Source organism: Callospermophilus lateralis, unplaced genomic scaffold (genome assembly GCF_048772815.1).
Source record: "Callospermophilus lateralis isolate mCalLat2 unplaced genomic scaffold, mCalLat2.hap1 Scaffold_52, whole genome shotgun sequence".
Lineage (NCBI taxonomy): Eukaryota > Metazoa > Chordata > Mammalia > Rodentia > Sciuridae > Callospermophilus > Callospermophilus lateralis.
The window spans coordinates 4,501,869-4,646,047 of record NW_027514454.1 but is presented as its reverse complement, the minus strand read 5'-3'; positions in this window follow the sequence as shown (position 1 = coordinate 4,646,047).

Sequence of the window (144,179 nt, the reverse complement as noted above, 5' to 3'; positions counted from 1 at the left end):
ATGCTTTTCTCTCTCTCTTCTTTCTCATTTTCTCAACCACACCCCATCTTCTCACCACCATTATCAAAGCCTTGCAGATTAAGTATGTTTTAATGACTTCCCAATGATGCCTCCTCTCTGCCCTTTAGTGATCAGGACTTTACTCAGAATCATGAGCATTTCTCATGCAGGACTCATGATACTGTGGTCTTTCCCCTATATCATGGCCAGATAGATGTAAAAGTCAGACCATGAAATATCACTTTGATGTGTGCGTGGTGAGATCACATCATCAGGAAGGCATAACATAACTGTAAAAATGAGCTCAGCTCAGGCCTAGTGGGAACATATTCTCCTTTTTGGATCATTGCAACCATCCAAATATCAAAAAGATTTCAAATAAAAGGTGATTTTACACCTGGTGAAGAATAATAAAATTTGATTGCTCACCTCTTGCTCCTGGGCTCTGCAACTATTGGGTGGCTGCCTCCCTTCCTGGTAACAGATGCTTTTCTGAGCAATTTGAAACAGACTAGTTACTGATTTTTCTTCCTTAAAATAATTGACAATGGGACTTCAGGATGTTCAATGGCTATAATATTAAACCTAAAGGAAAGATAGGGACTCCAAGATCAGCATGAAATAGCAGTTGCAATAAGCGGTGTCTTGAGAAGTTGTAAATTTATTTACCAGAAGATATATTTAATCAGATCAAGCAAGTAAACCTTTGGAGTTACGTAAATTCTATCTTGTTCATTAACAAAAGGAAAATGAACAGCAAGATTTTACTTGTAACATGCTATAATGTCATCGGATAATATCAATTTTTATTTATTGGATTGCTAGTCACTCTAATCCACTTGAATTTGACCCCCTTATTGAGGATTGACTGAGTGACAGTTGAAGTCCTATCATTTGAATGTGGAATGTCCCTCAGATTCTCATGTGTTAACGACTTGATCCCCAGCTTGGCACCATTGGGAGGTGAAAGGACCGTGAAGTGACGGAGCCTATTAGGAGTTCTTATGTCATGGAAGGCATGACCCCATCCCTTCTTCTTTCTCTATTTTGATTGCCATTCATGAAGTAAACAGCTTTGCCATTCTGCCACCATGATGTGCTTCCTCGCTGTAGGCCCTATAGCAACAGGCTAACTGATCATGGTCTGCAACCTAAAAAACTGTGAGACAATAAACTTTTATCAATATAAATTAATTATTTCAGGCATTAATTTAGGAATGGAAATCTTATTAACACATGGAGTTTAAGAATTAGGGCATCTTAAAAACATTGTAGTAAAATGTAGAAAATCACTATCACAGAGAGTTCTGTGCCTGAGGTTTTGTTGATCTCTCCCCATATGTATTTGAAAGCACAAGCAGTATTTTGTCAAAAATCTTTCATCCTCCGAACTAAAGAAGTTCCTTACCACCTCCTTACTCATTTTATCCATACCACTAACTATATATTTGATATAATTTTGCTGGTTTATTAGTTTCTGTGCATCTCTCCCCATTTGACTATAAGATCTATAAGGAAAGAGACCTTGATATCTTTTGTAATTTGGTATATCAATTGGTCATTTCCAACAGTGCTGTGTAACAAATCATCCCAAGATAGAGCAGTCGGTGGTCTAGCCATTTATGTTCATGGTTCTTAGGGTGTCTCTTCCTTAGCCGGTGGTGACAGAGACAGTCTTCTTCACACTGCAATTCTACATATCCAGATCTTCTCCATATTTTTCTCATCTTCTTTTGAGAATTCATCTTTACCTGTAAGGATGGCAAGGTGTAAGAAGGTGAGAAGAACCCAGAGGTCTCCGAAGGTCTAAGTTCAGAACTGACTTTGGGTTTCCACTTATATGCTTTTTTAGTCAAACCATTTTACGTGGTCAATGAAAACATCAATTTTTCATCTCTCTGGTTGTATATAAAGTATGTTGACACCAATTTGTGTCTTCATGCATCAAAAAAGAGGTAAGTACAGTGTTCCCATGATGAGGCCATGGTAAGGGGGTGGATGACAGGCACAGTAATGCATTAGAACCAACATTTTGAACTACCACTAGGGACACTGGGTGATTTCATACATTCCCTCAATTCTATATTCCTCCATATAGCATGCCATCAGTTAGTGTGATTTTGAGAATTCTGTCATCAAGAGGTGCAATGTTTTTCTCTACTTCTTGAATGGGGAATGAACTTGGTACTTGAATTGTTGCACTGATAGAAAAGGAAGTGACAATAGTGTATTTTGATTCCAAATCTAGGCTGTGAAAGGATTTGCATGCTTATATTTTCTCTTGGACCCCTGATGCTGCCATACCAATAAGTCTAAACTACCCTTCTGAGTGATGAGGGGCTAGTGACTTGGTCACTATCATTGTCCCAGGAAAGCAACTGCCAGACACATGTGTGAGACTATAGGAGACCTGATATTCCTGGCTAACTCATGTATTGTGCATGGACATATGAACAAGTCCTTCTGTGAGCTTTTTTTTTTTTTCCGTGGGGAGGGGTGGGTACTGAGGATGGAACACAGGACACAGATAATTAGGTACATCCTGGTCCGTTTTTTTATTTTAAAATTTTGACATGGGGTCTTGATAGTTTGTTGAGGCAGACCTCAAGTCTGCATCCCTCTTGTCTTAACATCTTGAGTTGCTGGAATTATAGGTATGTCCTTTTACAATCAATCAAGTCTGGTCCAAATCAGTGATCTAAGTTGGCCCATACAGTCATGAGCAGAACTAATTGTTTACTGCTTTGAACCAATGGGGTTGGAGAGTTTTTTTGTTTGTTTGTGTTTTCACAAATTAAGAGTTTGATTAATTAAGAGTTTGATTCAGAATCCAACACAGCATAGGGTAGAAACTGACTATTGAATGGTTCATAGAACTTTCCGAGTTGCATATTTCAGAAGCCGTGAACTCTGTCTTTGGAAAGATGAACAGATTCACAAACACAGCATTGTACATATGACATCAAGGGAGTCATAGACCACCTGGGCCTGTCAGGGGTGGAATTCTCATGGCCTAGATTGAATAGAGGTCTGGTGGGCTGACTGACTTATATGAGATTTGACTCCACATTCTTGAATCAAAGTACTGATTTTACCTTCTGGATATCCTAGATTCTTTCCATAATGAAACATTGATGACAACTTTTTTTCCATTTATTTCTTCTCTGTAAAGACCTCTTCCTATCTAATTATCAAAAAATATCTTTATCCAGAACTTCCCTATGACAAATTATATAAATGCTTAAAGGCTCCTCTGTTCTATGCCTTCTGGGACACAAGGAATATCTAGACTTAAAAAAACAAAACAAAACAAAAACCCTAGTTAGTTTTTGAAACACAAAACCATCACGATAGAACAAGAAACTTTTTAAGAAATGTCCAGGTAGATTTCTTAAGTTCGTCTAGTTTCTCACATTTGTTCTGTATTTGGATATATTTTGAACATATCTGTGATTTCAAAATATTAACAGATGAGTAGATCAGTAGAGCTTTTCTTATGAAGAATCTTATTGTTTTCCAGTTTTCTTCCTCTTTCTTGCAGACAGAAAAAAAATCACCTTTTTATAAAATTTTGAGTTTATGGTCTTATTGTTATAATAACTTTTACTGTAACATTTGAAGAATTTTCTAGTAAAATAACAATAGGGAATTTTTTAACTCTGATAAAATAAAGTAAAACAGATATATTTTAGATTTATTTAATCACATAATGACATGGGCAAAAGCTTGATGAATAAGTTTTCTACTGCAGAGTGCAAAATAGCTAATTTTACCATAGTTCTGCAAGATTGGCAAAGAAGAAATCTCAGGGCTTACCAGGGGGCTGGCCAGTAGTGAAACCTGTCTCTTGTTTGTCTCCCTTGCCTTTTTAATCTCTTTACTAGAAGCATTTTCTAAAAAAACTTATATAGATACTCAGTACCCTGTAATTTTTTGCTTACTTTGTTTTTATTAGATACTACAGTTTGACACATATTTTCACAATTTTGTTTTTATTACTATCTTGTTATATAAACATCATTTTGTAAATTACATTTCTTTTTTTGTAATTTTTAAGTTGTTCTAATTAGTTACACATGATGACAGTAGAATGCATTTTGACACATTATACATAAATGAAGTGTAAACTTCTCATTCTTCTGGTCATACGTGTTGTAGAATCATACCGGTTATATGGTCATACATGTACATAGGGTAATAATATGCAGTTCATTTCTACTACCCTTTCTACCCTCTGTACCCCCTTCTCCTCCCTTCACTCCCCTCAATAATCTATTTCTTTTCAAAAGATTGAAATATTTATGTTTTCTGGTTTAACATAATGTGGAAACATATTTTAGGGAATATAATAAAAAGATTATTACAATATTAAGCTGGGGCTTGTGGCTTAACATTAAATTCTCAGTTTATGCTATCAGAACACAGTCTAAGGGAATTTTTAGTATTCATTAAATGTGCTATTTTTTTCTGGACTTCACAAGAAATGGAAAAAATACGTTAACCTCAATATTTATATATATATTATATTTGCATATGAAAGCATATAAAACCTGTATTGTATAAAATATATAAAAATCATATGTATGCTGTTATGAGTATTGATAAAATGAATAGCTCTAAAGCTCTGAAGTACTTTTTTTCTTGTGAAAGGTTGAATTAAAATTGAAATATTTTACCTCATATACTGAAGCTGGTAACAAATGGAGGAAGACCAGTGTAGCAAAGAGAAGCGAATCAGGAGCCACTTGGGAAACCTGAGCCTAGAAAGTCACAAGACTGTCTAGGATAGAAGACAGAAACTTATCCCACGATGAGTATAATGTCACCTAAAGTGGTCCCATCTATGACTTCTTCTTATCCTTCAAGTGGCATTAAATAGCTATGTGGCTAGGATGCTCCCTATTGTTTCCAAGTATCTGTTCAGAAACTCTGTAGAATGTTAAACGAGGTGGTAGAAGTAGTTTATTAGTTGATTAATTCTTGCCATTTCCAAAAATTTTATGAGATTCTTTCTCATCTGGGTCTGCTCAAGAATCACATTTATCTCTGGTATAAAAATACCAGAGAGTGGAGTTACACATTCCCAAAAGCAATTAGAAGAACTCTGTGATCCTGTTCCCCAAGGAAAGAAGCATAACTGATGGAACTTATTTTCAAGAGACGGCCATTTAAATTCATGAAAATTGTCCTAAGAGCACATAAAAAATTAAGAAGCTTTTATTTAAGAAAAACACTACATTTGGTCAGAGCAATCTGAGTCTGTATCATTTTAATCATGATCTACTTCCCACTCCTTCCTTTCAGTTCAACTTGAGGGGAATTCCACTCTAGGATGGGGGAAGCCCAGGGCACATAAATCTGTCTCTCTCAGCTCCCAGTAGAAAGTTATGCTTTCTCTCTGGAAAGGCAACTCAGCAGAATTTCGCACCTTTATCCTTCTATGTGTTGTAGAGGCTAAATTCGAGGCAAGTGCCACCCAGAGGCTGGGGCTCCCATTCTCCACCCAACCCCACTAATAGAACAGAGTCTCTCTCCTGGGTATGGCTTGTGCTGAGACCCTAATGCCCTTGACCTACTTTTCTTGTAGGGAGGTGATTCCATTCAGTTAGCTGCCAATTGGAATAGGGAAGTCTTAAATGTACTCTTATTTTCTTCTGAAGTTTCAATAATTCTCTGAAATTAACTGACAATAGATGATAGCAGGAAAAAGACCCTGCTACTTTATCACATGTGTAAGCATGGAAGCCACACACATTAAATATGGAATTCAAAGGGGATAATTATGGCTGAACCTTACACTGAGCTTTAAAACTGGGTAGGGGCTTGGGTTTGGGGAGGAGAGGGAAGCCAGGCAATTGAAGGTTGTGGGGAGATGTGCAGCAAGCAACTGTTTGTCTTATTATGCAGATAAAGTCTTCCAGGCAACAGATACTGGTAGAAATCTTTGTCTGGGCCAGGTGTCAGATCTTCAATCTCTTCTTCTTGTAAACATTTTTTTTTTCTCCCAGGCAGAAAAGGAGGTATTCAAAAACCTTTGCCTGTGTCCTCTATTTACTTTTCTAAGGTCAGAAAATGTGGATTTCTTTTAACAAAAAGAGAGACTTTTTTCAGAGCCTTTCCTGTGTTTGTAGAGGCCTGAAGTTTCTCTGAATAACCAACTTGAAATATGCCAGTGAAATATATTTGGAATAGGACATTCTGCTTCCTCATAGTGGGGGGACCAGAGGCTACAGTTCTCATCCATAGCTCTGCTCTAAAACAGAAGAACAGTTCATCAGAAGCAGCTCACTGCGCCCACTCTCTTCCTATAGGGGTGGCTCTGAAATGTCTGCCTAGCAGAAGCGGCAGACGCTGAGGACGAGGTCCCCAAACTCTTTCCAAAGGAAATGACTGTATTTGAAAGAGAGCACATGGGAAACTTCTACCCACGTGCACTCACAAAATCAGTGATCAAGTTTGGGGAAAGCAGTTAGGGAAGGCTGGTGGGAACCTACACTGTAGGTCAGGTTCCTTATGAGGGTACTGGAGGAAGGTTACTAAGATGAGTTCTCTGGGGTCAGGACAAACATCAAAGACTGTTCTGGAAAGAAAGAAAGAAAAGAAAAGAAAAAGAGAAGAGAGATAAGAAAAGAGAGAAAGGGGGAAGAAAGAAAAAAAAACAGAATAAAGTCTTACAAAGAGTTCTGAACTTAACTGAATCAGACTGTGGCAATAATCTATGCTTCAGAGTGTTGTTAAAAACAATGATGCATGATTTGGAAATTTTTGAGGACTATCGTCTGGGTGAGGCTGGAGGAAAAAGATAGTCAAAATGGCCCGAGAAAACTACTCTCATCACAGAGTGACGGTGCATTTACCCAAGGCTGCACCCTCTGAGGAACAATTCAGGTCTTATGCTTTGGGGACAATTGACTTTACAAAAACAATCTAGGTGGCCACTAAACAAATAAGGAATTAAGAGCAGCATCAAGCTCCTAAAGGAGAGGTTCAGCATCAGAGTTGCCACAACATATTGTTTAATGTGTTCATATTTCTAAAATACGACTTTTGTAAAAAACATAAAAGCATGACCATCCCACAGGGGACAAAACTCCAGAAAACAAAATTGCCTGTAAGAAAGTTGAGATGTCATATTTAAAATAAAAATAAATGAAAATGGTTATTTTAAGTATGTTAAAGGATCTAATGAAATTACTCTTTAAGAAGTAAGGTATGGTGACAGAATCTCATCAACATGGAGAGAGAAGTTATTTAAAAAAATAGAAACTCTGGAATTGAAAAATAACTGAAATGAAAAAATATAGTAGACTTGACAATAGATTTGAACTGTCATAAAAATAATTTTAAAATTTAAAAAAGTATCTATACAGATTATGCAGTCTGGAAATAGATGAAGAAAGTGAATAAAGTCTCAGAGAAATGTATAGTACTATCAAATACACCAATGAATGCGTGATGTGGTACCATAAAGAGAGGACAGAAATATTTATATAATGACTGAAAACTTTCCAAATTTGTTCAAAAGTATCAACACACACATCAAAAACTCCTACAAACAGAATTAGTGCATATATAAATAATCTACACAGGTCAAAGGCAAAACACAAAGGAAAAAGAAATTTTGCAAGTGGCAAGAGAAAAGTGTCTCCTCTTTTACAAAATAACTCCAACAAGATTAACCATTGACTTTTTGAGAGAAATAATGAGGTGAAATGCTGTGGGATTATGCATTCAATGCGTTGGAGAAAAAAATTTGAACACTATTTAATCCAGAAAAATGATATTCAGTAAATAAAAATGGAACAAAGACATTCCAAAATAGACAAGACTGCAAGAATTTATTGTTAATCAAATGAGTGATAGAAATACTAGAAATTAGCAACCAAAGAATTGGTCATGATTTTCTAGAAATACTGAAGTAAGTTTTTATCATGCTGAAAGCAGTGAAAAGAGGCAGTAATTCAAACCTACATGCAAAAAACAAAGGGCTCCATTGAAGGTTATTAGATAATTACAAAAATAGTGTTCATGAATATTTCTTTTTTTTACTCTTAACTAGCTTTAAAAAAAACAATCATGTAAAATAATAACAATTTTTCAATAACAAAGGATTGACTAGAAGAACAGCTGTACTGGAGTAAGAAATAAAACCAAGTGAAATTTTCAAACCACAAGAATAAATAATGAGATTTAGAAATACTAAATAGAAAGATGCCATGATTTGAATGTGTCTTCCAAAATTTGTGTGTTGGAAACTTAATTTCCAGGGCCACAGTGTTGGCAGTGTTGGCAGTGTTGGAAGGTGGGGTTTAAAGGAGGTGATTGGATCACAGGGGCTCCACCCACATAAAAGGATCAATATATTTATCATGGAATTAGGGTAGATATCCCAAGGATTGACTATTACAAAAGCAACCTTGGCCCTTGCTTGCTCCCCTGTTCTCATCATCTCTTGCCCTTCCGCCTTCTGCCATGGCATGACATGGCAGCCAAGTCCTCACCAGATGCTGTCCCCATGCTATTGGTCTTCCTAGCCCCCAGAACCATTAGCCCAATAAATTTCTGTGCTTTGTAAATTGTGAAACCTCCAGTATTCTTTTGTAGTATCAGAAAATTTACTAAGACAGAAACAATATAGTGAACTCTTGGCAAGAGTTGTATACTTTTATATTTTTATAAACCTGCTCTCTTCTTATCTCTTAGCTACTTAAATAAATATGAATTTCTATAAATTCATAATTACAACAATATATTGTTAGGTTTTTTACCTATATAAGTGTAATATATTAGTATAAATATGTTTATTCTTGTAAGTTAAGATATATATTTTGGGCTGGGGCTGTAGCTCAGTGGCAGAGAGCTTGCCTAGCATGTGTGAGGCACTGGGTTTGATCCTCAGCACCACATACAAATAAACAAATAAAATAAAAGCATTCTGTCCATCTATAAATACAAAAAACAAATTTTTAAAAATCTATATTTTAAGTTCTGGAGTAAGCACAAAGAAAATAACTCAGAAAAGAATTATGGGTATTAAAATGCTACACTAGAAAATATTCAAAAAAGAAGAGTGGAGGGGCAAAATAAAGATGAGACATAGAGAACAAGAGGTTACCTAGCACACATTTATTATGTGAGTGGATTAAACAATGCAAAAAAAGGAAAGAATTGACAAATTAGATAAAAAATTACAAGACTGAACTATATACTGTTTATAGAAAAAGCACTATAGTTTCAAAGACAAAGGCTGGTGAAAGTAAAAAGATAACAAAAGATGTGTCATGCAATCAGTAGCCAGAGAAATATGTATGAGTAGATATTCAACCACAAAAGGGAATTAAGTCCTGATGCAAATGTTGTCCAACACAGCAAACTGAAAATATCATGGTATTTGAAATAAGCCAGATACAAAAGATGTCATATTGAATCATGTTATTTATATAAAAATATACAAAGGCAGTCTATAAAAATAGAACATAGGCTGGTGGTGGTCAGTGGCTTGAGAAAGGAGGACACTGGCCCAATTGCTTAACCAGCATGCAGTTTTATTTCAGGGTGATGAGAATATGTGGGCCCAGATAGAGATGATGACTGCACAACTCTGTGAGCACATCAGATGTCAGTGAATGATCCATTTCAACATGGATGATTTTATGTTACGTGAATTTCACCTAGATTTTTAAAATAAACTGCTTTCTGAAAAGGAATATAGGCAGATCTTTGAGAAGTTAATTTTTTATAAATAGTAAGAATTTTCTTATTTTACATAGTGGAAAATAGAAGATATTTATGAGGCTGGTATTTCTATGGTTTTCAGAGTTAGCTTGATATTGTCAGTTTACGGGTCAAGAAGTCTCATTTTCATAAATAAAGGAAGTTTCTCATTGTAGACAATTCATTAATCTTAGTATCCATATCTGAAAAATAATGAGTAACAACCATAATTGTTCTACTTGCTTCACTGGTTGGGTTTAAAAACTGAATGAGATCTGTGCAGTGGAGGAAATTGTTTTGCAATGTGCTCTATGAACACAGGGTGGTACCCAGTGCAACCATGTTACCTAGTTTCAGTATTTAGCCTAGCATTAACGACACTTGTTTTTGTGTCACTTGTCAACTATTGAGTTGTAAACTATGCCTCACTAGAACACATGTACAATTTTAGTAGTAGATAAATTTTATTTACTCTATTTTCATTTAGAAAGTGAGGACTCATTTTGGAAAAAAAATTGTTTTTAGCAAGATAAATGTGAAGATTTTTTCTGGCCAGATTCTTGTTTTCTTCTGAAGGTTTGCTCTAAAGGATTTAAAGCTGTTTTAGGACAAATGAAGAGTCTTCTCTTCTGGCTTCTTTTATTTTTCTGGTTTCTAATACTTCTGCCAGTAACAGAATGAGGTAGTTTAAGATAGATTTTCCCAGAGTTAGACATTTTGATCTCTTTAACATGCTTTCTTCCTTTCAAGAGTAAATCAAAGAGAGAAACAACAGACTCTCTGGCTCCAGTTGTAAATCTGATCTTGCCAGTGACAAGGTTAAATATCCTGAGTAGGTTCAAGTTGTTATTTTACTGTTGCAATTTTGAAAAGCATTTTCCCTCTTCTTGACCTCTAGGAGCTATTCTTGTGAGGATGTAGAGTCAGCTATATTCATTGTAAGACTTTCTTCTTAGATAATCAATAATTATCTGGTCCCACTTGGATATTGTGCCCATGTCCAAAAGCGGGTCATACTAAGCCTACCAGACTGGAGTTATTTATTGACAGTCAAGCAGCAATGTCTTGGAGCTCAGAACAGCTTTCAGTGGGCAAGTCTAACATACCAATAAATCCCCAGTCTCAACTCTTGTATGATTTGAGATACATTATTTCTTGATGATTGCACACACCGTCTGCTCTTAGGTTGCTTTAGAAATATATTTGCTCTTATCATAGAATTAACACATTCACTGCAGAAAAATCAGAAAACAAACTATATATTTATATCTATCTATCTATATAAAATGATAGGATACCCCTCCAGTAAGAAATAATTAGCTGTTACTTTGGTATACATACCAACTGGAACATACACGCTGCCAGATGACACCAAAGCTGAGTTATTTTATAATATACTTATTAATACAGAGGGTAATATATAAGTCAAAATACATAATTAACATCTTTCCTTTAAAAAGTGTTTCTAGAATACGACTCTTAGTGACCGAGCCACATTCCATTATAGGTATGGGGTACATCTACTGAATCAGTCTCTTGTTTTATATATTTTGCTTATTTTCTCAGTCTTCTTCAGGAAATGCAAACATTTACTTCATTCCTGAAGTGGTTTTAGAATAGAAATAAGCCAGATACAAAAGATGTCATATTGAATCATGTTATTTATATAAAAGTGTACAAATATGCTTTTTTTAATATTTATTTTTTAGTTATCATCGGCAGACACAACATCTTTGTTTGTATGTGGTGCTGAGGATCGAACCTGGGCTGTACGCATGCCAGGCGAGCACGCTACCGCTTGAGCCACATCCCCAGCCCCCAAATATGCTTTTTTTAAAGGATGGGTCACCATTGATGACTTTTGTATACCTCTCCATTAAAAAAATGATGACACTTTACTTCAAGTGTCCTCGACGTCCTCCTGGGCTTCAGCTGCTCTTGAAAGCCTACTTCTTCTTCAGTGGAAAGGGAGCCCTCCTCAGCTTCATTGTCTCAAACACATTTCCACTTTTCATTTTCTCAGATCCACTTTATTTCTACACCTACCCAAGGGATATAGTGATTGCATCTTTTTCCTTACACCCTCTTGAGGAATGTCTCAATGAGTCCACTGACGAGAAAGAACGTTTAGAGACAATTTAAAGATGTCTGCCAAGTGGGGGCATACTTGAGTATCACAACTACGTTATTTTAAAAAGTTCATATTGAAAGTTGCTTTCTTTATGGTTAACAAATATTAATGAATTCCCCCAAGGCTTATTGAGGGAAAAGGGTTTTTCTATTATTATTTCTTTTTCCTATAAACATGTTAAAACTAATGCCCAGAAAAGGTGATGTGTGTTTTTCTATGAGAACATTTTCTGGAATTAAAATCTGATCTATTCAGAAGTACATAATCAGGTTTGTCTTTAAATATGGGTAAAGAGAGTTCATAAAAACAATTGGGAAACTATGACTTGGCTTTAGACAAAATAGTAAAATATCTGTAACAGGTTGAGTGCTCATATAAGCATATACTTCGAAGGAAGGCAAAGACTAGTAGAAGATTTTCGTGGTAGGACTTTATAAGTCACCTAGTGTAACCTATTTATTTTATAATGGGGGAAATCAAGCCCAAGAGATATGAAAAAGAAAAACCTGATTCAAAGTCACATAAAGTAATTATAACGAATTTTTGCCTAAGTCAGAATCAGGGTCTTATTTCTTTATTTTTCTGATTTTCATTTAATTGCCCACCCTTGCCCTATGAGATCCAATTGTACACTACCATGTAATTCATACTCCAGAAAAAGATAGTTGTATTTTCTAATTTCCAATAAAACCAAGGAAGCTTCATGAGGAGGTAAAGGATAATGGTCATGTCAGTAATGGACCAGATAGTTAAGAGTGTGGACTCCAGAGCCAACAAAATGTTCAAATCCTTGTTCTACTACCAGAGAACTATGTGATCCTGGCCACTGATTAGTCTTTCCATGCCTCCATTTTCTCTGCTTAGTAAAATGCAAGGGACAATAATAACAACAACAATAATAGAAGTAATGTCTATCTCACAGGATTGTGAGAGTTGAATGACTTGAAGCATTTGGAAGATGCTTGCCTAGACAGCTCAATGCTCAATTCTTTGCTAAGGTGCAGGGTAACTGAACTCTAAACTGATACAGTCATATGTTATTAACTCTGCTCCTCAACTGAAGAACTGTGTGACATAGATTAAGTTACAAATGTCTTTAAGTACCAAATTTCTTCCGCTACAAAGTAAACACAATAATAAATTTCATCATATGAGAGTTAAATGACATATTCCATGTAAAGTGTTTACTAAAATATCTACCAGATATCAAACACACACTAAATATAGTAATCAATATTATCATTATTAATTGTAAACTAACTTTTTGCAAACCAGGATTCTAAACACCTGAGATTATTTTTAAGCCTTAAATTATACAATATGGCTGTTCACAAAATGACATTTGAAGGCCATGTGTAGTTGCCGTAAGAAAACAAGCAGAAAATAGGCCATATGGTAGGTAAATTACATTGGATTTCTCTACAGATCACCATGCCCAGAGCTCCGCACACACTAAGAGTATCAAACTGCTTTTTATTCGGATGATGATGGCCTGTGATGCGTCATGTTCAAGGCCTTGCCAATGGCATCTCTACATTTTAAGAAAACATCACATGGGGTGAGTGGGTACAAGGTTGTTCTAATTTTAACAAATATTGGTCTCAGATACATTTGCAATAAAACAACTGCAATCTATTTATTGCTAACTAAATGGGACCAAAGCCATCAATCATTTTTAATTTGCCTTAGTTCCTATGCTCATGACTTTTAGAATCTAAGGGTCATTTATTTTTCTCAAAAATTGAAGGGCAAAAGATAAATTTGCGTTTTCCCTATGCTGCCCAGCAGGATCTCACTGGGGAATTCAAAGCTTATTTACCCTTCCTCCTACTTAATTTAAAATGTTCAAACATCAAAGGGTGGGGATGTCGCTTTCAGCATTTCTGTTAACAAAGAATATGTCTGCTTGAAGCCCACTGTTGAGACAGTTTTAACACTAGAATAATTAATGTTTTAGCTGGGATACTCATTCCATGTTGCTTCTGGCTGTGAATTTTGATTAGATGCTAAGAGAAGAGGATTTCATTAGCAGCTCACCATAGACGTTGTTATTCAGTTGCTACAAAAACAAATATGGTTCTTTGTGGCTAAATGTGATTGCCCCTGACTTGTTTTCTTTCCCCATTTTTTACCCAGATGGTTGGTTGCTATTGTAATAAAAATGGCAATATTTGAGCTTCTTTAGTAACAGACTTGATTAGGCCATGAAGGTTATTCGCTTATGTCATCAGATTCTCTTCTGGACGCTGCTGCCTTGACGCTGGAACTGCTAATTGCATTACTGGAAGAGACTCTTCCCTTAATTTATCATTGCATAATGGCTCCATTACTTAGTTCCAAAAGAAAGTACCCATCACTGCTTTTTCTGTTTTGGTTTCCTTGAGCAGGTCAAAAGAGGGTCCCAACCAAAGGCTAAACAAGATTAAATTCTTGATCATTCTCCAAATTTTAGCTTATATCATTAAAACACTTTCACTTTTCTTTACTTTTCCATATTAAACATTTGTTCCAATAATAACCTCAGCAGCACATTCAGAAAATCCATAGGAAGTAAAATGAGTTACTTTATGGGCAGACCATACATGGTTTTACTCTATAAAAAGGCTGGGGTAAATATCTAACTTGGATCTCTCTTCAGACAAAGTTAAATATAAAGATGAATTTGTAGGCTAGAGGTTCATATTCATGGCCATTTTATTTATATAACATGTTCTTTATTGTCTAATTTTACTTCTGCACATATTTCTTAGATTCTGCTATTATAATGTAAAAGGGGTTTTAGTTAATTTTATTTCTTCAGCAATACAATGTTTCTGATTCATGAGAATCACCTTTTGAGTTTATTTTTCTTTGAAGGAGCTTCGTAGCTAAGAAATGTGACAGAGGATGATGGTTGACTTTTGTTATGATATTCACCTCCACCTGTAAAGAAAGCAGAACAACTCATTTACTCAGTCATGCTAATCTATCAGTTGCTTTATATGGCCAGCTCTAGCATTGTAAGTTCCAAGTTGGCCCAGAAGTAGCTGAGAAGAGCCTATTTGCTCAAATTCAGGAAGAGCTTTGACTAATCCAGTGAGGAATTCACCACTTTTAAGAGGGAAAACTAAAACTGGGAGAAACAGATGGAATATAACAGTGAAGAAAGCTGTAATTAACTAATGATAATAGGTAAGATTTGTTGCAAGCTTCCTGTGTGCCAGATACCATACTAAGAATTTCACCTGAATTTTATCATCCAACCTAGGAGTACATCCAGAGAAAGCCATAATATAAGTTATTTTTTTACAAATTCTACTTATCACACTGTGGGAATGATTGGCTTACGCTATTCCAGTCAATGAAAATGGTATATCTCTCCACTTACTTAGGGCTCTAATTAAGTCTGTCAGTGATGTTCTCCATGTAGCATTCAGCAGCACTCCATATAGAGAAGTCCTACATCTTTTGTTAAATTCATTCTTAAAAATTATTTTATGGTTTTTTTGTTATACTCTAAGTGAATTGCTATTCTAACTTTAGCTGTCTTATTTCTTATTTCTGATAGAATTGATTTTTTTATATTAACCTTGTACATAGTGATCTCACTACACTGACTAGTAATTTTTGTATAAATTTTTGTATGAAGTCATTTTTGGGTAAACATGCTATCTGCTAAGTAGATAACAGTTCTACTTCTCACTTTCAGATTGCAATGCATTTTATTTATTTACTTATTATATTATTGAAGTGGTTAACAACTGGGGTGACTTTGTTCCCCCAAGGGAAAATGAGAATATGTCATTTTCTTGGTTCACAGTCCAGTTCTTGCTGTTTTTATGTGGTGGGTAGAGATCACAAATGCTGCCTAACGTGATACAATGTACAACATAGTCCTCCACAGCATGAAATCATGCAACCCCAAATGCAAATAGCACCATTGTTGAGAAACTTCCTTTTTTTGCAATGGCTTTATTGTTGAATAAAAGCAATGTGAACATACATTCTTACCTTATTTCTCTTCTTAGGGGAGAAAGTTCAAGTTCTTTGTATTTTACCATTAGGTACAATATACGGTAAGCCATTTTGTAGGTATCTTTTATTAAATTTAGGAAGTTTTTGATTCTAGTTTGAGAGAGTTTTAATCATGGATGTATGTTGTTTTTTGTCAAATAGTTTTTCTATTGGGTTGATAATTATTTTTCTCTCATAATCTCAATTTAGTGAATTAGATAGATGGATTTCTAATTGTTAAGTCATCCTTCCATATGTGCTACTTGGTCATTTTTAAAAATATTTTTTAGATATTGATGAACCTTTCTTTATTTCATTTATTTATTTATATGTGGTGCTGAGAATTGAACCCAGTGCCTCACATATGCTAGGCAACTGAGCCACAACCCCAGCCCCAATACTTGGTCATTTTTAAAAGCATATTCTACATTTAATTTTCTTATATTTATTTCAATTCTTTTGATTCTTCAAAAATAATTTCTTTAATGACTCTATTTGGTAAGAAACATTCTCACACTTTTCACACTTTAATTCTTTAGATATTGATTCCTTTTGCTCTTTGATCATATTTATAATTGTTGATTTAAAATCTTTTATTTTCTTCGTATGCTACTTCTGTTTGGGCTTTCTCTAGGAAGGTTTTATTGACTGATTCTCCCCCACCGCTCATGTATAGGTAATGCTTCCTTTTTCTTTGCAAGTCTCATAATTTTCTGTTCAAAACTGACCATTTTGTGTAATATACCTCTGAGTTATGTTATACTGACTATGAGGGTGATATTTCCCAGGGTTTTTGTTGTAGCTTTTGGTGTTATTTGGGTTATTTGTTGTTGCTGTTAGTTTAATGACCTTCCTTAACTAATTGTATGTAATCCGCATTATTATTATTTTTTTTCTTTTTTGGTGCTGGAGTCAATGAATTCTCTGCTCAGACATCTTACTAATCTGTTAATGATTAGATGAAGCATTCTCAAATGCCTTACACCAATGTGTCACTTTGCCTAAGGGCACTGTTTCTTGGGAGCATTTTTCTAATCAGGACAGTTCTGATGGGTGGGGCTTTCTGTGGAGCTCTGAATCTTTTCTGCCCCCTTTAATGCATTTGCTAAAATACTGAGGTTTTTTTTTGCCAATTCTATGTTTTCAAAGCTGTTGGTTTTCAACGATGCTATGGAGTTGGGGAGAGCGTATTGTGAGTTGAGCAAGGGAAAATGCCACAAAGCTCAAAATTATTATATTAAAATTTGACCATTTTTTTCCTGAATAAATGCTCATCTGAGTGCTCTAAGCCTTTGGCTAATTTCCAGTTATGAAAAAGCCTATTACAGTAATTTTTCTAGTGTTCTCGTTGTTTTTGTGAAGTAGCAGATATTGGGAGATTTTTCCCTTCTCATTTCTAAAAAAAGGGCTCATTGACTATTCTTGAAGGACATTTTTTGCTAATAGATTTTTATATTGAAGTTTCCCCTTTTTAAAAGGACTGTGAACACAACTTCTTTCTCCTTCGGCCTTCATAATTTCTGATGAGCAATCTTGGGATCATTTTTTCCTGTTTGTGATTTTCTATGCTGTAAATATTTTCCTTTTGATTTCAGTTTCCTAGAAGTTGACTATGCTATGTCAGGCATGATTTTCTTCAAAAGTGACTGGATTATGTTTGGTTGAGATTCTTAAGTTGGAAAATTCGGGTTGATTACAAAATTTGGGGAAATTTTTAGTGCTATTTCTTTTTTTAAAATATATTTTTTATTTGTAAGTGGACACAATACCTTTATTTTATTGATTTATTTTTATGTGGTGCTGGCGATCAAACCCAGTGCCTCACACAGGCCAGGCAAGTGCTCTTCCACTGAGCTACAACCCCAGCCTGAGGGATATTTATTTATATATTTTTTTAAATCTCATTATTTTTCTTTTCTCCCCTAAGACTCCAACTAGCACTTTATTAGGCCTTCTAAAGTTGCTTCACTGATTCTTAAGATTTTGTTAATTTCAAAGTATATCTATCTATCTCTCCTCTTAGGTGAGTGTTTTCTATTTATTTGTCTGTTTATGATTACTTATCTGTTTAGTCCTAGCCACTAAATTTTTCTCTAATTTTATTTTATTTGGATCACTTTTTTTTTCTGATTTCACTTGCATAGTTAGAATAGCTACTTTGTTCTTTTTTTTTCCCTTTTTTTCCCCCCTCTTGGTTATATCCAACATTAGGTACAAATCAGTCTCTAGGGCTCTCAGGACATTGTTTTTTTATATTTTATCCAGAGCTTATTGCTGTTATTGTAACAGAATAGGTTTGTTATCTACTTTTTCTTCCATGGAAGACATGGAACACTGTGGCTCGATTTTTTAGTTTCCCTTCTTCAAAGAGTTACGATTAAGCATGTACTTGTGTTTTGCTGTCTCCTTCCTACTTTTAGAATCAGCTGCAACTTTGGTTCAGCCAACCCACTGAAGTATAGGTCTGGAATAGGATGGGGCTCTGGGTGATCTGCATTAGTGCTGTCAGATCCCCATGAGGACAACCCTTTTGTTTGGGAATGAGGGAGCACAGAGAATTTGTGCCAATCAAATACTCTGGGGGGACTCCAGACAGGTTTTGCACTTTCCACGTCTATCACCTGTTCTTCGGCAAGAGCAGAATAAAGGCTTTATTTAGTTGGTGTACGCATTTTTACCCTGGGTCTCCTCTGATCATCGGAAGTGAAGCAACCCTGGGTTTCTAAGTGAAAGAAACACTGTTGAAGATTGAAAGTAAAAAAAAAAAAGTAAAAATAACAAACAAAATCCCCACAGAGCTCATGATGTTTATGAGACATGAAATCCTTCATTCCAAAGACTGAGGAAGTGACACTGATGTAGAGAATTTCTCTCCTTCCCTTCCTCTAACCCCTTCCATTTGGCTTATTGCCAATACAAGAAGTCTTGCCTGGTATAATTATATAGGCCAGATCAATAACGAAAATGAATGTGCTACTTCTAATGTAACAAAGTTAATAACTGACTTAAATTATGCAGAATTGATTCTCAATTTCCTTTTGTTTGACTATTTTCATATGAATGCTTGTTTCAAGAATGTTAATATTGTTCAAAGCCAATTCTGAAGTACTGCTGTATATCCACACACATATTTATGTATGTGTTACTTACACATACGTATTTGCACGTGTACACAAGTATACATACGTATATGGATATATGGATATTATACACGTGCACACATACATGTACACACAGGCACACACACACACACACACACATATATATATATATATATGTGTGTGTGTGTATATATATATATATATATATATATATATATATATATATATACATAGTCCATACACATGTATACTCATGCATTGCAATTTTCTAGTGAGTCCTCAAAGAAGGATCTGATTATAGAAAAACAATAATCTGCCTCTTCTAATGGAAATTCAGTGACAAGAATGGGCAAGGAGAAAATGCTGCTTGTTTCCATGCTGATATGACTACACAAAGGAAGGTTTTCTCTGGAAAAGCATGCAAGAAGGATAGAATAAAATTTGATATTAGTAAAACAGAGTAATGGAAATAAGGATGAAACATAGTGACCAAAACTACTAGAAACATAATTGTAGTCAAAAGTTCAGTTTGTGAACTTGCAACAGCAAGATAGTACAAAAACCATGGGCACCTCAGCAAGAGGAAAGGAGGACAGGTTTGTAGTTGGGATTTTCCTGGTGTGGATGATTTGGGTAAATTAGTGGAAAAGCAAGGAATGGTTCTAGATTGGTTGCTGTAGGAAGCAGAAGCAATTTGATGATGACAGTATCTTTCTTTCTTTCTTTCTTTCTTTCTTTCTTTCTTTCTTTCTCTCTTTCTTTCTTTTTTTTTTTTTTTTGGTACCAGGGATTGAACTCACAGGCATTTCATCACTAAGCCCCATACCAGCTTTATTTTATATTTTATTTAGAGACAGGGTCTTGCTGAGTTGCTTAGGGCCTTACTATATTGCTGAGGCTGGCTTTGAACTCATGATCCTCCTGCCTCAGCCTCCTGAGCTGTTGGGATTAAAGACATGTGCCACTTTGCCTGGCTAAAATATCTTTTCCCTTGGCTTTTTAAAGTCCTATTGAGATATAATTCACATAATGTACCATTAACCCATTTCAAGCATACAATTTAATGATACTTAGGATATTCACAGCAAAAGACTGGATATACATATGAATAAGGCCAGACCATAAATACTAATGGAATTCTGACACACATTCTGCAACCACAAGTTCAGGAAGCCACAATATTAAATATCATAACCAGCCCAGGGAGTCAATCTACTTTCTATGTCAGACTTGTAGGAAATCAGACTACCATCTGTAGTAAACAATCTAGGAAACCAAATCTAATCTTTAACTTCAATAAAAATCAGTCGCATTTCTGGGGTAGTGGCTCAGTGGTAGAATACTTGCCTAGTACTTGTGAAGTACTGGGCTCAATTCTCAGCACCATATATAAATAAATGAATAAAATAAAGGTTCATCAAACATCTAAAAAGAAAATTAAAAAAAAAACAGTCCCAAGTGTTCAGAATCTGATTAATAACTGATAGTCTCCCTAATTTTTGCACCTACTTCCAACTCAGTACCAACCAGAGGAAGTCATGTGTGCAGCCTTCAATAGTCACCTGCAATGCTGCAGCTTCCCCATGCCATGGGGCTCAAGTTTGGCATACCGGGAACCTTTTAATTTTAAATTATGAAGCTTTTCCACCCCTCAGCCTTTGCGTCTCTGCCAAACTAAGTGATGGTGAATGACTGTCTTGCTACTGTAAGCTATAAATAAGTAGAATTTGTTTTCATTTGATTGGTCCTCATTGACTTTCACCATAGATAGTGCAACTATCATCACAATCAATTTTAAAACATATTTGTCAATCTCCAGTGACACCCTGGACCCTTTAGTTATTACCCTCATTGCTCCCCAAGAACAAAGCAATAACTAACCTGTTTTCTATCTCCATAGATTTCCCCATTCTGAACTTTCATATGAAAGGAATCATATGATAAGTAGGTGGCCTTTTTGACCAGCTTATTTTACTCAGCACAATGTTTTCAAGGTACATCTATGTTGTAGAATATGTTGATAAACAATTCCAGTCACCCTTAAATTTGAATTATTTTTGCTTTGGGGCTATATGGATTAATGCTGCTGTAGAGATTAGGGAATTTAACATTTTTTTATTTAGAAGTCAGAATGAATGAAGTGAAATTAGAATTGTCATTGGTAAAACAGCAATAGTGATTCCTGTCAGCAGGGAAAGAATGGAGTTCAGTTATTGGTGATAGTATTTTACTTGTCTTTGTTTTATATCTGGACATGAGTACTGAGCCACATTGTCTTCATCTTCATGCAATGACATTGTCTGTTTATTGTTGGGATGGTTGCCAGGTTCAGCACAGATTTCCTACTTTCTTGCTCTTGGAGATTATATATATACCTATATATGTATATGCGTGTGTGTGTGTGTGTGTGTGTATATATATATATATATATATATATATTCTTGCAAGCATAGTGATATACTAGAAAACATGTCAGTGAAATATGAACACAGAAGCTGCAGTGTGGTATAGGAATGGCTCTAAATTTGTTAAATATTGAAGGAGATATTTAGCAAGAGGAAGGTGAAACCCATAGGTGGGCCAGTTTCTGCTCTGCACCAGGCAGTCCTGTTGAATGACTTCACTGTGTGCAGATGGAGTTGGCTGCCAGGAAGCAAGTAAACTTCTTATCTCCAGATGTGTTTGAATTAAAGACAACAGTCCACTCTTGATAATTCTGTTACAGGATTCAGACAAATAGTAGAATCTCACCTCAATATTTCTTCAGAGTTTATTACCTCTGAACACTCTAGAGCCACCCCTCCAGGGATGCCCCACACCTTCACCTTCCAGGGTTTCTCACCTCTATTTTTCTTCAAGAACAGGAGCTCTTGCTGGCTTAGATGCTGTGGATTTATAATCAAAAGGAGTAGAATCATTTATCTTTTCTCTGCATGGATGAACAGTGTTCCTAACAATTTTATTAATATCCATACATGTTACAAGAGATACATGATGATAAAGCCCTGGAGAAAAGCACGGCCAATACCAAGCCCCACACACTGTCTGGGTGATAGCTACTTTTTAAGGCAATTGTCCATTGTAACTGCTCAGAATCGTCACTTTGGTTTCTGTCAGATCCAATTACATGGTCATTCACGAATCTGGAGACAATGGTGAATAGTGGGTTTTTTTTTTTATTCAAATGTGTGTGTAAGTGTGTATGTGAGTGTGTCTGGATCCAGATTAAATAAAGTGAATTTGTCTCTGTTGTCCTCTTTGTTCTTCTGCTTGACTTCACCCACCAGTGTTCCCCTTCATGAATGGTGTGTTCCAGATCTTTAAGTTGCTATAAAGATGTACATTCAAGACAAAAAGAAACCATAAGCCATGACAATTGGACAATTACTTATTAATATAAGTAACTGTGTTCTTCCAACCACCACACTTTTATAAAAAAAAAACAGTAATACTGTCTGGTGGAATTTTTGCCTTCTATATTTAAAAATCTTGTTGCAATTTCTGTGAGGTAGTAATTTTTAAGGAAACTGACAAATGGCACCCAGGAAAACTTAGAATGTCTTATTATCATCAGAATAAGATTAAACATTTATCTTTGTTCCAGCATTTTGGGTTAACTATAATCCGATTCCAACTTGTACTTTCACACAAATAATGATGATGACAATGATGATGTTGATGATGATGATAACGATAACAAAAGTTATCAAGTACTTTATGTTCCAAGCACCATGTAAAATTCTTTCACTAGGATTCTTTTATCTGGATTCCACAAAATGATTAAGAATTAGGGAAGCAATATTACTGATGTTCCTTGACATTCCATGAAACCTATGTGTGTGAATATAAAGAGGAAAAGTTAACTTTGTTCATATTTTTGGAGGTCTCAGTTCATGCTTGATTGGCCCTCATCCCTTGGGCCTATAGCAAGGCAGCATATTAGATAGCAAGCTGCTCACTTTGTGGTGGGTGGGAATAAGAGGAAAGGCTTGCACACCACAGTCTTCTTCCAGAACACATCTTCAGTGGTCAAAAGCCTCCTACTTGGCCTCCCATCTTACAGGTTCCACATCTCTCTATGGTTTTACTTCAGAGACTAAGAGTTTAAAACATGGGCCTTTGGAGAATGTTTCAGTTCCAAACTATAGCATCATTGTAAGTTGAAATATTAGAAATTGAAAATGCATTTAATATACTTGACCTATCACACAACATCATAGCAGAGTCACACAGCACAATGCAGAGTACTGGTTGCTCCCATGGCTGATTGGGAGCTATGGTCGGCTGTCCCTGCCCAGCATCATGAGAGGGGATAATACCTCATATGGATATCCTGGGGGGAAAAATCCAAATTCAGAATTTGAAATATGAGCATGTTTTATTTTTATACCATCAGAAAACAGTCAGACTTTCAGGCTCAGAGAAGTTAAATGATCATTTTCCCAAGTGAATTTATATAAAGATACAGATATGATTTTAAAGATTATTTCTTTAACGTTCATATTCTATTTTATTTACAGCCTCTACTTTCCAGGAAGATTCTCCTTCAGTGCATGCATTCTGTTCCTCCACATATTATAATTTCTGTGTTCTTTCTGTCTCTGCACATGCCCTGTTCACTATCTCTTTTTCAGTCCATTAAAGAGCTCATTTTCCAATTATTCCACTAGGAAAGCATTAGAGATAATGTTCTCTTTAGGAAAGGAGTAATCCATGCAAAACCTATGGTCCAGACATTGTGTACACAAACTCCAGCAATAGTGATCAGCACAGTGACAACCGAGGAGGAGACGCCATAGCAACAATGGGAAAGAACTAATATTTACCAAGTGGGTTAATTTACTCTTTATAGCAGTCCCAGGAGGAAGAAAATTATGTAGGGAAACTCTAAGATGGTCCCCACTTACTGATATTCACACCTTTGGGTAAATCTGTCCCTTGAGATTGGATGGGATCTATGAACATGGCCAAGGTAATGGGCTGGTGCCTCTGTGTTGGGCATGTGAGACTGTAGCTTCTGTCTTGCACTCGACTCTGATGCCTTCTTGGCTGACATGCTTCAAAAAAGTAGGCTGCCATGTTGGAGAGGCCACTGACAAGGAGCTGAGAGTTGACTCTGACCAGGACTCAGCTAGGAATGTGGCTCACAGTCTTCAAGTGAAAATAAAACCCTGGCTGACACCTTGGTTGTGGTTTCCTGGTTTCCTGGTTTCAGGTGCAGGGGAGTCTGACTCCAAGCGTTCCAGGTTCTTTCCCTCCCTCACTCCCTCCCTCCCTCATTCCTTCCTTCCTTCCTTCCTTCTTTTTTATAACTATTTTCTTTCTAGTTTATAACAGAATCCTCCCAAATTCATTAACATCTTTAAAGATCTCTTTAGATGTGAACACATGATAACCATACATTTCTGTTGCCCTGAAGATCAGATGTGGTATAAGAGAAGAAGGGAAGTATTCACTGGTTAATATTTCCCCTCAACATGTTACAATGGACTAGAGGTAAGAAAGACCTGGTCAGTACTATTGTGGAATTTTTTCTTTAAAATCATTGTCATGATCTCTTTATTCTCAGTTCAACCGATTTATTTCCTCAGGAAGGATTTTGCCAAACACATCAGTACAGATGATTTTTTTTAAAAAAAAACTTATAGCTGAAGAAGCATGTGAATATTTATGAGGCTGGGATGTTTGATTTACATTGAGTTCAGCCTTTTGCCCTTTCTGTTTACTGGTGTTCACTGCTCTTTTTCACTGAGGCTGTACTTGATTGAGCTAAATCAGAAAACTATAAACACAATTTATTTTTGCACAGAGCCAATTTCATCTCCACTGCTTTCCACAGGTGTGTTTGTCTTGTTGCAACCCTGAGCACAAGGAAATATTTCCACTGATCATGTTGAGATGTGATGAAACACGTGATGATTATTTCCTCAATGGAAGATGTTCAGTCTCTATGTCTTGTAATTTGAAAATATAAGCTTCAAAAATATTTTACTAGCTTGCAATTTCCTGTTTCTGAAACATTGACGTGCTTGTAGCTTCATTACGAAAATGCACTTTTGTATATATGTTTAATTGTGATGAGTATAAAATATTTTGATCATAACACTTCATACTGAACTTAAATATCCTTAACCTCAGAGGGTGATGAAAAGTGACACTTTCTCTGTAGGCATGATGCTTCCCACAAGTCTAGAATTCTCATTAAATTACTATTGTTTTTCCTTCTTCTAATGGTTTGTGCATTTATTCTATCTCAGGAACAATTGCAATTGAGGATGACAGGTCTGGAGGCTGATTCACAAAAGAACCTTCAACTCTGCCCTGACAGTGAACATTTTCTTTGAATTAACTGTTGCCCTGAGCATTCCACTTTGGAAAACCTAATCAGGTTGCCTGTAGGAGGTGTTAATGTCTTCTGGAGTATTTCATTAGTACTGGAGAGTGAACTTAGTCTAGTACAGTTGAAACTAAAAGGAAAAATTAAATTCAGGAAATTCAGATTTCTATTCTCTTCCAGCCCTTAAAATCGTCTTTCAGTTTTTCAAATTGAAATACAACAAATGAATTCTGAATATTAGCCAGAAAAATGAAATTTTGTTCCTTGAAATATTAAAGTAGATGACAAATGCAATATTTTGAAGATTCTGATTTATTCTTTGCCTGAGACCTTACACATGTAACATTCCACAGGTATGTGAATATTGCTTCAGCATAGATTCTGTAAATATAACTTAACCTGAAACAAAAGCACATTATTATAGCCACCTACTTTCTACACTAGTCTTAATCTAAGTACCAAGTCCCAGCCTTGCATTTGGGAGGAAACTACAGATGAAACGCTGCAATAACAAACTGCAGAATCAGAAGCCAAGTCTCCCAGCATTCGAAGAACAGTGATGGATCACCAAACACTCGTGCCATTAACACTGGGAAGAATGCATGGTGTGTCTTGTTTTCTAAGGAAACATGAACGTGCCAACCGATTTAACCAACCTTCCTTTGGAGAGGGATAATTTATTTGTTTGGTTAATGTTTATGGATTTAAAAGAATTCATTTTTTAACAGTTTAGTCTATCCCTGAATATCTGAATAAAAACTCTACATTTTCAGGATAATCCTCAATGCTGTAGGGATCCCCTCTCGCCCACCCTCTGTTTAACATACTGTTGCAGTAATGCTGATGGAGAGCCTGTCTCATCTTATTGGTTCTGTTCCCCCTCCCTGGCTTCTTCCACATTAGGATATAGCACAGATGGGAGTCTTCATTAGAGGCAGTCACTTTAAAACTGACCTCATCAATCTCATCTGTACATTAGAGGAACCTTAAGAATTTCTACCCCAGAGGCTTCATCTTTATTGTTTTATGAGTGTGTGTGCACCCAGGTGAGAAGTTTCTGATCTAGAGAGGCAGAACTAGGGACATAGATGTGTTATTATGGGATGAATAGGACAGCTTGGGGCACTTCACTGAGAACCTAAAACTAGATTAGATTTATAACCTGCTTAAAGTTGTTTAAACCCACACACAGCTCATGCAGATCAATATTCTTACGAACACAGCCAGGTTGGTGTTTCTCCTTTTAAAAAAAGGAGGCTGGATTGATGGAGAGCCCATTACTTCCAAATTTAATCACCTCAAGGCAATTAAAGCAATTTTGTGTTTTCTACTTTAGTGTTCCCCTGAAACGACAGCATCTGGAAAACTTTAATTACCGTTTCAATTCAGTGAGAAGCAAAAAAAAAAAAAAATGGTAAGTTTGGTGAGTAGCAAAGGCTCTTTTCCCACCTGATTTTCTGATTTCTTGACCATGGTGCTCTGGTTTGTTTTCTGTTAGTGGTAGGTGAGATGACAGGACACGTGAGGCTCTCTGGGCCCTCAGGGAATGTGCAGAGGAGATCCCTGAGGGAAGTCACCAGGAGGCAGCTAGACTGCTGGGCAACTGGTCTTTGATCTAGACTGTTGTTCCACCAGGAATCTTGACAGCATGGCTTCAGCTGACTTTTCCAGTGCCCTGCTCTTACTTTATCAGAACAAAAGAGCTTGGATCCAACAAGACCTTGATGGAGAGTAATGCCTGTCATTTACCATTTAGACCCTCGGCCTAACTGGGACTGCTCTGTATGGACAGATACTACCATTCTCAAGTTGGGAGAGCACAGTAGCAATGCATCACATATTGGAAATACTGCTTTGCAAATCACCTCCAAATAGGTCCTGGGGCCACAAATAAGTTCCACACACAGGTTGCTCAGACCTTCACATCACAGCTGATGCTACAGTGACATTGCTCCCTCAGGCCACCCAAGACAGATTAGCCAGGCATGAGTGAATTAAAAATTCCAGGCTAAGTTCATGAATAAATGTTTTTATTGAAAAGAAATTGCTCTCATATGACATCCTATTAGAGTAGTGCATTACTCGTCTGTTTACTATTACTATAATGGAATACCTGAGCTAAAATAACTTTATTAAAAAAAGAGGTCAATTTTGGTCTCAGTTCTGGAGATTCAAGGGCCTGAGACCGGCATCAACTTGGTTCTGGTAGATGACAGGAGCATGTTTGATCTGGAGAGATCACATGATGAGACAGAAAGCCAGAAAGGAATTCAGAGGTCAGACTTGCTTTTAGGACCCTGAAAAAGGCCCCACCTCTTAAAAGTTACAGCCTCTTAACACCCCACAATTGTATTAAGACTATTTAATTTCACCACCTGAACCCTTGGAGGAAATATTAAGTCATATCGAACTGTAAATCTGTGAGAACTTGAATAGGGTATATCCTCCCAAATGGGGAAAATTGGAGCAGTAAATGTGGTCATCAACTGGATATTGTGGGAGATGGTCTGACACAATGATTGGGTTTTCAGGAAACTGGAATGAGCTGTATGGAAAAGGTAGAGATAAGGAAATCTAGAGAAGAGTCATAAAAATTAATCTTTTTGGAGTGGACATAAAGTGTGTAAATATCTGTGTGTCATGTCAATGATGCCTGCCAGAGAGCATGTACCTCAGAGCAGGTGCCAGACCACCAAGTAGACAGCTGGTTGTCCACAGGATGGAAGCCAGGACTTGCATTTAGGCAGCCCCATGCTGGCACCATGGAGTCATGCTTTGCAGAGGGGCAAAGGTGGTGGCAGTTTGGGCCCTTTCTTACCCATCACTGAATTTTTTAACTGTGAACAGCAGAGATAAGAACTAAGACTCAAACATGACAAGATCCTTTACGACTTTTAGGGGATTTAATCAGCATCTTGTTAAACAGTTAATTTCCATTTTTGAAAAAGTGGTCACTTATCCATACTTGGACTATTATATGTACTGGATCCGGGTTTGCATTCCTTTCCATAAGGCCCTAGTTGACACTGTTGGGAGTTCATAGAGTTTCTGATTCACCCACATGGGATCCTACAGAACCATAGATGTAGGATCCCTCGGTTGTACAACTTTCTGCATTCCCTGGAGGCTGCTAGTCTGAGGCATCATTGGATTGTGTGTAGCTAAGGTGTCACTTTGGAGATGATACTGTGTGGGTTTAGGTTCTATTCTTTAGAAACAGTTTGTTCATCAATTGTGTCCCCAATGGGTAGAGAACCTGATTCAGGGACCAAGGAAAGGAGATAGGGCTAGCCTTCTTACAATCACTTGGAATCACCTATAAAAGACATTTGTGCTTTCTATTCCTGAATCTTTAGTCTGTAAAGTGTTAGACACACTGATTTCAGGTTGGAGAGGAGAGGCTTCTACCAGGGAACATGATAAGAATTCCACTGAGCCTAAAGCTTCTGCTGATAATTTGGGGCTTTTCAAGCCAGTAGACCAGTAGGCAATGAAGGAAGTTATTCTGGCGGAGAGATTGGGCCTTTATAGTGATCCTGAGGAGGTGAAATTGCTGCTGTATAACGTGGGTGACAGAAGTCCAAAGGAACATGCTTCTTACTGGTGTACTTCCTGGTGCTTCTAAGCTCAGTAAAAGCCAACAACAGGGGATTGCTTCAATGATAGGCTGACAAGGATATGGTAAGATAAGTAGTCAAAGAGGGATATAAGAAATATGGGTTATGATCTGGGATCCTGCAGTAGTAAGAACTGAAACTCTTGACAATAAATTTCTGCTATAAGTTGTGTAAAATATTTTATTTTCAGAAACTGTTACTAATCAACATATTGAAGACAGAAGAAAATGATTTTAACACAGGATTTCAGCATTGCAAGACATGCACAGAAGTGGGTGTCATGGGTGCTGGACCGATATTCCTTCAGCATTTACCATCCCCATTTAAGGTTTCTTGCTGCAAGCATATAAAAATTTCATCAGGGAAGTTTTTCTTCAGTGAAGGGAATATGTTTGATTTATTTTATGAAAGTACAGAATTAGAAGGGGTTAACAGTCATTATGTCCCCTTATATTCTTTGTTTCCTGGGAAAATTCATGTGCATATATGGATGATTGAAATTAACACTTTCTCTGCATGTATATTCATTGTCATGTTTCTCCTTTATATGTTCAACTTATCACTTAACATTCTATTATTCAAACAAGTTGAATTTCCAGTATAGATCCTGTGTGTGTATGAATTATAGTTATGTGAGCTTTTTCTTTTTCTTTTTTTTTTTAGCAGTACTGGGGATTGAACCTAGGGCCTCAGGCATGCAAGGCAGGCACTCTACCAGAGCTATATCCTCAGTTTTACTATGTATCATTTTTACCCCATCAAGTACAGTTATAATAGCTGCTTTAAATTGTTTATAATAATTACAGTGTCTGATTAATCTTAATATCTTTTCTTATAAAAGAAAATAAATTTTTAATTTTATAAATTTCATGCCTGAATATATTGATATAGTAGTAGTTCCAGATTGCGTATTGACTGTGAGTATTGTGTTGTAGAAATTCTGGTTTTTCTCATTGCTCTGAAGAATGTTAATGCTTTGCTATAGAACTTAATAGTCAAATTGCACCCTTTCACACCTGTGGAGGGCTGGAGCTGAGTTCTCATTTCTGCTTTATGCCTCAGTTTCACATTATTTCAGTTTTCCCTACACATGCGTGGTTTAGGAATTTTGGAGACCTGTGCTGAGCTGAAAACACACTTGGGTTTTATTTTTCTTCACTCTCTTTCTCTCTTCTGAGGTTGCCACATAACTTTCTGGTGGACCTGGTTGCCTGGATGCCTTGTCCTTAGAGTATGGTCACCACAGTGACTATGTCTGCCCTAGGGAATAGCTCTAACAGTCAGGGGGCTCACATTATAACAGTGACTTGCTCCAAATTTAGACTTCTGAAATTTGCCTTTTTCAAATAAATTGTGGGCTTGGGGAAAATAGCTCAGTGGTAGAATGCTTGCCTAGGATGTATAAGGTCATGAAATTCTGTACAGTACCTAACACTCAGTAATGATAACAAATAACTATGTTATTGGTTCATGTATTTATTACACTGCAGTATTATCATTATTTAAGAATGTGCCCTATTTATAAAAAAAAAAGTTTACTCTCGAATGGCACACCAGTTTCATTCAGCTCATGTTTAACATAATTTGGTTAATTTCCCTTTCCCTTCTTTCCTCCCCTTATCCCCATCCTCTACTTTACTGGTCTCCCCTCTATTTTTATGAGATTCCCCCCTTTTTGTTTTCTTTCTTCTTTCTAACTTCCACATATATGAAAAAAATATGCAATGTCTTTAATAATTATCAAAATGTAAATGAATTACACTGAGACTTCATGTCATTCCAGTTATAAGGGCGATCATCAAGAATACAAATATTAATTAATGCAGGAGAGGATGCAGGGAAAAAGGTACCCTTACATGTGTTTGAGGGAATGTCAGTTAGTACAGCCACTATGGAAATCATGGAGGTTCCTCCAAATACAATGAGTGGACCCACCACAGGACTCAGCTATACTATTTCCTGATATCCATCCAAAAGAACTAAAGTCCAAATCTCCTTTCTCAGACTATATCCTCATTGTTAAACAGAACATGCCCTTTACATTGCTAGAAAGGATATGTTTAGGTCAAACTATCACTAGATAATTAATTCAGAATTTCTAAGACTTTATAGGCAAAATCAGGAAAGTGTCAATATTATAGAGTGTCTCATAAACTTGGACTGCTCCTCCTTTAACATTATCCCCCCACAATTTTCCCCTTTCTGCCCTGCCACTAGGTTTTCCCTTTCTGAGCTTTCCCCCATTCATATCTTCCCTGAGTGCCCTCTCCTCTTTTTTTTCTGAATTCTACTTTTACTTTGCAATTTACTAACCCATTTATTTAAGAAAAAAAAAAACTTGGGTAGAAAATTCAACATACACTGAAGAAGAGAAAATATTCTAATTAACTCCATATAGATGAAGTTTCATCTTTCATGTTCCACAATTTCTATTCATGGTGGGTATTGGTTATTACATAGCCTCCCTCACTTTCTTCTTCAGACCAATTTATTTGGAGTAAATTCTAACCTGATATCATTAATAAAAAGTCTAGTATTTCTCTAATGATTTCATTATTTTATTTTATTTTTTTATTAGTTGCTTATGACAATACAATGGTCTTGATATATCATACATTTCAATCAAATGGGGAATAATTTCTCATTTTTCCAAGTGTAGGGGTTGCAGGATCACATTGGTTACACAGCCACGTTTATACATACAGCCATACTATTGTCTATTTTATTATGCTGCCTTTCTTATCCCCCCTTCTCCACCTCTCCCCTCTCATCACCTCTCTGTACCCAATATGATTTCATTTTAATAGTAAGAGTATTGTCACATCATAAGAGGTAAATACCCCTTACTCAATATGCAAATTCCCTGTATTTCTCAGTGATATTTAACTTTCACCTTAATCAAGATCTAAATGTCTATGCATTGCAAATAATTAATGTTTTGATACATTTTTTACTTTTCAAGGAAATTGGTATTTTTGTTTAAATTTTAACCTTTGTATTATTATGACTCTATACTATTGATAATATAATTTGTTGAAACTCGTTTTCTTGCTTTGTTGTTACACTATATGAATTTCATACTCAAATCAGTATTGGGATGACCTAACATCCTTTGTATTTTCCTCCTTTTCTCTCCTCTCCACTTTCCACTGCCAGTCTCTTCCAGGACCTTCTTTAGATGATTTTCTTTCCTGGTAATGCCATTCTATTAAGAGCTTAATCAGTATTTTGTTCAAGTCCTATTAAAACTTACAACTTTTGTATCCTTCTCTTTCTTGGTCTTGCATTATAATTTTGAAACTTATACCCTGTTAATGCAACAGAGGATGAAGTTCTAAAAACTGTACTTCAACATAACATCTTCAGCAGGTGCTTCTTAAACTGGAGGATAAACGGTAGTGCCTGCTATTTGGAGTCATAAAAAACATACATCCTGTCTTCATAAAGTTTCAGTTTGCTTGTGATGAAAAATTTTAGAAATGGCACGTATATATCATATACTTATTTTTATAAATTTATGACTATGTTATAGACTCTCATCTTTAATTCACATTGTTTTAAATTTAATCATAAAAATAAAAAGAAATTTTTTGTTGGCTGTAGACGTGGTTGCATTTTTTTTTTATATAAATAGTGCTTTTATTGAAAAGTTTGTTCTAAATCCAAAGAGTGACTCTAAAGGTGAGAACTTCTTCCTTGATAATATTCTAGTATAAAGAATTGTTGACACACAGAGCTTTATGGTGACCTTCTAACCATCAGGGCCACATGTTCTGTTTATTTTGTATATTATTTTTTTAAAACAAGAATAAACTACATTCAATTGACTAACATGTGTTTATATGACTATAAATTGAAACCTTCCAATTTCTAACAGCATTTAACCACAGAATGCAAAATCTCTGCTGATATGTCCTCTTGTAACCATTTTATAACTTTATGAATACATAAAAATTATTTCCATTCATTAAAAATTAGTGAGACACTAGATGAATACAAGGCACATTATTCTTGGCTCTTTGACATTTAAGGAACTTAGTTTAAATTCAGGAAGTACTTTTACTTCCTCTGAAGCCCCATAATCTGTCATTCCTTCCACACTGTTTTCTAGTGATACATGACTATCATTATCTTTTATTTCTATATGACTATTCTAGTCTCCTGTCTTGAATTCTGACACACTTTTAAGCATATGAGAAAGTTTGATTTTGGAGTTCAAAGTGAGATTTTCCATGTGAAATTCCTTAGTTTTCTCCAAAATGAACTAGTGCCACTCAGTCTCATGAGGCTTAAATGGAAAAAAAAATTCACACTATTTAATCTTGTTTTGACTCATAATACATATTTATTCTTATTATTCTTATTACATTTGGAATATCATTAATGTTTTATTCCTTTGACATCTTCCCTCAATTATAAATTCTTTTGGAAAAAAGACCATTTCTTATGCAACTTACAATAATTATCTAACACAAAGTTGGCTAATAGATATTCTGTAGATTTTGCCAAATTATTTGCCAAATAACTCCATTACTGTTAACCACTGTTCTTTTCAACTTGCGTCATCGTGTTATTAAAATAAATTTCTTAGGAGGACCTGTCTTTTGCTTACATGTGGTTAAACTTGAAGGACATTATATTAAGGTAACTAATACATTAAAAATTTAAATACATAGACCCAGTTTTATAATGGGTGGTTAAAAGGGGTAGGGATGGGTTGAGGTGGGATAGGGAAATGTAAATCAGAAGGGAACAAAGTTGCAGTTAATAGGACTATAGTAATATAATAATATGTACTGGAAAGTTACTAGAAGAATTGCTTTTAGATGTTCTTCCCACTAAAAAGACAACTAAGTGATTTGATAGATTTGTTAATTTGGTTGATTGTAGTAATCATTTCACTATGTATACACATATCAAAATACATTGTACACTTTAAATATATATGATGAAAAATTCTTAGAAATGATTGCTGATGTCACAGAATATTGTCTAGGCTTTCAATTTCAAATTTTGTATTTTATATATCTATATATACATATATACCCACACGTGTATAGTAATTAAGTCTTTGATTTTCCTTCCTTTACTTTATTAAGGACCTTTATTCTTGAAGATGATCTTATATTTTAGGATTGCTATGAATCTGGCAAATAATGACATAAGTTGATTTTTTTTAAGTATTTAAATGTACTTTTAAGTAAGAAAATAGCCTTCCTAAGAAATTATAATTGCAATTGTGAAACCAGCAGTGAGACTAGGTTCATTCACCTTCAGGAGAGGGAATCAGAGGTTGTACAACCATTAAAATGGTTGGAGGGGAAAATGCCTTTTGTGTTTTTAAGAGAATAAAGGGAAAATAGATCTTTATCCCCCTTTTCCAGCACAATGGTGGGCGATTCTCAGGAAAATTATTGGAAGCCAAGGGTGCTACTATTGTCTTCCTTCTGGAAATCAATGGCTTCTCCTTAACTTCCCCTTTCCCAATATTATATATGTAGCTTCTGCTGGTTAATTATCAGGGCCAAGGACATTCTGAAGTTCCAGTTTTTTCTGTGGAAATGCGAATGCTAACTTAACTCAGTGATCCATGTTCAACACATTCTCTGGAGCAGAAAAGAATGCATTGAAAATCCAAAATATTTGAGCAAAGTGGAAAGTGATAACCTATTTCTGAGGAAAGATTTGGGTTCACGATTGACATAGATATTACTGAAAATACTTGTCTAGTAAACCTTTGTTAGCTAGAAATAAACACAAAAGAAAACTGGACATAAGTATCATGAAAGCATTTGGTTTTCTAAGAACAAGCCTCTTTCCTTGGCTTCTACTTAACCTGTCCTTATTGACCTCAGGGTCCTGGGACGTGTTCACTACTGGGAGAATACCTGGTTGGCACATGCATCACATGTGATGTTACTGGATAAAAATGTTGCCCATTTCTAGCAATTTTCTATACCTGTGTGGGGCACAGGGAATGTGGTTATGCTTATCAAAGGTGCTTAGTAGTTTTAGAGTAGAGGCTAATTGATCATCATCAATTTCCCTGATTTTTTTTTATTTGTTCTTTTTAGTGAAATTTCTGTGAATTTTTTCTAAATTTTCTGGAATTTGTCCAGTTGTCATTATCACCAACACCACATGCCTAGTGCAAGTAACATCAGGTTTCGCTGCTGTTGAAACCTTTTACACATGTGTCTTCTCTGCATATACATATCTGCTAACGTGAGTCTCCCAATATGAAAATCTCATCACCTCACTTTTATGCTTAAAGTAACCTTTTACTTACTCTCATTTTCTAAAACACAAAATAAAATAGGTTTTATGAATTATAAAATTAACACAATTTATCAGTAAATCATACACAAAATTATAAATAAAAAATAAAAATACTATTCCAAAATGTTTACTTCTAAAACTGGGTGCATGTATTTTAGATATTTTTCTATGTATATACAAACATACCCACGTATTTCCAAATTAGGTAATAGTTATGTTACGTTACTTTGTAATAAGTTTTTAAATCAGTAATAAGTTTTAAATCATGACATTTGCTCAAGGCCCTGCTAATTTGATGAGGCTAACATCAAATTACTCACTGGGAAAGTCAATCTACTCTTTTTTAAAGTTAGGAAATTACCATGAATGTGTTTCATCAATAAATTTTATGAATGATGTCATAATATTTGATGACTGTGCACATGGTATTGTCAGAACTTAGGAACTTCTGCATTTTTTTGTCACCTTAATACTATGAGAATTGTGTGTAAATACAGAGTGATGAGTGAGCCTAATGTGGAGAATTGTTGGAATGTGTGTAACTGTGCTATATGTTTGATGGAAGGTAGAATAAAGTTTCTGTTAGAACTAGAAACATAAGTTGCAACTGAACAGTGAACAATCTACTGGAAACCTGAGCCAATATCAGAAAATCTAAATCAGACGTGTTAATCCTTGGAAGAATTTGTTCCTAATAATGTAAGTGTGCATTTTTCCATGAAATTTATTGTGACGTCTGTTATACTTTTATTTATGTAAAATTTTTATGGAGATGAAATTCACATAAATAACTTTCACCATTTAAAACTCTTCTTTTTATTAATTAATTTATTTGTTTTACAGTAGAATATATTTTGACATACAGTACACAAATGGAGTACAACTTCTCATTCTTCTGGCTGTACATGGTTCAGAATCACTCCACTAGTGTAATCATACATGTATGAAGGGTAATAATGTCTGTCTCTTTTTATTGTCTTTCCTTTTGCCAGAGCCCCAAAACTCTGACTCCCTCTACACAAACCAAAACTCTCTTTTTCTTTGGCATATAACACACTGACAGTGTTGTGTAACCACCACTTATATCAAGTTCAAAAGTGTTTTCATGAACCCAAAAGAAAATCCAAACACATCAAGCAATTAGTTTCCATTTCCCCTTACCCTCAACCCCTGCCAACCACCAATTTACTATTTTCCCTCTTCTAATGTACTTATTCCAGATGTTTCACATAAATGGAAAAAAAATATTTTATGTGACCTTTTTTGTCTGCTTTCTTAGCATAATGTCCTCAGGTTTTATTCATATTATAGCATGTGTTGGCTAACTAATATTTCCTTGTATGTATATACTACATTTTGTTTATTATCAGATAATGGACACTGACATTGTATCTACCATTTGGCTTTTGTGAATAGTGCTGCTATGAACATTCAAATAAAATTATTTGTTTGAGTATCTGTAATTTTCAATTCTTTGGGGTATAAATCTCTTTTCTGAAATCATTTGGCAAGAATTAATTAATTTCTGAACTCATTTCTTTTCTTTTCTTTTTGTCATACTAGGGATTGAACACAAGAGTGCTTAACCACTGAGCCACATCCCTAGCCAGTTCATTTATTTATTTGTTTGTTTGTTTATTTAGTTAATTATTTGAGACAGGGTCTCACTAAGTTATTCAGGGCCCTGCTAATTTGATGAGGCTAACATCAGTGTTTATAGCAGCACAATTCACAATAGCTAAACTGCTACCTACATAGATTCCTTCAGTAGATGAATGGATAAAAAATGTGGTGTCTATACACAATGGAATATTACTCAGCAATAAAATAGAATAAAATTATGGAATTGGCAGGAAAATGGATGGTGTTGGAGAAAATAGGGCTAAGTGAAGGTAGCCAATCCCCCACAAAAAAACAAATGCCAAATGTTTTCTCTGATATAAGGTGACTGACTCATAGTGGGGTAGAGATTGGGAGCATTGGAGGAATAGACAAACTCTAGATAGGGTAGAAGGATGGGAAGGGAAGGGAGGTTAGAAATGATGGTGGAATGTGATGGACATTATTATCCAAAGTACATGTATGAAGACACAAATTGGCATCAACATACTTTATATACAACCAGAGACATGAAAAAAATATGCTGTATATGTGTAATAAGAATTGTAATGCATTTCACTGTCATTTATTTTTTAAAAAATCAATAAAAAAGTGAAGAAAAAAATTGGATGAGGCTAACTTTGAACTCACCACCCTCCTGCCTCAGCCTTCCAGCCACTGGGATTATAGGCATGCCTTATCACGGCTGGCCAGACTCTTAATTCTATACCACTGGTCTTTTTGCTTATCTTCTTTATGTTTCTTTGTAATAAGTTTTTAAATCAGTAAATCCTTCTTTTTCAATATTATTTTGGCTCTTTTGATTCCTTTACAATTCCTTAGGAATTTGAAGATTGGCTTTCTGTTTCTGCAAAAACGTCATTGGTGTTTTAATTGAATCTATATATAGATCATTCAGTGTAGTCTTGCAATTGTTAACAATTGTAAGTCATCTAAAACATGACCACCAGATATCTTACCATTATTTAGGTTATGTTCAATGTATTTGAACAATATTTTGGAGGTTTCAGTGTACAAGTTATTCACCCCCTTGATTAAATTTATTCCTAGGTCTTTTATTTTTTCAGATGTTGGTTTAAATGCAATTGATTTTAAATTTTTTTTCCAGATTATTCCTTCCAAGCACATAGATGTATAATCAATATTGATCTTGTTTCTAGTAATTTTTCTGAATTCATTTATTATTTCAAAAATGTGTGTGTGTGTGTGTGTGTGTGTGTGTGTGTGTGTGTATTGTAAAGGTTTTCCTATATATAAGTTCATGATAACTACAGATAGGAATAATTTTACTTTTTTTTCAATTTGTATGTCTTTAAGTTGTTTTTCTTTCCCAATGAATCTGGTAAAAGCAATCATTCTTGTCTTGTTTCTGGTCTCAGGGGAAAGACTTTCAGGCTCAGATTAGCTACAGATTCTTCAAAAATGTTCTTTACCAGGTAGAAAAAGTTACTTTTTATTCTTTGTTTTTTAAAAATATTTTTTAGTTGTCAATGGACCTTTATGTTGTTTATTTATATGGGTCTGAGAATTGAACTCTGTGCTTTGCACATGCTACGCAGGTACTCTACCAGGAACCACTACCCCAGCCCCTATTCTGTTTATTTAAGTGCATTTAATATAAAGAGTTTTGGACTTCATTGATTGTTTCCCTTCAGTTGACATTAACATGTACTTTTCTATACTGGTTGTTCCATACTGGTTATTCTATACTGGTTTCCCTTCATGTGTGCGCCACTCTTTTATTCATGGGACAAATCTTACTTGGTTAAGGTGTTAATACTAACAAGCCACTGAATTTGCTTTGCTGGTACTCTATAGAGGACTTTCATATCCATACTTACAATGATTATTCTTCAGGGACTGTCTTGTGCTTTGCAGTGTCTTTGTCTGTCTTTGGTATTAGGATAATGCAGAGCTCACAGAAGTGGCTTAGAAAGTGTTCTTTCTTCTTCTGTTATATATATATATATATATATATATATATATATATATATATATATATATATATATATATATATATATATATAATAATTGGTAGAATTTCCTGTCAAATCATTTGGTCCTGGATTTTTCTTTTTGGGGAGGATTTTGATTTCTGATTCAATCTGTTCACTGGGTACAAGTCTATTCAGGTTGTACATTTTTCCTTCAATTCATTTTTGAAGTTTGAGTGTCCATTTAACCTGTTACCTAATGTGCTAGTGTATAATTATTTATAAGACTTATAATTTTTTGTGTTTATTTCTACAATGTGGGTAAGGAATGTCCTTACTTTCTGATTTATTAATCTTCTTTTTGTTTTCTTAGTCAAACTAGTGAAAGAATCATTACTTTTATTTATCTTTGTGGGAAAACAACTTTTGATTTTCTGTATTTTTTTTTCATTATCTGATTCATTTATCTCTGATCTAGCTGAAATTATTTACTTTTATATGTTAGCTTTGGGTTTAGGTTGCACCTCTTTTTCTAGGGTCTTTAGGTGTAAAGTTAGGTTTTCAATTTGAGACGTTTTTCTCTTTTAAAATGTAGGTGTTTATAGCTGTAAATTTCTGAGCTGTACATTTCTGAATTTTGCTGCATTTCATACTGGTACATAGTGTATTCATTTCCACTAATCTAAAATTGTTTTCCACTTTCTTTATGTGATTTCTTTTGGGCCATCAGTTGTTGAAAGGAGTATTGTTTTATTAAATTTCTACATATTTGTAAAAATTTCAGTTTCACTTCTGCTGTTAATGTTAATATTCATTGAATTGTGGTAGAGATGTTTTGGATAATTTTAGTTCTAAAACTTAGCTAAAATTTCTTTAATGCGTTAACCTGTGATCTAACCTGGGGAATGTCCCATGTGTCTCATTATTTTGAGCAAAAAAAAAAAAACATATTATCATGGCTTACTGCAGTCAAATAACTTGACCCCAACCATATTTTGTTCATGGCTTCCCTCACTCCCATGGCTTTGTGATACTTCTTTCTTTTAGACCCTTTGATTTGCCCAAATTCTTCCCACCATATACTATGTGCATGCTGTTCCTTTTTCCTCATATGGTGTTTTGATCTCCCCCCCTCCACAGCTATAATTCTCATTAAGCCACATTTGTCTCTTTCATAAATTATCTCAAAACTGAAACTTCTCTCCTATTTCTCTGATTATTTTATTACTAACTTGCTCTTCCACTAGATTCTAAACTATGATAACAAGAAGCTAGCATAGTGCTTGGTCTACAATAGGTTCTCAATGTCATTTGTGGAATAAATAAATAAATGAGGAAGGGTGTGATTCTTCAGCCCTTAACTTATGCCAACAACTTCGATTTCATTTAAGTTTGACCACTAAACCAGAACAATCTTCAAAGGGAAAAGAAGACTAAATGAGTGAATTGGCAGCTATTATTCAACTCCTCCTTAAAATTAATGTAGAACACACAGTCTGCTCCACTTGGGAGGAATAATTTCTTGATAGTATTATTCATTGAGCTATTTAATACATTACCTTTCTTCTTGTGGGAAATGTAAATGCCTGGAATGTGTTAAGCATTCAGAACAGCATATAAAAGACAACTTGGCAGTACATGAAGTGCTCAGGGCTTTCCTTCTCTTCTATCAAAACATTTATACACTATTATCAGAAATAAGAAAAGGACATTTTTTAATTCCTAAAAACTTAAAAATCAGTAATTTCATCTTGTGATACAGAAGCAAAATATTAAAACTAAGACGTAATTTAAATATAACCTAGTACTCCCTCCTTAATTTAGAAATGAGAAAGTTGAGGCTCATAGAGATTAAGTGATTAATTCAAATCACTGAGTTGGGAGCTAACTTCCAAACTTGTGAAACCCACATGAAGCTATTTTTAATTACAGAAATTTAAAAAGTTTTTGCCATCATTGCATCTCAACCTTCATTTGATCATCTTTGTAAATACTTGTTTCTATTACATTGAAAACAATGCTGGTTTGAGCCATGATGCAGTAGTGGTTTCTGGCACTCCAATCACATGTATGTTACACCACAAGCCACTAAAGCTTTGTGAGTTTTCATGATGCAGTAATGGGTAGCAGACTTACCTTGCCTGAATGAGAAACTATAAAGCAGGTTAAAATGTATGAAGCAACTGTTTATGTACTGGACAAAAGACATCATACAGTTGGGTCCTTGGGAGGAGAGACCCTCATGAAATAATCCATGCATTTCCTTTGGTTTTCTTGCTGGCGGTTCTTTCCAAGCCATGCCATAAAGAAATGGAGCTTAGGGACCAGTGATGATGTTGAGGGGAAAAATAAAAAACAAAGTTCAGGGACCCTGAGGCAGCTGAAATGTGAGGAGCAAGATATAAAGAACAAGGTGTATACATAGAGAAGGAGGTCAATAAATCTGTAGAGAAGTACCCTTAAGACTTTGGCCAAAGACTAAACTCTGTACATATAGCATGAGTCTCCCTGAACAGCTAGTAGTTGCTAGGGAATTTTGTGCAATCATGGGAGATAGCAATTTTACCAGCTACAGTGAACACTTAGGGCTTCCAATTAAGACCCTCACGGAGCCACAGAAAAAGTCTGCACCCAGCTAGAGTAAGAGATGCTCTAGACTTACCCCCAAAATGCCTGAAAGTATCACTAATATAATGAAACTGTTTGGCTGCTAAATGAATAAAATAAAGCTGAATCTTCTTCCAAGAAATTAGTAGAAGTCATATTTTCTGCAACAGCATAGGCACAATTTTCAGAAAGTAATGAAAATGACTATAGGAAGAAATACTGGACTTATCAGCTAAGGCTCTCAAAACTGGTATTATAAATATATTCAAGGATTTAAGGGAAAGAGAACAAAAGGATATTGGGGACTCTGTGTAGAAATTAACATTCTAGAAAAAGACCCATTAACCTTCTTGAAAATTCTGCATCTGAAAACCACTACATCTGATTTGAAAATTTGCCCGATGGGCTTAACAGCAGTTTAGATAAGACAAAAGAGAAAAAAATGGGCTTTGAGGTAGCGTAGTGAAAACAAAGGATAGAGATGAACTAAATGCACCTTTTAAGAACAATGATTATCAGACTGGATAAAAAAGTGAGATCAAACTATGTGTTGTTTAAACATAAATACCTTAAATAAAAAAGCAAAATAAGTGACAAGTGACAGGATAGGAGTGGGAAGATTGTATCTCCCATCAGGTAAGTTAGAACTCAACATAAGAGAATTTCTAGAAATAAAGAAGGACATCCAGGATAAAAGGGCCCTTTAATAAACAGAGGAAATTCTAGATGCTTTTGTACCTGAGTTTATAAAGGCACATAAAGAAAAAACTACAGGGCAAAAATGAGATCTAGACAAACTGAAAATCAGTGAGAGGTTTTCATACTTGATTCTCTGTGATTAATAAAATAAATGGCAATAAATTCAGGGAAGACAGAGCATTTGAGCCACACTGTCTACTACTCAGATCTAATTGAAAATTTTAGAACACTATATATTCTTTTCAAGTTCATGTGTCAGGATGCCAAATACAATCAGTTTATATCAGAATTTGAAAGGATTCTAATCATTTCAGAATTTTTTCTTTAATCACAAAAAATTCAAATAGAACCAAGAAACAGAAAGACACCTGGAAAATCACCAAATATTTAATTATCATGAAACACATTTGCAAGGCACAGTAGCACATGCCTATAATCCCAGTGTCTCTGGAGGCTGAGGCAGGCAGATGGCAAATTTAAAGCCAGCCTCAGCAAAAGCGAGGCCCTAAGCAAGTCAGTGAGACCCTATCTCTAATAAAATACAAAATAGAGCTGGGGATGCAGCACTATTTCAAGAACTCAGAATGCCCGTGAGTTCAATCCTCAGTATCGCCACCCCCCCCTCAAATAAACACATTTCAGTGTAATGTATGCATCAGAGAAGCTGTCAGGGGAGAAATAACAACATATTTTGAACCAAGAAAATTAATAGTCAACATATTAAAATTGTGTGATCTGCTAAAACAATGAACAAATATATGTTTATACTACAAATGCTGAAAAAGAAAAAAAAATAAAATCAATAAGCTTAAGAATGTAGAACAAGGGCCTGGTGTTGTGGCTCAGTGGTGGAGTGCTTGCCTAACACATGTGAGGCCCTGGGTTTGATCCTCAGCACCACATAGAAATAAAAAATAAAATAAATGCATCAAGAAAAAGAATGTAGAACAAGACCAAATTTGCACAAATAAGTAAAAGAGAGAAGAAATAAACACAAGAGGAGATATCCTGAGTGTGGGTCTCTCCTCTAGAGGTTCAGTATGACCTCTAGTTGTTCCTGTACATGAGGGTTGGCTTCTCTCTGGTCTAATAGTTGTGCATTCCCAGTATATGCATGCTTTATTTTCCAGTGCCTCTTATAGCCCCATGTTCTCCATGTTCTCTCTGGGTCTTGGGCCTCTTTGCTGAGTTGATGCAATTCAGTAAGTGAAGACCACTACTGAGTATCTCTGGATACAGTTCATCAGCATTCCTCACCCCCTTACTGAATGTCAATATAGTAGAACCCTCTGTCAACAATCACCTTCTTCATTGTCACCTCCTCCACCACTAGACTATTCTGCCAACAGCAACCTCATGTAGCTCAGTGGAGTTTAACGCACCATCCATTCTTTCTACTTCTTTCCTGTTGAATCTTGCTGGGATTTAGCATGTGAGAGAACTGGAAGACGCTGGGCAACGTGAGAGCCTACTCAGCAGTTGTACTGTGTTTGAGGACTATAATTCAGGATCCTCAGCTTCCATTTCTGTGAGCCTATTGTTATATCACTGGTTTCTATAGTTTAATTCTCTGCTTGCCGACAATAAGGTTTTGTTGCATGGAGTTGAATTGTCCTTCCTAGACCCAAAAGTGAAGTAAGTATCTTGATTTATATTTGACAAGTGAATGTTTATTGTTAACTCAGTGGAACCCAGGGGCCTTTAAGGAGTGACATTAAATGTAGAAACTTTAACCAGCAAAGGTAACTGAAGAAGATACTCATGAGAAGGGCTTCTGCATTCACATTGGTCTGGACAGGTTTTATTGACTCACAAAGCAGTCCCGACCTCATTAGCCAAAGTGGGGTGGGGGGTCTTCAGAGTTGAGCCTAATATGATATTATTCTTACTTTCTGCATAAACTTTGGGGGTTCTACAGACTAGGAGGGCAGCATGAATTCCTTAGTGCCCTTTTGTTCACATACGATTGGCTCCATTATGTTCCCCTTCCTCCTAAGGGCCCTGGACACATTTTGTGTCTTGGGGGAGCCTGGATTTCTGTGACTACTCATGAAAATCCTATCTGCAGAAAATGTATCTCGTTTGCCTGAACATTATAAATTAAATGATCCTTTAATTATTACACTGTCCCACAGGGAAATAATAATGGCAGCACTTCAGAAGGAAATGGGAAATATTGTACATGAAACTAAATACCAAGAATAGAAAATAGTTTTATTGGAATTACATAAGTGAAAGCAATAGATGGAGTGTGGATTTTGGTGACTTAACAAACTGCTTTATCTCTTTGATCCTCACTTAACCTCATTTGCAATACAAATTCATCTAGATAACCTTTAAGGACTCCTCTGGGTCTGTGGGGGTAACAATTCTATATACATTTATTTTTGCCTTGTAAATTAATAATAACTGACATCTCATTAAGAAACTATGGAATGTTTGCTGTGTAATAGAAATTTTAATATCTTTGCTTATAAGTTGCATTTAACAGTTTTCTAGTGACAATGATGACATGCATTTTTAGTTACGTGTATGTCCAGACAGTGTTTAGATTTTTCTTTTCCCTGCCATTAGCTAGAGATTTGAAAATGTAGCCCTTTTGCCCTCAATACACACAATTTCAGAAAAAGAAAGTGTGTGCAGAGAATATTTTGAAAATCTTAAAACTCTGACTCTTGGCTCTATTGTGACTCTCTACAGCTTGACATTTTAAAATATTTAATATATGAGAAGTCTCAGGGCATTCCAGTGTGTGTCAACATATCTCAATGATTTACTTGTACCTTAGACTCAGGCCAAGCATACATCCTCAGCTTTGCACAGCCAAAATCCTCATTTTGGCCTCTTCCTGCCTCTGTAATTCCTCTAACACAGAGGCCAGGAATGGTTCGTGTGGGCTTTTGTGTGTGTGCACCTAAAGGAGGGTCTAGTTTTGCCCATTCTGTCTACATTTTACCTTTCTGACCACCCCCTTCTCTTTCTGAATCCTCCCAAGTGGTTCTCCTCTGCAGTCACTTTGGATTCCAGGAACAAGACATCTGATGGATAAACACTCTGTCAGAGGCAAGAGCAACTCTCTTATCAGGACAAGGACCCACCGACAAATTCTGATCAGGCCACATCTGACGGTGATAACAGCATGACAGCTGTATAGTCACTCTGATTTTGCAAACCCCCAACCATTGTTCTTGTTATCATTTGGTGTCCAGCTAGGGTCCAGGTCCTTGTTGTCCTGAACAAAGAATTGAGCAACCTACACATGAGTAACAACCTACACATGAGAAAACTACTGATTTACTGAAGGTGAAAGTAGCACGAAGTGAGGTAGAGCTGAGAGGACTGAGCAAGAGAGAAAGGCCCAAGGCCCCAGTGTCTTGAATTGGTATCTTGTATACTGAGCTGTGAGGTGTTCTCTTCCCCATGTGAACCAGACTGAAGACCTGGCCCCACTGGCTCCCACTGATTACCTGATGATGCCTGATTAGAATATTGTCCAATTTTCCTCCCACTGGTTACTTCAAAAAAAAAACAACTTATTAGAATACTACCCACTGAACCCCAGTGGTCATTTTGTCACGCTGTGTCTTCCCTGTGTAGCTCCACTGACTAAAGTTCCTTTCCTGCTTTTCAACATTATTTTTTTCCATTTGCTATGTAGGGGAAAGTAACTGGACCTGATTTTTTGGGCTGCCAGAATAAGGCTTCTGGCTTAGGATTCTGGTAATATACCTACAAGGACATCACTGACTTACTGAATAATGAAGGCCAGAATCTACTTCCTGGCAAGTGGGGTGCAGGGGATAATCAGACGAGAGAAGACCTAGGTCATAGTTAAGGGCCTTGTTCAAAAGTTTGGTTTTAAGCAAGAAAGGGGACATGATGAGATTAGAATATGAGGTTAGAATTTAGAAGGATGAGTCTGGCTGCCATGTGTTGCCCACAGTAGGGCAGACCTGCAAACATTGGAGATGGCTGCATTACATACAGGTAAGGGAGGCTGGGAGTGGCCTGGCTTATGGCAGGGAAGAGGCAGAGGTGGATGGAGGTAGGGGTGGAGTGGGGGGTGGTTGATGGAGAAACCAGGTAGGAGTGCAAACAATTAAGGATGAGTCTTAGAGCTGAGATGGATAGCCTGCAGAATGAAGGTAGGTCTGCAGCAGGTGAGGTTTGTGTACCTTAATGTGGGCACTACATCTCCTAGCTGCTTCAGCAGCCTCAGTGTCTCAATCATGATCATCTGGCCCAGTTGGTTTCCCTGTAGGTCTTTGAAGGTGAAGAGGAAGTCAAGGGTGGGGAAACATTTCATTATTCATTAAGAAGATATTTTACCTAGTAGGCAAGTCCAAGCTACATTCTACCACACTTAAATTTTTCCACTAATAAACCATAGCATTGTGCTTTTTACAAATATCATTTTATTAAAATATCTCAAGTTAGGTTATTGTTCTTGCATTACTTGTCATCATGAGAAGGTGGTCAATATTTCTTTGGGAGTATTATTTACAGTCGAGACTCACACTGGTTTAATATTTGTTTTTGATTAGGTCTATTTTATGTAAAAAGTCAATATCTCTAGAAATATTAATGCTTTAAAAATGATGTGGTACTATTCTTTGAGGAATTTAGATAGTTTTGCCTATGCTTTATATCAATTAACAAGGCAGTAATCAGAAGGAAAAAACAGGGAAGATTAAAAAGTTCTCAGTTCACATAAATGAGACTTCTAGAAAAAAATGAAAATGGAACTCGCTGATTAAATTTATTCATCAAAAGTATTCTCCCTAAACCTGGCTCATGGACAGTAGTTTTTTTTTTTTCTTTTGTACCACTTAACCACTGAGACCTATTCTCAGTGCCCCCTGCTCTTATTTTAAAACTTTTTATTTTGCTACAGAATCTCACTAACTTACATAGGGCCTTGATAAATTGCTGAAGCTAGCTTTTAACTTGCGCTCATCCTGCCTCATCCTCCCAAACCACTGGGAGTATAGGCAGGCACCATGGCACCCAGTAAATATTCTTCTAGATAAACTGCACTTTTGTTTCTGGTGGTGCTAGGACTTGAACTCAACCCTAAATAGCACTCTTAGTTTTACTTAATAAATGATGTTTTGTTCAAAATCATATACAACTTACAAAAAGCAACCCTGAATCCCTATAAAGTAACTCATGCTTATTGCTCTAATTATGTAATTGAAGTTAAAAACAAATTTACTTGAGATCGGACTTAATCTCTACAACAATACTGCAAGTAAATGTAGAATTTCAGTTAAGTGTTTGTAAATATAAATATGACTTAGGATATGGTTTTAATAATTTCTAAGACACCAAGACTGAAGAAAGTAAGGTTGTTGGTCTGATGTTCAGGAAACTGGAAATGAAGGTAAAACAATGTTCTGTTGGTGCTTACCTAGTGCAGAGAAAATTGCTGAAGCCCAGAATATTTCTCCCATTAGCACAGGGATGAATAGGAGCCCACCCATGCGCTTTCCATAGATCTGCTGAAATGGGTCTAGCATGGTCACACAACCCTTGGAACACATGGGTTTTGCAAAGAACAGACCACCTAAAAAAATTACATGAGTGTTTATGAGAACATTAAAAATTCATAATATAATAGTCTTTGCTAGCTTTTTACTATGCTATAATTTCTTAAGGGAAATGAATTTTTTAAAACACTGTGTTCACTGAGATAGTGTTCACTGAGATGGCTTGGTGCATTTGTATCACTCAGTACATTTAGACATTTGAAAAAGCACAAGGTCCAACAGAACAATTTGAGGGGGAAAAATAAGAAAGAAAATAAAAGAGGAACCATTTTATATAATATTCTTGGTCTTTTATAAGTTTAATTTACAAAAGAAAATGTCAGGTACAATACAGTTGATTCATTTTTAATGATATGTCCATAATATTTTTGAAAGAATAAAATATGATTATGCTAAGAAATTCACTGTTTTAAAAGTTATAAGATCAAAGGGTTTTTTTGTTATTTACATGTTCTATAATCAAGAGATTACCTAAGCATTATTATTATTGCATATCAATTTCTTGTAACACCTACTTAGAACTATCTGGTGACATTTTTCCACAATAGTTATTCACACTTTTTGATTTGCTAACCCACTAGTTATCTAAACTTTTATTCTTTAGGCTTTGAGTCAAGGAGATTTAACTTTCAACTGACCTAAAACCAGACTAAGTGAATATCCAATTGGTGCCTGAGCCCAAGCTAGACCATAATCTGGTACATAAACTGCTTCAGCTGTCCCATTGATATACCCTCCTCCAACCTACGTGGCTGAAATAGAATGAAAAGAGAGGTCATGACATATGACATTATCTTACATGTCACACTCTAGGTCTGATTGTCCATCACCAGGCGACTAGTCCCATGGGGTCATTCAATGTGGCTACTCCAAACTGAGGAATTCTGTGACACATGTTTTCTTCAGATATATGAAATTTCTATAGAATAATAGCTGAAAGAGGGAGGTCAAGGAACCAAAGAAAGCAAGTTTTTGTTAAAATGAGTTTGGGCCAATCATGATCTACAAACTACTGCTTTCTTTAAAAAAGATAATGAAGTATTTGACCTTGTTGAAAAACTGAGGTTAAAGGGACTCTACATTTCTGCAGCTTATATTCTTCAAAAATACAGTCAAAATATTCAAAATGCTATTTATGTAAAATGTATATAAAGTTCTGAGTATCAAAGGCTGTTAAAAAAGCTTATCAGATATGACACTGAATTTTAGGCTGAATCATCACATAGAGAATAAAATTTGACTTTAAGGAATTTTCGAAACTCTCATAGAATATAAGTAAAATAATTACGTGTATTTGATACATAAGTACTTGACAGACAAGTGCTTCTGTTGCTTTCATGCCAGAATTAATCTGGCTTTTAATCTAACACAAAGCAAAGGAGAGATTGTGTCTTGGGGTTAAATTGCTTTTTAAAAGATTAATATGAAAAGACTTTCCTGCAGAGTAATTTTAAGTACATTTAATGGAAAGTTTACATACAAAATCTTGATGTGGACAAGATTTGTATTTAGAAAACACTCCCATCTTCAGAGTAGCTTTTACATCTGGTGTTAATAAGTAGCAAACACTATCATTTGCTTTTCTCATTCTAAAGCCTGCTGAAATTGTAGAAAGAGTCCCCACTTGATACATACACACTGAGTATGGAAAAAGGTCAGAAGAAAGAATTCTCACAGACACAGAACCTGAGACTTGGTCTTCCTGCTAGGTACCTGGAGCTGCTAACACACCAGCACTATTTTGCTGCATAAAATTAATAATCGAATGGTCTTACAAGCACAAAGCTAATTCATGGTCATTTTTTATTGTGTAGCTCTCCTGTCCCTTGTCCAAAAAAAATGGTGTTGAACAATTGTCCCTATTATAATATAGAAGTGAAGACTCCATTACTTAATATGATTAAACTAATTCCCTTCATTTTTAAATCAATCTTGTCCTTTCTATGCTACAATTTATTGTCCATGCCTGTATATTTTATATTAAATTCATGAGTGAGGACTTGAACATTTTAAAACTGTATTTTTAAAGAATCAACATTTTTTTAAATATATAAGTAAATGAAATATATATAAGTAAATGAAATATATATAAGTAAATTACTCTGATAAGGTTTAAATAACATGGTTCGGATTTTAAGTGAATGATAATATTAATTAAGGATCTTCTGACACAAAGAAAGAGAGAGAGAGAGAGAGAGAGAGAGAGAGAGAGAGAGAGAACTTCACAAACCAAGCTAGACCATGACACTTCATAAGAAATAGTGTTATTCGAATATATTCTACATAGTTTCATTAAGTATTACAGTGACAAAATCATTCTATATGGTAAAGGAACAAATCCTGAAATTTATTTATGACCATATTAAATAGAATATTAAACTAGAGTAATAGGACAGTATTATTATTATTGCAAATAACAATTTGCAATGAGTAAAACACTTTGATATACAGCAGTTCGTGTATTACTTTAGTGGGATTTGCAAAATAAGCAGCTTTATAAAGAAATAGAGTGAGGTCAGTTAATGAGCTCATGTGGTATAGTACCAAGAGCTTGGGGCGTGGCCATCAGAAGACCTGGGTTTGGGCCTGGCCCTGGTCTTGGTTAACAATGTAACCTGGCTCTTCGCTTAACCCCACAGCCCTTTCACAAGGCTATTACAAAGAACGAATGAATCCATCTATAGTTGGTGAAGAGTTAAACAAAGAGACTGTAAATGCCTGGAAGGTAAAATCTAGTGTGTATAAAGATCATTGTAGATTACAAATGGACAAAGTCAAGACTTTCAGAACGTAGATGCTGTCTTTACAGTGAGTGCTTTGGTAAACTATTTGATATACAACGTGAATCATTTTTAAATTGCACTTCAGGATTGAAACTAGACATCATTCAGATATGATTTCCAATGGGTTATTTTTCTAATGAGAACTCAGAGTTCCTGTTAATATAGATTATATTGCTAATGTTTAAATGTTTACTAAGACTCACATAAGATGTGTTATCAGTGAAAGTGTAATTTTAAGTTGTTGTTCTCAGAATTATTTTCTTTTTTTTTTAAAGAGAGAGTGACAGAGGGAGAGAGAGAGAATTTTAATATTTATTTTTTAGTTATCGGCGGACACAACATCTTTGTTCGTATATGGTGCTGAGAATCAAACCCGGGCCGCACGCATGCCAGGCGAGCACGCTACCGCTTGAGCCACATCCCCAGCCCCCAGAATTATTTTCAATGAATAAGATGACTATAAAAAAGAAAGAAATTGCCCCACATACAAAACCACCTCTAGGCAAAGCAAGGACAGACAGAATACCAGCCCCTCCTAATACAGAGAAGGATTGAAAGGGAGAGAGCTACAGATAGTGGCTAAAGGATTCCAGAAAGGACACACCCTGACTTTTACCCTTTTTATCAAGTTTCCTGGAAATTCCTTTTTCATTGTTGTGGAGTCATAATATTGTCTTCCTGTAAGGAAATTAATTACTAAATAGGAAAATTAGGTTTCCAAGCAAGGGATCAATCAGTTTGCTATTGTATTGCCTCCAAATGGAGTTATTTAGGCTAAAAACCATCACTAGTTAGTATTCACTGACATTTGTCATTTAAGATAACTCAAAGTCACAACTTCCTGCATGCATTACTGGACACACTGAAACACTATCATATTAATTTACAAATGCATGACTTGTAAGACTAGGGTATGTTTTCATTCCTCCACTTCCTTGTCTTTACTGTTTCCACCCACTAAACAGAACAGAAAGCCCAGACTTTTTTCGTTGGTATTAGATTCATTGATTTATTATAAAATCATTTTATGCAAGAACTACTGAGTTGAAACCATTTTGTTTTCAAACAGATATTCATTATTTTAAAAATATATAACCAGCAAACCTAAAGAATCCCCAAAGGACAAAGAGCAATGTTTGCAATGACACTCTGAGACCACATGCTGTATATTCAGAGAAGCCGAGCAAGGGTGAAGTGCACCAAGCAGGCAGCACTGGAACCTACCTGTAAATCCACCAACTAGCAAGCCAATGTCTCGCCCACCAACTATTATGGCTTCGATGCGTTCTTCTGCGCTGCCACTGTTTTTGGTCCTCCATGCAGCCCATATTCCAACCAGCAAAATGAGAAGGTAGAATATGATGATAGCTATCAGTCCTTTCACGTGGAAAGCCATTTTTAACTAAGGGTCCAGATTCTTCCACAGTTGACTACTTCATTAAGACTTGTGGAGAAAATACAGTAATGCATTAAGAAATAGCAGGCAGCCAGGATAAGCCAGCTGGCTCCAGAGAGAACCTGTGCCATTTAAAGAAAGAGTACACTGAAGTCACGTGTGAAATTGGCCATGGCCAACAAGTGTCCATTATATTATCCTACCTCTATTTAACAGTTTAACGATGTCCTGACTTTTCAACAAACAAAAATAAATAAATAAATAAATAAATAAGGAAATATTGCTTAACAAATAGAACCATAAACACTTTGTGTTTCATATTTTTTTTTTCAATTTAACATTAACCTTGAATCTTACCTCAGTAATTCTGTCAAGAAATCATTTCCAAAAATTGTGATTGCATTTGCCTTTTAAAACTAAGTTACTATACTAGAATATTAGTCTCATTAGTGTATCATCAAGCAATGTACCAAGAATTTTTAAAAATGTGTTCATTCTTCTACTAGTTCTTTGAAAAGATTTCAGGAAATGCCTCCAAAAGTAATCTGACAAGGGGAGGGGCAGGGGACAAACTTTAGAAAAATCTATTTAAAAATGCATCAACTCCACCTTTTCAACAAGTTCCTATGGGTCAATTTATTGTGTCAACTAAATATGTACTTGTTGTTTAAAGGGTTCCGCCTCTTTACCTGCCATTGTTCTTCCTTCATTTCACACATCCCCATTAGTGGTATCTATAAGAAAATGATTTAAAAATGTATTGCCTAAAATCATAGCAGAGGGTCAAGGGTATTAAAACGCAAAACTCTTAAAAGAAAGATGTCAAGTGCTAAATCCTTAGCGGTCTGGCATTCTTGTTCTCTTATTTAGTTAGTCTCATAGCCAGGGCTATTACATGCACCCCAATTCGCACACAGAAGTTTCTGGTGGAAACTCAGATATTTGTGCACAGAAGTGGCAGGTGGGTGATGAGATATGGGGCAAAACAACTAACCTCCCTGCAATCCAAAGGAGGCAAAAGAACACGGCGGACCAGGTGGGCTGCGCCATTGTGAGCAGCCCAGTGGGCAAGTGCTTTCTCCAGCTGCCGTTTGGGAGCTCCCCTGGCCCCTGCTCCCCTTTCTGGACCCCTCGGCCGGTATCTTGCACCCAGACTCGGCAGCTCGCACCTGGAGAGCCACAAGTGCCTGAGAGCGGAGCTGCCTGGCGTCTCCACCGAGAGGCCCAAGAGCCACCTCCCTTTGCTCTAAAACCGCGGGAGCCGGCGCTCGCAGGGTCCGGAGGAGCAGCCCAGAGCTCGGGGAGGGACGCTGGCTGCCTTCCTACCTGGAGTTATCGCCGCAGCTCTCCAGCCGCCGCCCTGAGCTGTGCGGGCTGTGCTCGAGGTGCCGTGAGGATGCAAGGGGACAGGTCCTGGTGCCTGCTGCGGGGGCAGGGCCGGGCGACCGGGGTCAGCTGGTGGAGGCTGTTCTTCACCGCGCGTCCCCAGGACCTTGGAGGCGCGCAGAGCTGACAGGTGTGGGAGCCGGGGAGGGCTTGCCGTGCAGCGAGGTGGTGACCGATTCAAGTATTGGGAAGAGTCCCCTTTATAGGGCGGCAGGCGGGGGCGATCTCGACCTCAGGCGGACGTCAGAGGAGAGTGGTGCTGGGGCGGGTGCTGGGGACTGTGCCCTCGCGCTCAACGGGGGTGAGAAGGGGACTGGGGCCCCAGGGGCGGGGACCAAGCCTGCATTCCGGGCCACCAGGGTTGGCTGTGGTCTCCCTGCCTCCAAGGCAAGTCACTGCCACTGCCCAAGAAAAGAGAGTGTGATTCCCTAAGATCCTCCCTAATCTAACTTCCCCTAGGTGACCTGAAGCTAAGCCCTGACAGGACAGAGGATCCAGAGGAGGCTCATATTCTGGGCTTCCCAGACCCTCAGTAGCCGGGAGCTGTTTCCTGAGGTTCCCTATGAAGGCCAGCCCCCTCACTGCTCTCTACACCGCCCCGCATCCCGCGCACACACACACACACAACCCGATTTCTGGTGGGCCTCTGTGGAGGCTGATCACAACCTTCCATCTGGGGATGGAGTCCCTAAGTAGACACTTCAGAAAGATTTGGGAAGCGGTCCTTTTTTTTTTTTTTTTTTTTTAAACATTCATACCCCTTCTCTTAAAAATAAGGTTACAATGAAAAACTCTAGGAGTTATTGATAAATAGGAAATTAGCACACAAGCTGGACAGGATATCTCTCCTTAAGAGCCAGCTATGTGCTTGCCTGCTAAAACATTCTATTTATTGTATTGCTTTACAATATATCTCTCTATATACATGCATCTGTGTTTTTTACCTAGACTAGTTACATATTCACCAATATAAATGCATATCTATAGATGTATGTATATGTCTAGGTATGTATGTATGTATATATATACATATATACATATATTTTTATATATGTGTATATGTGTCTGTAAAAAATATATATTTATATGTATATGTGTGTGTAAAATATATATATTTATGTATGTGTGTGTGATATATATATATTTTAATATATGTGTGTATGTGTGTGTAATATTAATATATATATATATATATATATATATATATATATATATATATAAGGAAAAAGGGTATGGAAGAGAGAGAGTAGTATTAAAGAGCCACAAGCCACAAAGTTACAAGCCCTGGGGCCTATTTCTCACTTCTTTCCATATTCCACTATGACAGTTTATTAAAGAGTGAAATGTGCACATTAAATAACTGATAGAATGAGTAAGACTACATCTTGGCTATTGTCCACCTCCCTCTAGGCTAAATTTCAGACTAATCTTCCATTGTTTTACACTGGATTTAGAAATGATCTTTCAAATTTATGTAATTATCTTTTTCCTTTGTTCTCTGTATAAGTGATCACTGCATCTAGCAGCCTTCTTTGAGTTCAGCGAGTTTAAAACAGGGCAGAAGGCCTGCGTGGACAGTGATATCAACTGGATTTTGTGATTAGCTAAATGCTTTTCTGGAAGACTGAGCCTTTCAAGATAATCCCATTTGTATACAGGAAGGGCAAAAAATTTAAGATATTTTAAAGATCTAACAAAGGGAGGACAGAGATGGAATATCATATAATTACTCACATATTTTAAAATAGACTAATTTACTCATTCATTGTTTTGCTTTTAACAATTATAATCAATTTCTGATTCTGGACTTTGGCCATGTGTTTGTTTATATTGTTTCTTCCAGAATGTACTGAAAGATGGTGATGACACAAAGCTTACGGTTATAGCAGGACAGGCTTGGACTATTGCACAGCTTGGAATAGAGCATGGATCTAAGGTCAGGGAGTATGACTCAGGTGCAAAGAGGGACTGAAGAGGTGCCTGTCCTCAGGGAACATCATCAGGCATTTAGGTATGAGAATCCAGAGTGTAGCTCGTGCTCACGCTCTAGGGAAGGGAGGGAACGAGGGACCTAATCCACTTTGAGAAGCTGGGCATGCCAGACTCCAGACTCAGTGCCAGATCTGAATAGGGACAGTGACCTTGAACATGGCCAAAAAAAAAAATCTGGCCTGGCAGAGCCGCTGTCCTTCATGATGAATAACACCAATTGAAAATGACAACTTCTGATGTATTGAGTCTAGTTCTGGGGAGACATTTCCTCATCTGCCTAGTCCTGTGAGCTCCTGTGTCTGATACACAGATGATCCAGCATGTGCATTTATGTCCCAGGGTGTCCCCTCCCAGACACCTTTTTTTTTTTTTGTCTTAAACATGTACCTCTTTCTCTACTACTCTCCTGAGGATATGTAATCATGATAGTAGTTAGGGAAATAGGAATCAGTAGGAGATCAATTCCAGTCTTAGGGGATAAATAGCAGGTTTTTGCATTTACAAATCATTTATTTACCCTCATTTCCTAAGTGCCTTTTATGTTCCAAGTACTGATCTAAGTACTGAGAATACATGTAGAAAGTGATATATAGCCTTTGCTCTTAGCAACTTATCAGCCTTGAAAAGAAAGAAGAAACAAGCAAAAGCTTCCTTTCAATATACTATTATAAATGCTGTTTTAGGGGAAGCAGAGACAAAAGGTCTTAATTAAACTGAGCTATTCTTCCTGGAGGAGGGAAATATTTGCTCATTCAACAAACATGTGGGAGGACCGACTGTGTATCAAGAATCATAATAGGAACTGGGTATATATACACATAAGATTCCTGTCCTTAGTGAGCTTAAAGTCTATGATCTTGCTATACCACATCAAATCTGTTGCAGCATCAGCAACAATTTTCTTCCCAAACATTGGTCATAACTTGAAGATGGTCATAACTTAGTGTATACATTTTGAAAATGTATTTTGAAAATAACTTCAATACAAATCAAAATACATACAGTTTTGAGGACCCACTTTTCCTTAAGTCATTTACCCTTCATAGTGTCCAAGTTTCCCCATACAATTTTAACTTTAACCTTTTCTAATTTTGAATCAGTTATGTTCTACTTCAATTATAATTGGTTGGTCATTTTCAAACTGGGGAGATCATTGGTATTATACCATGCTTTCAAAATTGAAGATCTTGAGGCCCTACAGAATTTAACAGAATTCTGATTAATCTCAAGCAAACATTTGGGAATATGTGTTTCCTTCAAAATTTCCCAGTGACCCTGATGATAGCTGGTTTGGGGGGATTCTACTGCATTTCAGAGTAGAAAAAACTTTGAAGTCAAAGCAGAGTAATTTTAGCTCATAGTGATTAGTTAAGGAATCTTAACCCATATATTCTGTCTTCTTTTAGTTTTTAAATTTTTTTAATTGTAGATGGACACAATATCTTTATTTATTCATTTATTTATTCTTATGTGTTGCTAAGGATCAAACCCAGTGCAAGTAAACTAACATGTGCAAGGCAAGCGCTCTATCACTGAGCTACAACACTAGCCCGATATTCTGTCTTCTTTAAGTTATAATTTTCTTATCTGTAAAGTAGAAATAAAAAATTTACAAGGTGATTGTTGATCTCATAGTGATGTGAGGATTCACTGAAATTTATATAGGTAGTCCCAGACTGACAATGCTTTGACTTAAGATTTGTAAACTTTACAAGGGTATGAAAGTGATAGTTTCATCTGCTTTGAAAACTGATAGAGTACCCTCTCTTCGTCCTGGGCAGTGCCAGGGAGACACAGCCCTTTGATCAGTTCACCTGACCATGAGGGTAAACAACCTATGTTCTATACTGTTCTGTATAGTACTCAATAAATTACATGAGATACTCAACACTTCATCATAAAATAGGCTTCATGTTAGATGATTTTGACCAAGTGTTGGCTGCTGTGTTTTGAGACATTTAAGTTAGGTTAGGCTAAGCTATGATGTTCAGCACACAGAGTGTACTAAATGCATTTTTAACATTTTTAATCTGTTGTTTTCAACTCACAATGGATTTATTAGGACATAACCCCATTACAAGTCAAGAAATATCTGTACATTATTTTAAAACACAAAATGCAATGGGTGTTTTCCTCGTGGTGCTCAATAGTACATGGTAAGCAGTTGTTGCTCCTGTCTCCTCTATTTATTGTTGCTTGGATTCGTTGTTGAAGCTGCTGATGTTCCAGCCTGTGATGGTAGCTTATTGCACAGCTGGTGTGCTGGACAAATGTCCCTGCCCACAAAGAAATACTTTGCTAAAAATAACATCTGAGTCTTTTGGGGTTTATACATTCGGTATACCACATCACAGACTAAGGTCATTTTAACTAATCACAAACTAAATTCAGTGGGTGCCCTTGTAGGTAGTGCTGGGAGATGGATGTGGCAGTGATATTGCGTAGAGATACATGTGGAAGAGACCTGGAGCTGCTTACTTCTCAGCCTCTCCTCCTGCCTCTGCTTGACGCTCTGTCCTTGCCAACTGTTCCCAGTTCCCTTGGAGGAACACCCTTTTTGTTTTCTGAGCCATCTCATGTGAAGTTCACCTCTTTTCATGTTTTCAGAATCCCCACAGATATGGATTGGAGAGAACCTTCAAAGATCCAGGTTGATGCACTGACTGGGTAATGTGTTCCTCTCTGGGGCTGCTGGAAGGTATCAATTTTCTGTAGATTGCTTGTCTGTTGCTGTTGTCTTGTGAACTCTGAAAACAAGAAAGTCATGTTCCATTCATCCTTATATACCAAACACTTAGCTCCAGTCCTGGAACATAACTAATCAAAAACTTGGATGCATCAAACTGCTTTATTTTCCCAAAGGTGAGAGACAGAAAAAGAGAGAGGAAGAGAAAAGAGAGAGAGAGAAAGAAGGAGAGAAGAGAGAGATTAAAAATATAAAAATAGGGCTAGGTTGTAGCTCAGTGGTAGAATGCTCACCCTGCACATGTGAGGCCTGGGTTCGATCCTCAGCACCACATATAAATAAATAAATATATGTGTCCACCTACAACTAAAAAATTTCTAAAAATATGTAAATATATGATAAATCATTTAATCAAAAGCTGTGGTAAAAAAAAAAAAAACAGAAGAAGCAGAAGTGGCCATTTTAGTGGTGATGTACATATACATTATTGGGGGTTTAATTTTCATTAATTTCCATAGGTCACACAATCCTTTGGTGACAGATCTCTTGCAACCCAAATAAATGACTTTTAAAAATTGTGTAATTTAAGCTTCGGCACTGTTTTCCTTCTTTTCTTTTTTTTTTCTTTTCTTTGGTAGTGGAGATTGAACCCAGGGGTGCTTTACCACTGAACTACATCCCTAGCTCTTTATTTTTGTTTTGTTTTGAGATGGGCATCTAAGTTGCTAAGTTGTTATGGTTTAGAAATGTGTTGTTCCCCACAAGCTCATGTGTGAAACAATGCAAGAAAGTTTAGGGGTAAAATGATTGGGTTGTTTTAGAGCCTTAATCTAATCAGTGTGTTAATCCCTTCTTAGGGACTATCCGAGTGGTGACTATAGGTAGTAGGGTGTAGGTGGAGGAGGTAAGTCATGGGGCAGGGTATATTTGGAGTTTCTATTTTGTTGTGATGATGAAAGTTCTCTCTCTCTTCTTCCCCAATTTTTTGTGCTGACCTGCTTTCCTACACTACACTCTTCCACAGTGATGTGCGACCCTCATGTCAGGCCTAGAACAATGGAGCCAGCCATCTATGAACTAAGATCTCTGAAATCAGGAGCCTTCAAATAAACTTTTCTTCCTCAAAAGTTCTTATCAGGTTTTCTGGTTAGAGCAGCAAAAAACAGCCCTCACTAAGTTGCTGAGGCTGGCCTCCAACTTGCAATCCTCCTGCCTCAGCCTCCCAAATTACTGGGATTACAGGTGTGCGACACTCTGCCTGGCTCTACGCTCAGTTTGTTATTTCTCTATTCCTAAATTGTACATAGTTTTTATTTAAAATCTTTATATCTTATATTAATTTTGCAATAATTATCATAAAAAGTTGAAGGAAAAAAAGCAAAGTTGTAAATGAAAAGAAAATTGGTAAGGAAGATGGAGAAAAAGTAGTTTAGTAATTAGAATTTGTGGGGGAGAAACTGTTTTGTTGTTGTTTTGGAAAAGAATCTGTTACTCAGATCTTAAGGTACTATACTAGACCTCATGTTCTGACAATAACATTAGAATTATTCACTAGAATACAAATCATTTTGATTTAAATGCAATTGCCCAGCATATACTATTTTTTCTTCTATCTTTATGATGAATGACATATGATGACTAAATCTTCAAACTTTTAAAACAAGCATTTATATAGCAACTGTTCAGCTGTACACCCCCACTGAGATCTACAAAAGTGTAACAGTGAAAAATAATGTATTTTAAGTTCAATGATTTCTCTCCAGTGGTGGTATCATTACTAATTGTTCTTGATAATTGTATAAATTATTTTTCCTCTTGGACATTTTTCTAACATTTTGTTATGCAAATATTCAAACAAATATCAAGGTTGAAATGTATCAAAGCTCACACCTGTATACACACTACCTAGATTCAATCTTTCACATTTTTTAAAATTCCCTAACCATCTGACCATCTTTCATTCCATTTATTAATTAATATCATTTAATCAATGCGTTTCAGAGTAAATGGCATAAATGCAATTCCCCCTAAATAGTTCAGCAAGTATATAATTAGCTAAAGTTCTTATATATGCATGGTATTTTCCTGTTAAATCAGAATTTATATTATAAAAAAATCAGGAATCTTAAGATGAAGATATTACATGAATTGATAAATGCAAACATCAGAGTAACTCAAACCCTGACCAAAATATAAAGCATTACTCTGGCCCCAGAACTTTCCTTATATTCTGAGTCAATCCTTACCTTTATTCCCTCAGGAAAAAAAAATGGTGTTTGGATATTTATTTCATTAATTTTGCTTGTGCTCAAACTCAATGAAATGGAATGATAACAGTACACATTTGCACTTAGCATAATAATTTTGAGAATTTTCCAGGTTGTTAACTGGGTAGATAATGTTCCTTTTTGCTGTCATATTTCATTGTGTGAAAATACCATGATTGGTTATTGAAGCTCCAACTAATGGGCTCTTGGGTTCTTTTCAGATTTAAATGATTATGCATAAAGCTTTTGTGAACAAGTATTTTTTGTGGACACAAGTTATGACTTTTACATGTTTCTTACAGCTCTTGGTTTTTATTCTGGTGTTTAGAATAGAATATATGTGCTATTCTCATTATATCACAATGAAATATATCATTGAGAATTCAATTTGGATTTTCTAGAGTCCTTTTTCCATGTTCTTGATGATTTTTGAGTTCGTGTTTACGTTTTCAATCTTTTATATTTATGGTTTTTTGACTGGACAATTTTTACTGATCTATCTTCAAATTCACTCTTTTTTCTGTCATCACTATTTTTGCTACTACCCCATTCAATGCAAATTTTGTATTCTGTATTTATGGGTTGTGGAATTTGTATCTTTTCCTTACAAAAAGTTCTCTCTGCTAAATTTTCCATTCTTTCAGTCAGCCTGACATTTTTTCTCACGTAATCAAGAATATTTAATACTTTAATATCCTTGTTGGAGGTGAAGGAAGGTGGCATGGGTTATAAATGATGGTGGAATGTGATTATCATTATTATCCAAAGTACAGGAATGAAGACATGAATTGATGTGAATATACTATGTATACAACTAGAGATATGAAAAATTGTGCTCTATATGTATAATAAGAATTGTAATGCATTACACTGTCATATATAAATTTTAAAAATTTAAAACATTGGGCAGTTGATGATGATTAGAGTGTGACAAACCTGGAAATTAGATTTTCTCTCTTCCAACCTATTTTTCAATACTATGATTCATTATGGATGTTCTATAACTTTAAGTTATTTTCATCTAATGTTTTGTCAGAGATTTATTTGAATGTTAAAGCTGAAGCAAGGGGCTGGGGTTGTGGCTCAGGTGGTAATGCATTTGCCTAGCATACATGAGGCACTGGGTTCGATTCTCAGCACCACATAAACATAAAATAAAGATATTGTACCCACCTAAAACTAAAAAATATATATTAAGAAAAAGCTGAAGCAAGCAATCAAATGAAAATTAACAAAGGTATAGGAGAGAGAGAGAGAGAGAGAGAGAGAGAGAGAGAGAGAGAGAGAGAGAGATATTAGCTCTTGAGAACAATGTGTGTTCTGCTGTTGTTGGGTGGAAGTTCTACATAGTCTTTTTGGTCAAATTTGTATATGATGGTGTTTAAGTTCTCTTTATTAATCTTACTATTATACTCATTATTGAGAAAGGGTTATTGAAGTCTACATTGCTTTATTTCTCCCTTCTGTTGCATTGATGTTTTCTTTATATAATTCGAAATGCTGTTTTTTGGCATGTATTTGCTCGTTACCCTTCTTTTTTCTGTTTTTGTTTTTCTTGGTAGTGGAAATTGAAGCAATGAGTGTTTAACAACTGAGGGACATCTCTAGAAGTTTTTATTATTGTTATTATTTTTATTTTGAGACAGGACTTTGCTAAGCTTTGTAGGTCCCCCATAAGTTGCTGAGGCTGGCCTTGAACTTCTGATCCTCTTGCCTCAGCCTCTGGAGTCACTGGGATTTCAGGCATGCACCACTGTGCCCAGATACATGCTAATAACTTACATTTTCTTGGCAATTGACAATATTTTAAGTCCTTTTGACCCTTATACTAGTTTTTGACTTAAGGTCTATTTTGTGTGACAGTGTACCCACCCCCCATCTCTCCTTTATTTCCACATGCATGTTACAAAAACTTCTTTCATCCTTTGTTTGTTTGTTTGTTTATTTGTTGTGGTGGTGGTTTTAAGACATTTTTAGTTGTAGGTGGGCACAATTCTTCTATTTTATTTATTTATGTGGTGCTGAGGATCCAACCAGTGCCTCACACATGGGAGACAAGTGCTCTACCATGAGTCACAACTTGAGCCCTTCTTCTATCCTTTATCTTTCAAACTACTTGTGACTTTGGATCTCAATTGTGTCTGCTATAGATAGCATATTATTGGATTATGCTTTCAAAGATTCCACTCTGTTAATCTCTGTATTTTAATTAAGTTGAATCTATTTATGTGCTAAAAATAAGGGATGAGGAAGATTTACTTTGTCCTTTTGTAAAAGAGTAAAAGTCCCTTATCTGAAAAGTTTGGGAGTAGAGGTGTTTTGAATTTTGATTTTTTTCTTTCGGATTTTGGAATATTTTCATATACATAATGAGACATCTTGGGAATGGAACCAAAGTCTAAACATGAAATTATTTATGTATCATATACTTTTTTCCCCCCAAATAGCCTCAAGGTAATTGTATATGGTATTTCAATAATTTCATTTGTAGAACAAAATTTTGTGGTGTGGAATTTTCCACTTGCGCATTATGTTGGCACTCAAAAAGTTTTAGTTTTTGGACCACTTTGAACTTTGGACTTTTGGATTACAGATGCCCAACCTGTACTTATTTTTCATTTAAGTCTTGTTTCTTCCTCAGTTTCTCCATACCTGCCTTCTTTTTTCTTTACTTTTTTTAGGTTAGCATTTTGACTCCTCTTTCTGTATATATATTTTAGTTATTATCTTGGTGGTTTTCTGGGAATAATGATTACCATCCTAAATTTATAACAATATAGCTTGAAATAATATAATTTGTCTTCAATAGCATGTAAAAGTTGTGCTACTATACAATAAAAAATAAAAAAACTTGATATAACAAAAAAAAATCAAAATTGCAAGTATTTCTCTATACAGCATTTACTTGGTTATTGTTATCTTTTGTTTTCTAGAGTTCTGATAATTTTTATCTGATAATTTCTTCTTGTTTTTGAAATAGTATGTGCCATGATAGGAATTTGAAATTACCTATTTCATTATTTTGCCAACATCATTTCTTTTCCTATATATATTTTTCTTTTTCTCTAATAGATAATTAAAATGACTAATATAAAACTGAAAAATCTCTGGAAATATTTATTATTCATATAAGAAAATCTCCAAGATACAAAACTTAACAAAAATTTCTTAGATTTGACATCAAAACATGGACCACAGTAAGTAAGTTGGGCTTCACCAAATGAGAAAAAAAACATTTTTTTTCCCCATGGAAGACTGTGTTATAGGGTGAGAAGTCAACCTACAAACTTGGAGAGAATATTTGCAAATCATATCCATCTAAGGACCAGTTTGTAGAATGTATTAAAAACAAAGCTCAATACTAAAAATACAAAAATTATAATTGGAAAGAGGCTAAAAGCATGAAGGACATTTCATTGAAAGGATATGTGCCTGCAAGTAAGCACATGAAAAGATGTTCAGCACCACATTGCCATTAGGGAAATGCAAATTCAAACCACACAGCCAATAGAATATCTAAAAAATACTGTTACAACAAATCCTGAAAGACTGTGGAAACATTAGTCCTCACACATTATCATAAAATGGCCAAACTATAAAATGTAAAATTTCCAAATTTGTTGTGAAATGCTAGATTCATCTTGGAAAATCGATGGAAGTCTCATATAAGATTTGTATGTAATTATTTTACATCACGCATTTGCACTCTTGGTATCTGTTGCACAGGAAACTTTTATATGAAACCTAGACAAGAATTTTTATACTAGCTATGTGTAATAACTCTAAACTATGAATACCCCATATTTCTTTCAATAGCCAAATGTATAAACAAACTGTGGTACATTAATACCATAATGAGGTAATACTCAATAATAAAAAACAAAACAAAACAAATCACTAAAATATGTAATAGATTGCATGAATTATTGGGAAATTACATGTAGGAAACATCCAGTTTATGGGTTAAAGTATTATTTAACTCTATCACATTTTCAATGACAATGTTTTCAAAATGGAGAGAAGAGCAGATGTTGCCAGAGATTGGGGTTGGGAATTGTAGGCCGAGGAAAGGTGGGTATTGTTAAAAAGGTAACTTATGGAGTCCTTGGGTGTAAGGGACCTGTCTTCTATTGTCTTGGTTCTGCTGGTAAATGCTCACAAATTAGTACAAGTAGGAGTGGGTAAATCTGAAATCTGATTAAGATTAGTAGATTCTGTCAAAGTCAATGTCCTACGAGGTACTATCATAGAAATAAACTGGAAAATTTTGGCATAGATTTCCCTGTATTGCTTCTTATAACTGCATGTGAATCTACAGTTGTTTCACTAACATTTAAATGAAAAAATATTTTTAAATTGGCAAATTGGCAAAATACTTGAAGAAAAATTTCATCAAAGAAAAACTAGAGGGGCTGGGGATGTGGCTCAAGTGGTAGCACACTTGCCTGGCATGCACGGGGCACTGGGTTGGATCCTCAGCACCACATAAAAATAAAATAAAGATGTTGTGTCTGCTGAGAACTAAAAAAATAAATATTAAAAAATCTAGGAATGCAAATATAATAATATCGTGAAAAATGCTCTGCTTAACTTATCATTTGAGGAATACAAACTAAAACTTCAATGAGATACAACTATGCCATTACTAGAGTGGAATTGCAAATACCACAAAATGTTGATTTTAAAATTTAATGAGTTCTTTCAATTTATCAATATCTTTAAACTTTCTTATAATAAATAGTTGGGTAAAATAACCAAATACTTAAGTATTTTTTTTACATATTTTTTAGTTGTCAACGGACCTTTATTTTATTTATTTATATGCGGTGTTGAGAATTAACCCCAGGACCCCACACATGCTAGGCAAGCACTCTAACACTGAGCCACAATCCTAGCCCAGTATTCTTTTAATTCATCTGTATTTTTGAATGTTCTTAGATCAAAATGTAGGTGGAACAGAATCTAACAGGCATGCTCCCACCAATACTAATTGGTAGTGTGTCAGGTGATTGTGTTTAAGACACATGTATCCCTAAACATATTTGATGAATTGTACAGATGCTTCCATTTGTGAAATGGAGCATTTTTTAATTTTTACAAACTTTTTGATATCACCCAATATTTTGTGCAATGCTATTACTTAAAACATTAAGAAGTTATTATTGCTACTGAATGTCCATAGTTTCAGATAAATTATGAAAAGAAGGATGATTATGGTAGTCGCAAATGATGTGAAGGCCTACTGGATGAAATTTCAAAATGTTCTGCTTGATTTTAATTTTATGTTTCAGAGTTTCTGGTTTATATAATTTAACTGAAGGCAAATATGATACCTGGAACAAGTATTTTGTGGATTACTATTTAATTTTTTTTACCTTTTAAAGTCATTGTCCAATGCAAAAGAAATCTATCATGTAATTATAAAAAAATGCCCAAATTAATGAGTTACAAAGATATTGAAAATGCTCCAGTTTCTAAGCATGGAGGAAATTTTGTCAAATGGACAAAACATGCATGCCTTTATGCAGTTTTACATTTGAGAGACATAAGAGTTAATTGGAAGAACAACAAATAATTTATCATACAATTCTCTGGTTTATAATTAAGGCATTTCATTGATTTTTAAGATGCACTTCTGAGATGGATGGAATCTTAAAATTGGCATGCTGTAACCACATGGCAATTTTTCTTCTGAGTTGTACATAGAATAAGAATGTTCTAAGTGTCTTAATGGTGATGGCATCTCAGAGACAATGAAATAGGAAATATATAAAAATGTCAGCACATTGGTTAATTTTTAGCACCAAAAACTATTCAAAGGTGACTTGCAAAAAGAAGGTACAGATTTCTATATCCTTCTTTTAGTTGGAGGAGGGTGAGTACCAGGGATTTAAATCAGGGGCACTCAGCCGCAGAGCAATATCCCCAGCCCTATATTATATTTTATTTAGAGACAGGGTCTCACTGAGTTGCTTAGTGCCTCACCATACCTGAGGCTGGCTTTGAATTTGAGAGACTCTTGTCTCAGCCTCCAGAGCTGCTGAGATTACAGGCATGTGCCACCACGTTCCACTTCTAAATCTTTCTGTCTAAACTAGAATTTTTTTTTTTTTTTTTTTTTGGCAAAGGTCAAAAAAAAAAAAAGATGGAGACATCTTTAAGTTGAATTTTAATGATTCATAGTTGTTATTTAATGATTCATTGTTGTTCATAGTTGTTATTGTTGTTATTGTTTTAATAAGAATGTATTTGAAAACATTTATTCTCTGTGTACACAGCTTATGTAGGAAACTAGCTCCATGATATTCCTTGGCTAGGAAGCCTGTATAAGGACTTTTTCCATCTGATACTGAGAACAGGTTTCATGAGAAACTCAACCATATGAAGGTTACATAACTTTTTCCCTCCAGGAGGACTTCAGCTTTGCTTATCCAAGTGTGGTCCTATGTCCTGAAGCTTGTTTGAAATGCAGACTGGTGGTGTACCTGAACCTGTGGGAAGAACCAGACAAGATATGTGACTCTCAGACTTGACGGTGTTACCAGGATTGCTGGACTAGTACAAAGTTTCTGATTAGTAGTCTGGGTGTGAGCCTGAGAATTTTAATTTTAAGAAGTTATCACATGATGCTGACGCTGCTGGTACAGGGACCATACTTGGAGAACCATTATACCAGAGTGTCCTCATTGTACACTTTTCTTCCCTTTCCAAAGTTCTTACTCATTCAAATAGCTTTTTAAAAACAGATTATCATATTCTTTAACTTGATTGAAGGGGAAAAAACGTTTTTTTTTTTTTTGCAATGACCACACCAAGGTTGCTTTTTAGCATCTAATTTCAGAGCAAAAAAATCTCTTTAAACCTTACTTTTAAGTCTTATCTATGGGTGTCTCTTTCTCTTCTTTCTGTAAAGTATTCTTTTTAATGTTTAAAATTCTTTTAATGTAGATAACATATTCTTATGGTTCAAAAGTTAAAATGACACAGGCATGCTTGGGAAAATGTGATTTCCAACTGCTTTGCCCCCCCCTTCACCCCTCTTTTTTAGATAACCTTTTAATTTATTTCCCATAGATGTCAATTGTTTCCTTTTATAGTAGGAGAAATGCCAGTGTACTCTATTCCTTTTATATAAAATGTAGAATACTATGTAAGTAATTCTATCTTATGTCTTTTTCTTTATATGCTCTTGAGATTTTTTCCTATTAGTATTTATCTAGAAAGAATATAATATTTGCTTATGAAAAACACTTTTTTAAAAAAAAACAGCTGTGTTTAAACAGTGTCTACTAAGTGCCTTGTTTACTTAGCCAGCCCCCCTGATGAGTGTTTGGCTTGTTTCTAGGTTTATCACAGACCATACTATGGTGAAACAGCTTGTATACATATCATTTTATAGATGTGCAAGTACATCTGTGGGATACATTCCTAGAAGTAGGATTGCTGTGTTAGTGGGCAGTGCATTTATTATTTAGTTAAATGCTTCCTTTCTTAGGTGTTGCACCATTTTAAACTCCCACAAATACAGTTGCTCCTCATTATCCATCGAGGATTGGTTTGAGGACCCCTTTGTGGACACTGAAATACAAGGATTCTTAAGTCTCTTATAAAAAAGCATTGTATTTGCATATAACCTATGCACTTTCTCCACATACTTTTAAATCATCTTTAGATTGCTTAGAAGACCTAATACAATATAAGTGTCATGTAAATAGTCGTTACACTGTATTGTTTAGGGACTAGTGACAACGAAATACTTGGTATGTGTTCAGTATGACAATTTTTTTAAAAATATTTTTACCTATAATTGTTGAATCCAGTCTGAATACCACAGATACAAGAGGGCAGATCGCAGTGTATGAGAGAGTTCCTATTTTTTTCTGGGGCCTTTCCAATGTACTGTGTACAACCCTTGAATTTGTTAACAGTTTGATAGATGAGAATTATCAATATAGAGTAGTTTAATGTGGATTGCTATCATTATTAATCAGGCTGAGCATATTATGCTTAAAAACTAATTGTATTTTTTTTCTTGTGAACTCTCTGTTAATGGATTTTTTCACATTTTTGTTTTGGGTTGCTTTTTTCTCATTATCAATTTCTAGAAATTTGTGAATTGGAGAGATTAGCCCTCTGTGATATCAATTCTAGTTTTCCCCAAATTTTCATTATTTTATTTACCTTCACATATTTTGATATACAAAAGTCTTACATTTTTTTTCTTTAAATTTTAAGTTTATATTAATCATTATGGTATCTTGATTTTTTAAAAAATATTTCTTTATTTCTATGTGGTGCTGAGGTTCAAACCCAATGCCTCACAAGTGCTAGGCAAGCACTCTACCACTGAGCTAAAGCCCCAGCCCAGGTATCTGGAGTTTAAGTCACTGAAAGGCCTCCAAGATTTTTAGAATTTGCCCATGGTTTGTTTTAGTACTTTTATGGTATCACATTTACATTTAAATGTTCAAATTAGGATTTATTCTGATGTTCAGAATGATGCATAGGTTCAACTTTATCTTTTTCTGTGTGCCTGCTATTTTCACCTGTTGCTTTTAGAGCCCTTCTTTGAATCTCTTATGTTATTGTTAACTTTTGGAGGTATTGGGGTGTCTCTGGGGTTTGTATTCTATTAGTCTTTTTATTCATATACCAGTATCACATTATTTGTTTTATAAAAGTTTTAATATCTTTTAAAACTAGTTTCCCCTTGTTGCTTTTCATATTCCTGGGAATTCTTGCTTGCTTATTTTCCCATGAGTACTTTTGAACTGTTTTGTCTAGTTCCAGAAAAACAGAAATCTAAAGGAAAAAAACATCAGATTAAAGGTATACATTTAAAATCTATTTAACTTCTCTAAACTTTTTTTTTTCAGGTTCTTAATAAAGATACTATGAAAGAATGTAAGACAGGAAAATAATTAAATATTTTTACTGTGGTAAGTGTTTTATGATTTTACATTTTAAAATTCTTTAATTATTATTATTATTATTTTAGTCTGCTTCCTTAATGTGTAAAAGGGATATTGTTTTAGGAGTGTTTGAGTTCATACAACCTCTGGGAAGTAAGGTGGATGCCAATAATGTGGGCTGTGTGAATAATGATGTTTGTCTTTCCCTGTCTCTTTGACTCTAATATTTTAATTATCTTGTCATTTTAAAGTGTGGTTCTGAGAAAGAGATCCTGTGTTACATTTACTTGCAACATTCAATGATTTATTTCCTCTTAAATAGGAAGATGAAAAGATTTGAAGTAATTTTGGTGATATAGAGGCACTTCTTCTCTTAAAAGTTTGTTGTGATTTTTTTATTATAAGAATTAGCAAAATTTTTACCCATATAAAACAACACATAATGGCAAATGTAAGCCCTCAACTCCTGCACAAAGAAATAGCAACCATTAACTCACTTTCGGAGACTTATTGTTGGATATGAAAGTATATTTAAGACTTTAAATACACAACAGTCTCTCTCTATATATGAAGCTATGTGGTCATTTTTACAGTGTTCTATATATATATATCTCCATTTGTGAGTTGAACCTGATGTGCATAATCATGGGTGATAATTTTACTGGCTGCCTAGTTTTTTTTTTTTAATTTTTTTTTTTTAGTTGTCAATAGATCTTTGTATATGCAGTGTTGAGAATCAAACCCTGTTCTTCACATGTGCCAGGCAAGTGCTCTACCACTGAGCTACAACCCAGACTTGCCTGCCTAGTTTTCTATTATTTAGAGGCATCATCCTTTATCTAGCTACTCCTTTCATAACCATTTAGATTTTTACTTGTTTTTCTTTCTTGTTAATAATGGTATATTGATTATAGTATACTTATTCACTTATCTTCTTAGAGGTAAAACTGCCAGGTAAAACATTATATACATTTTAAATATTGATAAATATAGCTAAGCTGTTCTCTGTAAAAACTGTCCCCCTCAATGTCCATGAGAATCCTATTTTCAAAACCCTTGCTCACAACAAGTTTTGTTAATCTTTTTAATCTTTGCCAATCCAATAGGGAAAAAAAGTACATTTTTGAGATAACATGTGTTTTATTGGTACTGGGGATTGAACCTAGGGGGACTTCACTAGTAAATTAGATCCCATCACATTTAGTTTTAATTTTTTTTAAGACAGGGCCTTTGCTAAGTTGTTGAGGATATCCTTGAACTTGTGATCCTCCTGCCTCAGTCTCCTGATTTTCTGGGATTACACGTGTGTTCCACTGTAAACTATTAAGGAAACCTTGTGTTATTCAAAGATTTCTTTCATTCAACATTCTTATTAACAAAAAGAATTCTCTTCCTTAAGAATATACTAGTGATTCTTACATGTCAGATATTCTTAGACATTTAATATGATGAAAATATTTAAATATATTGAGTTCTTTTTAGGTCTTTTGCCTTGATTTTAACTCATTGTTAATATTTGAAAACTTGAGGTTTGGGGATGTGGCTCAAGTGGTAATACAGTAGCCTGGACTGTATGAGGCACTGGGTTCAATCCTCAGCACCACATAAAAATAAAATAAAAAGATTGTGTCCACCGTGAAAAAAAAAAACACCTAAAAAGCAAATATTAAAAGCAATATTTGAAAACTTGATCAACCAGCTATAATTGTTTTGAATACAGAATGTTTTCTTCTGCAAAGAGCAGTACTTTTGTGTTTTATTCACCCGAAGGAAAGCCTAAAGTAACTTTCAAAATAAATTTCTTAACAATTTTCAAACAGGGATACCAATGGCTGAATTTCATACAGAATATTATTTTCATAATTGGGTAATAATATAGTTTTATGAGTTATGTAAACTATATGATTGTGCGATCATGTCTAAAATTATGTGTATCTCTTCTGTCCAAAGATTTTATCACATCCAGATGTAAATATGATTTTTAATTTTATGTTTGCTTTATATTTTATTTCAATCAAATAAGAGTTACATATAAAGATGGCCTCACTTGAAGCAGATTCACAACTTTTTCATTGACCTACTGTTTATTCTTTGAACTGTCTTCAATATATAAAATACATCTAGATTGCCTTTCCTGAGAGTGCTTTTCTTTTCACTTCAATTAACATTGTTTACTGAATAACCCAAGGCTGGGACAATATGGTCCAACTGGCGATTAATTCACCAGTTTTCATTCAGCACTGAATACCTACCTAAATGGTAGGCATCCACAGAAACCCAAATCATTATTTACTTCTTTGTTTAATTTTATGGTACTGGGAATTGAATCTAGTCGCCCTTTACCACTGAAACACTTCACCAGCCCTTTTGTTTATTTTAATTTTTTTTTTAATTTTTAGACAGGATCTTGCTAAGTTGCTTAGGGCCTCACTAAGTTCCTAAGTCTGGCCTTGAATGTAGGATCCTCCTGCCTCAGCCTCAACCTCCCAATGGTTGATGTATATTGTCATTATTAAGTTAAAGATGCAAAGAGAATAGTATTCATTTTAATTTAGAGAAGACTAACATGGTTTCTTTTAAATTTAGATGTGCATAACTCTATGGCACTTGCTGCCATAACATTCGATGGTACTTTATTTCAAATTTTGATGTGGACTATATTTTATTTAGTTTTTAGAATCACATATGTCCTGTGTTTTAAATCTTTTTTTAATGGGCAATTAAGTATTTAAACTTAGTATGCTGATGGGTCTTGTTTAAGATCTGTTTATGTTTCTCAGTATAGACATGGCAATATTTTGCACAATATGTTGTTTGAAAATAATGATAAAGTAAATGCCCCCCAAAATAAAGTAAATATAATTGTATGGCTCACATTTTTTTAAAAATAAAAGCAGAAAATTAGATTGCCAGACTTTGAGTAGAATGAATATGTTTTTGTCTGAGACTTGTCTGGGAAGCTTTTCTGACTCCTAAACCATTTTTTCACAGCCAAAGTAAACAGAGAGATGGAACAATTAATGATTTAACAGATTTAAGCAGTATTTTAGTCTCAATTTTATATACTTTATTTCTATTAGAATGCAGGATTCTAAAGAATACATGTAACTTGTTTTAATTATTATTTTTGCAGAAGTCATTTGCATGTGCAGCTTTTAAAATCAAATAATACTCAAGCAAGTTTATTTGCACTTTATTTTGCCTAAAAGTTGTTTCTTTTTTAATATTTATTTTTTAGTTGTAGTTGGATACAATACCTTTATTTTATTGATTTATATGAGGTGCTGATGATTGAACCTAGGGCCCTGATATGCCAGGCAAGAATTCTAATGCTAAGCCACAACCTCAGCCCCTAGCAAATATTTCTTAATACATAGTCTGAAATTAAATCAAGACAGACTTGAAATTACTGAGTCTTCATTTCTGGGCCAAATTAATGAGGTTTTCCTGAACTTTTCCTTCTGGTATCTTATTATGGCTAATGATGTAATCTTATTTGTTTTCTAAAATATTGAAGTTTTAGGCTTTTGAATCTTTTCTGTGGAAGTATAGAAAATTGTTTATACAGTGCCTTTCATTTTACTTATGAGTTAATTTCTTTAATTATGTGCCCTAAAAACTACTAAAAATATTCCTGGAAAGTGAGGGATTAAACAGAATTTGCAATTAAAAATGAAAGCCTTTTTTCTTTATTTCTCCTGTTAGCTGCAATTGTTAAAATTTTTATACTACATTTAAATAAATATTAAAACTTTATTACAGAGCTGAAATTATGGGTCAGTGTAGAGCACCTGACTGGCATGTGTGAGGCACTGGATTTGATCATCAGCACCACAATAAATAAATAAATAAATAAATAAATAAATAAACTAACAAACAAACAAATAAATAAATAAAGCAATTATGTCCAACAACAACTACCCCCCCCCCAAAAAAAAGACTTTAAGACATTTTAATTGGGTTGGATTTTCTGTATTTGAAACAGTTTCTTTCTATATTAGGCATGAAGTTTAAATTAGACTGGCAGAGTAAGAGATCATTTGATTGGAAAGTTGGGTAGACAATCTTTGGTCAGTTTTATTCTATAACCTTCCAGCTAATTCTTGAATTGCATGCTCTTTTGTTCTTTGCTCTGTCTACTTTCGATCCGGTTTTATGGTTGGTTGAAATAGGGATTTATTGGTAGGAACATAGATTATTTTCCCATTTGAACAGATTGTGTGTTTTTCTGACAGCTTATTCTGTCACAGGCAGATTGATTCAACCAGACCCTTGTGCAGAGGTGTTAGTATAGGATTTGGGCAGCCATTTTCAAAAATAACAGCTTTATTGATATATAATTCACATTACCATCAAGGTCACTCCTTAAAAGTGCAATTCACTGAGTTTTAGTATATTCACACAGTTGTGTGCCTATCCAGCTATCTAATACTGAAACACATTTGTCATACCCAAAGAAGACCCATGCCCTTTAGCAGTCAGTCTCCACTCACTCTTGCTCCATGTAGGCATGAATATTCTTTCTCTCTTTGTGGAATTACTTGTTCTAGACATGATATATATATATATATATATATATATATATATATATATATATATATATATATATATATATATATAAATGTAATCATTCAATATATGGCCCTTTGTATCTGTTTTTTTAGCCTGTTTTTGAGGTAGCACATATCAGAACTTCATTCCTTTTATTGCTAAATAGTGTTCTGTTATATAGATACACTGCAGTTTGTTAATCCATTTATCAGTTGATGGACATTTGAGTGACTTTCACTTTGTGGTTCTTATGATCATGCTGCTGTGAATATTGGTGTTTTTGAGTTGACTTCTGTTTTTTGGGGGGTAGATACTTAGGATTGAAATTTATGGGCCATAAGTAACTCTGCCAGACTGTTTTATAAGGTGACTCAACCACTTTATATTCCCATCAGCACTGTTTGAAGATTCCATTTCTCCATATCTTTGCCAACATTGTGCCATGGTGTTTTTCCATAGTAGTCATCCTAATGGGTATGAAGTGGCATTGCATTGTGGTTTTTATTTTCATTTTCCTGATAACTAATGATATTCAATATCTTCGTGTACTTGTTAGCCATTGTTTATCTTCGTTAGACAAATTCCTTTTCAGATTCTTTACCCATTTTAAAAATTGAGCTGGGGGCTGGGGATGTGGCTCAAGTGGTAGTGCGCTCGCCTGGCATGCGTGCGGCCCGGGTTCGATCCTCAGCACAACATACAAACAAAGATGTTGTATCCACCGATAACTAAAAAATAAATATTAAAAATTCTCTCTCTCTCTTCTCTCTCACTCTCTCTTTAAAAAAAATGAGCTGTCCTTTTCTTGTTTAGTTTTAATAGTTCTTCTGTATTCTGTATATACACAAATGTACACTTATCAGATATATGAAGTATAATTTTTTTCTTATTCTATAGTCTTTTCATTCTTATAAGGCCAATAGATTTTTTGTTCAAGTCCAATTCACCATTTTTTGACTGCTTATGCAGTTTTCTCTGAAATTTTCTATAAGTTAAAAAAAAAACAGACCTTATTTCTCATCATCTTCCATTATTTTTCTTCAAAAGAAACAATTATCATTTAGTTAACTACACAATGGGTTAGAGATATTAAAAATATTTTTTGTTTTCAAATATTTTCATCACATTTAATGAAAGAAGCCCAAGTTTTCTAACTTGATATCCAGTGCACTTTTAAAAAATCTGCTTAGCTCAGAATGCACACATTATTCTCTAAATATTTACAGGTGTCTAATGTATTCTGAAGACTTTACTGGTCTTGGAGATCCAGGGATGCTTGGAACATGGTCCTGTCCTTAAAGAAGCAGAGGTCATGTGCCAGGCTACAGATTTCTACAGAGGGTAATGGCACCAGTGGAGAAACAGGGGCACTATCTGGGTGAGAAAGCCTCTCAGGAAGTCAGTGCTGGTGCTCTGTTTGCAGAGATTCATCTGTGATCAGAACCTTTTGTTATAGCCTATGATTTTTCCTTTCAGATATTTGCTGCTGCTGTGTGTTATGTACATTGGCACCAGTTATTTGTAACAGCAATATTTAGGAATATTTATGTACTGAAATGTAGACATCAATGTGATGACTTTGATACCTAGAAGCAAGCTGGAAGAAAGACACATTTCATTGATTTCTTCAGGTTTTCAAGAATGGAAACTTTCTACTTACTAATTAATTCAGTGTGAGGTGTGTATCTGAGCTCCAAACCAAACCCAAGCAATTTGGGATAGTCAGAGCTAAAATGTGAGTCAAAGAGGAACAGCTGTTTGACTGGAGGGAAGATTGCATATAGAGATTTGGGTGAGTCCTGTTAAGAAATTTAGATCTTTCTTTAATAATTGAGAGCCATTTGTTAGAGTCTGTAAACAAGTCTGGATGGCGCCTGGCCAAATGCCAGAGGGAGTGGTTTGTGAAGTAACAAAAGCAAGCAATTAAGTATGAAGATTCCTGATTGGTTGACTGCTGTATCTATGCTAATTAAGATAAGATGTGCAAAATGTATAAATACCACTCTTATTCTACAATAGATGGCTCCTATTCCTGCTGTATCAACGTAAACAAGTTATTCGTCACACCCCGGTTATTCTGCTGCAGCCGGACTGCGGCAGATGGTGGCCCGTACGGGGAGCCCCGGGACACTCGGGGGTAAGTGACGAAAAAAGCTGCCCATCTATAGATAGGACGGGAGCCATCTGCTCGTCCCTAGGCATATAGGGCGAGAGGAAAAATGGCCATTTCGAGAAAATGGAGAAGATTGGTGCAGTATGTTTGTGTCTTGTTTTGTCTTGAAATGTTGTATTGTCTTTGTGATGAAAATATGGAACGGGTGAGAAGTAAATTGATAAGAGAAAAAGGCACCCCAGTGGAACCAAGAATAGTAAGGGCATGTGTTGATAAAAGCCCAGAAACTCTAGTCAGAAAGAAAAAGAAAGTTCAGAAGAAAAAGGATTATCAGGAAAAAAGTTGCAGCAAAATGCTATTACTGAATACTTTTTGATACCGGAGGGTGCATGAATCGGTGCAATGGCAGCTGCCACGTGCAGGAGCCGGTCACAGCGAGGCAAGGAATTTCCAAGCGGTGGCAGTTGTGGGCTCTTTCCTGCCCCCCTGCCCGAGGGAGTGGATCGCCACTGGGAGCCCAAATGTAGACCTGACCTGGAGGCACAGTCTCGAAGGCTTTTGCTCCCTGTGCCCTGAAGCAGTTTGAGTCTGGGACTCTCCCCAGGGCCATCTGGGGCTGCCTGGAATGCTAAAAAACCTTGAAATAATGTACTAAATTGTTCAAAAGGTTGTTTTCTTAGTGAAATGCTACAGGATTTTCTTTAGCAATCTGGAGTTCCTGCCTTCATCCCAGTGCCGATGAAAACAAAGGTGAAAGAATTTACAGTGTTGCTGAGAACCGGAGAAAACTTCGGCTGAGAACTGAAAGAAACTTTGGCTGAGAAATGATGAGACTTCAGAGCTGTTGCTGTTTCTGCTGCTACAACTTAAGCTAGCTGCCTGCAGAACTTACCTGGACTGTGATTTACCTGTGAAAGACCGCAGCCCAGAAACCCCAGGCCCCATTGTGAAACCATCAGGGCGTGTTGCTAACCCACGTAAAGAGAGGTCTCTCTGTTAATCAGTTAAGGGTAGTCTATTGTGAGGGGACAGGATGGTTGAGGAAGAACAGAAAAGCAGATCCCAAGGCATGCCTGAACAAACAGGAACTGATAATGATAAGCAGGAACAGAAAAACCAGAGTGTTAATATGTAACTGTCATGAGGTTTATCCATGAACATAAAGTGAAAAACAACTTTGCCCTTTAGGTAGTCTATATGTTGGGTTCAAAATAACCAATAAGAAACCTGTCACTTCCCGTGCGCGCGAAACCTGCCCCATTATCCTATAAAAGACCTGTACCCCAAAGCCCGGTGTGCCAGTTCACCAAAGCTCCGGCTGAGGTTTTGCTGAGCACCCACAGGCATCTGTGTCTGAATAAACCTCTTGCGTTTGCAGCCAGTGCCTCGTGCGTCTTTCTTGGACAGGGAATCGGTGGGTCTTTCATTTGGCGAGCCAGGCAGGAGAACTCCTGTAACCCCGTCCGGATCCCTGCCCGAGGAACACCCGGCAACCACTGGGAGGTAAGCTGGCCAGCTCGTGTCATTTTGTGTCTCTTTTGTTCTATGTTTGCAGTCTTTGGTCGTTATCTGTCTGTGCGCGGCGTCCGTACGATTGCGCGTAATCGCTCTGTTTTCTGGGCAGCTTGAGAAGGAGTTGATGAACTCGGACTTCTCTCCTGCCACCCTGGGAGACGTCCCAGGGATTCCTGCCACCCTGGGAGACATCCCAGGGTTCTGAGTGGATTGCCTGTAGTAAAGTATTTTGTGAAGTATTTGGTAAAGTATTTTGTAGCTGACGGATCCATCTGAGCCTTTAGTTTCTGGGTAGCAATCCACGACGTGCTGCGAATTTTGTGGCCGCGCTGCGAATTTTGTGTTATGTGTTTCTATTGTCCTGTCTGTCCCCAGCCCAAAACCCTGGCAAGAGAACTAATCTCCCAATCTGGCGTTGTCAGACCCAATCTGAGGGGGATGCTCCCCCAATCTGAACGGAAGGCCCCAGTTGGCTTGGGGCCAGCACCCACTTTCATTTTTTTTGACAATCTGAAAAGGGAATCTATGTCTTTGTGTGTCTCTGTGTGTCTTTTTATGTCTCTGTTTAGTGTGATGGCATTGTTTTACTTTGGACCGATGCAGAGTCCCAAATTTCAATCTGCCTTAGAAGTGTGGAGATAACTTTAGCTAAATTTTAACCTAAATTGTAAGCGAGATTAGGGAAGCAGTGTTTTCTTTTCTTCCCGTAGTTGGCTTGCGTGCACCCACTGCGGTTAAGAAATGCCTGCTGGGGATCTAAAAACTTTGATATCTCGCTTTAACTTTTCTCAAAACCCTGTCCTCATTATTAAATTGGCATTAATTGGCTTTGGGAATGGGAGCCGAACTTTCAGTCATAAATTTTGTCCCAGACTGAGATTCTACACCGAGGTAAGTGCACGCACCCCATGTCTGTTTGAGGTGCATCTTTCTCTCTCTTTCTCTCTGGAGGGTAAGGTGGGCACCCGACGGCTACTTAAACGCAACTAGTGCAGCCGCCACTCTTCAAGACTCGGGTGAGAGGTTTCTCGGCCTAGGCAGCTCTTAATCACCTGTTCAATACAGAGCAGGCATGTTGGGTTCTGCCAAAGCCGCTTCCAACTTTTCTGTCTGGGCCCGGAGAGCAATTGGCGTGAGTACACAGTGTCCCGAATCCCAATCTGCCTCAGATGCGTGGAGGTGGAGGAAGGAGTTTGGAACAACTGCGGAATTCTGGTCTGGGCTACTCTCAGACGATTCTTAAGGTTCCTTTCTCTTGAGCCCCCTCCCGACAGCCCTAAGGGGTATCTAGGGTGATCGGTAGATGAATGGCACTGAGGGAAAGCCCCAATCACATTTGCCTCCGTATGGGCTACGCAACACTCCCACAACCTTGCATCCATTCCTCCTGGATGCTCCCCTTCCTTCGCAGGTCAGAAATGTTAGAAAATCAGGTTGCAGGACTAAGAAAGGCACGGGATAATTAGCAAAATCTGCCCAGGTTCCCTAAGGTGCATAGGTAACTTTAAATAGTCTGTTTTACCACCCCAGTGTTTAAAATGAGCTGTGTTCTTTAAGCTGCTAGAGAGGCATTTTTAGAATCAACTCTTCCGGTAATCTGCTACCTTACAACCAGTAGATATCCCTTAACACTTAGGCGGCTCCTTTAGTCTACAGTTCTGCCATGAGAAAAAGAGTCAAGAAAAAAACTTGAGCCGATCAAAGTACATTCCCTCTTCCCCCTTCAAGACCTAAGGCAGATAAAAACTGACTCTATTGGAAAGTTAGGAGTTATGCCAGATTGCCTGGGATTGGGTCTATCCAAAGAAGTTAATCCTGTAAGTAAAGGGGAGACTGAGAAATTCCCAGCAGCTGCCAGAGCCACCTTCGCTCTGGGGAATTTCCTCATTCTTTCCCTGCACTGCAAGGGTTACTCCACCTGAATGCAGTAAAGTCAGTCACACTGAGGCCCTTAATTTTACACCTATAGTTGCCCCTATGTGAAAACATCTGGTCCACTCATGGGAAATCTATGGTGCCACTGATAGAAGTCATAATTAAATGGAAGTTCAAAACCTGGAGAGATATTTTCTTATCTAGTTGTCTGATTGTTTCTTGGGGATAATCTAGGCTAAATGTGTGTCTAAAAGATGATGTTTCATTGTAACATCTGGTATCTAAATGAGTTTGAAGCATTGCACAATCTTGCAGTAAAAGGTTAGGTAATTGTTTAGTTTGATTTCAGATAATTCATGCCAGAGAAATTAGATACTTAGGATAGAAAATTAAAAGAACTCTACTTCCAAGTTGGCAAGTAACTCCCAATCATTCAGTCTTATTTTTTCATCAATTTTGAACTGGGTAGCCTGAAAAGATTTCACTAGGTGTACCAGTGCATTAATTTGGGCAAGGATAGTAAATTATGATTTGGTATCTGTTCCCCTTAGTGTGTAAGATTCAGGAAAAGAAAATGTTGGATTGGGACGTTGGTCTGGCTTATTGAAATAACATTGAATAGCAACAGTCTTGGAAATTTTTAAAGCTTAATTTTGGATATACATGGTAGTGTGTAGTTCTCTTTTAAAATTTTTTCAGGTGATTTAATGTAACTTAATAGTACTTTAGAAACTTCAGAACAAAAAAAGTGGCTTAATGATCCTGAAGGGATCTCTTCTGATGGTAGCTTTATATTATTAAGCAAGATCCTATTTTCAGTTTTGTGTGAGCAAGTTTTTCTAGTGTAGGAAAATGTAAAGGTATGAAGTTTTATAAATTGTATCTTAAACTTGTATCATAATTTTCAACATCCAAACCTGAAAATTGTGACTTATGGTTAAAATGCCTTAGGCATGAGGTTTGTGCTCAAAATTCCAGTTTTCCCAGTTTCTTCCAGACCTCAGCCAGGACTTAAATTGATATGCAAATAGAAGAAGCCTGGAGCACTCAGTAGGAGACAGATCTGAGACCCAAGAAAAAAAAAAGGGTAAAAGTGTCTTTTTATGGGAACTCAAACTAGATTAAACCAAAGAGTAATTACAGGCCGGTCAATTTTTTCTAGGACTTTTGCTTTTTTCTTAGATTCTGTATTTTTTTTGAGCTCATGATTTTGATCCTACAGACAAGTTAATGTTTTTCTGATAAGTTCTATTTTTGATCAACTATGGAATTTTTTAAACATTGCAATGAGATATCACCTGAGAAAGCAACAAGGCCTTTACTATTGTGTTGTGTTACACTGTGTTACGTGTTGTATGTCAGTATGTCTGTATGTGTGTATGTATGTTCATATATCATGCAGTGATATGCCAATTGACAGATGAGGAGCGCTCATGAAAAATTTTAAAAATGGATCCAAATATCTTTGATTCACGTGATTCAAATGGCTCAATTTAAATTAGGTAAACAGATGAAAGTAAAGATGTCTTTAAAATTAAGCTTATAAGTTTTTCTAGGTGTTCAAAACTAAAACCTAACAAAATGTTGATGTCTATAAAATAATCTTATTAAATTCAAAATTTACAAGTATTGTTTCAAAATGTGAACAGAAGGAGGTTAACAGATAAAAAAGAGAAACTAGAAGGTTCTAGGTATGGATTTCATAGAGGGAAAATGTGTTTCTGGATAAGAGTCTATATGATTAAGTAATTAAGAGGGTTTAAGTAAATGATATAAGAAGGTCTGTGTAAGTTGCTTATAAGTGTAAGTTTTTGAGCAAGTAATCTTAAAGAAATTAAACAGCTGGTTAAACAAGTGCTATTGTTTTAGAGAATTGTGCTATGTTATCTCTTTAAAAGCTAAACTTGGTTAATATAAAAACATCAATGTAATTGGTGCTATTATTGTGTTCACATCTTCCAGGTATACAAGTCTGTTAGGTAGAAGCTTTAGAAAGAGCATTATATCAAGCTGGTGTTCTAAAGTTATATGGTAATTTTAGGCTTAAAAGAAAGACATGCTGGAGATATAATTAAATAAATTGTGTTCTATAACTGGACTTGTTATCAATAAGTTATGTAAAGTTCCATGTTACTTTTTACACTGAGATACAATTTAAATGTATTTTTAAGTTAATGAGGGCTTAATCTATGTAAAGGTTTTATTGCAAAACACAAAAGTACTTTGCTACTTTTCTACAAAAGGTTAAAAGCTTTTAGTTTTTCTTTAATTCATGTTTTAGATGTGATATTATGTTATGTTTGCTCAAGTTCACAACAATTTATGTAGGGTTTGTAAAATGATGTCTAAAAAGCAAAGATCAGTCTCAGAACTGCAGTACTTAAGATTTATGAAGAACCCCGCCTTACTTGAGATAAAGCTCTATGTCCCATCCCACTATATGTAAAAGTAACTATAAAAAAATAGGCTAGATTTCAGTACATTTAAAGTTGTGTCCAAAAGTTAGTTTTTGTTAAGATTACTAAGATCTCAAACAGGGGATTATAATGTATAACTCTGCCAAAATTCAAGGTAGCTATTATATAAACTAAATATGTTTTTACTCTTTGATAATTTTATCTTATAGTTTTCAAAATGGCTTAAAGATTGCCTGTTAATGTTTTGCAGAGGTACTGATTTAAGAACTCACAACCTGGGTTAATGTAAGATAAAGAGTTATCACCTACAGGATAGAGAGATAGACATTAAAGCCCAGTGTGCTTAATATAAGGCTGTTAACTTATTTGCTAGATGTTTAAGATCAAGTTTTAAAATTAAAAATTTGGCTTTTGCCCTCTGAGTCAGTCTGAGTCAAGGGATAGGGGACTTTTCCTAAGGGCTCTGCAACTCTAGGCCACATAACCTCCTGAACAGGGAGATTAATGAGACCAGTGGAGGACAGAAAGCCAATCAGTGCATTTGCTGTGAAGAGGAGGGTCATCAGAAAAGGGAGACATCCCTGATGCTTCTGAGGGAAGCCACATGGTCAAGCAAGGCCTGGACCCATCCTAGCGCAAATGGCACTAGCAGATCTGAGAAGCTGCTGTAAGTTCCCGAGGACTCCCAGGGAAACTCAGCTGACTGTTAACAATAGATGGAAACAAAAGTCAGTTTGACTTGCTTCATCTTATACACTTAGCAAAGACAGTCAAAGCCAAAACACAGCTATTCCTGGGCATTTTTAAATAAAATAATAGTTAAATGTAACTTCCATAAATAAGTAAACTGGAGGCTTCAAAAGAGATTCTCAGACAGGAATGCCTGATAACTATCAAAAGGAACTGCCAGAGTAGTTTTTAGTTCAAGGGCTTTATTTCTAACCTACACAGATAGGCATGGTGTTTGCTAGTATGGTTATCCAGCCCTGAGTAACAGAATTAAAGATTTCTCTATTAGACACAGAGGTCAAACTAGTAAAAGGATTTTGCAAGATCAGATGACATTAAATTATTAAACTGTGTCTTAAGGGAAAGGACATCTGTAACCCTAAAAGTTAAATTTTATGTTTACAGTCCTGGTAACTGAGGATGTTAAAGCCTGATGAGGGAACTTATGTATAGTGACATGTTCCAGCTTTTGCAACACTGGTTTTTGTTTCTCTCATAGAAACACCCATCCCCAGATGACAACCTGTTTTTCCCCAACCAGATCTCAAATGGAACTGACTTCTAAATGGGAACTCACGTCCCCCAAGTCGCCCCCCACGTCTTCAAGCCCCCTCATGTTCAACACCCCTTTTCAGCTCTGAAGCAGCCAGAACGAGTCATCGCCCCTTCTCCACACAGCAATAAAGTTTCTAAAATTAGGGGGAAACAAAGCCAAAAATGGAAAGGCAGTGTAGATAGGTAAATCGAGTCAGGTTGGGTCTAGGAGGCCAATTTTAAGTAAGTCTGGAAAGTTAAAGACTGTCCCCTGAGGATTACTGTTTACCAAGATGTAGAGTCTGCCTAAATAGGCCCCCAACTGAGGGAACCATGATTGGTTCCCAAGTTTCCAGACAAAGGGGGGAATGAAAGACCGCAGCCCAGAAACCCCAGGCCCCATTGTGAAATCATCAGGGCGTGTTGCTAACCCACGTAAAGAGAGGTCTCTCTGTTAATCAGTTAAGGGTAGTCTATTGTGAGGGGACAGGATGGTTGAGGAAGAACAGAAAAGCAGATCCCAAGGCATGCCTGAACAAACAGGAACTGATAATGATAAGCAGGAACAGAAAAACCAGAGTGTTAATATGTAACTGTCATGAGGTTTATCCAGGAACATAAAGTGAAAAACAACTTTGCCCTTTAGGTAATCTATATGTTGGGTTCAAAATAACCAATAAGAAACCTGTCACTTCCCGTGCGCGCGAAACCTGCCCCATTATCCTATAAAAGACCTGTACCCCAAAGCCCGGTGTGCCAGTTCACCAAAGCTCCGGCTGAGGTTTTGCTGAGCACCCACAGGCGTCTGTGTCTGAATAAACCTCTTGCGTTTGCAGCCAGTGCCTCGTGCGTCTTTCTTGGACAGGGAATCGGTGGGTCTTTCACCTGGACTGTGAGTTAATCTATTGAGACACTGCTTTATCTGGACTGAGACAACAAACTGTAATCTACAACAAATTGTAACTCAGTATCTTTGCTAATGGTGTCATTGCTGGTATAATTTTTCCAAGGGCTTCTTGCATGGAGCCATCAATTGGCTTGGTATTGTAAAATTTTGTATCCTCCCTTTCTGTTTCTAGCAGGTTATTTATGGTGTTTGTGTAAAAACCACTATGGTCGTTATTTAAATTAAACAAAAGGTGGATATGTTAGAGTGTGTAAACAAGTCTGGATGACACCTGGCCAAATGCCAGAGGGAGTGGTTTGTGAAGTAACAAAAGCAAGCCATTAAGTATGGAGATTCCTGATTGGTTGACTGCTGTATCAATGCTAATTAAGATAAGCTGTGCAAAATGTATAAATTACTCTGTTATCCTACAATAAAGGGCTTCCAATTCCTGCTGCATCAAGATACACAAGTTATTCGTTACCCCCCGGCTATTTTGCCCAGCCAGCCGGCTGCGGCACCATTGATGAGTTTGGCTGTGTGTGGGAAACATGGTTCCTCCTGTTATCTGTACCACAGAAGCTGTTTGTTATGACTAGAGACAGGATACTTGTGTGGCTGTGGGACAAGAGCCAATGAGGACCTGAGCTAGGGCACTGCTGATAGATGTGGACACAGAGATTGGAAATGTTTAGAAGGTGCAAGTCAGGATGCTTGGTTGCAATCAACCATCATAATTTAAAAGGAGGATTACTGAAGAAAGAAGATTTCTGAAGAAAGATTCAAAGGAATGAAATGCCACAGAAGCCAGCATGATTTTAGGCCCTTAGGGGCTAAGGGAGAAAGCAGGGGCCATTCTCAGGCTCTCCCACAAGAGGGAGGAAAGAGGGTCTCCTTCCAGCTGTGCTTTTTAAAATCCAAAGAGCACTCTTTTTTTTAATTTATATTTTTTTTAGTTGTTGATGAACTTTATTTTGTTTATATTTATGTGGTGCTGAGAATCAAACCTGGTGCCTCACACATGCTAGGCCATTGCTTACAACTGAGCCACAACCCCAGCCCCCAAGAGCACTCTTAGCCTTGGATTTTGCTCAGGCAGAAGCTTTGCTGGGAGCTCCATGCCCTCATCACTAGCATCCCCAGAAGTGGGGAAGGATTGTGGAGCAGAGTCATCTGTACCTCTTTGGTTATTCAAGTTGGCTTGGGCAGATGTTAAGATCTGAAGATGAAGGTTGGGAATGCCTCAGAAGTTTGTGGCCTGGGTAGACCATAATGACAACATTTCTGTGCAAGAACAAGGTTCACAAGTGAGTAGACTAAAATGCAGGAAGTAAACAGAGTTCACTTTTAGACCAGCTTAGTTTTGGATGTGACTTTCAAGATGTTATGTTTCTGTGACAATTCACTTGACTTCATTCACTAATAGAAGCCACTCTAGGGATTGGTTATTTTCTTTGCTATGACTTTCCATAGACTAGCATGGATTTTCAGAGGTACCTTTATTCGCTCTTAGATAAAGTAATTAAATTTTTTCACAGTGCAGCATATTCTGTTTTTATGTTTTCTGACTTTTTTTGTACTAGGAATTGAGCTCAGGGTGCTCAATCACTGAGCCACATCCCCAACTATTTTTTTTTTCTTGAGACAGAGTTCTGTTAAGTTGCTGAAAGCCTCACTAAATTGCTAAGGCTGGGTTTGAACTTGAAATCTACCTACTTCATGTTTAAAAGCCGTTGGGATTATAGGTGTGTGCCACCAACCTGGCTGAGCAATCTTTCTTAATTAACAAAGAACAGTAGATGCTGTTTAACTGTTCTTGCTCTTATGTTAGTGATGTCTGAATTGAAATTTCTTTCTGCATCTCAAAGAGTACAATATAGTGTACAGCAATTCTAAAAAGGTAGAAGTTATATGGTTTCTGTAAACTTCTTTTCTGGATGCAAACCATGAAACATCAGTGTGTGTAGCAGTTAAATAGGAATTTTGGTCAGAGGACAGTGGAAGGCTGGGCTGGCACTACACTGTTACTCCAACAGCATCATTCAAACATCAGCATTCTGGGCTGGGGATGTGGCTTGCCTCACATGTGTGAGGCCTTGGGTGTGATACTCAGTTCCACAGACAACTCATTGTTCTGTTTTCATTAATGAAATACAAAGTCATTTTTGGAGGAATTAGGGATAAATTACTAATTTATATATCTTATGTGTTATAACATGACACAAATCATTTGCTTATGTGATAAACACTGCTACATTTAAGATCAGAATTGTTTTGAATATTTAAAATATTTAAAGTCACTTTAAATATTGTCAGGATTGATAATAGCATTGCTGGTAAGGCCATTCCATAGATGTCATTTTACTAAAGAGATCTGGATCTTTCCTAGCTTTGCAAGATATAACAATGAAGGCTAGCTGAATGGCAAAACTTGGAAGATAAATTGTTGCCCACACCAGCTCTGAAACTATGTTGTTTCTCCTCCATGCCAATGCAGATGGTCAGATTAAGGTGAATTTGAGAAAAATAAATTTGCTGAGATTAAATGGCAGGTATTTCATGAAAATATGGCCTTGGACAAAGTTCACTTGGACTGGAGGAAGGCTCTGTTTGGGAACTCAGTGGTCAAAGACCTGGTTAGAGGATCACAAGCCCAGTGCTCTTGCCTGAATTTACCTGGAAAAGATAAAGGAGGCATCTTTGAGGTTCCATGTATTGTGGATAAGAAGTGTGACTATCAATCTGGATTTGGTCCTTAAACAGTGCTACATGTGGGAGGAGGGGCCTGACCTCTTGGACTCATGTATCCATTTCTTTCTGGAGAGAACAAATCTGACTTCACAGCTGCTGCTGAGATCAGGCAGTGGGAGGGGGGAGCTGTGCTTTGTGGTCCTGTGCTCAGGTCATTAAGCACTCAGGTTAAGTACACTCACCACTGATAGCACCCTGGCTGACCACATGCTTGAGATCCAGGGCCTCAATGCTGAGGAGCCTTGGACCAACTCCATGTGGCAAAACTGCCCTCAACTTCACATGAGGATCTGTGTCTCACTGGCACACCTAGGCAATCATATCCAGCTTTGAACATCTGAACACACAAGGTAATTTTCATGGAAAACCTGCCCTGCAGTGTCAACCACATCATCCTGGCTGATGGATCCTCTTCTCATTTTAAGTTTGAGGAGATTGAGGCATGGACACTAAAACAAAATGCAGAGGCTGTGTGAAAAAACAGCTGTGATTTGAGCCATGAATGCTATGGAGCACACTCTCTTTCTCCTGTGTCACCCTGTCACCATGTCCCTCCTCAGTTTTGGGAAAGCCTACTTATTGCAGAGTGTATAAGAGGGTGGAGTGACATATGGAAGTCTCACAAGGCATTTCATGTGATGTCTCTTTCTGCAGAATTTGGTGGTGGGGTCAAAGCCACCTTTCTAATAGCCAGGGAAAGGTTGCACTTCACGCTCACTTGGCAGGCCAAAGAGAAATGAAGGACAGAAACTTAAAAGACAAAGTGATCTATTCCAAACCATGACACATTCAGGGTTTTCTCCAGGCAGCACCTTTGAGGAGCACCTCTGTTTTGTACAGTGAGGCTAATTCTGTGTTTGGTTCACAGACATTTGATGTCCCATTATTCTTTCTCCTGACCATCATTTTGACTCACTACTGGGCATCTCCTCCAAGACAGCTACATGTGGGGCAATAACTCATCCCCATTATAAAATGTGAGACACCAAAAAGACCAAAGCAAAATCTAGTTAAGAAACTAGAAATAATAAGTAAAATCGATGGCCCTTGTTAGCTTTAACAAACGGATGGATTTCTTTCCCCATGAAACAATGAAAGTTCACGTGGATTACCCATTAAATTTTGAAATAGATATGACAGTCATTATTCCAGGATATCAGTCAGATTAAAAACATTTTTAGGAAACATGCAACCTTGTTAATTATGTTACGTTTTTCTTCAAACTGGAGTGAGTAACAGAGTGAAGTTTACTGCCTGACACTAAATTTGTTACTGCTCTGCTCTTCACAATCTCACATTTGTATTTTACCCATGATGTGCATTTATCTTCCTCAGGCTGATTGATTTTTCTGTGAGAAAGATACTTGCCTCAGTGGGCACAGCAGGTCACTCTCAGGCTTTATCATGATGTGCTCACCAGGTCCTCATGTGCTCACACATGAACTTCACACCCATCTTTCCTGGATGTACAAAACCACAACATCAGTAGATTCTTAGCCATGAAAATTTATGTGCCACCTTTGCTTATGAGCTTGATGGAAGTGGCTGACTCTATGAATTCTTGCGTCTCCTCAGAGTTTCTGGTGATGCTGATGATGGCAATGATGGTGGTGACAATAATGGTGATGGTGATGATGGTGATGACAATGATGGTGGTGATGATGGTAGTGGTGGTGGTGGTGATGATGATGATGGCAGTGGCAATAATGATGACAATTATTATGATGGTGATGGCAGCAATGGTTATGCCAATGATAGTGACATAATGTTGATTTAAATGATATAATGAAGAGGATGATTACCATGTGAAAATGATGAATTTTTGCAGCAGACATGAATTAGATTATTTTATCTTTCCCATTGGGCAGAGTCCAGCCTAGATTCTGTTGCCCTCAGACTTGTTCAAGTGATCTGTTTTACCAGTGAGAGGATAGTGGACAGTGGATTCTTTGGGAGGCGTGATGGGATTCCACTTACACATCACATTTTGTGTTGGAAACATGGCCTCACATCTCAGCTCTTCAGAAACAGGTTTAGGTGAAGAAAGGCTCTGTGAAATTGGGTCATGTGTGCTGAGTTCCTGTGGAAGATGTTGATTAAGGATTTGTCTGAACAAACATTTATTGAGCATCTCTGTTCTAGGCATTGGGGATAGAATGTAATTGGAGCTTATAATTTTGAGAGGGTAGAGAGAGAAAAGTAAATATAGAGTAGATCAGGAAAGTTAAAGGGCAATGGGCACAATGTGGGGGGCACAGAGATTGTCTGTTGGAGACAGGGATGAGAGGGAGGAACCTCCAGACTGTTGAAAAGCTCATGTCCAAGCAAAATTCAGAGGGAATGAGTGGGTAGTTCATGTGATAAGTGGGGATGGGAAAGTTCTAGAGAGAGAAGTGGAATGGCAAGGGCCCTAGGGATAACATAGAAAGCTGACTAAGGGGGACAGTCATAGATGAGGAGGCCAGGAACTCCAGGCAGGGGTTCCATGGAATTTCCAGGGGCAGAGACCCTGCCACCCTAGACAGCACTTATCCATATTCAAGAGTCCAAGAAGATGATCAAAATGTCAGTCCACAGGGAGCCCTTCAAATTCAGCTAATCCCACTCCACTGTGCATACATAAGCTGCCCCTAGTACCCCAGATTGCTATGTCCCAGCCTGTGGGTGCAGCCCCGTGTGTCCCTGCTGGGCACCTTCTCTCCCTTGAGGCTCTAACTCACATGTCCCAAATGTTCCTGTGGTGTGTCATGTCCTATCATCCAAGGACCCTGGATCTTGCAAAATAACTGCCAGCATTCCAGCAGGCCTTTGTCACCCTGCTTAGCAGGCCTCTTCCTTGTTCTGATTTTCAATTTTTCCTGTTCTTGAGTGGCATCAGATAACTCCGTGGTTGCTCTATGTCTTTGCTCCTAAATGACACCTTCACTACAGACAGAATACCATTAGTTCAAAAGCTCATGAATGTCAAATCCAAACTTATTTACCCCTAATTATTTAAAAAATATAGATGAAAGTAAAACAATTCTCACCATTCATATCCCACCTGCTTTGGGAACCTAGCATCAAATGTCCAATTAAAAGAGAGTGTGGTTAAGAGACCCCAAGGTGATACTACCCTTCAGATTTTTATAATCCCTGCCATATTACTAGCTATATCAGCTGGACAAATAATTTCCAGAGACACTTTCTCTGACTCTATTTTTCCCCATGAGTTCCCTTGAAATTCTCATCTTTTGGATGATGGCTCTTTGTCATAATTCCCTGGAAAGTTTTGGGCTGTGAGGGGTGTTATTTTTTCTTTTTCTTTTCTTTTTTCTTCTTTCTTTCTCTCTCTCTCTCTTTCTTTCTTTCTTTTTTTCTTTCTTTCTTTAACTAGGATTTGAACTCAAGGGCATGGTTAATCTTTAAGCCACATCCCCAGCTTTTTTGTTGTTATTGTTTGTTTGTTTTTTAACATGGTCCCTCTAGGTTTCTTACAACTTTACTAAGTTGATGAGTCTGGATTCAAATATGTGATCCTCCTGCCTCATTCACTGAAGCTGCTAGAATTACAGGTTTGAATTCAGTGAAACATAGTTTTTTTAATGAGACCCTCCCCCATAATTGTATTTTTATGCCTTATAAGCATCCAAAACCACCCAATTTTTTACAATAGTCAATTTCAACTCCATCACTCCAGAAGCAATCACTATTTTTATATTTTCTCAACTGATAATACTCTGTGCTAGAATTTTATATAAAACACGAGTTTATATATTTTTATTTAAAAAAAATTAGTTATCTTGTTTTATTATTCATTCATAGTACATCTAACAGTAAGGCATTGAAGGACTTTAGTAAATACTATTCAATGTATAGGTAAATTGGACAGAGTGTATTTAATTTTCTATTTCTAGACTCCAAACTACAAATATTAGGTATTATGAATTAAATGGTACTAAATGCTACTTTTGTGACATATGTCTTCACTTCTCTTTGGTAAAACTTCAGAGTGGAGGTTTTGGGACTCATATTTGGTGTCTATGTCCAATTTCAGAAACAAAAATGAAAAATGCCATTTTGTTTTTCAAAATGTTGGGTCCATTATTTATACTAAGAAATATCACAGAAAATTTCCAGTTGCTCTGCAATCTTGCCCACATGAGGGGCAATTAGGCTTTTGTATTTTAACCAGTCTAATAAATATGTAACAATATGTCATTCAGATTTTAATTTGCATTTATGTGAAGACTGGTTTCTTTTTTGTTCTTACTGATATTTTGAATATCTTCTTTTATGAACCAATTTCTAATCTTTGGTGCACCTGTAGGAAATAGGTTATGCCTCTTTATCACTGAGTTTTAAAAATGTTTTTATATATCATTCACCAGAACTTTGCAAAATATTGTTTTGTAACATATTGTCTGTAGGTGAGTCAAACAAAGTGTGACTATGAGCTATATGTTTGCACTTCAAAATTCAATTTGTATCTTACTTTTTTGATAATTTTATTGTTTTACCATACAAAACTTCACTTATTTTAGGAAAACAATAGCAATCACAGGAACAAGCAGCTGTAGTCTTATAGAGGTCTGCCTTAAACATATCACAAGTGCTTCATGCCAACCTCTGCTGGAACATCTAATTGAATCTTGACATTGACCATTTGAAGAAATCAAATTTAACATAGTTTTCCTATCAAACAAAAGTAAATGAAAGCCTTAATATTAAAACTAGATAGAAAATATACAACAAATGTTGGCAGCATGAACTGTGCTAAAGAACTTTTAAAGAGAAAAAAGAAAACAATTTTATATTTACTATTGTATAGTAAATTATTTTCCAATTATTAATCTTTTTACCTGGTGTGGTCACCATTGGTATGAATATTTCAATGACATAATATAAAAAAATATTTAAAAGGCCTGGGATTTTAAACCAATCTTTTGACTCTGAACAGTATTAATCATGAACCCAGCCTAATTCCAGTATAAGATTGGGAGACATCTTGTCAAAAAGCTACAAAAAGTTTATTTTTGTTTTTTGTAAGAAAACTAAAATTTCTCTTTGGCCTGACAATATTTTGTTGTTTTTTACTTGTTTGGAATTTCTACCTGTTGCTTTGAATTGACCTATGCCTGGCTATCCCTGACCAGATAACAATCCTCTCTAAAACCTTACTGGTGCCTCATAAATCCTGGCTCCCGTTGACCAAATAACAACTCTCTCTAAATCTCAGAGGCAGCTCATAAATTCTAATGTCTGCAGTTGAATTTATTCCCTACCTTGAAATGTTGAGACATGTAGATCCTTAATCTGCTATCTGCCTTTGTTTTATGCTTGTCAAAATCTTGTTACCTGTATAGTACCTGAGACACCCACCTTTCTTTGTAACATTTTGTGCTGTAAAAACTTTTTCCTGAAGATCAGGGGGTGATCTCTAGCATGGAGTTTTGTAAGAGACAGTTCTGGCCACCTTTTGTGTATACAATACAATCTTGATTTAATTTGATTTCAAATTGGAGTTGGTGGTCTTTTCTTTGTGTTCTGTTTAAACATTAACCTTTTTTTAACTTCACTGTAAATAAAACCAAAGAACAAAACAAAACTTCTGTAAATGATCTAGGTGCATAATAATAGCCATTCTTTACTGAAAGCACAGTATTCACTATAGAAATTATATAAGTTTAAAACCTAAAAAATAGCTAAAATATCAAGGGAGTTTAGAAGTTAGAAAATTTTTTTTTCTTTCAGAATATAGGTGGTAAGATAGGTAGATGGAACACGTGCTGGGAGAAATCAAAAGTTTTTGCAGAGGAGGCAGCAGAGATTTGAGTCTTTCTCAGGTCTGTATTTTGCACAGAAGAGAAAATGTGAAGCATAAATATATCAAGTAATGTACAAAAAATCATAAAATTATTTATTATAAAAAATCATATCTACATAAATGGTTCAAAAGAAGCAATTTTTTTGTCAGGAATAAACATTTGGACACAAATGGAAGTTTTGGTATTATTTTTAGGTAGTTTTACTCATAGTGAGTAATCTTTATACCATTTCTCCGTTTTACTGGTTGGAATTAATTACTATATCTGCTAAAAAAGGTACTGAATGCAGAAAAATGTTAATTTCTCATGTTTAAATCACCTAGATTATTTGATCTTTCCCTTTTTAAACCAAAAATATGCAGAAAACCATCTCTTAATAAATCTCTCTATCTCTGTATATTAGCAGCAACTCAGTCATAAAATATGCTATGATAACTTGTCTCTTCATGTACTTATAGACTATGAATTTGCTGCTTAGCATTTAGATATAATTTTCTAGGGTATTCTCTACTTATTTATGTCTCTATGCCAAGTTTTATACAAAGCTCTTAGTATGTGCCTTAATTACTCTGTGTAGCAATGTAGGATCCATGTCTTATTTGTGACACTTTGTCCCCAGAACTGTGTATAAGGGGAAATATGTACAAGATGATTATCCAGGCAAAAAAACATCTATCTAACATCTATCTAACATTATATTTTATTTTAAACTTATTTATATATTTATGTGTATATATATATATATATATATATATATATATATATATATATATATATAATTTTTCTTATTTAAAGACGCACTTTGTTCTGAAACTACAGTGATACTAGTGTATTTTAGCTTGAATTATTTGTGAGAAACAAACAACCTAAAAAGACATTTATCTTTGTTGGCTGGTGATTTTTGCAACCTCGGGAGCCTAGTGAAGAATGGCAGAAATAGATATGTAACTCTCTAGTTTGAGGCCGACCCATCAAACTAGATGATGTTTTGCTTCTGCTTTCTTTTTTGATCATTATAAACATACCTTTATATTCACATGGAACATTTTTGGAATTCTGTTCTTTTCATTCTTCTAAAAAAATTAACAAAAGTGAAAAAGAATGCAGGAAAGATAAATAATTAATTTCAAACAATTCATTTTTAAAATATTTTTTTCAAATTACCAAAAATTCTGAAAAGTTAGAAAAGTTAAAAGCTTTAGAAATAGCCAAAGGCAATTTTCTCTTTTGCTCAGGTCAGTAGACTACATCTTCAACTCATTCTTCTCTAGAATTGTACTGTGTGAAAATATGAAAAAAAAAAGGTGCTAAGATGCCCCACGTGGCTTATAAGTTTTAAAGATCCTGAGACAGGGACTCAAATGTGCCATTTTTCCACTTTATAAATTACAAAATCTGAAATTTGTATATTTAACAAACATTTACAAAACTGTAATTCAAAATTACCTAATAAATAAAAAAATGAAGAACTGACCCACTGAACATTAATCCTAGGGACTTATAATACTGAAGCCATTAACTTAAATGTCTTTTTATCATTGTCACAATTTTCCATGTTTATATCATAAATATATTAATTAAAATTTTTACCCACTTAATAACAAATCTTAGTTTCTATTTTAATTGTTTTTAAGAAAATATTAGTAGTAATTCATATTAATAGTTTAATGCTCATATTTGTTAAAGAATGAAATATATACTTTAAATGCTATGGTTATAGGAATTGAAAAATCCAGCCTAAATTCCTCTTAAGATTGGGAGCCATCTCATTACACAGGCATGAAAGGTTAATTTCTGTTTCATTATAAATTACTGTAATTTCTAAACTTGCTTTAAATGCCTGCCAGTGCCTTGAATTCACCCATGTCTGGTTTTCCATGATGAGATAACAACCCTCCCTGAAACTTTAGTGATGACTCATAAATTCTGGCTTTCCCTGACCAAATGAGAATCCTCTCTGAAACCTTAGTGTTGCCTCATAAATTCTGGTGTCGTGATCTAAACTTACTCCCTAAGTGATGAACAATTTTAAACCATTAACCTTGTACCTGCCTTTGTATTGTGCTTATAAAAATCAGGGTTGTTTTCCCTGATAACAACCTTCCCTGAAACTTTAGTGATGACTCATAAAGCACTCTATGGTCTCAGATTCAATGTACAAGATCTGAAATCCCTTCCAATCAAGAGCATTTTGTGGGAACTGTCCAATCCTGTGTGTCATCAGGGAGGAGGAGGGTGGGATTTCACAGTTACTTCTTATCTCCTAAGTCCTCTATTTTTGCCATTTTGCTGACTTTCCCTGACCAATAACAACCCTCTCTGAAACCTTAGTGGTGTCTCATAAATTCTGATGTTGTGATCCAAACTTACTCCCTAAGTGCTGAACAATTTAGACCATTAATCTACTACCTGCCTTTGTATTATGTTTGTCAAAATCCTCTAATCCATTTAAGTTCTCAAGACACACCCAGCTTTTGCAAGTTTTTGTGCTATAAAACTGCAGTCCTAAAGAGCTGGAGTGCTGTCTTCTATTCACATGGCTTTCAGGACAGACTGTTATCCTCAAATTTGGGACACCAAAAAGACCACCAAAGACCAAGATTGATGTAAGCAGCAAAGATGCATTTATTGTGAGCTAGCTCAGTCCTCCACGCACATATCAACTGGTGACACTGAGAGGCCCTGAACACAGTGTTTGCAGTAGTTTTATACACTCTCTGGGGAAGCCAGGGACCCAACATACATCATAGCATTTCTTAGCAAATCATCACATACCACGGGAAAATCATAAAATGAGTCTAAAACATGATTTAAAATGAGTCTAAAACATTCACTGGTGGGAACAAATTGGGTAACGATGATTGGGTAGTACAAGAGGGGTATTCATTTGAACTGATTGTTTAGGCTATGAGGGATGTACATGCTGAACTATATGGTCTTCTAACATGTTTTCAACCACCTTAAACTACTGGGAGGGTCATCTGGCATCCCAGGTATTTTCAGTATCTCATGATGACTGGTGGTTGCTAGGGGGTTGCTATGCGTCCCCACCTAGCCTGACTGAGTCAGGGACACCTGGCTCAGCATATCTCTCCTGTTATTTGTAGATAAACAACTCAACAGGGTGGGTATATGCCTAGGAGTGCTCTGTGGGTCTTTCCAAGGACAAGGGTCATGCCCCCTTCCTTGGACAGGCTTTGCTCTGAGATAGAGGCTGGTTTCTCACCTTGTTTCTTATGTTTTTAATGTATTTTTTAGCTGTAGCTGGAAACAATACTTTTATTTCACTTATTTATTTTTATGTGGTGCTGAGAATCAAACCCAGGGTCTTGAATATGCGAGGTGAGTGCTCTACCTCTGAGCCAAAACCCCAGCATCTTATGGGTTGTTTTATTGGGCATTTTTACTTTAGGGGGTTTTTTTCCAGTTCAAAGTTCAATCTGTCACCTAAAACGAACAGAGATCAAAAAATTTCAATAAAATTTGATAGTGATTGTCATTATTTTATATTAATTCCTGAATAATATACAAGCATATATAATCCATAAACTGAAATACATTTATATGTAAGTTTAAATTAAAATGATCTTGCTGGGGATGTGGCTCAAGTGGTAGCGCGCCCGCTTGCCATGCATGCGGCCCAGGTTCAATCCTCAGCACCTCATACAAACAAAGATGTCGTGTCTGCCGAAAACTAAAAAAAAAAAAACATAAGTATTAATAAAATGATCTGTTGGTTGAGCTAGGATCTCACTTCTGGAAAAATAAAAAACCCTTGCCTTAAAATAACAGCAGCCTGTGGCTCTGGGGTATATTTCCCAGATTAAAAAAAAAAAAAAGCAGGGCTAAACAACCTGAGATTCTAGCCCTTTTTCATGCCTAGATGGAATAATATTCCATGTCACTCAAAAAAAAAGGGCTCCCTGGTCTCAGATTCAATGTGCATGATCTGAAGCCCTTTTCCATCAAGAGCATTTTGGGGAAATGTCCAATCCTGTGTGTTATCAGGGAGGAGGACGGTGGGCTTTCACTGTTACTTCTTATCTCCTAAGTCTGTAAGGGTCCAGTGAAACGTCGGAGGGAGAGACCACAAGAGACGGGCTCCATGCAATTTTCAGAAGAGGTTTTATTGATTCAGCATGCTGAGGTTCCAGGCTCACTCAGGAAGATAGAGCAGCCCAGAGCCCCGAGCAGAGGTCAGGCAGAGCTTAAGTACACTTTTTGGAGAGGTGGGGGGGGGCTTTGCATACATCAGAACAAATCATCAGGAGGTGCGGGAAAATTGAACAACAACTCTCTGAGTCATGATTAGCACATTCATTGGCAGGAACAGATTGGACAGGGGTGATTGGTTACTTTTAAGTGGGGTGAACATTTAAACTGATTGGTTCGGGCCCTGTATGCTCTAGGCTATGAATCAGCAAAATAGCCTAGTAGGGCGTTGTCTTAACTGCCTCAGGGTGTAGCAGAGGAATTTAACAATACCTGGTCCTTCACTTTTTAACTTCAATTTCTTTTACTCTTACAAGTCCTCTTTTTTTTTTTGCCATTTGGCTGGACTTTAATCTCATACTTCAGAGTCACAGGTTGCTCTGCTGTGAAGAAACTGAGGATTCCAAGCAGGCCCAACTCAGAAATGATGAGTGTGCATTGGCCTAGTGAGGGAGGCTGGGGGAGAAAGACTGTTTATTGGAACCACGAGACTGGCTGTGGTGAAAACAGGAGCTAGCAGATTGCAACTCTGGGCAGCCTCTGCAGGCTTAAGTCATCCTCCTGGCCACTATGTACTCAGTCCTACTGGCCAACCAGGTGGGGAACATGTCAGTGGAAGAGACTCTTTGCTGCCTTCCTTATGCTTCAAGGGCATCATCAGTGTCTGCCTAAAATACTATGTGGCAGGTGTGTTCCTGCAACCCTGTGTCTTACAAGATGCTGGAGATTGATAGGTGGAATAATTATCAAAATCAAATCTCCACAGGCCATTTTCTTGAAGGAAAAAAGCTGTTGTTTGGGGGCGCCTAATTTCCTCTTGAGCCAGCTAATTTTTATTTTGACTTTCTTTTATTTTTACTTACTTTTATTTTACTTTTATAATAATAATAATAATTATTATTATTATTATTATTAGTTAGTGTCATTAGGTAAATCAGGTCTAATATCAGGGAAAATCAAGAATGAACATTATATTGAGAATGGAGTCCAGGAAAGGGGGAATTGAAAATGTCCCCAAGGCCCAGAGCCCATCCCAAAGAAATTTTAATGAAGCAGCTCCTAGCAAACAGAGAGATGCTATTCCAAAAGCCCTTCCTGCCCAGATTACTGCTTCAGCCCACCTGTTCCCCAGCCTTTGGGCCTTCCCATGTACATTCCATCACTGCAAGATAACAGATCAAGGACAGGAATGCGACAGGAACGAGGGAAAGCTGAAGGAAGAACTTAGTTATAAAAAGAGAAGATCTCGCCCTTCCATGGATTCCTCCTTTTTGGTCCCCTTCTTCCTCTGGAGAGAAGTCTTTTCTAAAGCCCTTTAATAAAGCTTCAACTTTCCACTCTAAACTTGCCTTGGCATGCTTCTCTGATATTATACTTCAGCATTGCGGAGGCAAGGACTTGTCACCGGTAAACAGCCCTAACAGTAGGTTTAAATTTATTTTAAGAAAGGTCATAGCTAAATTGCTGAGATTATTTTTGTTATGGTTGTTTTATCTAGACTTTGCTATAACAATAAAGCATACAGGTTTTACATACGTATGTATTCATATGGGTATTTTATTTATATTGTGATACTTTGATGATTATTGTAAAATTATGATTTCTCAATATATATGAATCGTAGGCCATGACAAGTATTTTTTCTGCTCTAATAATTGAAAAGGTTTTTGGCTGAAGTTACATGTAATTTTGTAGATGAATTGTAAAAATTTATGATTTGGTTTCTTATTTCACTTAAAGTAAATCTTTTTGATTTTTTTTTATTATTGCATTATTGTTGTATTTAATAGTCAGGATTATTTTGACATAACCATAAAACATGGAATATAATTTGCTACCCGTCAGTATCCAGTAGTTCCCCTTTCCCTATTCTCCTACTTTCTTCTATTGTATATTTATAGTTTTTTTAAATTATTGCAGTATAGAATACACATAAAAGTAGACTTCACTGTGATATATTCACATTTGTACATAGCAATTTTGGTGAGATGTATTGGGGATTAATTTGGGGAAAAATTATCACCTTTATAATGATGAGTTTTATCATCTATACATGGTATGTATAATTCAGTCTTTTATGTGTTTCTAATAATTTTTATTTTCTCATAAGTTCTAAATATTTTGTTTCTAAAAATTTACAGAAGTAAAATACCAGTTTCATAAGGCACCTATGTAAAATTTATACTTAGTGTTTTATGCTTTTTTTTAAACTGGATATGTTATGAAATGTTACTGGCCTAGTGACCATTTTTCGTATTACTTATCTCTTCCAAGATGTGTATTGTATTGAGACATGCCCTTGGACTTCAAGTGTTTGGATGAGTACCATTGCGTACTTATATGTTACCAGGGTCACATATGCTCTAATTTCACTCAGTCTCTATGATGGGGAGTATCATGTATATTCAATAGCAAAATATTTTCCACAAGTAGATACTAATTTAAATTCCTTTTGAGTTAATTATTATTTATTTGTTCTATATGTTCATCAATATTACTTAATTTTTCCCATAATGGGTTTTTATTTTGGATTTCTTTAATTTCTAAAAATTATGAATTTTTAAAACTAATAAACATAACTCATGTATAAATTTGCTGTTCAAATTTCTGGCCTTTATATTTTTTATGATTTCTGGCTTAAAAGTTGAGAAAATGGATCCAAAAATGCAGCTAGAGTTTGATTTCAACAAAAAGAAGAAGGTTTAAATTATTTTTTAAAATTTCCCTTTTTATCCTCATCATTTATTATAGGTTTCTTGTGTGATTGTAAGTGTAGGTTATTTAAAGTGGATTCTAGGGCTTATCTTTGGAAGTTACTACAGGAAAAATAAATAAGAAATATCTCAACACTATGGCTGCAGGAAAATGAGTAAATTTCCTCAAAATCATATGGTAATTAAATTGTTAAATGACATATTTACTGAACACCCACTCCTTAAAGATTTTTTTTCTTAAATATTTTTGGCAGTAAATCATGAATTCTATTATCTGGATTTTGGTGTTAATATAAAATCATATAGAATAAAATTTGGCCAATCCTACAAATATTCATAAAAAATTTCTTGTTTACTTAATGATATGTTGTGGAGATAGCAGCTAATTAACATATTTATTTTTAGAAATAGTTCTTTTTTGCTTTTCAGTTTCTATTAAGTCTGTTAGATTTATTTCCTTACTGAGTCACTCAGGGCCACTGATGTGGTTTTTTTTATTCATTTTGTAATCTCCAGGCATTTACCCTTCTAAGAAATCTGTCTTGGAAGCTCTGTTTCTGAAGAGTTTCTTAACATGAAAAGAAAAAAAGTATTTGTGTTGCCCCTGAAATATATTTTCAATGCACTCTCTTCAAAATGGAGAGAAAATATTATTTCCCCAGACTGACATCCCTGTGTCAGGAGCTAACAATACATTGATGGTCTTTGAAAAAATTTCATACAGTTCTGTCTCTGGGTAGTTTGATATGGGCTTCTGAATTGCCATTTAGTAAACAAATACCCATTTTTTTATCTGTACTGTGAGAATAATTTTAGAGGACACAGATGAATAATGCTCTTCATGGAGGCTATGAATACATGTATGTTCTGTAGTGCACAACTGACAAAGCCCCTGGAAGACACTGTGCAGAAACTAATTGGTAAATGATTATCTGCCACTAACATAAAATTAATTTCAAAAGCTTGTAATAACCTTTTCACTTTAGGCATCCGTGTCATCCACATTCCCGAGTATAAAAGTGTGAATCTTTCTTTTCTGAATTCCAGGGTCCATTTCTCTTGTGTTTCAAAGTGGTGCAAATAATTATGGGTTTTTTGTCTTTCTTTTACACTGCGTTTCTAAAAAAATGTTCTCTGTTCCAAGTCTCTATTTCCCATGTCCACCTATGTTTAGAAACTGACATAGAAAATTGTATTTGATAATTTATAAATGAGAGTTGCGAATACTTCTGGTTCATGTCTTCCTTCCTTAGAAACTGAACCAGAACTATACTTGGTCCTGAAAAGAGAGCAGCATAACCAATTAGACATATAAAAAAAAATGTTGATTGATTGTATATTCTCTTCTAAGAATTGTCTGTTCAGATCCTTGGCCCATTTGTTGACTGGGTTGTTGTTGTTGTTGTTGTTATTATTATTATTATTATTATTTGCTGAGCTTTTTGAGTCCTTTATGTACCCTAGAGATTAGTACTCTATCTGATGTGTGAGGGGTAAAAATTCCTCCTAGGATGTAGGCTCTCTCTTCACCTCACAGATTGGTTCTTTTGCTGAGAAGAAACTTTTAGTTTGATTTCATCCCATTTATTGATTATTTGTTTTAATTCTTGTGCTATAGGTGTCTTGTAAAGGAAATTGGGGCCTAATACTACATGATGAAGACTAGAGCCTGCATTTTGTTCTATTAGATGTAGAGTCTGTGGTTTAATTCCTAGGTTCTTGATACACTTTGATTTGAGTTTTGTGCATGATGAGAGATAGGGTTTGTTGAAGAGGCTATATTTTCTCCAGTGCATGTTTTGGCACCTTTGTCTAATATATGATAATTGTAATTTTGTGGGTTAGTCTCTGTGTCCTCTATTCTGTACAATTTGTCTATCAGTCTGTTTTGTTGCCAATGCCATGCTGTTTTTGTTATCATTCTAGGTAGTATAGTTTAAGGTCTGGTAAAATAATGCCACCTGCTTCACTCTTCCTGCTAAGGATTGCTTTAGCTATTCAGGGTCTCTTATTTTTCCAGATAAGTTCCATGGTTGCTTTTATATTTCTATGGGGAATGCCATTGGGATTTTGATCAGAATTGCAGTAAATCTGTATAGTGCTTTTGATAGCATGGTCATTTTGATAATATTAATTCTGCCTATTCATGAGCAAGGTAGATCTTTCCATCTTCTAATGTCTTTTCTGATTTTTTTTAGGGTTCTGTAGGTTTTCTTGCATAGATCTTTCACCTCTTTCATTAAGTTGATTCCCAAGTATCTTATTTTTTAAAAATTATTGTAAATGGAGTAGTTTTCTTCACCACCATATGTATCCTATCTTTTGTATGTAAATTTTTAAGCTTTGTACTTTATATATATTTCAGTATTATTTATTAATAACAAATTCAACATTTAATGTGTCAATATGTTGTTATGTTTTATGAGTAAAGGGATAAAATAGCATTTTATTATCACACTGTTTACCCAATATCCTAGCATCTTTCTTTGGAATGAATGCCATTTTTCCTCTTCCCTGCACTGTAATCTTCATTATGTATCACTGACTAAATAACAAGAGGCTTATTAAGAATTTTGTTTTTCTTGTTGTTTTCTGTAGTTCCACCATTTATTTTATTATAAGGTTTACCCTGATTGATTTAACTACAGAGCATCAATCATATGGCATCATGATATTATCATCAGCAGTAGACTTTATGTACAACAGTGGATAGAGCAAATATCTTAGCCATGAACTAGTCTATACCATCTAGATTCTTGTCATTATACTCTGAGAAATAAAAAATTGCAGAATATTCTTAGGATAAAATTTCAATCAGAGTGCATTTCCATCAAGTGAGAAATCATTATATATGCATATATTTGCAATTATATACTATATAATTGAAATAATAATTATTTGTTCAATTTTCAAATTTGCTAGTGCTCTTTTAATTGTATCTGCTTTTTTTTTATTTGTACTGTAAATTGAAACCAGGGGAGCTTATCCTTGAAGCCACATCCTCAGTCCTTTCTATATTTTATTTTATCAGTCTTGCTGAGTTGCTAAGTGCCTCACTAAGTTGCTCAATACAATATATATATATATATATATATATATATATATATATATATATATATATATATATATATATTTGACCATATTATATATAATATTGTCTTTGAATTTATGATCCCTTTTCTTCATCCTCCTCAGTCACTGGAATTATAGTTGTCCATCACTAGACCTTGCTCATTTGCTTTTTAAAAGCACCAACATTGATATTGGTACCTCTCTCTGTGTTATGTTCATCTTTAATACCTTCTAATTTTGCTCTTTTGCTTAAGATTTTCTTTACTTTTAGTTTTTAAAATTTACTTTTCATTGAGATGGAGGATTTGATAATAAATTCTTAGTCATTTTATGGCTTATTTTATGGCTTACTAATTATTTTCTACATGTTTTATTTTCAACCTCAGGTTTAGTTGAATTTTAATTTTTGTAGCTGTATAGAGGTCTAAGTGAAAAACAATAACCTGTATGGATATTGTTTAAAGAAATGGAAAGGCAATTTAACCCAGTTTTTTTTTTTTTTACTGTACTGTATATACCTGAAGGACATAAAATCAGAATACTACATGACTCAGCCACATTAATGTTTATAGCAGCACAATTCACAATAGCTAAGATACAAAAAAAAACATTCAATGAGGAAGGGATCCATTTAATGATGACAAGATAAAAAATTTTTGCTTATGTACACAATAAAATATTAATCAGCCATAAAGAAGAATAATTTTATGAAATTTGCCAGTAAAGGGATGGATCTGGAGATGTTATGTTAAGTAAAACAAACCATTTCTTTAAAACTGAATGTTGAATTTTTTTTGCTGATATGTGAAATCTAAATTTCATAATGTGGGGAAGGGTAAGAAAACAAGAACAGTAGATTGCACAGTGGTAAAAATAAATACATAAATAAATAAATAAATAAACCAAAAGGAAGGAGATAGAAATATTAAAAAAATATATAAATCCTACCATCATAGTCACCAACAAGAATAGAATTCTAATTAGGATAAGATATATCCAATGCTTGCATTATACCATAAAAATTGATTCTACTATCAGGTAGAACTAGAAAGAACCAATAAAATAAAAAATAACAAATTTTTTGAAATGCTAAATGTGTATTCTATTATAAACATCATACAATATATGCATCAATCAAATTATATATATATATATATATATATATATATATATATATATATATATATATATATATATACACACACACACACACACACACATATATTATTTTGTATGTTAAAAATTGTTAAAATTCTGAAACGGAAAATGCAAACAGCATTGTTATTGTTATTTTTTAAATTAATAACATACATAAATACCATAGAATATTTGAACTTAAATTCACTCTTAAATATTTCCATTAAGTGGTTTGTCTACCTTGTTACATTTCAAAATTTCTCTTATGGGCTGGGGATGTGGCTCAAGCGGCAGCGTGCTCGCCTGGCATGCGTGAGACCCGGGTTCAATCCTCAGCACCACATACAAATGAAGATGTTGTGTCCACTGAAAACTAGAAAATATATATATATATATATTGAAAAATTCACTCTCTCTCTCTCTGTCTCTCTCTCCTCTTTCACTCTTAAAAAAAATTTCTCTTATGCCATTGGTATTAGAGTTACTAGAGATCTCACTACATATTCAGAAAAGCCAGCTCTATCAGAGAAATAACAAATAAGATTCTACACTTTAGTAAATCTCTGATTAGTGGTTGTACAATTAAAATTTGAGGATTCCCTTTTTTAATTACAATAATTTTCTCATCTGCACAATATACATAATTTAGATCATGATATAAAAAATTACAAAATATATATTTTCATGGTAATGCCTGAGTTTTATATTGTGTTTCACAAATATGGAATATATATACTTTTTTGAACTTAAATCACTTTTTCTGCAGAAGTAGGTAATAGTATCATTGTGTTCCAAAACACCACCTACATGATAGTCTACTAACTCTCATTTTAATTTCAATTACCTTACAGACTGTGCAAATGTTCATGTGGTCAATGTGTTATTTATTTACTATTTTTTTTTACAGTTACTGTTATCACTCAGGGATATAGCCATTGATTTTACTGAAGAGGAGTGGGAATGCCTTCAGCCTGCTCAGAAAAACTTATATAAAGATGTGATGTTAGAGAACTATAGAAACTTTGCCTTCCTTGGTAAGTTTAATTTCCCTTTAAAATTTTTAATTAATAGTTATTTTTTATTTTACTTCTGTTGTATCTTCTAGGAACTTCTCTGTAAGAATGAGTTTCAGAATTGTGTTTCAAAGAAAAAGGGCATTTTTAGTACAGATAATTTACTCTTTAATATATATTATATGTTGCTCTTTAATCTCTCTCTTTTTTGGTATGTTATACATTCTCCACTTTAGATAAGTAGTTCCTAGCATACTTTAGTGATGTATACTCTTGTACCCTACACAGAGCAGGGGACACAGCGAGACATTCAAATGGAGAAAACCAAACTAAAAAATGTTGGTAGAGTAGTTATTTAGCAGAAAAAAAAAACATTTCAAAAAGCTTAGCATTATTTCTTTTGATTTTAATCATTGAACACATACTGCGCTACATTTATTACATTTTAAAATTATTTGTGATCCTCCACTTTCTTTTTTAGTGATATCCCAGTTTATTCAGATTAACTACCAAAACTTTTGTTTTATTGTGAGGGCCAACATGATGTGTTACAAATTTTCTTGTGAGGAAACCTGTAAAGAAGCAAACAGAAAAGAGAGACCCAATCTTAGTGAAAAGGAAAAAAAAAAACTGGCCACTCCTCTTAATGGCAGTAAATAGTATACCCTAAAATTACATAGCTCCCATTTCAATGGCTACATTCTAACCTAGTATTATTTTAACCCCAAGTGCTAACTAACCAAGATAAGGTACAGTTAATACAAACATAGAGATTCTTCTCCCAAAGGACATTACCACAGAAATTAGATAGTGCACCTGTATAGTTGTCTTAATAGCTTCAGAGAGAAACTGCTGGGAATTACAATTGTGGGACTCAAGGTGCCAGTTTCTATTCCCCCCACACTTTTAATTTCCAAGGTCATAATACGTAAAGCCCCCCCCTCTTTTTTTAAGTCCTTTTGAATAAATAATATTACTTATCTCCTTAATGCTGGTGGGGGCAAAAAATAGTGCAGCCATAGACAACAGCAAGTGCCATCATCAGTAAACATCCACCTATGAATATTTTTTGACACAGATGAAATTGAGTAAACATGAAGTTAGCCAACCCAACAAATAAATAATCAATCATCTTGTTGTACCTTATTAATAATATCTTTAAGGTAATCTAACTCTTTTGAAATAAATTTACTATTATCACTTAAATTGAAGGAACACATGTTATTAAACTTCTGATATCCATTTTTATTTAACAATACCAGATAATCTATTGCAATCATGAATTTTAAGTATGGCTTGACAATGTTGTTTTTGTTCTTCATTAAGCATATTAACAGCAAAGGAGGCATGACTAATACTTTTTATGATAGCATAGGTGAGTTTCATTGTAGTTTTGTAAGCTCATAGAGCTAGTCAGGGAAACCCACTAAGGAAAATGTCATAGCAAGGAAAATGTCATAGCATCAAATTCTGCCTTAGAGAGAAGGTTCACTGAATTATCACAGTTTTTATCAAGAGGAATAGACCTTTTATGAATAAATTGTGCAGGATTGTGACCTATTAAATACTATGTGGATGGTAAGGACACAGTTATTCTGCTAACACAACAGTGAATACCATGAGACATTTTTTCAGGTATATAATAACAATTTCATCCAAGTGAGTCAATATATTGTAATGGGTTGTAGAAGTCCAGGATCTGACAGTATTGAATTTCCCACAAGTGGTGTACAAAAACAGAGCAACATTGTTATTAAGACCAAAGCATTAATAGAGTTTTGTTTGAGTTCAGCAACCAAAGCACTTTTTAATGGTTTTATATCCCCCCAAGTATCTGGAATTATAGTATCTTGGGTTCCTTTATTAACGTTTCTCCTCTTTTGAGGAGAATGATTATTCACTTGTTTGGAGGGACTCTTCTCTTCCAGAGTTAACTGAATCTTACAAATCAGCTTGTCAAGTCCCTGATGTACATTTATAATTGCTATATTTCATGAATCAAGCTAGAGTCAAAAAGAACATGTTGGCATGAGTTTAACAGTCTATGCTTTTCCCCACATGATCAAAGGCATAGTATCTTGCCATGCTGATAAAGTGGAATATATATATATATATATATATATATATATATATATATATATATATATATATATATATACAGAGAGAGAGAGAGAGAGAGAGAGAGAGATAATGGCTGTTTGAGAATAAAATGTCTATTCAATGCAGATGACCAATTTTGAGTATTAACTTTATGTTGTATACTGAGCACATTAAGTGTAAATAAAACATTATTTAATGTATATTAATATGAGAGAGGCTAGATCTTTGATTGTTCGTTTCTGTTTAAAAAGGCAAGGATCAGGATATAATTTACTCACTCAACAAAAGCTTGTCCAAAACGATTATGAGAAATTTCTTAATTTAAAACTATATCTCATTGATTAAAAATTGTGCAAAAGGATGAGCTGTAAAGGCAGAGGCATTATCCATGTTTAAACAAATAGGCCCTCTAGGAGCAGATCATGCTTGGTTTCTTTTCATGCTCTCTGCTGGTACTGATTTGGAAGTTTTTTTTTTTTAGATTCAATTCTGTTAGTAATTTTTTCTTTTTTATTGTGTTTTGTAATAATTCATTAATAATCATAAATATTTTGAAGTGAATAACTCATTATACTTCTGCTTTGTAAGCTATTTTCTATATTTCTTATTTTTTCTATTTTGATTAATGATTTAATTTCTAGATCATTGCTTTTTATTGTGGCATGCTTGGATTTTTTACAAATATATATATATATATATATATATGTTTTATATCCCCCCAAGTGTAATTTGTGTGTGTGTGTGTGTGTGCATATCCCACTTTTATTTATATATCCTATAGGTTTTTAATTTTTACAGTATTTCAAAAGTTGCTTAGGGCTGGGATGTGGCTCAAGTCGTAGCGTGCTCGCCTGGCATGCCTGCGGCCCGGGTTTGATCCTCAGCACCACATACAAACAAAGATGTTGTGTCCACTGAAAACTAATGAATAAGTATTAAAAAATTAAAAAAAATTAAAAAAAGTTGCTTAGACTTTTCTTAAACTTGGTCCTGCTTGATAAGCCTCTCCCATATTTGTAGAATTTCTGCTTTGTACACTAGGAATGCCCCTCTAAATTTTTTTTCTTAAAGAATTATTCACATACACAATATGTGCTTATTTATATTTATATTTTTTGTCTCAATTTCACTCTTCAAACATTCTTTAAATAGTTATTTAGTTTTCTTTGAGTAATTCATAACTGTCAGTATCCTGATGTTCAACTCTTAATGTTTTTTTTTTTTTGTCTTTTTTTTCTGACTTGGATTAAGCCATGCTTCTCTTTGTTTATGTTTGCTTTACTATTTTTATTTGTTCATTAAAGGAGCCAACAGTAGATTATGTAGTACATTTTGGGGAAAAAAGTATAAAATCTTTAAATAAATAAAAATAGGCAAGAACAGTGCTGCATCCTTGTAATATTTGCTAATTGGGAAGCCATGCAAAAGTACTTCATGTTTAGGGAAGTCACAGACATTTAGAAACAGCATGACTTGAAAAATTCTAAAAAGACTTGTGTTGTTATTAATTGATGTAGAATTTTTAGGGCTAATCTCAAGCACCACACATGAAAAATTAAAAGTTGGATGACCTAAAGAATCAGAAATGCCAGTACTAAAGATGATTCCATGGACAATTAAATCAGAAAATTGAAGAGATACCTCTGCTTTTGTTTTTAGTGCAATATAGTTCTCAGTTTTAAAGCTAGGAATTCAATGTATGGGCCTAATAATAATCAAATGTGTAAAAATATTGTACTTATATACTATTATTATTTAGTTATAAAATATTTTGTCTCTTAAAGTGTTATAAGAAATATATGCAGGACTTTGCATTAAGTGAAATGTGGCAGGCAGACATAAAGTTGCAGAAGCATTTGATTCACATGTGACAGATATTTAGTGAGTAAAATTTTGCTCACCAGGTACTGTGATTTGTGTAGGGTTTATATTATAGTCAAAGTCTCCATATTTTTATTTTATTGAGCATAAGAGGGTAAAGCTTATTGTTTTACCACATGGTGAGTGTATTGTGTTCTTCATAAATACTAGTAGAAGGAATACAATACTTTTAAGAAAAAATTGATGATTATATGAAATAATGATTGTGTTAATTCATTCTATTTACTCATTGTACTTTGTATATACATTATAAAATACCATGATATATTTAGTAAATAAACAAAGTTGTATTTGTCAATGAAAGAAATCATCATATCACACCAATTTAAAAATATAAAAATCAATTTATTATACTTGATTGTCATGTGTTGACTTCATCCAAGTATTATGGCCATAGGTTATGCAAGGTTTTTATAGTCTTTTAAAATGTTTTTATGGAAAATTTTATAGACATATATGTGTATATTTGTTAGTAAATTTTTTGTTCATATTTCTTTTTAAGAGTCCTTAGCCTCTTTACTGTGGTTGAGTTTTTGTGGTATTATCACTCAAAATCTACTAGGTATTTTCATCTCACTTAGTCATGGTAGACAAAAAACAGTTTTTGGATGCCCTTTGAAAAAGCCACAAATGTTTGTAGATGTTTTATATTTATTTTATTTTACTGACAGTGAAGGTAGCTGATAGATGTTTTCTAAATACACAATGATATCTTATGGAGGACAAAAGGCTGTGGATGATAAAAGTGACACACTTTGCTGAGAGCCATTGCCAAGTAGGAATGACACATGGCAATTTCTTTGTCAGCCTACTCCATGTTGCTTAGAGGAAGGACTCTCCATTGTGGAAAAGGGCTTGCCTTTGGACCCAGGTCATTTGCAGTGACATTGCATGTATGTTTGAGTAAGGTGACCCTGCTCAAGGACCAGGATCTGGGTTTAGGGAGGATCTTGCTGGACCAGGGCATATCCAGGTTTAGGGTGTATCCTGCTGGAATTAGGGAGTATTCCACTCCTTGGGTTTAGGGCGGTTCCAGGTTTAAGGTGTACCCTGCTGGGAATAGGGCCTATCCTTCTGCCTCAGGCAAGCCCGCTCCTTGAGTTCCCATTGAGTTCTCGCGGGATTCAGAGAGTATTTGGGATTCAGAGCCCCGTGGAGTGTGTGGAATTTCGCCCAGAACGTGGATTTTGCCCAGAACGTGAATTTTGCCCAGAACGTGAGTGTAGAGTGCCAGTGTGAGTTTGGAAATAAAGAATTACTGTTTGAATCTACAAGGGTGTGAGTGGCTCATGATTTTGTGCCCACCCAGACTGCGGCAACACTTTCCTTCTCTTTATTATATTAATCTTCTTAATGATTTACTCCTCTTGGATACTGTGGTCCCTACAAGAATTTGAGTAACATTCTCAAGGTAATTTTGTCTGGACACTTTTATTCAAATGATATATTTTTGGATTTATGATGATTTTGGACTTACTAATCTGCTACACTCCTTTATTTACTTATTTTACCTTAATTTCATGTTATGTATGCAAAATATATTCTCTCATAGAAGCACCCATCCCCAGATGACAACCTGTTTTTTCCCAACCAGACCTCAAATGGAACTGACTTCTAAAAGGGAACTCATGTCCCCCATGTTGCCCCCATGTCTTAAAGCCACCTCATGCGAAGCAGCTCTGAAGCAGCCAGAATAAGCCATCGCCCCTTCTCCTTACAGCAATAAAGAGTTCCTAAAATTAGGTGGAAATGAAGCCAGAAATGGATAGACAGTGTAGATAGGTAAATCGAGTCAGGTTGGATGGATATACGAGGCCCATTTTGAATGAGTCTGGGAAGTTGAAGTCTGTCTCCTGAGATTACTGTTTACCAAGATGTAGAGCCTGGACAAATAGGCTCCCAACTGAGGGAATCATGATTGTTTCCCAAGTTTCCAGACAAAGGGAGGAATGAAAAACCAGCCTCTATCTCAGAGCAAAGCCTGTCCAAGGAAGCGACATGACCTTTGTTCTTGGAAAGACCCACAGAGCGATCCTAGGCACATTCCCACCCTGCTAAGTGGTTTATCTACAAATAACACAAGAGATGTGCTGCCCCAGGTGTCCCTGACACAGTCAGGCTAGGTGGGGATCTATTGCAACCCCCTAGCAGTCACCAATCAGCATGAGACAGGGAAATACCAAGGATGCCAGATGACCCTCACAGTAGTTTATGGTGGTTGATAACGTCTTGGAAAACCATGTAATTCAACATGAACACCCCTCTTGGCTTAAACCAATCAGTTCAAATAAATATTTGTAATGAATCACTTCTACCAAACTTGTTCCCACCATTGAATGTGCTAATCATGTTTTAGAGTTGTTATTTCATTTTCCCGCCATGTGTGATGAATTGCTAAGAGATGCTATTATGTATGTGGGGGTCCCTGCCTTCTCCAAATAATGTATAAAACTGCTAGAAACCCTGGGCTCGGGGCCTCTCAGCATCACCAGTTGCTCTGTGTGCACGTGGAGGAGCGAGCTAGCTCGCAATAAACACCTCTTTGCTATTTACATCGATCTTGGTCTCTGGTGGTCTTTTGGGTGTTCTGAATTCGAGCATAACAAGAACATTAGCCATAATGGGATTTCTCTGGGCCCTGTCAAGAGGCTTTACAAGGATCCTAGTGAAAGGTTCTTATGAACATGGCTAGGGGAAAAAAACGTTACTCCTCACGTGAGAACAAGCTGGTGTGCATCTCAGTGGTAGAGTGACCCTGAGTTCAATCCCCAGTATTGCAAAACAAAACCCTCTCCTCAAACCCCAAATCAACATGAGATCAAGCAGACAATGCAGACAATGCCTGGCATTTAGGAAGTGGTAGGTGCACCACATTGCCTGTCCACTCACACTGCTCGCTGGTCAATATAAAGGTTTGGGGAAGGAGGTAGCTCTTTCTCTCTGACCCTGAGACTGCCAGGACAGCCAGACCTGCTGGTAGCCATACTGTCATTCTTAATTAGGTGGCGCTTAGGTCTAGTTGGAGGGGGTAGAAGGTACCTAGGATATTTGACTTGAAGCCCTGTCTCTGCCAGATTGAGACACTCTCCCACCTCCATCCCTTGAACGGCCTTCTGCCCCGGTAGAAAGCCCACCATTCAGAATGTTCAGGACTGGGGTGCAGCTCAGTGATAGAGCACTTGCTTAGCAAGCGATGGAGGTGGGAGAGTGAGACACAAACCTTCCTGACATGTCTAGTGTCTGTTGTTCCTGATGACACCTCTGAGCATCCCCTTCTCAACACTTGGAGGTCTTGAAGGGAGCCAACAGAACCCCAGCACCGCTGAGGATCAGACAGAGCTGCAGATCAGCAGGGCCTGCAGCATTCTATCCTAGAGGCTCAATATAGCCTCCTGACCCCTTCACTCTTGCCAGGAGCTTTGACCTCCTTCCTACTAAGGTGCCCCTTCCTTTTGGCAACCACTATTCCAAGGCAAGCAGTTAATAAAAGGAAAGCAGAGCCATGTGCAGATCTGTAATCTCAGAGGCTGAGAATGGAGGATTGCAAGTACGAGGCCAGGTTCAGCAATGGCGAGGCACTAAGCACCTTAGTGAGATCCGGTCTCTAAATGAAATGCAAAATAGGGCTGGGGATGTGGTTCAGTGGTCGAGTGCCCCTAAGTTAAATGCTTGGTACACCCTCTCAAAATCTTTCCACTAGGGCCTGTGGGTGTAACTCAATGGTAAAGCAATTGCCTAGCACATGTGAAGCACTGGGTTTCAATCCTCAGCACCACATAAAATTAAATAAATTAAATAAAGGTATTGTATCCATCTACATCTAATTTTTTTTTCTAAATTTTTTTTTTACTTAAACAAAAGGTTTTGGGGATTGATAGAGATTTGGGAAAGGGTATCTGCCCCCATCACATTGACACCTGATACAATTGTCTGTGGTTCTAAGATACCACCTTTAACTCCATCTCTAGCTTAACCTCCACATCTATCTAATGGTTTATATATCCATCCATCTAAATCAATACATCAATGTTATGCTTCGGGCAAAGTGTAGAAGCTGGAATTAACTAGCTGGAGAAGGGAAATTTTCCAATTTTGGAGGGAGATTCACCTGGATTTCAATCCTGGCTTTATCCCTTATGGGCTGTATGACTTTGGATTAGGGACATAATCAGCCTTCCTGAGACTCAGTTTCATTACATGTAAAATGGAATTTATAACAGCACCATGGGTATCAGCTTAGTTGTGTAGGGAGAGCTCTCTCTAGGGCATCAGGTGGGGCACTGGGAGAAAAGTGTGGGGAGGAAGAGGTTGTCCTTCCCCAACCCAAGGGATGCTGCCTATCAATTTACCCACTTCAGACCCAGGCGAGGTTTCTGTGAAGCAGTGGGTGGGGGACTTCCCTTGGCTTTTTGAGAAAGGCTTGGCATCTCACGAGTAGTCAGTGTCCTCTTGGGCCACTGTAGGGAGCCTGTGCTGGGAGGCCCACTGGGCCCAGCGAGTGCACCAGGCGTGGCCTATGAGTGCAGGCCAGGGCTGTGGCTGTGGCCCCGCCCCATGCTCACAGGCCACGCCCCTACCCCGCCCCTCAGGTCATGCCCTGCCTGGGCTCCAGCTCGTAGTTCTGGGAGGTTGCTCGTGGCGCCTTGGGCAGTAGGGAACCCTGTGAGCGGAAAGGTGGGGGGCATGGAACCCCTCGATGGACCCGATGGACAAAGGCTCCCATTTCCTCAGGACCAGCCTGCATCTCAGGCACAGCCACGAGGACCCAAGCGCTGAGCGCTCTGAGGCTGAACCAGATGAACCAGCCCACCAGGATGGGGAGGTACGAGCTGTCGGCCTGGGGCCCTCTTTCACTTAAAAACAATTAAACTGCAAAAACTGGTTTTCAACATTTTCCTGCCTCCTTTTGCAAGGGAAGGAGCGCCCTTGCCTACTCCCATCTGATCAGTTTGGCCCCTGAGTCCAGAAATTTTCTGATCGCCCCCCCCCCACCTTACTCCCTCCAAGAGAAGAGAGATCTAGAATATGCCATGAGGCAGTGTATCTAGTGAATCCACTGTGTCCCTTGGCTTGCCCCCTCCCCCACTGGAAGTTCCACCAGGCAGGAGACTTTTTGCTTTTCCCAGCTGCATCCCCCAGCACCTGGCCCAGGGCCTGCCCTAGGAGAGGTAAGTAAACATTCCTTAGGTGAAGAACACATTTTTACATTTACAGAGTAAGAGGTGATTTTTTAAAAATCATTGTTCTATGTCCTTTACCTATTGGCTCCTATGCTCCTCACAGCTGCCCTACAAGGTGGGTACAAGCATGTCCTCATTTTCAAAGATAAGGGAACTGAGTCACAGAAAAATGAACTTAACTTACTTGAAGGCAGAGAAGCTGAGAAAAGAATGACATGCGCTCTCATTCAGCAAACTCAGGATGCCAGGGCTCCTACTTGGACCCCTCTTTAAACATTTCCTTGGTACCTGATATTGGACTTGAGAATGTTGGCTTCAAAGATCAGCTCTGCCATTTGTTGATAATGTGACCTTCTGCAACTCTTCCCCAGACATCAGTTTCCCCATGGGCCCTGGTGAGGGGGTGCCTGATTTTTCCTTCTCTGCCCACAAGCCCTTTAGGAATCCTTTCCTTGGCTGGATTGCAGCTCTGCTCCCAGGGGCAGGAGAAGGTTTGGGGTGCAAAGAGACTTCCTGAATCCTCCCCTCACTCCTGCCATGGCTTTGGCTCTGGGCAGGGGCTCCAGGGCCTCTCCCAGTGGGTGCTGGAGGCCAGAGCTGCCTTTGTCTGCTCCAGGAGGCCAGCCAGGCCCTGCCCAGGTCTGGGAGATTTTTTTTCCCTGTGTGTTGCAGCTGGGACCCTTTATAATAGGAAAAAAAAGAGAATGACCAGACCAGCTGGCTGAAAAATAAAGAGACTTAAAAAGAAAAAGGCTAGGCCTGTTCTTCTCCTGTGGGGGGCTTTGGTTAAGCAGAAAGTTTTAGTTCCTTTCTGAAAGGCATTTGGCCTTTTGAAGTCCCCTGCAGGGGCTCCCTCTGGCCCCTGGGAAGCCATACCCTGGCATGTCCCAAAGTACATGACCAGGATGGGGCCAGGCCACTCAGAGAAGGCAGCAACAGACCCTGGGAAATGTAGCACCAGACTGGGTCCATTGGAGCCTTTGGCCCCATGCACTCTGCTCCTCTCCCAGTGGGGCCCAAGCCCCATAACCTCCCTTTAGTGGCTGGTTGCCTGAATTTCCTCTGCTCCCTCTGGCTTTAAACGCTGACTGGGTGCCATTTGGGCCAGAGGGTGGGAATGGACTGCTTCTTCATTCAGAGAACCAGAGAGATTTTGCAAACAGGGAGACTGAGGCAGACAAGGCTTACCCCGGGCCATTCAGGAAACCTAAACATACTGAGATGTCATTGTCCTGTAAATGTGAGCAACAGCTACCATTTCTTAAGCACATATAATATGGAAGGATGCAGTTGATGAATCCAGGAATTCACCTGGCAGAGGAAACCCAGCAATCTGTCTCTCAAGGACACTGCCTGGCTAGCTCTCTTCTAGTCTTATTTGTTCCAATCCTTGCAAATGAGCCTCTTTTTTTGTGTGGCCACCCCTCGTTAGGGTCTCAGCTACATCTATTACTGATGAAGCAGCACTATCAAAATATATTTAATAGCTGGGCATGATGGTGCACACCTGCCCAACTACTTGGGAGGCTTAGGCAGGAGGATTACAAGTTCCAGCCCAGTTTCAGCAACTTAGTTGAGAACCTGTTTCAAAAAAAAGGGGGCTGAAGATGTGTCTCAGTGATAGAGTACCCCTTTGTACCACAAAATTAAAAGGGCTGGGGATGTAGCTCACAGGTAAAGCACTATAATTACCAGTACTACAAAAAAGAAAAGAAAAAAAAATTAGAAGCAAGCACCTGCTAGGTGCAAAGTGTCATGTGCTAGACTAGACATGTTCCAGCTTTAGACCCCTCTCTGCTCTCCACACAGCAATGAGCCCCCCACTGTGGTGCTACCTTTCCATGGCACCCCCCACCCTATGACCTATTTCCTTCAATGAGGCAACAAGGTCCTACCTCCTATAGTGTCCACTACCTCCTGATGGTTTGTTCTAATATGTAGATTGATTCACTGATAAAGACAGAGCCCTCATGATACAATCACTCCCCCAAGCCCTGCCTCTGAACATCACTGCTCTGGGGACCAAGCCTTTAAGATAGGAGCCTCTGGGAAAGGTTTCAGGTACAAAGTGCAAAAGCTGGTAAACAGCATGACTGGGATTCGAGTGCAGCCCTCCCTGGTTCTTTACGTGATATGAGGCTGTGGGGCAGGGAGTAGGCACCATGATGAGATGGGGGTATATATCAAAATCTAGGCCTCTGTCTTGAAAGAGCTTTTGGTTTACTTGGGTGGGCCAAGCTTTCTACCCCTGGTCCTCTTGTCCACGAGAGAGAGTTTATGCAACAGTCCTTGAGTGCACTGTATATGGACCCCTCCTCTATACAACAGCCAGGATGCTGGTCTTTCTCTTGATGACATCACTGCATTCCGAGCATCTGTAGGGCACAGGGAATGTAAAGGGAGCAGTAGACCCAGAGTGGATGAAAGAACTTCCCTAATTTCTGTTGGTGGGAATTGGGTCCCCAAAAGCATTCCATGTGTTCAGCTGAGGCATGGACCACACATGCAGACACCTCCCTAATATTTTTTCTGGGCCTGTGTACTTAGGAAATTCTTTCTATGATGGTAGGAGTGGAGGTGCAGGAAAGGGCTATGCACACAGGAAAAAAAAAAGTACCCATGCTGGGTGTAGGGTAATCCCAGCTACATGGGAGGCTGAGGCAGGAGGACTGCAAGTTTGAGGCCAGTCTGGGCAATTTAGGGAGATGTTACTTCAGAATAAAAGGAAGCAAACAAAAGTTTTAATTTTTCTCAGAATGATCTGAGCCAGTTTGGTGCTTTTTGGTAGATTCAGATTAGAGAGGTTAGAGTCAGGTGTGGTCTCCTGCTGCCTACAACCTATCTAGCAGGTGATAGTGAAGGCAAATGTTAGACCAAATTTGCTACACAAGTTGACAGTCATAAAACACAGACATTCAGCAGCAAAGTGGGGTCTTTTTTTGGTGTGTGTGTATGTTGAGATTTGAACTCAGGGTCTCTCAACCACTGAGCCACATCCCCAGCCCTATTTTGTATTTTATTTACAGACAGGGTCTCACTGAGGTGCTTAGTGCCTCGCCATTGCTGAGGCTGGCTTTTTGAACTCACGATCCTCTTGCCTCAGCCTCCTGAGCTGGTGGGATTACTGGCATGTGCCTCTGTGCCTGGCAAAAGTGGGGTCATTTTAAAGATAAAACAGGACCTAAAGTAGTTTCAATAGCTCAATGAAGTCCCAGCTCCATGTTTCAGGCTATCTGCCCCCTCCCCAGGGTGAGGAGCCCATCACATTCCTAGGCAGGCTTTGGTGTCCTCAGAATTTCTACTCATTGCTGGACACAGGATGGCTTGGGGGTGGAGCTGTGTATGTACGGGTTGTGCAGTTACCCCAGCCTCACCTGCATGCAAGGTAGAGAACATTCTAGACTCTTTTTGTTAAACCTTACCTCAAAGGCCTTGAACGTCACCAATGAGAGCCCATTTTTAAATCTACCACATTTTTGTTTGTTTGTTTTCTAATGTGATAATTAAATTTATTGGTGGCTGAATGATCTACTCAAGACCAAAGGACATGTGACTAGTCTTGGAATGTGTTTACTGCCTGCTGGGGCTGTCTTCCTTTGCACTCTGAGTCCAAGCTTATAATTCCAGGCCTCATATCACATTTATTATATTGAATTTTTTAAACATTTGTTTTAAAATTAAAGTAAAGACTGCTGGGTACAGGGGTACATGCTGGTAATCCCAGCTACATGGGAGACTGAGGCAGGAGGATTGCAAGTTTGAGGCCAATCAGGGCAATTAGGGAGATGCTATTTCAGAATAAAAGATAAAAAGGATGGGGAAATGTAGCTGAGTGTAGCGTGCCCCGGGGTCCAATCCCTAGTACTGGAGGGAAAAAATGAAAGCCAGTAACCAACATTGTAACAGAGAACAAAGCCACAAGTGAACCAGAGTCCAGCATCCACAGGTTCCAGTGTGCAGCAGCCCACCAAGGGCAGCTGAAGGTGGTTTGGGCGGAGGCTCCTGGGGCCAGGGCCAGGAGTTTCAAGCTCTCTGAGGGTGTGAATCCACCAGGGACTCTTCCAACGCGTTGGTTTCCTTGCTGCCTTGTGGGTGTTCCCTGAAAATACTGGTGATGCTTGAAGAACTAAATAATTAAAATAATGATGATAAAATAGAGATGGCTTTCCCAGCTGAACAGAAACTGGAGAAGACAAGGAGGTTCCCACACCCGACTTATTGTTTTTGGCACCAGGCTCCTGCAGCCCCAGGGAGGCTGATGTCTGGGTCTGCTGCTGGCCTCTTTGAGTTGTGGTCATGGGGGGGGGGGGTTCAATCGGGAACCTCTGGGAATTTCAGAAGCATCTGAAGGGATTTTTCTCCCCCAAAATTGCAGGCTGAGAACTAGAAGCAAAGAAGGGGATACGCTCTTCTCTCTTGCCTTACCCTCTTGTGAATGCCTAGAAGCTTCAAGACCAGCTGGGTGTTGTGGCACATACCTGTAATCTCAGTGACTGTGGAGGCAGAGGCAGGAGGATTGCATGTTTGAGGCCAGCCCAGGCAATTTAGTGAGATCCTGTCTTAAAATAAAAGAAAAGGTGCTGGGGATGCAGCTAAGTGGCAAAGTGCTTACATGATGTAGGGAGAGGTCCTGGGTTCATCCCCTATGACCACAAAAAATGAAAAGAAGGAGAAGCCAAAACCTCAAGATGAGGAGACTGAGGCAAGTGGATTGCAACTTTGAAGCCAGCCTCAGGAACATAGGGGGGCCCTGTTTCAAAATTAAAAACAAATAGGACTGAAAAGGTAGCTCAGTGGTAAAATGCCACTTGTTTCAAACCCCAGTACCAGAAGAAAAACCCCCATCAACAACAACAGTACAACCTCAAGACCAGGTTCCTGGGGAAGAAATCTTTAATCTGCCCAGACACTGGTACACTGGGAAAGAAGCATCCAGACCCATCCTGGTGGGTGGCTGCATGTGTTGCGTCTGGCTACCTGACAGATTCAAGGAGAGTACGTGACCATTGCTTCCTTACTGCCCTCTTGACAGGATGCACAGGGATACATGGATTCCACAGATAGATGTATCATTAAATGAAAAAAAATGCACAATGCTGAGGCTCTGGGTTCAATCTCAAGCACAAGTGCACAGAAAGCATACTGTTTCTTTGGTAGACCTAAAGCAGTAATTTTTTACAAAGCAAACACAAGTCTCTCTCAAGAGAACATGAGATGGGGGAGTGTCTGAATGAAAGGAGGGAATTTACAGTTATGTGGTTGGCTCTCTCTAAAATGGCGTTGACCTTGGTGGTGGTGAAGGTGACATATGGGAAAGGAAGAGAGGGAAGTAAGGCCCGGTAACAGCTGTCTTGTGGCCTCTTTCTAGGCCAGACAGGCAGTGCTTACTGATATGAAATTCTCAGGACAATCTCATGAGATCTGTGCTATCAATACTCCCATTTTGCAGATGAAAAATTATAAACACAGACAGCCCTTTTCTTGAGGTTCTCCAGTGAGGCAATGAGGAAGATGGATTGGAAAAGGGATGGGATTGGTTATAATGCCTCCTTTGGTTCTTTGCAGGAGCTGTGACAACTTTTCACTGTAACCACCCAGCTTCCTCTCACCTCTGGCCCTTTGCACATACTATACATTCTATCCTTTTCCTTGACTCCTTCCTTCTCTTCCTTCAGCATATTAGCCAAACCACTTTTGATCCTCATTTTTCTGGCTTCGTTTGTACTATCTTTTTTGCTTCTCAGGATTTGTTCAATACTGTTTAAATTATTATTCTCATGATCTTCTATTAAAAGTTAGTCTTAGGGCTAATTTTCAATACAGCTAAGCCATAACTACCCCCCCTTAGGGGCTGGGGTTTTAGTGATAGAATGCCCAACTAGCATGTGTGAAGCCCTGGGTTTTATCCTCAGAACCACATAAAAATAAATAAATAAAATAAAGGAATTGTGTCCAACTACAACTAAAAAATATATATATATTTTTTTAAAAAAGTTACCCTTAGCTGGGTGCGATGACACACGCCTGTAATCCCAGCAGCTAGGGAGGCTGAGGCAGGAGGTTTGCAAGTTCAAAGACAGCCTCAGCAAAAGCGAGGCACTAAGTGACTCAGTGGGACCCTGTCTCTAAATGAAATACAAAACAGGGCTGAGGATATTGCTCAGTGATGAAGAGCCCCTGAGTTTAACCCCTGGTATCCATCTCCCCAACAAAATCCTCAAAAAAAAAAAAAAAGACTTTTTCATCACCCTAGCAAACAAGCCCCAGCAGGGAAGAGTTGTAATCCTTCTGCATTGTTGTACCCTCAATCTTGGCACACAGTAGGCACACAATCAATAAATCAATGTTGAATAAGCAAGTGAACCAAGGAAGTAATAAAGCTTCCTCCCCAAAATGACTGATTCTCAGGGGCTGATGCAAGTTCTTCCCACAGAGAGTGAGACTTTCAAGTAATTAACCAGCAAGCAAAAGTTGCAAATTTCAGATTGCATATATCCAAGTGACAGGTATTATTTAATGTAAGTGTGCATGTGTGTGTGCACATACAAGTAGAAATATGTAGGGGAGAAGGTGGTTACTGGGTCACTTACTTAAAGCATCTTTTTTTAACTGGTATTGGGACTTGAATCCAAAGATGCTCTACCACTGAGCTCCATCCCTAGCCTTTGTGTTTTATTTTGAGACAGTATCTCCCTAAGTTGCCCAGACTGGTCTTGAATTTATGCCCCTTTTGTCTCAGCTGCCCTGATAACTGGGATTACAATCATTTGCCACTGTGCCTGGCTTGCAAAGCATCTCTTAAAAGACTCTGGGAACTATTCAGGATCTAATTTAGAGGCCACAAAGGGAACTCTAACATAGAACTTTGTTGGGGGTGGGGAGTGGATACCAGGGATTGAACTCAGGGGCACTCAACCACTGTGTCACATCCCTGGCTTTATTTTGTGTTTTATTTACAGTCAGGGTCTCACTGAGTAGCTTAGCACCTTGCTTTTGTTGAGGCTGACTTTGAGCTTGCAATCCTCTTGCCTCTGCCTCCTGAGCCACTGGGATTACAGATGTGTGCCCCTGCACCAGGCTCTACAGTTTTACAGGTTTGTTTTTGTTGCTGACTGGACTCTTGCATTCACCAGATCGCTCTGGATGATACACTTGCCTTTTCTTGGAAATTCAGAGCAGCAGCCTCACTTGCTCCATGTTCAGAGACACATTCTCAAGATGCATCATTTGGGAGTATGGCAGCTGTTTGGCTTCCTCTCCTCCAGCCACTTGATGACTCAGGGAAAATGCCTATTTATGTGAGCAAGTCTTCTTTGTTTTCAAAATCATCCACTTGTAATCTTTCTTGCAATTATGATGTTGGTTTCTTACAGTTTACTCTGGGTTTCCCAACCACTTTTCTGAGCAGGGCAAAAAGAAGTTGCCTCCTCTAAATCTTGATCCACCTAAAGCAGATGAAATTGAGGTCAGAAAATGCCTTTTAAGTGTTATAATTGCCATGTGCGGTGGCACAGATTTGTAATCTTAGCAGACCTGTAATCCTAGAAGCTCAGGAGGCTGAGGAAAGAGGATCACAAGTTCAAAGTCAGCCTCAGCAAAAGTTAGGCACTAAGAAACTCAGTGAGACCCTGTCTCTAAAGAAAATATAAAATAGGGCTGGGGATATGGCTCAATGGTAGAGTGCCCTTGGGTTCAATCTCCAGTACAAAAAAGTTATTGTTTCTATTATTATTATTATTATTATTAGCATTGTGGATTGAACCCAGGAGCACTCTACCACCAAGCTACATATATAGTCTTTTTCATTTTTTTTATCTTTGAGATAGGATCTTGATGGATTGCACAGGCTGGACTCAAACTTGAGATCTTCTTGCCTTGGCCTCCTCAGTTGCTGGAATAACAGGCATGCACCTTGGGCCAAAGGGACCTTTTTAACAAGGGAGGGGCCCTAAACCCTGGATTCCCTGCTGGAGGTAGGCAGATGCTGTAAAATATATCACCTGAAAATGACTTTCTGGTACAGAGTCACCAGATTGGTGAGAAGTAAGGCCCAGGCTTCAACAAATGTCCCTTGAGACCCTTCAGGTATGAATCCGAGCTCAACAGGGCTAGGGTAGTAAGAGGGATAGTACTGGTTTTTTGCAGCTCTGTGATTTTCCTTATAACAACATTTTTCTGGAAGGAGTTTAAAATGAAACAAGCTTTAGAGGAAACAGGAGAAACGAGGCAGGAGGAGGTCTAGCTCCCTCGGCACCCTGGTGCACCCTGACTGTAGCTGACAGGAACACAGCAGGCAGGTCTGGGGTCGGGGGCGGCTGAGGGTCTAGTCGCAAACATGCTTCAGAGCAGTGCGGGCAACACATCCAAAAAAAAAAATTTGTGTGCTGCTCCAGGACCCTCATCCTTGAGGATTAGTTCCAAAAGGTCTTTGGTCATCCCTGACACCCCCCACCCTCCCAATTTCCACCGTACCCCGCCCAGACCATTCTGTTACCTCCACCTCCGGCCTCTGAGCCTCCCGCAGTTCCCTTAGGACAGAGAAAGGGCAGAGGCACTGGCGCCCCTTCCCGCCAGATGACCCCCTCCTTTCATACAACGCAACCCATCCCCACCTAGCTCCTTTTGTTGGCCACCTTTCTCCTGGATGGGTAAGATCTGCAGTTTCCACCCCCCACCCCAAAAGCAAGGGCGGCCCTCTCTCCGTGGGCTTTGATCCCAGGCGCCAGTGGTGGGGGGCGGCTGGTTCGGCCCCTCCTTCTTGGCTATTTCCCAGTCTCCTAGCAAATTCTGCCCTCGCCTGGGCCCTTGGCACTCTTCAGTCTAACCCTGGTCATCCCTGGCTGCAGGAGGTGGCTCCTTGGAAATGTTGGACATTCTCGGACTCACGACCTGGGGAGGGCGGTGGCTGAGGGTGGCAACCCTCTTCCGGAGAAGGGGAGGACCTCCGGGTCTAGGTCTTACTTAGTGGATGACAGGCTAAGGCCTGTCCGGGTATCCTCACGGTCTCTGCTGTTGGTGTGTTTGCCTGGGCATTGCATTTCTCCTGTCACCCCACTGTATCTTGGAGAAGGCCTTGGGTGCATGTGCAGGGCCTCCCTGCCTAAGGCCTTTCTCCGCATCTGCAGCCCTGCTCTCCCTAGCAGCAGGGGTGCAGGGTGGCATCTACCTCAGCAATCAGACCAGCACGGGGTTGGTGAGCAGGGCCCTTCGGGACTGCAGAAGCTAGCTGAGGGGGGCGCGGGCAGGCTGGCGGACAGGCAGAACTGCGGGGTGCGGGCACCCTGCTTGGGGCAGCACCGCTTCTGGGCTGGCCCAGCGCTGCTCTCGGAAGCAGTGGGTTTTTCTGTGAAAGGTTGCCCTGGGTAACTCGACTCTGAGGGGACACAACCCTCCCCTCTACAAGTGACAACTTATCCATCCCCGATATTTATAATCTCCAGCCCTGCTCCGTGCACCCGCTCAGCTCTCCAGGCTCAAGGCCGCAAGCCCAAGGTGGCTCCACTTGCCTGGGAGGGGGAGATGTGGGGGCCTCTCCCCTACTAGGGACCTGGAAGCCTGCAGCTGGCGGGGGTGGTGGACGCTTTAAAGTAAAGGTTTAGGGGAGCCGCCCAGGGAATATTTTCCTTAAGCATGTGCCCTTCCAGGACCCCAGGACCTGAGCCTCCACTAGTTCAAGAACTACAGGGACTTGAGGAGTACCCTGGCAAAACTTTGTGGAAAGTAGCAACTGGTTTATTTTTGCCAACCTCGGAGGGAAGGGGTGCTACTGCAGTTTTCCTGAGATAAGGTGTTAGAGTCACAGCCTGGAAGTGTGCACCAGGCTCAAGAACCCTACAAATGAGGGTATAGGCTAGCCCAGTGGTGTAAGCGTTTGTTGGATGTGGGGTAAGAGTGGTCTTGGAACACCAACCCATAGTCAAAAGTCAATTGAGAGGGAACAGCTAAGTCTGAGGATAATTCTAGTGCGTGGGGCACAAGAAGCAATGGTAGGGTAGTTAACCTGTTTGCTCCCCCATTTTTTAAATTTTTGCAGTTTATAAAGCTAATGCATCTGGGTGAGCTTGACAGCCCTAGTGGGCCTTCTGTTCCCTCCTCCCAACCCCATGCAGCCAGAGTACGGCCCGAAAGCCAGTGCGAGACTGCCGCTGGGACGGGGAGCCCCCAGCTGCCACATTGCAACAGGCAGGGGCCACCCTCCGCCCCCGAGTGGCCTCAGTCGGCCCAGCCGCCACCCCACCTGCTGTCTGCTCCCCGCAGCCCCTAAACCGGCTGCAAAAAAAAAAAAAAAAACAAAAGTTTCCTAGAGGCAGGCAGAGAAAGGGGAGAAGGGCTACCTGGAGAGGCGTGGGGCGGCGGGGGGAGCCAGCCGTAGAGGGCTACTGAGCGCCTGGAGCCCCAGACATATCGAGGCAGAAGCAGGTGAAGCCTCGCTAGGTGAAAGGTGAGCGAGCAAGGCGCGATGGAGTTAGGAGGGAGAGAGAGAGGGACGGCGTCCCTGGACCCTGGGAGCAAGCGGAGAGGAGGAGGAGGAGGACGGGGGAGGAGGAAGCCAGGAGCAGGAGGCAGAGGCGGTGTAGGGGGCATGCTGTGGACACCCTACCCGCCCGGACCCCTTCCGGGCCTGGAGCCACCAGTTGCAGGGAACCGGGCCTGGGGTCGGCTACAAAGGGCCTTCGTCGCTCCCTCCTTGCGGACCCCGGGCTTGTGTGGCCAATCAAGGGGTGCGGCCCAACTTGGCAGGAATTGCGAATCTCGGTGCTGGCGAGAGGAAGGAAGAGGCAGTGAGGATGGGCGCCCAGGAGGCTGGCAGCATTGAGGCTGCCCTTTCTGGCCCCGGGCCTTGCTGGCTTTCTCCAGCCCCCTCCTTGTAGCCTGGGGATGTGGAGAGCAGCAGGTGATGCCTTCAGTTGGGGGTAGGAAGGAGAAGGGGGGCGGTTTTTTTTTTTTTTTTTTTTTTTTGCATAACTGGGCTCGGCCACTCGCTGCAAGGACCGCCGCTGGGACCGGGAGCCCTCGGCTTCTGCATTGCAACAGGCAGGGCCCCTGCGTGCCCTGGGCCTCCCCCCGCCTCCCTGAGCGGCCTGAGAAGGCCTGGGCTGCCTCCCGCAAAGAGGCCGCCCTGGACAGGCGGTCTGCAGCCACCAACCCGGCTGCAAAAATAGTTTCTGAGAGGCAGGCAGAGAAGGGGGAGGAGGGCTACCCAGAGCGGGGAAGGGCGGCTGGGGGCCCCGGCAGCCGAGGGCGACGGAGCTCCAGGAGCCCGGGACAAGTCCAGGCAGAAGCAGGGGAAGCCGCGCTCAGGGAAAGGTGAGTGTGGGAGGCCGGCAGAGGCGGGAGGGAAGGAGAGAAGGAGGAAGGACTGGCGAGCGGGTGGGCTGCTGTGGACCCGCGCGCGAGCGAGCGGAGAGGATGAGGAGGAGGAAGAGGACGGGGAGGAGGAAGCCAGGAGAGGGAGGCGGAGATGGTGGAGGGGGCACGCCATGGACACCCTATCGGTCTGGACCCTCTCGGGGCCTGGAGCCACCTCTAGCCGGGGACCCGGGCCTGGGCTCGCCTACAAGGGTCCCTGGTCGCTCCCTCCTTGCGGGCCCCAGGCCCCCATGGGCAATCAAGGGGTCCCTGCCGACTTGGCGGGGATTGTGAATCTCCGTGGCAGCGAAAGGAAGGAAGAGGAGGCGAGGACGGGCGCCCAGGAGGCTGGCAGCTTCCAGGCCGCCCTTGCTGGCCCCGGGCCTCGCTGGCTTTCTCCAGCCCCCTCCTTGTTGCCCAGGGATGTGGAGAGCAGAGGGAGCGAGCTTCAGTCGCGGGAGTCTGGTCCCAGGCCACCCGGCGCCCCCTCCCCCCCAGCGCCCCTCCCCCCCCAGTCCAGACTGTGCTCCCTGCTCAGCTGCACACTTCCTGCCTGCTCCACAGAGGCCAAATTGGCAGGGAGCCACTGCCAGTAGTTCATTGTCTAGGCCAAGGGGACACAGGTCCCCGGGGAGCCCTGCAGCAGTCAGGAGCACCTCTTCACGTAGTGTGCCGGGTACCCCACTCCTGGCACACTCACCTTCCACACCCTGGCCAGCTTCCTGCAACGAGTCACCAGGGTGTGCATGTTTGTGATGAGATATGGATGTATAGGTACGCACATGCACAGCAGACGCAGGCACTCCTTCTCCTTGCGTTGCTTTCTATTTACACGAAGTCCCCAGCTCCAGGGGCCCCTGGAGAGCAGAGGCCCTGGGGAGAGGCAGTGCAAGGGCTGAGCCCCTCCCCTGCCTTTTTCCCATAATAGACCGCCCTCTCCTGGCCTGGCCGGTGCTTTGTCCCAATTCCAGCCCCTCAGATGGGTGCTTAGCCGCCTGGACACACTGAGGGATGACTGAGGAACAGAATGAGAGTGGCTATATGCCTCTGGAGCCTTAAAGTCCTGAGGCCCTTGTCCTCTTCCAACTCCCTTGATGACCTCTGGCCACAGCCCAGTTCTGCTCTGAAAAGTTCTTTTCCTGAAGGCCTGAACTAGAAGGTGGTGGGGCCCCTCTCTCTTCCTGCCAGCCTTGCTCTTGGCTGAAGTGGTTGAGACTGAATCTGGCAACACAAGTGATACACTAGCCACCCCCCTCCTTCTAAAGTCCCAGGAAAGCCAGTGGCAGCCGGACTGAAGAGATGCTCCCTGTCATCTTAGAAGAAAAGCAACTCAGTTCAACTTTCAGCAGTGGGACTGCACCTCTATTACGCTTTGGGAAAAGTTGGTCTTACTTCTGCTCCTTGTTCTGTATCACAATTCAGAATAGCCTATTCTGTCCCACAGAGGTGGGGGTACCAAAGGAGCCAGGAAAAGAGAAAAGAAATCAAATATTACTTAAAGCTCTGGGTGTCCTTCTATTCAGCAAAAGGACAAACATCGACCCTTCTTCCCTCTACTGCTGTGGGAGTCTCTCTTCTGGTTTCCTTCCTTTGGGATTTTGAAGGAGGGGGGGTGGCTAGTGTATCACTTGTGTTGCCAGATTCAGAACAGAACTGGGCTGCGGCCAGAGGTCATCAAGGGAGAGAACATTCTGCAGTGAAGTCGCTTGACCATAATTCATAATTGATCTTGGAAATATGAAAGCCCATAGCAGGAAGGAATGACAGAAATGTAACAATTTTGAATGGATGCTCAGAGAGTGTAATTTGAAAGCATAGGCATTGCTGCTTTGAAAATCAATCAGGCCTCAGGGGGGCTCACTTCTCACTTCGGGGACACAGCCTCCCTCTGGAGTGGGGAGTCATTTGTCCCCCCAGGATGTTTGTCCTTCTTTGGAAAACCCAGATTAACTGGAGGGAGGATACCCAACAAATAGAAAAGAGGGCTGGGGTGGTAGGGCAGGGAGTGAGAAGCCTCATTGGTTTTCCAAAGACTTGTGATTTTGTTAAAAAAAAGAAAAGAAAAAAAAAGAAAAAGAAAAAAACTAACAAATCCATGAATGTTACAAAAGTCGTATTTTCTGACTTATTTTCCTACACCCCTTTCCCCCTTTTGTGAGTCCTGGTGGTGCAGCATGGTAGTTGCAATGATTTGTTATCTTTGATAATTTTGGCCTCATTCTCCAGGCTGTTCCATCTTGCACAATGATGTTATTTCGGCTGATAATACCAGATGGTTTGGTAACGATTACCTCGCAATTCCCTCTGTCCCTCAATGTTAAGGAGCCCTGTCTCCCTTTACCCTATGGCTGGCTGCTGCTTGCTTCCTCAGATCCACGCAACAACTTCTCTCATTTCTATGGAAAAGGAATACGTCTTTTTTCCCATCCTTTTTAAAAGTTTTGAATAATTTGTACTGCTTTCAGTTTTTCTCCATCTAGCAACTGCCTGTTAATTATAGTTCTTAATATTAATTAGCACTCAGGTTGTGTCCACATACCCCCACCCCAACATCCAAAACTACCCTCAGTGACTTTTCTCTCCTTCCCTCCCCTTCTTTGTCTTCTTCTGCCTGCCCCGAGCTCCTCCAAAGTCCATTTTATAAATTTGGTAGTCTAGGGATCTGGGAACAGTGTAGCTTGACATTGCTAGTGTTTCCATGGAAATAATTGAGATGTAATAAATAAAGGCATTCTGAGGTTACACGTTTCTTGATTCATCTGAGACCACATACAAGTGTAAATTGTTGACATTTGTTTTGCTAAATGTCCGTGATCTTGCGGGAAGGGCAAAATAAATCCTTTGTACATTCCATAGCTTTCTATGTGGATTGGGGTGACTGATATTTAATCCTAATATTAATCCCCCCCCAATTAAGTTACCTATTCTTAGCTTTGGAAGGGCCTGTTTCATTCTAGAAAACATTCTTTTTGTCTAATAATTGCTGTTTAGATTCTTAAACCTGTTTCCTTGCAAAAACTTAATAAGCAATAAAATAAGATAACTATGTGCCTCTGGAGGAAGAATCTGCTAAATGTTTAACCATAAGGTGCCGAGGGTGCATTAATAATGAAAGGTGCAAAATGCTGGTGACTTCACAGTCATAAAGTAATTCCACAGAACCCGCCAGCCCTGGCAAATGTTGTGGCCTGCTACAGCGTGTTCACAGAGGAGGAGGAGGGGGAACCATGCAAGGAGGAAACTGGAGCTAGGCATCTTGGAGTACAGCTCTCCTGGCTGGAGTCGGAAGGCTGGGGATATGGTTCAATCTAATACAAAGTTGTAGTAATTGCTATGTCAGTAGCCAACTCTTCAGCTGGTGGCTGTGGAATTCTTCTCCTGATGTAGGATTTAATAGTCTGCCAATTAGATGTATTGATTTCTCTTAACTGTTCATTTGGATGTGTAAATGAAAGGAACTCACTACTGAGGCCAGCGTGCAGACTTGCTGCCTGGCTCTGGAAAAGACTCATTAAGGTGGCAGTGGTGGGAGAGTGTGTTTTCAAGGCAGCGTTAGGACCAGCTCTTCTTTTAACATTTCTCCCCATTTTATCAATAAAATAAAGGGAGCCTGTTCAAATACTGTTTAAAAAGACATAACAGTGTCTACTTCTGTCTGAAAAAGTAAAAGCAACCATTGCTGCCTCTGGTGCTTCGAGAGTAACATCTTTGTCTCAGGGTGACTCGACTTGGTTGCATACTTTTGGCATGTGGTCTGTTGGATATCAGAGGGACAAAACACTTTGTCTGGGCTCTTCTGCAAAGTATCTTTCTCTCTTCTTCTTCTCCTTCACAACATTCTAGGACTTGGAGTTACCTTTACCAGGAACTCTGTCAAGCCCTGAGTGGGGGTGACCTCCTTTGGGTGTTAAGGCCATCATCTTGGACGTTTTGGAAGGCTGGTGGGTGGATACATCAATGATTCAGAAAGTGTGTAGATTATAAACTCTCTTGAACATTAGTTCTCCCTTACTTCCTGCTCTGGGACCTGCAGTTTTCCTGAAGTGTCACTAAGTTATGGCATGCAGGCATTTTAACTTTTTCAAGGTAATCTAGTGGTGGATGGCTAGGTTTCCTGATGGTCCCATCCATGTTGCAAGTTGGATAAGTGGCTTTAGGTGCTTGCTTTTTCTGATCCCTGGCTGAGATAAGTCTAAACTTGTCTATGCATGGTACACTGATGTTTGCAAAGAGTATTATCTTTATGTCTTGAAAATATTTGTATAGATATCAGGGTTTCTTCCTGTCTGAGTGAGTGTTGGGTAATTAAAACAGAAGAGTACCTTGGAAACTCTTAGTGCCTGGTTATTATAGGTAACCTCAATAAGTGTGGTTGGGACAATTTGTCAATTTCTGCAAATTCCCATTGGCTTGCAAGGGCGTTTTGTGTGTAGTTATATTAGTCTGTAATCAGAGTAGTTTTGAACTCAAAGTGGACTAGTGAAGCCTCCATTGGTTATATATCCCACTTGAATATTTCAGTGCTTGCTGTCAGTTCCCTTAGCCTGCTGTGGGTGCCAGGCATGGTGAAGTGAGTGGGGGAGATAAAGATGGAAACTTTGGATTCATAGCGTACCTGCCAGGATAGGGTGGGAGCCAGCGACTGGGGTTGTATACTCAGTAAATAAAAATATTTTACTGATTTCAAGGATCGCCAATTATCTGATTTCTTGGCATGGCTTTCTTGTACAAAGGTTTGATTTTTAATGTCTTGTGAAAAGGGTTCTCTTTGTCTCGATTGATGTCAGGAATAAAAGCATGATGGTAATATCCCTTTGAAAGCTATTGTATTGTCAGCCCTGCCTGACAACGGGAGGGCCTCCCAGCATTATAGATTAGTGCTGTGAAAACACTGACATTTTCTTTGTTACATTGCTGTTGCTCTACTTGCAAAGTCAATTACGCAATGTTGGAGCTCAGTTACCCAGTTGACTTTGGATGTAGCAGTGTCTTTCACTGTCTTCTTAAGGATATAATTTTGTATTGTTATTGTTGCTTTTTTTTCTCCTTTTGCTTTTGAACCTGCCTCCCTCCCTGGTTACCTCCCCTTCCATGTGCTAACCGCACCCCCCCCATGCCCCCCTCCATAGTCTGAACATGTGTGCAAGGCAAACACTCTGGTTTTAATTGTGACCATTCAAATTCAAAGACCGCTACATCATTATCTCTGAATTCTTCTGCTCATTCACATCTCAGTAGCTTTTTTTTTTTAAGAGAGAGTGAGACAGGGGGGCAGAGAGAGAGAGAGAGAGAAAATTTTAATATTTATTTTTTTTTTTAGTTATCGGCGGACACAACATCTTTTTTTGCATGTGGTGCTGAGGATCGAACCCGGGACACACGCATGCCAGGTGAGTGTGCTACCGCTTGAGCCACATCCCCAGCCCCCATCTCAGTAGCTTTTCATTGATATAGTGACTACAGCAGCCAAGATACTTAAAAAAACCATCCAACGAGATTATAGTGTTGATAATCTATTATCAAGTGGGTTGTTCTCTAGATTGGGGGTCATTAAGGTTGGCAAATTCAGAGCTTGTGTTTTAAATATTTTTCCTCCTCCCACTTCCTAGAGCCTGCAATTCGAGCTGAACCAGGTTCCCTGGTAGATGGGACCCTGGCAAACAGTTTATTATTATTATTATAATTATAATTATAATTATTATTATTATTATTATTGTTGTTGTTATTACAGATGTAGCATTCAGCTAGAGCCATTGAGTTTGGGGTTTAGGATCCTGAATGGCCTTTTGTCACGGGTGGAAGTGGTCTCATAGGAGAAGCATGCAGTCCATTCTCCCACTGCAGATGACAAATCGGGTTATAAGATGTTGTTCTGAGGGGATTCCAATCTGCCTTTTTGGGCAAACTTGGACTTGGGAAGGATTTAAATCCCTGTGTGAAATCTTGCTACTGAATGGAAGGAAGTCTCGACATGTCTAAAGCTGAAAATGGTTCCAGAGGGTGTTTTTATTTACCTGCCATCTTTACCACCCCTCCCTTCTCCAGAACATCTGAAAGTCCTGAGTTCCCTCACCTGGTCACAGAAGAGGTGGTCACTTGGAGGAGGGGCTCACAGAACCGTCTCTCTCACCCCACAGAAGAGGGTGTAGGAGATACGCTGATGCTGCCCGCCACCACCACAGACTGCAGATGATGGGCTCCATCAGGAAACTCTGTCCGTCCAAGGACACTAATGGTGGGCCCCCGAAGTTATTATTATGATCCACCAGACAAGAGCCTGTGTTCCCCAACAATTTGTCAGAACTAATTTTGTTTTTCTCCAATACTTGAAAATTAATGTCTTGAAGTGAAAGCAGATATTCATGTCATCTTCTGAATTGGGATATAAAATGGGGCTCTGTGGATGTGCTCACTAATCTAACAGCAATTTCCCTCTCCTCCATAATGGGGGTTACTTGGCCTATGTCACCTAAGGCCAGAGATTGGGAGCTAAGAGAAGGGGGCCTGGGTGGCACTCCTTGTGCTACTTGGGGGTTTGTTTGGGAGGGAGACTGCATCATTAAAAATCTTTTTGTTTGAGTTCTGAAACTTGGAGAGTTCATTATTGAGGATGTTCAGTCACTAGAGACATATTTGCTGAGATAATTCAAAGCATTGTGCTGGGATAGGTAAGGGGAGCCCTGGCAGGGGGAGAGTGGCTTCCTAAAGATGTGTGGGTCCCTAACTGTCATGTCCTTTTGCTGTTGCATGGTGAAGCTGCTTAAAGTCACGCATTCCTGGGCCTGGATCCTAGAGACCTCTGCTCATCTGGCTGACCCAAGCAGGGGCTCAGAACTCTGTGTCTCTCCTTTTCTAAAAACTCTGTGTCTCTCCTTTTTTAAAATTGGGGGTAAAATATGCATCATATAAAATTTACATCTTAACCATTTTTAAGTAGTATTTAGTGATGGTTGGGGGAAGGCCATCAGTTCAAACTTCAGTCTTCCAGAGCAGATGTGAAAAAACTGGCTCAGAAGATGATGTGGTGTCTCAAAAGCTCACAGTTCTTTTTCTTAGTCCAGAGTGAGAGGTGAGTCAGGTCTGCCTGCTGCTAAGAGAGAGCAGGAGCCTAGCCCCATCAGGGCCAGTGGGGCTGGGGTGCCAGGGACAAGTACAGGAACTTTCTAGTGATCTGGTGACCATTCCCAGGATTAGAACATTTGCCCTCTCTTTGGGGGGGTGCCATTCTTCTGGAGACTAAGCCTGGCTGGGTGTGAGCTCACCTAGTGGACCCCATAGGCCAGATCTCAAGTGGCTCCAGCACTTGCCTGCCAGCGCCCAGGGAGCATCGGCTCACCCAGCCCAGTGCACTTGGGGCAGGTTTTTCTGTGATGGGGAGAAGGGAGGAGCAGCTGTTACAGGACGGCCACCTGGCTGCCTTGATTTGTGGTGTCCTTGAAGCCCCATGTTGGGCCTGTAGTTCTGGGCTTTGCCTCAGCATGTTGTCTCCTCTCTGCCTCCTCCAAAGTGCTGGGGAACTTTTTCCTTCCCTGATTTCCCTGTAATTGAGATTCGCCACCTGGGCATGAATTATTTTGTGCAGCGTTGTCATTCCATGACCTGCTGTGAGGTTTATCTATTCTGTTGATCCTAATTAAATAAAACATACTGTTCACCTAACTCCTGTTGCACCAAATTTTACCTGCCTGAAAGCAGAGTGATGGCCATCTGGTCCTGGTCAGGGAGCAGGGGGTTCCTGAAGATAGTGGGGGTGGGGGTGGGGTGGGGGGTGGCAGGCGAGGAGCTGTGCCCCTTGGACTGGGTGCGGTGGGACTATGGAGCACGGGCAGTATATAGTGTGTTTCTGCCTCCTGAACAAGAGGTTTGGTTTTGTCCTTAGCCCCCTTGGGGCTGTAGGTTTGAATTTGGGGAGATGGGAGACAATCACCAGCTCCAGGGACTCCCCAGGGAGAGGACAAGGAAGGAGAGCAGGCTGGAAGGCTGGTGGCTGGAAGATGGAAAAAAGGGACAGTTTCCCATCACCTGAGGTGAAGGCTGCAGAGAGCGCTGGGTTCTCTGGGGATTTGCGAGCTGTACACCTGTTCTTGGTGTCCCAAAAGAGTGTCTGCAGATGCCCTGTTCCCCCCAGAGGGACAGTGGTCAGCAAGGGCCCTGGGCATGTATATTGGGAAGATTCAGGTGTGTACTATTTTTGCCTTTGAATCTCTCAGAATCCTGAAAACCACGGAAAAGGGACCCTGGAGTTTCTTCATTCAGACGTGTGTGTGTGTGTGTGTGTGTGTGTGTGTGTGTGTGTGTGTGTGTGTGACTGGACCTGAACACTGCTCTTCTCAGGGAGCTCTCCTTTCTCTCTGCATCTTTAATTTCACACATCCATCTACAATCTGGCTCCCACAATTTAGGTGCATGGGTACTTGTTCCACCTGTTGGGCCACAAAGAACCACTCAGGTTCCCAGTCCCCAGAGCAACCCTGTGGAGAGCTGCTCAGGCTGGTCCTGCCTTCCCCATGGGAGAGCACCTTTCCTGGCACAGGGCAGGGTGGGGGGCCTCCAGGACCTCATGCTCCATCACAGATGAGGACCCAAGCTGGGATTCTGGACTACTGTGTTTAAAAATAAAAGGACTTCTGAACTGAATGAGTGAAGGTGTAAACTGTTGAGGGAATGAACCGGTGAGCAAGCGAGTAAGTGAATGAATGATCAGGTTGTGACTAATGAATTTCTAAGAGAAAGAGCAAGAGGGTGAGCTCCCAGGCAGGACTTGGGCTCCCATGGGTGTTTCTCTCTCTCGTCTCTTCTACCCTCCTGGTCTCCCTCCACCTTTTTTCCTGCTCAGGAGGTGAGGCTGCCAGCCCTCATGCTCTGGAGCTGGGGGTGACTTGTGCCATCCTTTTCCTTCTCAGGTGCTCCATGAGATGAAACGGTAGTTGCTTCTCATGGGGGGCCTTTGCCCTGTATGGGCCTAGGCTTGAAAAATAGTCTTTTGAAAATGATAAAAGCAATATGAGATTTGTATATTAATTTGAAATAAAACAGAATGTTTGGCTCAATAAATTCCCATCCTGCTGCTTATGTTCATCCTGCCACAGAGATTCAGGGGTCAGATGGGACATCCTTAACTGGCTTAATGATGGCCAGTGCTGGGCAGTTCAGCTACCATTGGACCCTCCTCATCTTTCAGGGAGGGTTTGCCCCAGGATTAGCACTAAGAGTGAGGGATAGGGTCGGGAGAAGGAAGCAGGAGGGAGGAAATGGGCAGTGCTCACAGGGAAACCTGCTGCCCAGAGTAAAAAACCAAGGCTCACTCTGAGCTGGCAGAGTGGTGCATGCTTGTGATTCCAGCAAGTGATCTCAGGAGTATGAGGCAGGAGGATTGCAAATTTGAGGCAAGCCTTGGCCTTTTAGTGATGCCCTTAAAAATTCAGCCAGATCCTATCTAAAAATAAAAAATAAAAATAAAAAGTGCTAGGGATGTAGCTAGGTAGAAAAGCACCTCTGCTTTCAATAATCCCCAGTTCTGTTAAAAAAACGAACAACCCTATCTCCAAGGTGAGGCTCAAAATGCTTTATTTTTCTTGTGGGGGATTGGTGTGGGTTGGAGGTAATGTGTTCCATGATCTGGGGAAAGAGAGTGACCTCTTTCAGTCTTAGATTTCCTATCTATCCAATGGAATGGAACCAATTGGATCAACTGCATGTCTTAGGTGCTATAGGATTTTAATTCCTGGAACACAAGAAGTGGCAAACACACAAAACTTGGGTTTTAAAATAATGCAGGCTAAGCTGGGTGCGGTAGTGCAGGCCTGTAATCTCAGCGACTCGGGAGGCTTAGGTGGGAGGATCGCAAGTTCAAAGCCAGCCTCAGCAATGGTGCGGCACTAAACAACTCAGTGAGGCCCTGTCTCTAAATAAAATATAAAATGGGGATGGGGATGTGACTCAGAGGTTGAGTGCCCCTGAGTTTAATCCCCAGTACCCCCCCCCCCCAAAAAAAGTTTTTTTTCCAAGTGCTGGGGCCACAGTGGATACATCTGAATTGACTGCTCTAGGGCATCTGCTGCAGGGCAGCTGGGTTCTTTCTGGCCTTTTATAAGGTTTAGGGTGAGCAACAGATTGGGAGAGGCTTGAGGCTTGACGGTGTTGTTTCCAGGTGTCTGAGAGGGAGAGTTGGTGGTGATGGGCATTGTTGGTCCCAGCTGGGGGTGTCCCAGGCTCTTTGGCTCCAGTTGTTCTGCAAAGCATTGCTGGTCATCTGGGTGCTGCTGTAATCCAGTGGTGACCACACCAGACACATATCCATTTAGAGTCACCAGCCCTGATCCCTATGGAGGACACATGGAGGGACAATCAGGACCTGGCTCTTTGGGCACTATGGGGCTCTGTCTTCCTCTTGTCCCCCATTCCTCCATGAGAGTAGCTTTCTGATTTACTTATCTCAGTTTCACAGCTGCACAGACTGAGGCACAGAAGTCCCTTGCCCAAGGTCATACTGTTGGAAGTAGCAGAGCTGGGATTTGGGGGCAGGCCTTATCTAGGTCCAGAGCCTGAGCAGTCACTACCACCTTTATTTAAAACTACTCTGTGGCTGTGAAGGACAGCAGAGGCCCACCTCTGGTTTGGGTGAGACAGCCAGAGGGAGACCTCCTTTCCACCTATCTGTCCATCCGTGGAGTTCTGCCTTTAGGGCTGTCCATTTTCCAATCAGAGGAGGGGTTGACATCTTAAAGAACAGTCCCACTCTTTTACCAGAGCACTAGCATCCTGGGTGCCCCCTTACCCAGAGCCTTTACAGTGGTACCTGAAAGGAAAGTGACCACAACACTCGGAGCAACCAAAAGATCTTTATTGCAGTAGTGCAACAGAGAGAAAAGAAAGAAGGAAAGAGAGAGTGAGAAAGAGAGAGAGGAAGTGCATGCAGGAGAGACAGAGAAAGCAAGAGAGATAGCAAGAGAGAGAGCAAGAGAGAGGGAGCAAGAGAGAGAGGGGCCTGGCAAGAGGGAGTTTTTATAGCCCAAATCTAATGGGGCCTCTGGGTCTGCAAGCTGCCTTGTTGGCCCAAGGGGGGTTGAGTGCTCAGCCTAGAGCGGGACTTGACACAAACAGGTGATAAAGGACCAGATAAGGGGGGTTTGAGTGCGTGGGCTATCTTGCAGCCAACATCTGTTCAGCCTGCCCTGCAGACAACACAGTTCAGCCTGCTCTGCACCCAACATTCCTCCCTTTTTGTTTTTCTAAGTGACATGGGGGACAGCATAAAGTCCTCTGGCTACTTCGTGCTTAATGGTGGGCGGTGTTAGACCTAGAAGGGGAAGTGGAAGAATGTTCAGGGGACAGGTCTGAGAACACCAGGGCAGCCAGAAATAACATTCAGTGGCTACAGACAACTACTGTGGTAGGGGTAGAGTCCATAAAAGTTCCTTGAAGCCACAAGTCCTCGATGGCATCAAACCAGTCCTGGATGGAGGAGATTCTTGCTATCAGCCACTGGTCCTGTAGCAGGGACTCTAGGATGTATTGGAGGTGGCTTGGTTGAATCCAGTAATGTTAAGGGTGACAGCCCGGTTGCAGCCAGTGGAAGGGCAATTGCCTTGACCCATAAACTGAGAGTGGGTGGTGTTATCCTGGTGTCATGTCGCTTGGTTGTTGAATCGGTATCTGTGGTTTGAGATAAAAACTTGAGAGAGAATAATGATTAGTAAAAGAAGAAGAAGGTTGGCGAGAAATTTTGAGTTTGGTGGGCATGGTGGAAGTCCAGGACTGGACATTTGGAACAAGTGCCTTTTTAAGGTGGGAGACATGGTACCAGGGGGAGTTTAGGTTTGATGCTTCCTTGTGGGGATACTGTAGAGCAGACAGAATAAGCAGAGTGGACGTGCTGGAGAGTAGTTCTCATTCCTAGGAAGTGAAAGAGGGGTTGTGAAAACTGGAAAAAGGGGCTAGAGAGGGCTTTAGATGGGCACAGTGTCTCTGTAGCCAGAGGAGTTGGTCATGAGTCATAGGTGTCCATCTTGGGCATCAGGGCTGGTGGTCTTAAAGAAGTAGTTGATTGACCAGCTTCTTGGTGAATTTGTGTATCTGATCTTGCATGAACTTCTGTAGGCAATTTAATAGTCATGGTCCTATTAGGAGAAACATAGAGAGGACTAATAGGGGTCCTTTGAAGGGGAGGAGCCAAGGCCATACTTAACTGAACATTCCCCATGGAGCCTGTTGGCTTAGTTGCTGTCTCCTCTTTTCTAGCTGTTCTTGTCCTTTATTACTCCCAGGAATGACTGTGTTTTGGCTTAACTGTTTTTGGTAGGTGTTTAAGATCAAGTTGGTCAAAATTGACTTTGTTTCTATCTATTGTTAAGAGTCAGCTGAGTTCCCATAGGGGTCGCTCGTGGGGGAACCTGAGAGCAGCTTCTTAGTTTTGCTAGTGCCATTTGCGCTAGGATGGGTCCAGGTCTTGCTTGACCATGTGGCTTCCCTTGGAAGCATCAGGGATGTCTCCTGTCTCCACAGACCCTCCTATTCACAGCAAATGCACTGATTGGCTTTGGTTCTCCAGTGGTCTCAATAATTTCCCTGATCACGAGGTTATGTGTCCCAGAGTTGCAAAGTTCTTTAGAGAAGTTCCCTGTTCCCTGAATTCAGACTGACTCAGAGGGCCAGGGCCAAATATTAGTTTTCTTGGTCATTTTAATTTAACTTTAAGTCTTGATCATAAACATCCAGCAAAGTCAGTTTCACCTTAAATTAAGAGTATTGGGCTTTAGCTGAAGTTTGGCCTACTTTGGAGTCATTTTTACATGTAGTAAGATGGGAGGCATAGCCTTATCTCAGGTAAGGCTAAGATTTATAAATCTTATAAATTTATGAAGTGTTCTACTATCGAACTGATCTTTGTTTTTAAATATCATTTTATAAAGTTTATATATGTTGGTTCTTGATGTAACATGAATATTAGGTAATACAGTATATTACATTTAAATTGTACCCAGTGTATAGAACTTTATATTAAGCTTATTGATAACAGGTCCAGTTATAGAACATTAAATGTTATAAATAAATCTCCAATATGTTATTTTTATAAGTCTAAAATAACCATGCCACATTTTGGAGAACACCAACTTGATATACCTTTTTAAAGCTTCTATCTTAATGACATAAACCTGGAAATATGAATGCATTTAATATACAAAGAAGAGTAATAGTACCACAATTATTATTGATGTTTTTATATTAATCAAGTTTAGCTTTTAAAGAAATAACATATTATAATATTGTAAAATAACAGTTGTTGTTTAACCATAGTTGTATATACAGACCTTCTTTAGCACTTACTTAAAACCTTTTATTTACTTAATAGACTCTCTTTTCCAGAAACACATTTTCCTTCTATTAAATCTATACCTAGAACCTTCTAATTTCTCTTTCCTATCTGTTAACTCTTTCTTTATTCACACTTTGAAACAATCCTTGTAAATTTCTGAATTTAGGCAAATTATTCCATTTTAATAAGAGATATTTTGTTATTTGCAGCACACAATTAATCACGTCTGTTTACCATTTCATGAAAACATGAAAAATGTTTAAGTATATAGAATTATACTGATGTAGGGACAGACAAGGCAAGGCACCTAAGATAGTACTGAAGATAGGGAAACAGTTTTATTTGGTTGCAACCGGATTCAGAGGGCACTGCTTCTGTTATAATCAATTAATCCCCTGAACCCCAAGTTTAGGTTGTTTCAGAATTTTGTACCCAACATGTAAGGGAAGGGGCTCAGAAGTTCACAGTCTGCAGAAGTTCACAAAAAGCAGTTTTTTTTCTCTGTTCTGGGCAAGTTAACCCTTCAAGGACACTTGGGAGGGGGAGAGATTTTTCTTCCCTTTCTCTCCTCTTCCCTCCACCCCCGACCCCCACCAGCTGTTATCATGGAGCCCAGTTGGTAACTTCCTTATCTTAGACATGTAGCCTTCCCTGTGAAGCCCCAGCTCAAAGCCAGAGGCCTTGTTCACATATTTTGTGAAAAACTAGTAAGGGGGTGTCTAGCTTTTTGAATGCTGATTTTTCCAGCCAGTGGGCAAGTAAAACAGGGCAACAGAAAAATAGGAAGTTTATCTACATTAAACTTTTTTGTAGAGATTTTTTGCTGAAAGTCCTAAAATCAGCCATGGTGAGGATTTCTTGAGAAGGTCAGTTAAGCCTTTTCTGTGGGCCTGGGTAAGGAGGGGAAGACAGGAAGGTGGGGCTGAGAGCAGCTGTGGATCTGAGAATGAGGAAGGAGAGATGTAAAAGAATAGGATTTTTCCTAGCAAGGAAAACTTGAGCAGTGGAACAGGTAGAGCAGAGGGGAGGATGGGAGTGAATATCCCAAAAAGCCTGTAAGGGACAATTCTTAGTGACCTGTTTTTAGTGATGACAAAGCAACGTTAAAGGCCATTTTCACCAGATCTCTGATAGGGGTCCAAGGGCTCTCCTCAGCTTGTTTGAGCTTTGGGTTAGCTGGTAAGAGGACCTGGTGAGACCCGGTGTGGATGCTGACAGGAGAAGAGAGGAGTGAGTGGGTGAAGGGATTCCTTCAGTACCTGCTACCTCAGGAAAGAGGCAATGGTTTGAGGAAAGGCTGTTGTTTAGTTTTTGATCTAGTGAGTGGAGAGGAGAAGTCAGGTTGTTCAGGTGGGGGAGACAGTGGAAGGGCTGGGGCAGAAGGTTGAGGGTGAGGACCTATTTGAGCCTGGCGATAGGGTGGAAATTCATCAGTAGGGTCAAAAGTAGTGGATGAGTCGGGAGGAGGAGAAGATTGGGGAATCAGTGGTTGTGGGTGTTGGTTTGAAAGCTAAAAATATTTGCAGAGGTCTGCAAGAGGTGCAGAGAGCACAAGCAAGAAGAAAGCTTTGATGTAGCAGCTTTTTACCCATTTTTTTCGAATGCTTACAGTAATCGTAGAGATCCCTTAGAATGGAGGGATCCAGGGACCCAAAAGGAGGCTATCTGTTTTGGTTGACTAAGGGATAAGTGGGCCAGGCCTGGGTGCTATATTTGATCAATTTGGGGGGTTTGATGTCTGGTGTCAAGGAGAGGGTTTTGAGGTTATGCAAGAGACATTGTAGGGGAGAGTCAACCGGCAGAGAGGACACATTACCCACGTCGCAAAGTAGTATAAGGAGGAGGGAAGGGGACGCAAACAGTTTAGAGGAGAAGGAAGGAGATGCAACCGTAGTATAAGAGAGAAGGAGGAAACTGATTTATTGGCAAAAGGGGCGTCCCCGCTAGAGCCAAAAATCAGGAGTGCCTTAGTGGCAGGTTCGAGCTGCAGAGATTGGTCGTCACCGAATCCTTACAGTCGAAGCTCTCATCCTGGACGGAGCTGGAGCCGTGGGAGACCTTGGCCAAGGCTTTTCTTTTTGGGACCCCTCCTGGAGAGGCCGGAGACTTGCAGAGGGGAAAGAGAGAGACAGGGGAAGAGGGAGGAAGGGGAGGGTAAGGTTCTCTCTAGCAGCCGAGTCTTGAAGGTGTGAGGACTAGGATTTTAGGACAGCCACAGAGATGGTGAAGGTCTAGGTGGACTGTGATGTTCAGTTCTTTATTATGTCCCTGGAGGTTACAAAGTCCTTTGAGGGAGACCTACAAAGCCAATGCTGGTACAAAACAGCTGGGAAGGGAAGGGAATAATTTTGAACCCAGGAGTCTATTCTGCCCTAGGAAGGAGTCCCTGAGGGCCACCGTAGCCTTAAAGGCTGTGGTGGGGTGTTTTCCTCCCCACAGGTGGGCAAAAGAGGTTTGCCAGACAATCAATGGTCAAATCCTCCTGACACCACCTTTGGGTTTAGGACTCCAGGAAGGGGAAACTCACCAATAGAAGGCCGGTGGTGGATGGAGTTCTGGCAGTCGAGAAAATGGGTTCAGGCCTGGGTTCAGACCATCCAGTGAGTGGCACTTCCGAAGGAAGAGGGACCCAAAAGTGGGTTTTAAACCTCTCCTGGGTTTCGGCACCAATGAAAGGAAAGTGACCACAACACTTGGAGAAACCAAAAGATCTTTATTGCAGCAGTGCAACAGAGAGAAAAGAAAGAAGGAAAGAGAGAGAGAGAGTGAGAAAGAGAGAGAGGAAGCGCATGCAGGAGAGACAGAGAAAGCAAGAGAGATAGCAAGAGAGAGAGCAAGAGAAAGGGAGCAAGAGAGATAGGGGCCTGGCAGGAGGGAGTTTTTATAGCCCAAATCTAATGGGGCCTCTGAGTCTGCAAGCTGCCTTGTTGGCCCAAGGGGGGTTGAGTGCTCAGCCTAGAGCGGGACTTGACACAAACAGGTGATAAAGGACCAGATAAGGGGGGGTTGAGTGTGTGGGCTATCTTGCAGCCAACATCTGTTCAGCCTGCCCTGCAGACAACACAGTTCAGCCTGCTCTGCACCCAACATTCCTCCCTTTTTGTTTTTCTAAGTGACATGGGGGACAGCATAAAGTCCTCTGGCTACTTCGTGCTTAATGGTGGGCGGTGTTAGACCTAGAAGGGGAAGTGGAAGAATGTTCAGGGGACAGGTCTGAGAACACCAGGGCAGCCAGAAATAACATTCAGTGGCTACAGACAACTACTGTGGTAGGGGTAGAGTCCATAAAAGTTCCTTGAAGCCACAAGTCCTCGATGGCATCAAACCAGTCCTGGATGGAGGAGATTCTTGGAATCAGCCATTTATCTGCCCTAGACCTATCTCGTTGTTTACACTCACCATGAAAGGAGAAGGATGACTCCTCCCTGGGCCTGCCTGCTGTGCAAACCACCCGGCCAAGCACCTTACTTGTGTGCCCATGCCATGTCCCCAGCATCTGCCACTGGACTCACATTCCCCCCACCCCCCATCTGACAGATGGGGGAATGAGTCCAGGAGGCTCCCCAGACCATTCCCGGAGAGGCCCGCGCCAGAATCCAAGCCAGGCTGTGACCTGAGGCTGGTGGTGTGTGTGTGGGGCTGCACCTCAGTGTTGGGGACAACAGAGATTTCCAGGACGGGATAGCTGAGGCCCCTTAAAGCCTCCTGGTGCCTGTCTGCAGAGTGGCCCTGTAGGGTTTGGGTCCTGAGAGAGGAGCAGGAAGAGCAAGTGGGTTGGAGGTGGGGTAGGAGGAGGGGGATGGAGAAGCCGCGGGGGAAGGGAAGCGGGCGAGGGTGGGAGAGGGCGCGGAGCTGGGGTGGGGTGGGGTAGGCAGTTCCGTAGAAGTTGTGGGGGAGGGCGGTGGCGATGAGACAGAGTTGGGTAAGGCAGGGGAGGGGGCCTGGGGGCTCTTCCCCCCCCCCAACCTGGGCGAGCCCAGCTGGTGCTTGGGAACGCTGCCCCTCTTGGGCCCTTGTCTGCCCGGCTCTCGGGCGCAGCCCAGGACCTCTTTGAGGCTGCTGTCCTGGGAACGTATCGGGCTGCCCCCCTCCGGGGAGGACTCCAAGGCTGCAATAACTCAGGGCAAGGTTTGGGAACAAAGCTGCAGTGGCAGGGTTCTGGCTGGGAAGGCGCAGGCTGCGCCACTGGCTCACTCGCTGGCACTGCCCTGGTGGGGCCGGCTTGTTCCGTGTGCGGGGCCGCCTGCTCCTCAGAGTCTGGCGTCCCCAGGATTGCAGAGTCCCAGGCCCCACACTGAGGGGCACCTACCAAAGGGCATCTCACCCTCAGCTGGGAGCCGGTTGTTGGGCTGACACCCCCACTGGCCAGATGTTCGCCTTGGGGGAGCCCTGGGGTCGCTGAGCAATGATTGGCCCTCAGATGTAGGGAGGAGTTAAAGGAGGCAGGGAGTGCAGCCTAGACCATCTGAATATATGGCAATAAAAATAAATGTACTTTCCAGGTCCTAGGGACTGTTCCGCGCACTCACTTCATTCATTCCTTAACATGCGCTTCACAGTATCTATGAGTAAGGCCATGATTATCCCCGTTTTACAGATGAGGAAACTGAGGCACAGCTAGGACCAGATAGGATCTGAATATAGGCCTTTCTGACTCCAGAACCGTGTTGTCCTTGTAGGGTGTCCAGGCGAGCATGGATGGCCTGGGTATCTGGGCATGGGGGCCGTTCTGAGTCCATTTGCACATGTCCAAGAAATTAAAGATAGGTTGGCAGGCAGATTGTAGTCATTCTGGGTTTGCCATTTCAAATTCATTCACAGGCTCCTTCCTCTGAGGGATATTCTGAGCCCAGGCCAGGCCTTTTGCTTTTGTGGGGTCTCTCTACCTTGGGGGAGCAGACAGTCGGTGGGGTGGGGTATGTGGCAGTGAGACCCCAGTAAGAGCAAACAGTTCCACCAAGAGGCAATTTCTTGCTGAGAGACTGCTCTGCTTATCTGACTTAGACAGGGTCCTCGGGGAGGACATTGCAGAGGACATTAGTGCAGGATGAAGAGAGGTGACTGCTGAGGAAGGTGTTTATTTCCCTCTGGCTCTGAGTGCCTTCCCCAGGGTTGCAAAGGAGAAGGAGAAAAGGAGCCTGTGGCCCCTGCCTGTAAGGACCTGAAAGGATGAAATCTTGGGAATCTTGGGCACATATGTCTGGAAGGGCCGGGATGAGTGCTGACTGGCTCTCCCGAGAGGATTGGAGCCCAGGTGAAGAAGAGCCAGGGCAGGACAGTGGTAGAGACTGCCTGGCATGGGTTGCATTGTGGGGTGGCCCTCGGTGCATGCACATAGGTTCTGTCTGAAGAGTACCCAGGGCAGGCCACTTGGACCTCGAGCTTTGACCCTCAAGGTCCCCAGAGATTTTCATTGGTACCTGCGAGTACCCGGGAGTAGGTTGTAGGAATCTTTCTTGTTTTTCTAATGAGGAAAGGAGGGCCACAGAGGCCAGCAGCCTTGTCCTGCTGCACCTGCAGCAGGGCTTTTGAACATCTGTCAGTTGGGATGTTCATTTCCTGGGTCTCTAGATCCCATGGAGAGTTTACCAAGGCCTGCCTCCCCCTCAACCCAATGTTAGGGGTGGAGGTGGAAAGGAGATGCTAGTGGGTGCTCCATTACATGCACCTGAGCTTCTTAGCCTGGTTCTAGACTGAGCTAACCCCGTCCAACCAGGATATCGCTAGGTCAGTAAAAAAACAGCTGCCCACATGTGCCCATTGTATCCCCAAGTCCACTTTAATTGGGTCTCCAAATGGGCTTTATTCTGAATTTCCTGTCTGGCTCCAAATACCCATTGCTCAGGCTCTTCTAGGGGAATTGAGAGGGCTGTGGATTTCCAGGACTGAGTTTTTTTTTTTTTTCCCACTTGGACTAGCTGGGCGAGTCTGAGACTGTCCCAGAACTTCTCTGTGCCTCTTGTCTTGCTTTATTTTTCTTAGGAGAGTCCCAAGTCTACTTCCAGGGAGGGAGGTTTGACTTGAG